The 144,179-nt window shown below is 36.2% G+C and overlaps 1 protein-coding gene and 7 non-coding genes across 8 annotated transcripts; 7 read left to right on the forward strand and 1 right to left on the reverse strand.

Moving 5' to 3' along the window:
* Nucleotides 1-22,563: 22,563 nt before the first annotated feature.
* On the forward strand, nt 22,564-22,645 carry TRNAS-AGA (transfer RNA serine (anticodon AGA)). The gene has a single exon. It is a non-coding gene; the product is annotated as a tRNA-Ser (tRNA).
* A 5,164-nt stretch (nt 22,646-27,809) lies between these two features.
* TRNAT-UGU (transfer RNA threonine (anticodon UGU)) lies at nt 27,810-27,881 on the forward strand. Its single transcript has one exon. It is a non-coding gene; the product is annotated as a tRNA-Thr (tRNA).
* Nucleotides 27,882-45,958: 18,077 nt separating this feature from the next.
* Nucleotides 45,959-46,030, forward strand: TRNAT-UGU (transfer RNA threonine (anticodon UGU)). The gene has a single exon. It is a non-coding gene; the product is annotated as a tRNA-Thr (tRNA).
* Nucleotides 46,031-46,529: 499 nt separating this feature from the next.
* Nucleotides 46,530-46,601, forward strand: TRNAT-UGU (transfer RNA threonine (anticodon UGU)). The gene has a single exon. It is a non-coding gene; the product is annotated as a tRNA-Thr (tRNA).
* A 2,950-nt stretch (nt 46,602-49,551) lies between these two features.
* Nucleotides 49,552-49,633, forward strand: TRNAS-AGA (transfer RNA serine (anticodon AGA)). The gene has a single exon. It is a non-coding gene; the product is annotated as a tRNA-Ser (tRNA).
* Nucleotides 49,634-57,903: 8,270 nt separating this feature from the next.
* On the forward strand, nt 57,904-57,975 carry TRNAT-UGU (transfer RNA threonine (anticodon UGU)). Its single transcript has one exon. It is a non-coding gene; the product is annotated as a tRNA-Thr (tRNA).
* A 1,249-nt stretch (nt 57,976-59,224) lies between these two features.
* Nucleotides 59,225-59,296, forward strand: TRNAT-UGU (transfer RNA threonine (anticodon UGU)). The gene has a single exon. It is a non-coding gene; the product is annotated as a tRNA-Thr (tRNA).
* Nucleotides 59,297-74,805: 15,509 nt separating this feature from the next.
* On the reverse strand, nt 74,806-104,126 carry LOC148855600 (proteasome subunit alpha type-2-B). Its single transcript, XM_088983582.1, has 11 exons — nt 103,675-104,126; nt 103,508-103,584; nt 99,018-99,082; nt 96,765-96,811; nt 90,508-90,583; nt 90,078-90,145; nt 82,314-82,383; nt 81,400-81,489; nt 78,102-78,160; nt 77,402-77,467; nt 74,806-75,076 (listed from the first exon to the last, which is right to left on the reverse strand). The coding sequence occupies exons 1-11, from the start codon at nt 103,713-103,715 to the stop codon at nt 75,028-75,030; spliced, it is 708 nt and encodes a 235-aa protein (XP_088839708.1). The 5' UTR covers nt 103,716-104,126; the 3' UTR covers nt 74,806-75,027.
* Between the last annotated feature and the right edge of the window lie 40,053 nt (nt 104,127-144,179).

Below are 144,179 nucleotides of genomic sequence, written 5' to 3' on the forward strand. Positions count from 1 at the left end.
AACTTTACGAATCTTTTAAGAGAGCAAAGCCTTATGGAGAATAAGCAAAATATCAAAATTAAGGAATTTCTTGCAATTTTCCTCATGATAGTTAACCATAGGGTAAATTTCTTAAATTATCCTTATGGTTTAACGAACTAAGTGTACCCTTACTATTTGAAAATTGTCTAACACTACCCTTGTTGTTTCCATCAATTGACTAAGTCTTACAAGCATCGTTAAATATGGATGGAAAGGTTGAAATATCCATTTTACCCTTTAATTAAAACTTAATAACAAAGCTAAATTTACCTTTTTTTTATCCCTTGTTTTAACGCCTGAAAATAGAGACCAAGCACCATCACCGTTGTAGGTGACGACAAACACTGCAACTTCCGAGCACCATCCTAGACTGGCCTTCATCGAATATATCAAGCTGGTCTTCTCTCTTTGAAAGGTTGGGATCCCATGTTTGTCAATCTCCGTCACGGCGTCGCTAGTGACTGCTCACTTCGTTAAATCAAAATCAGCAATCCCACCTCATTAGAGATGAGACTAGGCGAGATTCTGGCAGCAACTCCACTTTAGACCGGTAGCCGTTTGACTCCAATACATCTGTAAATGTTAATGGTAACAGTCACTTTGTCTTCATTAATCATCGTTAGTCGTGAAGATCTACGTCTACAATAGCCATGCTTTCATATGTGCTTCTCAAAATCAAAGAACAAAAAAATTCCAACAGTTGTTCGAATGGCCGTGAAGATCTACGTCTACAATCGTCTACAATCGCCGTGAAGATCTACGTCTACAATGGCCATTTGAACTATCATAACAAAATGGCATTTGAAAGAAATTTAGAGAAGAAAAAAAATCAAAGAAAACCCTCACCCATCCGAATCCATATCCTAAACGACACTTCAAACTCCAAAAATACAACTCCATAAGGATCCAAAAGCTCATGTTCTCCCTTTGCAACGCCACAACAATTTTATGAACCACAATAGCGGTTATTGATATCTCTTCAGGGATTCCAGCGTCTTTCTCTCTTTCTCTCCCTCTTGTCCCAGTCACGCAGCAACTCGTAGTGCGGCAACAATGGGCACAACTCCCGTACTTACTTCGAAGTTGTACGGGCACAAATCCCATTCTCTCTCTCTACCTCTCCCTCTCCCCCCATTCTTTCATACCTACTCCAAAGCTTTCAGTCTCTGAAAATTGAAGAACATAGTTGTAGACAATTGCCAAACCTCCACCTCCTCTGGAAAGGACTTGATGCCAAAAAAATCCGATGGTCATTCTTTTTAAAAATGTAAAGCTTCACTCTATTGGCACCGATTGATTGGAGTAGGGGAAGAATATTTTCCGAAGGTAGGAGATTGCCATAGTTTATGCCCACTAAAGCTACTAGTATGGGAAACAAAAAAAAAAAACTGCAAGGAGATAGGATTTGGGGACAGTCGCTTACTTTACTTTCCAATGAATGTGAAGGGTGTCTAAGGGCGGGGAGAAAGCAAAAGAAACCCCTTACCTAAGACCAAAACAATGATTGAACAACCACCTACAGCTGTCAGGGAGTGGTTCGCTGTAGTTGCCACTGGGGAGAAGGACGGTGAAAAAGAAGAGAGAGGGATTAGTGTATCCAGAAGCGTGTCGTTAACCACTTGGGAACACCAGTTTAATTATTTATAAAACTTTTTTGACTCTCAAACAACTACTAACGCAATAAAGGGATGAGAATGGGTTGTATCCATAGGGAAGTAAGGGAAAAAATAACATACACTCAAATTTGGACAAGAGAACACAAGAAGGAAGTGCAGAAATATAAAAATTAATTAATTAAAGTGAGAAAAATATAGAATTTGAACAATACTAAAAGTTAAAAGTGCAAAAACATAAATAAATACAGAAATAAATTAATAAAAGAAATGAAATAAAAATCTGTAATTCGATCAGAGGTAGTAGTCTCTGGATCTCTCCTTTGACCCTCAAACTTCTCGAGCTAGGCCTTCCGTCTTACCTAGCCAAATTGCAGATATGCAGACAATAAAAGGAAGATCAAATGGAATGAAAATAAATTACATAAAGTAAATAACGAAACTGAAATTGAAAGAACAGAATGTAAAAGTGGTTGGGATCTGATTCCAGAGGTGGCAGTAGTGGTGTTGGCAAACTGCAAATAGAAACCCCTCCTCTTGCCTGGGCGTCCTTTTCTTCCTCTACTCTTGAACTTCTCAAGATCAACCTTCCGTCTTACCTGAGGGCAGAATCCAACCCTTTCTCAGGAGCTCTTGAGTCCTTTTTATAGAGAATGGTGGATACAATTGGGATTAGAGAGAAAGAAGGGGGTGATAGTTGGGTTTTATCAAAGATATGGGCACCCTAAGTTTCTAATGGAGGCTTATGATGGTTTTAAGGTGATCCTAAGGCTGAGAGTAGAAGGAGAGGGTGCCCAGTATTATGTAGGGCTGGGATTGAGGTGCTTAGGGCTGAAAGGTAGAGATTAAAAGAGGTGGGCGGCGCCCTAGAGTGGATGGCTAAGATAGAAGATGGAATGGAGGGTTAAGATCTAGTGGTTAGGAGATGAATGGTGAGGAATAGCAGTTAGGTAGTGCCCTAGGGTTTAAAAGCTACAAAAAGAGTGCTCTAGAATGGGTTAAACAACTAGGGGCGGCTAGGGATTTCTAAGAGTGAAAAGAATTGGTTAAAAGGTACTCTAGGGTTTGCTAAGGTGTGGGGAGAATGCCAATATAGTAGAAGGGTCGCCAAAACTAATATAATGACAAAAGACCTAAAGAAAAACTAATGGATGAACATAGCGAATCCTAATATGTGAATTTGGACACTTCAAAAATTAATCGCCAAAATACATTTTCATGACAAAGTATTGGAATTAAATGATAGAATGATAAGAATGTACCACATTTGCAAATTTTTTGAATATGGATGTATGTTGTCTGAGAATGTAGCTCCGTGTGTGAGAAAGTTGCTAGACGTCCACGGTTTCTCTATTGTTCCACTCAACTTCAAGCTTGCATCCAGTCTGCACTATTAACCAAGTTGCATACTCTCATTGGAAGATTCTTGGGTGTCTCCCCCACCCTCAATCCCTTGTATAGACTCTTGTGTAGACTCTCCCCTTTATGGACGTAATGAAAACTCCCTAATTTCTAGGGCATTTATTCTCTAAACTTTTGTGTTCCCCTTAGTTGGGAGAGGACCTCTATTTATAAAAAAGTGTGGGCTTATCTTGCATTAAATCTTAATGGCTTAAATTTAGTGTGGAAAGATCAATAGTGGTGGATTGAATTTCTCTTAGGTTGGAAAAGGGAGTCTTATAGGTTCACCTATAAAGAATAGACATATGGAGTTAGAGTGTAAGCTAAACTTGTTTTGGATTAGCAATAAACTTGCAATATAAGATATAAAACTCAACCTAAACTCCCAAAAGGATGAGACATTTTAATCTGATTCATATGATACATGTCACCTAATATGAAAAACAACAAAAAATATGCCTATAACATTATCATGGGGATGTCATTTTAGGTGTTACAATTGGTCAAAAATGGTTTGAGTTCTGGTCTCAGGATGGGTGGGTAAATGGTATTGGATTTGGGTGATATTGGTATTGTTGTCTTTAGCATTTTGAACTCTATAGACGATCGGAATCGGTTTTGGTTTTGGGTCTTAAGATGAGGAGGAAAATGGTTCCAGATTTGAGTGATCTTTATCATTGGACTTGGAGTTTTGGGCTTTATGTACCTATGTTTATGCATTTTTTACTTGAGATAAGGTTTGGGATCAAAATGATTTTGATCGAATGATCAGAACCATTTTGGAATCAGGTCTTAAGATGAAGGTGTAAATGGTGTTCGATTTGGGTGATCCTAGTATTATCAGATTTGCAATTTTGGGCTCTATGTACTTATGTTTTCATATTTTTGACTTGACATGAGATACAATTCAGGATCAAAATAATCCTAATCAAATGATCGGAATTGATTCCAACTTTAGGTCTTAAGATGAAGGATTAAAATGGTGTTAGATTTTCGAATTTTGGGCTCTACGTACTTATGTTTTCAGATTTCTAATTTGACATGAGATAGAGTTCAAAATCAAAATGATCCCGATGAAAATCAGTTATATCTTTAGGTCTTAAGATAAAGGGATAAGCGGTACTAGATTTTGGTGATCTTGGTATCGTTGGATTCAGAATTTTAAGCTTTACATATCTTTTGGTTTGATTTGGTAAATTTGGTGGTCTGAAGCAAAAGTCTTGAAAAGAACCCCTATTTCGAATGAAAGATTGGCTGAAGTATTGCTTAAAGATCAAAGTGCTACAAAGAGAAGAAAAAGACTAAAGAGCACAAAAGTGGGGTGTCTACAATGTGCATATGGACACATCAACAACCAATATTATGGATAATATAGTAGATCAAATGTAGAAGCGGTATTAGCCTTTTGAGTTCAATGTTTCAATTGATGCTTATTTTCAAATTGAACACCCTGTTTGATTATACACTAGACATTACTACAATATTACAATATTATGCATTGTTATTCCCTTTTTATGCATGATTTGTAGCCAATATTTGATGTTATACTATTAAGTTGATACAGGGATAGCTGATCAAGTATGTATACTAGTGTGTTCATGTGGCAAAGGGCTGATGAAACTTGTTTTGGCAAGAAAAAATGCCAATTATGAACGTTGGTTTTTTCCCAGCCCAAAATGGGATAACCATGTCAATTCCTACTTTTGGGTAGATGAATTTAATGAGAATGACACCAATTGACCAATGTTTGAAAGTAGTTATTTTTTATATTTTAAATCACAGTTAATCAATTTTATTTTATTATTAGTTATTACCATTTAGTTATCCTATTTATGTGTTTTATATTTTTATATTACTTTTAATGTTTTTTATTAATATTAGTTTTTTTATTTATTATTAGTATTATTAATTTTTTAATTATTATCTTTTATATATATATATATATATATATATATTAATAGGATATGGTGATTCGTGGCAACATGAGTTTGTACCTCCCCTACCCTCCCTTGAAATTTCTCTACTACCACCATTTCCTTCTTATCGTCTTCTTGTCTCCTTGCTGGAACGCCAATAGAAAAGTCAGTTCAAGCCCTTTCTCACTATCCTTCTCATCGTTTCTTCCTAACAAGCATTGCATAAGACCTTTGTCTCTCTTTGTCAACACTCCTTAGTAGCCTGTCCATCCAACATTGTTCACTCGATAAGCCAAATTGGAGTAAATCCTAGGAATGATCTCTCTGGTTTACTCCTCAATCTGTTGACCGCTTTGCTGCCTTACACTGTTCCTAGGCATGTCTCTATCTTCCTTTTGTCTCATTCTCTCGCTAAACTTATGTCTTCCTAACCTGGCCCATTATTTCTTTGGTCTGGATTTCAATTGCAAGAATATCCTCATGGTCCTATCTTCATCTCTCTCTACAACTGTTCACCATTGCATGCCTATAAGGATTGTTGAATCTATTTTAGGATTTGCAAGTGCATTGTCTTTTTAGGGTTTTGTTTTCTTTTTGTTTATAGGTTTCTTGAGGGTTTGATTTCTCTTGCTTGCATAGTGTATTTTAGAGGCTCATTTTTCCTGTTGGTTGCAAATTAGGTCGAGCTCCAGTTAGGGGTGATTTTCCTCTTTGCTTAAGTTAGGGTTTGGGTTTTCTCCAATTCGGTTCTCTCTCAATCAACATTGAGTTTCAATTGGAAGTTTTCACAACACTTGAAATAGCTTTTGTTCAAATCCCATCTTTTACTTTAGATTTCTTCTCGTTTTCCGTTTCTTAAAATGGCTTGCATGAAGCTAGGTTTTGAAATTGATGCATTCCCAAGGCAAGCGTAACCTTGGTATGTTCCCTTTGCATTTCAATTTTCTATGTATTGTGTTTCGTGTATGACTTTAGGATGTTGTTATTCGTGCATTTTGGGCATGCAAATGGATTTGAAGTGGGGCAATGAGATTAAATCTAATATTTGGGTTAGTTGTACCTTAGATATTAGTCTTTTGTTTGACTTTAATAGCTATAGCCTTGGTTTTGGGTTTGACTTTAATAGCTATAGCCTAGATTTTTTATTTACATTTATGTTGTCAATTTTCTTGAGGGAATGCAAACATATAAAAAAATAAAAATAAAAATATGCTTGGGGGTCGAACCCTACAGGAAGGTTGGACTCCCATCGGGGAATCTCATTCCCAATTTAAAAAATTGCATTTTCAAGGTTCGTTCTTGTAACCAAACCAGACCATATCTGAAACCAAATAAAGGGAGAGATATACCTGATATACAGAATCCACGTAAGAATGCTCCTCCCAACGTACGTGTTCACGCCCAAAGAGAGATATAATCGAATGGGACAGTGAGCACAACTTCTAAGTTGTTTCTTTTAGCAAAAAACAATGTCAAGATCGAATATTGATCAAATTCAAGAATTTGAGATCGAACAAGGTAGGGCAGCAAGAGCAGGAAGAAAAAAAGCAAAAGGAAAGAGCAGTCTAACTGTGTTGTCTTCTCTCTGTATTCAGTTAATGTGTTTTTGAATGTTCATTTTGCTCTCCTATTTATAGCCTTAAAGAGACAATTTTCTAATCACATTAGGAGTTTCCTAATCCAAATCTTTATTTGGATTTAGACTCTTTAAGTGATAAGGATAATCTATTATCTTATCTGTAGATAAAGATCAACATTCCTAATCAAATTAGAAGTTCCTTTAATCAAAATCTTTATTTGGATCTGGACTCTTTTAGTGGATAAGGATAATTCCTTATCTTATCTGTTGATCCAAATCCTAAATCCGCCCCTATTTAATTAATCTAATTAAACCAGTTTGAAATGGGCTTTTAGGCCCATTAAGCCTTCAGGCCCACTTCCTCTTTAATGCAGGCTAGATTGGCTCTCTTTGTATGGTGTAGGACCCTATCATTGATCTACACATCAGCCACATGAGTTCAGCCTAGCCTTTGTTACAAGGCCTTGTCGAATTCACTACTGAATACAGTGAACCCCTAAGTCCATCACTATGGACTCTTAATGGGCCCAACATTTATACTAAATGGTCATTGGGTCCAGTTATCTTATGAAGGCCCAAGAACTGTGGGCAGATGCAAGATTAACCCATTAGGTATAACCACCAATGGTCTTACACATAACCTCTCGACTCATAATGATCAAACACTACCCGACAAGAAATGACCTCTCCCTTAGCTGCAAGGTGTAGCGTTGCACCCTTTACTCACATAAATCCCGAGAATTAAAACATTTTGCAAATATATATATATATATATATATATATATATATATATATATATATATATATATATATATATATATATATATATATTCAAACAGTGTTAGCTATCTATATGGTGGGTTTTCAAGGGTAATCACATCTAACATTTCAAACTTGGACTTTTCAAACCAAGTACTTGAGTTTTACCATTTTCTGATATGGAAAGTTTTGCTTAAAATGGTTCAAAATCCAATTTTACATTTTTTTCTGTGTTGCACCTCTTACACTTTGAACTTAATTTTATGGAACAATTCAGGAACTTTGAATTGAATTTAACTCCATCTAAGCACAATGTATTTTGCTACTTTATTAAAGAAATCAAATAGTTTAGTCTGTTCTTTATTCCATTTCGCCCCTACGAAGCAGGGGCTCCCTTGCTAGTTTTATTGATTTTATTATTAGTAGTGTTTTAATTTTTTTATCAATATTAAAGTTTTAACTTTTTAAAATTTTTAATTTTTTAATTATATTACTATTAATTTTTTATCACATGTTAAATTAATTCATATTATCGATTTGCATTTTTCTTAAAAATACCAAAAAATATTACTCTTGATCGACGCATAGAACACGTCACATTGTGTATATGAGATACATAGAATAAAAATACAAGGTATAGCTTGAACCATACCAGACCTTGCAAAATGCCTATGTAGGTGTGGTGTGGTTTAGGCTACCAAAATTTGACTACAGTATGTAATGCCTATTCTACAATGATGTGGTGGGGTCTCAACCACACCACACCTATGGTGTGGTTTAGAACACGCCACCCAATTTCTCAACCATTCTATAAAATACCTCCTTAGTCTTTATTGTTATCATTCCATATGTTATTTGACGCATGTGATGTTACATGTGTATAGTTTGAAGTACTTCAAAATCCTAAAATTAACAACATTGAATGGAGATTCCAAACCCACGGCCACTCCACTCTATTATTCTCTTTCCCTTTCCTTTTTTTTTTCTTCTTCCTTAAACTATCCTCCATTGATGTAAGTTACACTGACAACTTCAAGCTTGATCAATGACTAAAATAGCATCAAGCATTCACTTTTCACCAAGGAAGGAAGAGAGTTACAAGACCAAATTATGACTAGTACAACAGATGTGGCATTTATTGTGCTAAATGGTATAAAGCTATTAGTGTATTGATGGATAAAAAAATCTATTGGTATATTCCCTGATGCTATAAGGGTTCACCAACGAAATTATAACTGTCGGTACAATTGCATTACCTTTACTAATAGTTAAGTTATCCATCGTAATAGAATATAACGACGAAAATGATTGGACACTTTAAGATTTAGCGATTGATATTTCTATTGATATAGTTACATTACCTTACTTATAATTAAATTGTTGGTCATAATAGAATGTAGCAATGGAAGCACTGTCAGCATACCATGGTATAGTACATGGTTAGACACTTAGATTTAGCAACAAATATTTCTATCGATATATGCATATCATTTACATAGACTCTTAATATCCATTGGCATAGATCTTTATATCTATCATTATATATTCTTTTTAGTACTTATAACAATAGTTTTTTTAGACATTTGATCAGTCATTATAGATGTTTCCATCAACACAATGTTGATCTATCTGTCGATATTGTCTTTATTAATTGCTTTCTAGTAATTAACAAATGGACAAAAAATTATTAAAGTCATTAGATCTGGAGATGATAGACACCTTAGGGGCCACGAGTTCAATATTCACTTGTAGACATTGGATCTAGATCTGAAATGAAGAGAAGAACAATAAGATTCAACTCTAGCTTTAAGTCACAACCAAATGTCAAAACTATGCGGAAAATGTGAATCCCCATTTCATATTCCAAACAAACCCAAGGGCTTAGTATCAATCTATCCCAAAGTATTAACAACTAAATCACTTGTTTGGGTGAAGTTAAGAAAGGTGCTAATCAACTACGATAAAAAGGTAATCACCTTATCCAACTTACTCACTCTTAGAATAGGTTGACTTGTTTGGTGTAGAGGGGACCTACTTATTTCTAAAGTTGAGACTATAGGGGAAAAGTCCCACCCTGCATTACAAACATATATTTAAGAAATTTACCATTATTATCATTTTTTAATCATTACTTAAGATTAAGAAAACCCAAAATACTGAGATGAGGTTGTAAAGGAAGGACATCCTCCCATCCCACTTTTGAAATCAAAAGAATAAATCATACTTTAATACCTAAACCCTTATTATGCATGGATCCTAAGATGCATAAGATGGAGTGAGACCAAGGGCTGATGTTCACTACGAATATAAAGGCTAGGAGCATCCTTTGTAGTCAAAGTTATTCCCAACTTCCTACAAGATAACGACCCAAGGAAATGGCTCAATCCTTGACATAATCTTAGAAATCCACAAAGATTTAGACCCACCATGTTTATTAATGAAAATAGATTTTATTTGCTTAAACCCTTCTAACAATTAATATCCTAAAAAACTAAAGACCTAGGCCAATAAAATAAAATTTGGTTTTACTCAATAATGCATTTCTACTTTATTGACAATATTTCAGTTTTACTTAGGCAACTACTAGACCAACAAACCTATTTAATTGACAACCAGTCAAATAATACCGTTAACAATCAACATTTATCTCACCTAGTATGATGGGTTCTCCTAATAGAGGGTTTATTGTTCAAACAAAGTTCTTAACACTCAAGTTAGGACAAAATGAAGTTTGGCATAACGATCTTCAAACTAGCTTTATTGTATAGAGGTAAGAATCAAGGATCAAATATCCTATATTTCCTATGTAATGACCCCTTCTATCTTCTTTTTCTTCTCTTTTTTTTTTTGGTTTTTTTCTTTTGCCTTTTTTGTGTATTTGTCAGAGATTGCCAAGGTAGCAACATGGAACTCTAAGAATGTTCACTCCACTTATAATTTCCACATAAACTTCTCAACACATGGAATGCAGTCAAACAATAATTATGCATAAAAACCCAAAAATACTCAAAAAGCCAATCCAATTGTCTCTTATTATTTAGCAAAACAAAGTACGAAAATTATAAGAAAATTCAAAGCTTGGAAAATAGGGTACAATAAGGGTGTCATTTGCTTAAGACCTCAAGAAATTATGAAAAACTAATTTCGAATTTGATCACCTAGTTGGCAACAAGTCCAGCTCCTCAAAAATGTGTTTTGCACATGTGACTCAAAGGAAACAACAACAAACACAATGGCTTTTTGGAGGCTTTCCATTTAAGAACAATAAAAGTTTAAACCAACTGTTAGACAATCTTGTATGCCCTTAGCTTCAATCGGATTTGATGTACTTTTATTATTTAGTGGAAATAAATTAAAGTGCATGTTTGATTCATGTTGTTTGGTGTAATTCTGTATAAGACCTTAAAACTGGACACTTATAGAAACTTGTGTTAGTTTTAAATGTTCATAGCCATTGGATAAGTCTGGGGAGATTTATCTTGCCAAGGCTTATACTAATGTGCCACCAAGTGTTGGTATGGCTTGCTTTGGCCATCAAGGTATGACCCAAGGCACATGCAGTATGGAATTGTTTGAACCCTTGAACCGGACCAGATTTTCAGTATTACCCTAGACCTTGGAGACAGATGGGCAAAACTAGAAAGTTACACCTGACCCCTAGACTCGATTATGACACATCACTAGGTGTCGGATCAGGCTATCTTTGATGTGTCAATCAGTGAGATCCTTAGTGGGGGTCAAAACCTGGACATGTTGGGACAGTCTGAGATTTCATCTAAGTGAGTGGTCATAGTGACAGGATCAGCCCCGTTGTCGGACAATGTTAATGATCGGGAATGCACTATCTCTAATGGAAACCAAACTTCCGGTAGTTGATTTCAATCGTTGGAATTTTGTTTTGCAAAAATAATACATATATATATATATATATATATGTACGGTTTCAAAAGATTAGCAAAAGGTTTTAATTCCCGGGATCCATGTGAGTAGAGAGTGCAGCACTGTTCCTTGTAACCGAGAGAGAGGTATTCTCTTGTCAGACAGTGCTTGATCATTAAGGGCTGAGAGGTTAAGTGTAAGACCATTTAGGATAATACCTGATGGGCTAATCTTGCACCTGCCCACAGTCCCTGGGTTTTTATAAGATGGCTTGGCCTAAGGACCACTTAATGTAAGTGTTGGGCCCATAGTGTCAATGTGATGGGCTCAAGGGGGTCATTGAGTCTTTTAGTGAATTCGGCTAGGCCTTGTAATAAAGGCTGGGCCGAACCCATGTGGCTGGTGTGTAGATCAATGCTTGAGTCCCACGCCATACAAAGAAGCCCAACTGGGCAACAGGTTGGAAACTGGTTAAACATTGAACACTTAATGGGCCAAAAGCCCATTTCGAATTGGACTGATATGATCACCAGTTCATGGGGCGAATCTGAGATTAGTGTTAGTAAAAGAATTGGGTCTTTGACCTTATCCATTCTAAGAGACCAAATTCAAATTAGATTTGAATCTGGTAACCTCCTGATAAGATAAGGAGTTAACTAACTTAATCTGCAGATAGGATTAAGATTAACCCCTATCCAAATACTAATTTGGATTGGGATAACTCCCAAAATATTGGGAGGTTTCTTAATCAATAAGAAAGAGGAGAAAACCCTAGCAGAAATATCAGATTTTGAACTAAGGGGTTTGAGAAAACAAGAAACACATCCTGCAATCTAAGATTTGATCACTCACAGACTCCAGAGAGAAGAGACAGTTCTGCCCTCTTCGTCCCTGGACTTCTCCTCCTTCATCCGCCGCCACTCCCTATTGGAAGATTGGATCTTTGCAGCAACAGGAAGTCAAGAAAGCAGTTCTTGACAATAGTCTTGCAAGAAAGACAAAAGGATTCGGTGTTCAAGGTTTCTAGAGGGTTCTTGTGAAGAATCCAGTGTGTAGAACGCACCCTGTTGGTTCCGTTCCATCCACAGCTGTGTCATCTTCAGCAGGAGCAGATCTTGGTTACTTCTTTGGGCGTGAACACCAACTTTGGGAGATATTATTTCTCCGGATCAGGTATAATTCGTCTTGTTTCTTTTTGGTTCAGATCTAGTTTGTTCATGGTTCAAATAGGATCCTTGAATAAAGTATTCTAAATTTAGGGAATATGATTCCCAGTTGGAAGAATGTAGGAAATTTTTTGAAATTCGCCCTCCATTCCACACACTTCTTGGCGTCTATTAGATGGATCCTACCATTCTTTCACCAACAACTCACTTTGATACAAAATGATAGTTGATTTTAACAAGAACGAATCATAACAAGTGAGGATAAAAAGGCAAGAAAAATAAAATGTGGCATTGACAAACTTTCTTGGAAACTACTTTAACTAAGTCTGAAGTAAAAGTTTGAAGATATCTAGCAACCAAGCACCTAACCAAGAATGACTCAAGCAAATTCAAGTTAATAGTAGGGGTGACGTGAGATAAGGCTGAAAGTAAAACTCATTTTGAGACAAAAAGAGATTGCAATCATCATACATTTATATTTTTTAGGGAGATATGCCTAAAGTTTATTTGACTGATCATTCTAAAATAAAAAATAGGAATTCTCATGAACAAAATACTTGATTGTCTGATCTAATTTCTCAAAGCACATGTGAAAAACATAAAGGCAATAATCAAACATCTATAACCCTATATACTTGAACAAAATGAAGCCCATCCAATCTTCTCAAACAAGTGTAAAACAGAGGTACCGGTTGTCATCGGTAATCCAAATTATTTCTATACAAATAAGGGATTAATAGAAAGACTCTATAAAGATAATCTAAACAATAAATTTAACCTAAAATCTCCTTAAAATGAATTATTTCAATTTGAAAAAAAAAAGTAATTGACAAGTGAATTCTAAAAACTACAAAAAGTAATTGACAATCTTCGTATGTTTGCAACTTACCCCATAGGCACTTGCCTTTCAATTACTAACACAAGGCCTACAACCATTCCTCTTAGCCCTTTAACTTCATCTGTTAGCCTTGCAACATTTAGCTTTATTGTTGAACCTCTTCATCACGATCCATTGACTAAGAAGATGGAGCATCAGATGTTTTGGAAGAAGTAGGATACTTTACCATGCAATAAGCCCTTCCATTCTTTTTTGGTCATTTCAATTGAGAGATCTCATTTTTCCAAGAACTTGTTTGTATACTTTGTGAAGTCTCAACCTCACTCACACATTATTTCGTGCATTCCTAAAAATTATAATATATTTTATCACTTAACTGAAAGCAAAAAATATAGCAAAAGGGAGCATTGATACTTCTAATTTTTAATATCAAACTATGGAATGAATAATATATGGGTATGCTTTAAAATGCTTATTATCAATATGAAATGAAATCATGGTTGAAAGAGGTTTCTAGGGAAACCAAAAGACATTTATGTTTCTTTCAAATCAATCTTCAATTGTAAATTACAACAACTAAAGTAATATAAGAATAGGAATCATGTAGTTGATCACTATAGTTGGTAAAAGCTTAAATATCAAGAAAAAACAAAAACTTAAGGAACACGTTTGAAGAATGTATAATAAGGATAATAGGCTGATTTCTACTTTTGTTTCTAGTAGCGAACTACAGGTAAATAAATGTGACTTTGAGTTAGGGTGCTCTATTATTTGTAGTAGAAGAATATGGCTAAAAGGGCGTGACTCAAGGATATCAATTACAATCATTTATAGTGGTGAGAAAATGAAATAAGTATTGAAGGCTTTTTTTTTTTTGTTGGGACTTATGCAACAACATGATCTAAATTTAAAAAAATATGATATCATGCTCTATGGTTAACAAAATTGAAGTAAAGCGAAACCAAACTTGACTACATAAAATTAACTAACACATCAATAGACTCAAATATGTGCATGTAACATAAATTGCAAAGATTTCTTATTTTGATTATTGAAAAAAATACATATACATACAACTCCTTTCTCATTGATGATGCTCTCATCTTTATATGTATAACTCTCAATGTATATTTGTGCACATGAAGGTCATATTCCATTATTTTCCTAGGTCTAACATCATAGTAAATTTGTAAAATTTTTTGTATAATTACTATACTTAAAAAAGGAGGCAAGTCCCACACATTTGTCATATGTGTTTGACCATAATTCTTTTGAGGTTGCATAGAACCCTTTATGTAAATTGTATATGATGTTAAAATGATGTTAGTTTATAAAGTTTGCAAGAATATATTACAAAAATTAATATTTCCATCATATATACATGACATGGCTTGGGATTCTTTTTGGTCAAGTTGTGTCTATTTGAGGTTACTCATGTGGTTCAGGTTGGGTGTGAGTATAAGATTGAGCAGAACTAGAATGAATGTTAATTCAATTACATTTTGTTATTATACAAATAAGAAAATTATTATTGCAATAAGAAAATAATTGAACTCAATACAATTTTCAACTAACCTAACAATCTTAAAGAAAAACCAAGTTCCAATAAAAAAGTACATAAAAAGTGATTGAAAGATGCAAATAATTGTTCTACAACTTAATTAATTACCTTGGACCTTAACAGATGAGCCGACAGAAATTAAGATTTTTTTACCTAATTGATACAAATGAATAGGCAACAACAAAGTCCTCAAAAGATACTTGAATGAAGGGAAAAATCAATTCATCACTATAAGCATATAAATGGAAAAAACATATAAATTGGAAATTATTGATACACACAAAGCAATTACATTTTAACTTTAATTAAGCACAAAAAATAGTCTCAATACATAACTAGTGGAGACTTAGAACAAGATTTCCAGGAGTTACACATCAAATATAGATAATTAAAATATTTCTTCCTCAATTTCAACATTTTCCTCATGCTCATCCTCCATTTGTGGTGTAACATCGAAGCCATCACCATCAACTTCATCTCTAATCTAGTGTGAAGTGTCATTTGTAGCATCAAAAGTGTCTTCAAACATTTGCCCAAGCACATGCTCTCTATCAGTAGAAATCTCATCATCCATGACATATACATCTTTAACTTTTGAGGGCAAAGTAACCATATAATCTTTGTTTGTCTCATCTTGAACTCATCTATCTTGCATCTTTTATTGGTATCAATCCAATTATTTTTAAATAATACAACTTTGGATATAACAAAGTAGTCTAGTTTAATGATGTTTGGTAATACTCCATATTCAATTAATAACATCTTTTGATGTTTAAGTTGTACACATCTTGACATATTTGATGAATACTTGTATGGAGGTTTTAATTGCTTCATAACTTTGCAAAAATTATCTTTTTCTTCCAATGTCATTTGATTGCAAGCCCTAGGCAAATATTTTGTATCACTACTAGGACATTTTTTTTGGATGAAGCACACTTCTCATACCCATTTCCTTAAGGCCAAGACATGCTTTGTAATTGTCCCTTGTTTTTTCTTCCTAGTTTATCACAAACATTTTTTTATATGCACCACATCAATATTGTAATGCATTAGATTATATTCCCCATAAGGTAATGTAAATAAAATTCTCCTTTTCTTTTATGGTTGTGTCCCATCCTCATTTTTATCACTATTTTCATGAGTAGATGAGATAGTTTTTAATTGTCTTAACACTATAGTACTAGATGGTGGTGTAGGTGCACATTTAAATTCCTGAGCTCCATCAAAAGATTAACTATCATATCAGAACTTATGGCTATGCTCTAAAAGTCTATGATGGCTCATATAACAAAATTTTCAACCATGATGCAACTACTAAGAGTTAGTTTCATATTCACAAAAAGGACTTGCATACTGTCTTGTAGTACTCCAACCAAATAAGTTTGCAGATGCTGGAAAGTTGTTAATAGTTCACATTAGTGTTGCACACATTTGGAAAGCTTTTTTTCTTGAGGCATTAAAAGTTACAATGCCAACTTTTCAAAGTTCTTTTAATTATTCTACTAAATGTTATAAGTATAATCCAATTTGCTTCCTGGAGAACTTGGGCTAGGAATAAGCAGTGAGGGGATGAAAGAATGTTGCTTCATGCATAACCATGGAGGCAAATTGTAAGGAATCAATATGAGAGGACAAGTGCTATGAGTAATATTAATAGTCTTGAATGGGTTAAAGCCATCACTAGCCAACCCCAGAAGAACATGATGAGGATCTAAGAAAATCAGGAAATCAAGAATTGAAATCCTTCCAAGCTTCAGAGTCTAAAAGATGCCTTAATAGTCCATCCTTAGTGCGATGTTTTTTATGCTAACTCATGTTCGAATCTACCTTTGAAGACATAAAGAACCTTTATAGCCTTGGTTTCAAAGGAACCAAATGGAAGATCTTCACATCTATTTTCTTTTTCTTCTAAGTAGAAGATTATGGATCATCTTCTGCATGGTCTGAAATTGTTTTCCACCATGTAATGCCACATTCAATACAAACTTATTCATTTGATTTGTCCTTCCAATAAAGTATACAACCATTAGGACAGGCATGAATATTTTTATAGCATAAACCTAGATCTGAAATAAACATTTTTTGTCTCATAGTAAAAGTTTGTTAATGTATTTCCCTCTCGAAATGCATCTTTAAACAACTATAGCAACATGGATAATGACTTGTTGCTCCGCCCATGAAGGAACTTTATGTGGTAGAGATGTACAATGAAAGAGAGCTTTGTTTATTCTTGCAATTTGGGTACAATTTTTGTTCAACATCTTTAGTCAAATCATGAAACTTCTATGTGTCATTCCCTTCATTAAGTTATTGAACATGATGTTCTCCATGTTGTGACAAATCCCATTTACCTAAATTCATATCATTATTCCATTTTTGTTGTAAATATTGAAAAGACAACATGTAATAAACCATGCATATATATCATGTTGAAACCACTTTTTTTGTTTACGGTCAGGTTTCACTAGTAAATGGAGATGCATCCAAGGACTCCCCATGCATAATCCAATGATCATACCCATTGAGAAAGCCATAACAAATTATGTGATCCAAAACACCCCTCTTGAAAGTGAACATGTGTTAATACATTTCACATAAGGATATAATATTCTCTCATCTTTAAATGACCTCTCAAATGCAAAATCTAGGAAACTTAAGACTCGTCCTATGTATTCTTCACTTTGTCTTAACAAGTGGCATATCCAATGTTTATCCATTATATAACAGTGAACTAAAACAACAATATGAAAAGAACACAGATTTTAAGCATATACTAAAACCTCATAAGTCAAAATATAGAAGTTCTAAAAGGAAAAAGGAAAAATAGAAAGAAGAAAAACTTCATTCCTCAACAAGGAAAACCCCAAATTAGCTTAAACATATTGATCTATTGAACCTTGAGCTCACAAAAAATCTATTCAAACTAAAGAAAAAAAAATTAAGATATAAGAAATTTACATTGTAGCTAATACCCAATTCAACATTTCATAGGGTGCTATTTTTAAGTTTACTACTAGCACATTAAGCCTCTTAGTTAATTTTTTTTCCTATTAAAAATTTGGAATCCGATTTCCTAGTTTATTACTAGTATAGTTAGCTTCCTTTAGTATTTTATAGTCATTCTAGCATGTGACTTTTACCATGGTAATACCTAATGGTAGAGAGAACCTTATAACTACTGTTAATGGGGTCTAAGCATTGAATATGCACTGAAATTAGGGGAACATGGCATTTTTAAGGAAAGCTCTCTAAAAGGAGATGAACAAGAATTGAGTGTAGAGGTTGGGAGATGAATGAGTAGGATGGCTAGGATTTGTAAAGGTTGTTTTAAGGATGAAAAGGTAAAACTTGGTGGTTTTATTAAGGAGCTAACTCACATAAATTTTTTTTAAAAGCAATGATGAAAAATTAAAAGAAAGATAGCTCCAACAAGAATTCATAATCATCTTGCCTAGGGTTTGAAGGCATTAGCATTTCACTATATTGGCATCACACAAAAAAGTAAAAGCAAAAAACATAAACCTAGGAATGGCAACGAGGCGGAGCAGGGACAGGGAGCCTCTCCCCATCCCCGCTAACGGGGATAAGGTTATCCCCATCCCCACTGGGATCCCTATCCCCGCAGGGATCTCCATTCCCTGTGATTCTTTATAATGCTAACCATCTTGTTTTTGTTTTTTATTTTATTTAAAAAAATAAAAATAAAATAATTACATTTACAATGTATTAGAAAATTTTCAACCATATTTTTAAAATATTAAAATATAGATGTATGTTTACATATTTACATATATAACGTATACATACATATATACATATATATTAGTGGGTATCCCACGAAGCGGGGATCGGGGTCCCCGTAGGGCGGGGAGTACTCTCCCCATCCCCACCCCGTCCTCGCTAACGGGGATGAAAATTTCCCCATCCCCATCCCCGTCCCCATGGGGGAAAAATCACCCCCATCCTTGCCCCATTCGGGGTGGATCCCCATGGGGATCGGGGAAATGGGGAAAATTTTTATCCCTACATAAACCATATTCTAATTATTACATAACCCAATTTATCATTAGAACCCCAATTAGCTAAAAGTAGAGGTTAAATCATAAGTAAACAAAGATACCCAAAAGAAAGAAAATAGCATTACGAGTCTAAGAAAACTAGCCAAAAATCCAACTCTACTCTAGAAAACATTCAACTTGATAAACATTAGTAATACCTTTAATATTCCAAACCAAAGCACTCACCACACACTTAATGAGTTTCTTTTTTTCAAGTTTCTCCTTATTTTCGAGTAGAGTTGTACAATGCAAGTTCAAGTCTAAGGGAATGCACTTTGTGTAAAAGAAATGCCAAAGGTTTGGATCATATTCACTCCACTCCTCCTAGTAACCTAAATAGCTAGGACCAACATTGGGTAATAGCCACACTATTTTTCAAAACTAGGTCTAAGTTATCCTTCATATGAACAGCCAAACCAAATCTATTATTTTGATATAGCTATCCCTATATAGTAGGGACAAGGCTAATATGATGATGATGATGATTATAGTTTTTTTTCCCATTCTTTTGACTAAAAACATGATAATTGATAGGTTATATGACTGACCATAATGAGTAAAACAAAAGCCAATACAAAATAAGAACTTTTAACATAGAAAATGGGCATATAAGAATAATTCTACATAGATGCATCTAATTTTTTGATTTCTATGATTTCAATCTACAAAGGGGGCATAATCTCATCTTTAAATCTTTATCTTAGGGGTCATTTGGTAAGTCTTTTTTGAAAGATCTTCTGGAAGCTATGACAATCAAAAGACGATGTGAGCTTTTGCATCAAGATTTTAACATCTTAATGAAGATTGTTTGGTTAAGGCGTGTTTGTTTGCGCGTCTTTCCACATGAAGATGAGTTGAAAATAAAAACAAATAGATCCACTTGGAGCTTCCTGAAAATAGCCCAAAATGGGTTTTTCATATCTTTTCGGGGCTGCGGCTTTCGACGACTAGATTTTTTCCCAACCAAACAGGAAAAGACCAAAACGTAGGCTTCCGGGCTTCTAAAAAACTGATAGTCCATGTGAAAAGATGCTCCAAATGGGGCCTTATTTAAGAGGAATGTCTACAATAAGCTTTAGAAAAAAAATTATGAGAAACACCTAATGCCGCCCTAATGTAGTAAACTTAGAGAATAAACACTTAGCACAACCCTTATTGTAATGAACTCAAAACATAAGCAATAATAACATGCATATAGAATAATAAATAAGATAAAGATTCTATCTTAATTAAGTAGAATCACAAGAGTAGTGTTGATTCCATTGTACATAGTATCACATTAATTAAAGGATCAATATCAAATTTCTAGTGACACCAATAACGCCCATCTCTACATTTAACCATTACTCCCTCTAGCTCTAAGCAACCCTAAATCCAATCTTTACAACAAGTTCTAGACATGCTTCACCTCACATTCATAAGAGATGTGGCACCGTTTGGCGCGTCTTTTTGCATGGTCTTTCGGCTGTTTACAAGCTGGGAAGACCGAAAATCAATCTATTCCCGTTTGGCACACAGAAAATCTAGCTGCCAAAAGACATGGCGCCAAAAAGACACATGAAGCCCATTTTGGGCTGATTTCGGAAAGCTTCAAATGAAGCTTCTCGTGTCTTTTATGTTTTAATCTTGTGTGGAAAGACCCGAAACGACGCACAGAAAGACACGAGTCTACCAAATGGTCTTCAAGCTACCTAGATCTTATGTCAAAAGCTCAATGCGTCTATTAACTGTCAGAGCTACGAGAAGATCTCCTCAAAAAGATTTTCCAAATGGACCCACAATATTTTCACCTAGAGATTTGTTAGTGTAAAACCGTTATTAAATCCAGATGCTACGGATCTCATGAATAAAAAATCCTATCTATTCTAAAACCCTTTTTTACTATTTTTAAAATAACCAATCCATTTTTCTATTTCCATTAAAATTTAACAACTAATAGAAAGAAATCATACAATTAAAGAATCTTTTCGCTAAAATAACTAGAGCCAATTATTTATGATTCAAACAAAAATTTGTTGGATGTAATACTAGTAGTACAAAAAATCTAATAGGATATAGTACTAACCCATTGAAGAACTCAGGATTCCTCGAGGGTCATTTTTCTTATACAAGTTGGGATGAGAGCTCCTCCAAGATGGGGCAATTGGTGTGGAGGTTTATCGCATGCATAGATCTCTTCTTAGATGTTGCATGTTTTCTCCTTTGCATCCATTAGAACTTTAATTTATTACAAGTGAGAAACAAGATGGAATCATCAATAGTCGGGTAGTTTCTACTATATTTTGTTTTCAGAATTTTTTCTATTTTATTATTATTTTATGAGTTGGGAGGTTGTGTACTAGCAATAAGTCCACCGACATATAGCTAGTTTAGGGTTTACAGGAATCCCCTTCACTATATTATTGCAACCCAAGATCTACTTACTTAAACCATTTTACTTCCCATAAATAAAACTCAACAAAATAAAAAATTTAATAGCAATCAACATATAACAAATTAGAAAGAAAAAAGTCATTAGGTTAATCGATTAATGTACAATTGAACATACAATTTATTAGCATCAAAATTGTAACAAAGTTACAGTGTGCTACAATATCCCATGTTATATGTTAGCTGTTAGCAGTTAGCTTCTTTCTTATAGAGTTCCAAGCCCAAGGATTATTCCATATTCCATTAGATTTCCATGCGATTTAATCCTATGTATTGTTGTAAACCCATTAACTTCAACCAAGATATTAAAATCAGCTTCTACCTATCTATTTTTGGTAAAACAGAGAAAGAGAAACTACAATAACAATCCCAAGCTGAAGAGGTCCTATTATAGATATGTTCTTGAATAACTAATAATTAATGCTATGTTAACTAATCCCAATGATTCAAATGAAGAGGTGTTTCAGTAAATATTGAACCCATTGGCCGGGTGATCCCAAAACCAGCATAAAAAAATAGGATCTATTTGCCAGGGCAATCCCAAGAATCCTTCCTTTAGGTCACTTATGGTAATGGTACAAAAAGATTTAATGAGAAAAGAAAAAGGAGATAGAAATTGAAATGGAAATTATTATTTTCTGTTTTAAACTTGGACAAACCATGAAGCTTCTTAAATGATCATAGCAATGTATTAAAGATTATATTAGAGTATTTAAACTAATCTATAAAAAAAGAATTTTTTTGTGGGTTTGAAAAGCATTCACTGGCATTAAGAGTCACAATATCAAGATAAGATAAAATAATCAATGACTGAAAGGTGAGTGTGGAAATGGCATCAAGGATAGCTATTGAACATTTTGAGTGTATTGCTCCAAAGTTTGGATTTGGAGTTAACAATATAGAGCCTCTGATTGTCAATTCTGTAAACATATTTGTTTGTTTATAATAATAAAGGGCAGCTTGGTAATTTTATTACCCACTATAATGTTCAAGTACTGTAATGATACTAATACAGAATTAAAAGTGAGACTGCACTAAAGTACATGATACTAATGCAGAATTTATCCTATCAAAAAGATAATTACATATTACCACGCTATACCTTGATGGTAGTAGCAATTACCCAGAACTTTCATTTGCCACAAAGGCCCATTGACTTTTAGATCCCTGTATACAGAATGCCATGATACGCTTACCAAAACCGAAAAATCAACTTTTCGAAGCTCTCATGTAACTTATTGGAAACGGCTTGATCAAAGAAAGCCCTCGCAAATAGGCTCTAAGTTAAACAAAGCGAATTAATTTCACATATTAAGCATATAAGAGAAAATTTAAACAAATTGTGGACATGCCGGAGTGGTTATCGGGCATGACTAGAAATCATGTGGGCTCTGCCCGCGCAGGTTCGAATCCTGCTGTTCACGTTTGTCTTTTTTTCTTTCTTTTGAAGCCTCGTTTACTGATTATAATCTCTTAAATTTATGATTTATGGCTTTTGGGAATAAACATACATAATCTCTTAAATTTTCGCCATTCCTAGGAATGGCAACGGAGCGGGTTTGGGGCAGTGGGGTGGGGCATTCATTTCTTGTCGGGAATGGGGAATCTCCAAATTTTCCCCGCTTCAAAACAACTAGTTAAAATTTATCTATTTTATGGACAATTTACACATAGGATATAGGAATTTGGGGGTATTTTAGGAATTTAATTATAATACTTTATGGGTAATTCAAAAATAGAATTATGGGATCTTAGGATTTTAAGAATTTAGGAAAAACTTAGAAATATTTTAAATATCAATATTAAACCTAGAGATATTTTACTAATTTACCTTTGAATTCGGGGTGGGTTTAGGGAATTATATACAAAACCCGTCCCCACCTCATCCCTGATTCGAAGAAAAAATATTTTCCCTATCCCTGTGAAAACCCACCCCATTCAGGGTGGGGTGAGGCGGGGCCCCAGTTTTATGGGGGAAATTGCCATCCCTAGCCATTCCAGGTCCTCGTTGGGGAATGGAATTTCCATTCGTAAAAAAAAAAAAATGAAAAAGCCTCCCAAATCCTAATATTAATAAAACAATAAAATGGATTATGCAATAATAGAAAAAGTGATCCACAAATAATATACATTATATTATTATTATCAAATCAGATTTTAGCGGAATCGAATCTCAAGAAATTCGATTCGATTCGACTATTAAATGGATCAGTTTTTTAAATTCTATTTGATTGATTTATTAACAAAAGGATATCCAGATAAATGATAAGGATTGAACAACCACTAATCAGGGATAATCATTTTCGGCCTACTCTGGAAAATTTAGGCTTTATGAATATTATAATCTAACACTTTTTTTTTTTACGCCGAAAGATATTCATTCATAAATACTCAGGTTACAAGGTAGAAAATTAACATCAAGAAATGAAAATATATATATAACTGTAAAAGCATACTAAACTTGCTGAGACAAAAGTAGGTAACTAAGAGCACCGGAAGAAAAACAACAATTCAAGAAACCTCTGAAAATGTCACAAACTCATGAATCGCCAAAAGGTTGGCTAGATGACTCCAATAGAAATGAATTCAACGAGTGTGTCTCTCTACCATTTTAGAAGCAGCAAATTCATAAAAAAACCCAGTAGAGATGAATTCAGATTGTTGCTTCGAACATTGAGTTTCAAAGAGGAAGTAAAGTTGACAGAGGAATTGCTTCATATGCGGAACTGTAGGTGGACTCCCCACCCCCTGACAGCTTCAAACAAGAGATGTCGTGGTGGACAAGGTGGCGCATTAGGGGGAACCACCTCAGCCCCAACATAGTGATCAATAGAGAGAAATGCACTTCATACTAGCTTTCTTCATAAATTTAGGGGTGTCAATTGCATTGGATTTGGTCCAATCCGATTTAGTCCAATGTGAGTCCATTACAAATAAACAAGTCCAATCCAATCTAATGAATATTTTGGACCGTTTCAATTCAATGTCTGGACCGTCCAATTTAATTAAATTCATCTTAATTTATATTGATTCCAATCCAAACCTGGTCCATTGATTGATACCTATATTCTTATCTTCTGTCAATAGATCAAATATTGGCTCAATCCAATCCAATATAAATTTTTTATGGATGGACCAGGTCCAATCCAGTCCAATAAATATTTAGGACCATTAAATCTGGATTGGTCCAATTCAACATGTTTTGTTGGTCTATCCAATTCATCGAAATTAACTTTAGTTTGGATGAACCCAACCCAAAACCGGTCCATTAACACCCCTATTCACAATCATCCACTCAGAGTTTAAAAGATGGAGGAACAAATAGAGAGGAGGGAGGGAGAGCAAAAAGATTTGATAATTTTGAAGGTAAATTATCATCTGTCACGTAGTAGAGAACATAGGTGGTAACAACAATCGAAGACGGATTGAATGAAAGCAAAACCTACAAAACCGGGAGGTTAATTTGGATATAAATGTTGTATTACAACTTAACATGGGTAAATCTATATCACTCATGTCTGATCTAGACATGAAATGAGAGAGAAAGAGGCCCTTTTCAGTTTCTCGTTTGCTCTACTCCACACTTTAATCTAACACTTATATGCTATGTTTGGTTTGAAGGAAAAAGTAGGGAAAAGAAAGAAAAGGGAGAAAAATCTTTAGGGCTGTTCACGGGTTGGGTTGGTTTATTAGTGTTTCTTTAACTGACCTGACCTGGTCGGGTTACCTATAAATCAAACTGAAACTGACCCTCTATTAAGTAAAACCGACCTGGTCGGTTTGAGTCGGTTTAGGTTTCAACCAACTCCAAGCTTGCACAATGCACATGAAGTTAAAATGCTAATATTATATATAATATTTCAAAATATATTTTCTGGAAATATATATTTAAAACCAAAACATATATACAAATATATCATAATATATATTTTCTAATTTCTGAAAATATATATTTCAGAAATATATATCTGATATATTTCAGAATATATATTTTTTCAGATATATGTTTATTATTTAAAACTAAAATAGTTATATTTAACAGATATTTTTTCACATAACTAGGTCCGGTTTCGGTTTTCACATATGAAAACCAAAACCGAACCGAATTATCGGTTTGTTTATCTTTGCAACCTGAAACCGACCGATAGTGAAGAAAAACCGACCAACTCGGGTTAGGTCGGGCCAGGTTGGTCAGTTTGGTCGGTTTGGATTTATTTGTGAATAGCCCTAGAAACCTTTACAAACCTTGTATAGATTTCCCTACCTTTTAATTCCAATCAAACATAGCCTTACAGTATATATTTTATATTATATAATATAAAGGGTTTCTAGCCGTTAAGGGCAACTTTTTGCCCTCAATATCAATAAAAATAATATTTTTTATATAATAACCGAAATAAGATACATTTTTTTGAAAAATATCAAATAAGGGCATTTGTCTTCCTCCTCGCTCCTTAGTAAACTTGCACTGAGTGAGTGATGTTTGTCGTCGATAACTCATGGCAAACCCTTCTATGTTAATGTTTACAGAGAATCAGCAAATCACTCTGTCTTTGCCTTCAAATAAGCCATGAGTTTGTCTTGCTCGTCATGGTGAACCCTTCTCTGTTAACGTTTATAGAGAATCCACAAATCACTCTATCTTTGCCCTCAAATAAGCCATGAGTTCATCTTGCTCGTCATGGTGAACCTAACCCTTTATAGAGCTCAGTGAAAGCTCCTCTGATCATTTTCTCGGCATGATGTAGCTTCTTTTTGTTGATATTTAACTTATCATTTCCTTCTGGTCCACCTTTCTTAGACTGGTTAATCAAATCATCCCAAACCAAGTAAGTGATCGCCGAGAGGGTATGACTAGGCATCGTTAGTGGGATGTTTATCTTCACATTCTTTCCTTGGCAATTGATCACACAACCTGAAAGGGTTCTCATCTTTCCTTCTTCCTCTCTTTTCATCCTAATTGATTTTCCAATTTGATATGATCTTGGAGATTCTGAGAATTGCACTTCATTTCTTTCAAACTCAGCCATGGAGTTGTCTTGAAGATGTTCCTGCTTTGTCATGTCCTTAACAGACTCATCGTCTTCAATTAAGAGATAGAATATATATATATATATATATATATCATACCACATGAGATGGAGGGATCCTCTTTCAAGTCCTCAGCAGAGTTTTCTTTCTTTCTTTGTTGTTTGAGTGTGGCTTTGAGTTCAACAAGAATTTCCATCTGTTTCTTCAGTGACTCTCCTCTCTTCGTGAATTGTAGACCATTGTCGGAGGACTTACACAGAGGCAGAGGAAGACGATCAACATTGACATTGCCCTTATTTGATATTTTCCCCCAAAAAAATACCCTGTTTTGGTTATTATATAAAAATAGTTCTTTATTGATATTAAGGGAAAAAAGTTGCCCTTACCTTTTATTAACCCTAAAATAAATTGCGTATACATATTATATGCCAAATAATATAAAATATCATGCATCATAGTATTTTATGCATAAAATACATGGGGTTGGAATCAGCACCTGGCTTAAGTTTCAGGTCTGGAACTCGAGCTGAGTAGGCACAGGCCCAGGCTATAGCCTTTGTCATAGGTGTAAAGCCCTTCCCATGACCATCCCTAGCAGCCACCAACGAATTAAAAAGTAATTAGTTAATTACCCTCTAATTTACTTCAACAAATTGAGGGCTTGTTTTGTTTGCTGGAATAGGGGTTTGGATAGGAATCAAAATGGGTCATTCCAATTCCAACTGTTTGATTAGGTGAAATCAGAATCCCATTCTCATTTCTCGTGGAATGACATTTCCCCCTCTTGAAATGAAATCCTATTCCAATTCCTACTTGAACAAACAGACTATGCCAATTCCGATTCCAATGCATTTCAATTCCGGTTCTGGCTGTGAACCAAATGGACCTCAAGGCTTCCACAATACAAACTATTAAGGTTTTCAGATACAACTCTCTCTCTCTCTCCATACTTATTACCTTTGAGACAAGTTCACCAAAATCTTGACAATTATTTTATTCACTGCATTGTACAGACTTATTGGTCTAAATTGAGTGACCCATTCAGGACTTTTACACTTTGGGATTAGCTACCCGATTGAAAAATAATGTCCAAAGCATCATTCCCAACTGAATCCTAATACTTTTGTAAGAGAGTTTGGGAATCCATCTGAACCAAGCAGGCTTATTGAATATGCTTTGTGGAACATTATGGTACAAGGGCGCCAAATTCAAACCATAGATTTTGCAGCTTTCAACTCACATTAAAGAAAAAAAAAAACGACTATTTCTATAATCCTACATTTCACACGCAAGTAATTTGTTATTCCATGACCTCTTGAATATACTATCTGCACCTCTTACTCCAAGGTATTTTGACAATTAGAGATGGTGCTGAAGCATTGCAAAAAAATCTTCAAATATAAAATCTATATATCCAAGGCTTTGGAGCATATTCTTACATTTTTTCAACACTTACCAACAATACGATCAACTTCTGCTTTATCTTCACAACTAGGATATGCTCCTAATTGCCAACTGAAGAATATAGGAACATAGATAGCAAAAAATAATAATTAAGCCCCTATAGCTCAGTGGTAGAGCGTCAGTCTTGTAAACTGAAGGTCTGTAGTTCGATCCTGCATGGGGGCACTTTCCATTTTTGGAATTTGAAGAACTTATCCGCCCTCCCCACCCAAGTCCCAACCTATGTTGAAAATTGAAATGTTAACTACTTACAAGTTGTTGGCTTTCCCGACACCCTATCTCTCATTTCTATCTAAAATGCTAATAACATGAGTAAAAAATATCTAAAAGACTAATAAGAGCAAAATAAATAATACAATATGATAAGAAATAAAATTAAATAATTAATTATAATAACTTTATATTATACTATAATAAATTTAATTTAAAAATTATTACATAATATAAAATTCAAAATAATTCACTATTTTTCAATTTTAACAAAAATAATTGTTAAAATTGATTTCAGTAATATTATACTTAATTTATAATAACAAATTCTGACAAAATAAAAAAATTTATATAGTAATTGATGATGCACAATCCGATCGGTCCTAGCTGCCCATTACCTCGCCTCTGACGAGATTGGAGGTGCCTGAAACAAGAAAGAAAATGGAGACTTCTGAGGAGGAACCCGGTTGGAACACTCCGAAGCTCAAGTTAGTGCTCGTGAGGAGGCAAGGGAAATGAGGAACTTTAAGACCGAAAAGCGCAAGAATCATATACCTCCTTCTTTGAGAGATGGGGGCCTTTTATAATCATCCTGTACACTTACTTCCATACCTCTATCAGTTCGGGTACCATTACCTCTGCCAGATCGGGTGTCATTTCCTCTGCCAGATTGGGTGTCATAACCTCCACTGTTCCTTGTTAGGGCCGTCTCTGCCACGTCTGAGATGGCGGTGGCAGGTGGTTGTTGGAGGGCGGCTGCCATGTGTCGGACCCCTAATCAGTCAGGTGCACCACCTCCGTGTACGGGCTTCCTAGGTGTCAGGTACTGTTGTTCAATCAGGCAACTTAGGGTCGAAGTGGTGTGCGAGGTGAAGTCTTGAGTTCGGATAGAAGTATAGTCCGAACTGTCCTTGGGTGGGCAGTTCGGGGTTTTTTGCCTTTTGTGCTCCTTTTAAGGCTCAGGACCTCGAAGGGAGAGCTCGGGTTCCTCCTTGGGGAGCTCAGATCGTGGGTTCCTTTTTTGGGGGAGCTCGGGACTCTTTAGCTCGGAGCTCGGGTTGTAGGTTCCCCCTTTGGGGGAGCTCGAGACTCTTTTTGTTGGAGCTTGGGTTGTGGGCCTGCTACCATGCTGAGCTAGCGCTTCTGCCAGGTCACTCTTGGTTGCTTCCACATGTCGCATGCCCAAGGGGTCGGGTCAAATCTCCCTTCATCAATTGCCCCCCACTCCCCATGCTCAGGGTCCTGACTCGGCGTGGGGAGTTCACGGGATGACGGGTGGATTTGCCTCGGGACACTTTGGCCTTGGTTTGGAACTTCTCCGGTCTGACCTGCTTGTGTTCTTTGGCTCAACCAGGGTCGGCTCGGTTTGGCCAAGGGTCAATCCTGGGCTACGTGTAGCTCATGCGCGTAAACGATTTCAAATTTTTGAATGTCATAGATGCGCGCCAAACTATCTTTTCCTCGGGGGTGCACAGCTGGTTTCGCGGGGAGCCGCTGGATGGTTTTGATCTTGGTCGTTGATGCACGAGTACAGTGGCTATAAATAGTGGGGGCCCCCTGGTCAATTTCCTTCGCCATCCTTCAGCATTCGTTCCTTGAGCTCGCGGCTCAGGCTATTAGCTCGCGTCACTTCTCATAGTTCGGTAGCTTTTCCTGGTGAGTCCTCAGCTCTCTTAGTTTCGATGTCTAGCTCGGGTAGTTTAGGTAGTCTCCTGGGGGGTCCGATGCTGGTTCTATGAACTGAGCTGCCGCCCCCGACAGCCTTAGTGAGTCTGAGGCGGGGCCCGAGGTAGAGCTCGAGTTTGAGCCCGTAGGCCGAGTCACCTCGGGTAGTTTGGCATCCGTCTACCATCGAGGTTGGTGCCAGATAAGTTCGAACCTTCCACTATGACGTTCGAGAGGTTTTGATCCCTTATCGTCCAATACAACCTGCCCAAGGAGTATAACTTTTTACCCTCGGGCGACTTTCCTTGGGAGCATGGCTCGAATGAGATCATGATATTCCGGGAGTAGCTTGTTGTTGGGCTGCACCTTCCCTTCCATCCCCTTATCGTTGAGGTCATGAACCACTTCGGCGTCACTGTAGGTCAGCTTCACCTGAACTCCATCCATAACCTTGTCGGGACCATCTCCCTGTGCTGTGAACACTGCCTCCCTTTGGACCTGGAAGTTTTTTCTACTATTCTCATGCTTAAGAAATAGGCGGGTCCCCTGCCCGGGCGTAGGAGGGCGTACTACCTGTTACCTCACCCAAGCTTCAAGCTCTTACACGATCTCCCAAATAAGGTCCCAGCATGGAAGCGGGACTACTTCGTGGTTCAAATTGCTATGGGTGGCCGTTTCCTACTAAGTGGGGTTTGGCCGTTCCTAACCCCGATGTCGCATTAGACGAAGATACGGTGAGGGGCCTCTAGGACTGGGCCTGGCAAGGGCTCAAATGCAAAGTCTACCTGACGAAGGACAAGCTTATTCAGGCCGGTCTGAGTTTGGGTAGGTTTCTTGCTCACGAAGATACTCTTGCTTTTGTTTTTATCCCCGTCTTCTGACGTCGAGCTCCTTTTTGCAGGTGTTATGGAGGCAGAGAAGACTCGGGGTACGAACTTGTTTGTTGGCATGAAAAAGAGGAAGCGAGCTCCTAAGCGGGTCCGCACCGATCCTTCCTGGGTAGCGACACCGAGAATGGAGCCTCCTGTAGAGCCCGAGGTGCCCCCTCCAGTTCAAGAAGCGGCAGGGGTCCCCTATGCCGACACTACTTATACCCGGGCTGTGCCTTCAGGCTTGGGAAGTCACGATGAGGTTGGGAGTGTGCTGACACCGATCTATGCTCTCCAAAAAAGCAAGAAGGATACTTGCCCCGAGGAGGTCGCAGTGTGGGCCAATCTTCCTACAAATCTCATAGGCGCTTGAGCTGCCTCTCACGCCATGGTGGTAAGTTGAAGTAGTGTTTTTTTTTTTTTTTACCAAGCTGATTTTTTCTCGTTCTGGCAGGTGAACTCCTCTATCCACACTTTGGCAATCCAGACAGAGAGGGGCTTGAAGCGAGCGCAAGCTGCCGAAGTGGCTTCCCATGCTGCGCAAGCCGAGCTAACGAGGTCTCGGAGGGACAAAGACTCCTTAGGAATGGTGGTGAGACACATGGCAGACCTGAAGTTGGATCTGGAGCATCAGGTCGAGTACCTTCAGGAAGATATCAGGAAGAAGACTCAGATCTTCTCTCAGGCCGTCGAAGAGTCGAAGGTGAAAGTCATCGAGGATTACATCGCTTTGCCGCATTTTGATGACATGATGGTGGGCTCGTATAGAAGGGATTTCAAATTGAGCTGATGGATGATAAGGAACGCGTACCCCGAGCTCGATATTAGTGCCATAACCACCTCGCGCATCACTCCAGAAATGGCTGTTGCAGATGATGATGATGATGCGGATTCCGAAGACGAAGAGGGACCTTCGGGTATTGTCGAAGTCCTTTCTGATGGCGAGGAAAATTAACCTCCGGGCTTGTGAGCTCGTTTGTGTTTTTGTTTTTGTTTTTTGTTTTTTTTAAACACTATAAAGCAAATATTTAGTAATGAAGTACTTTTTCTATTCAAGTGTTGTGCAAATATTCTCCTTTTGCCGAAGTGACTATATGCCCGAACTGCTAGACTTAAGCCCCGAGGCGAGTTATCATAGTAAGGCTATGTGCCCTATCTGTTCTCTGCCCGGGTTAGTTAACGTAGGCTGAATTGGGCCCTGGGCTATGCACCTTGGGATCCATACTTGTGCATATTGCTTTTGTTGATGAGGTGCCGAGGTCATGTTTAGCTCGGTATTCTGGCCCTTTTAATGTTGAAGTCCTTGTTAGCTCAGCATTCTAGGCCTTAGGGTGTCGAGTTCTTTGTTAGCTCGCCATTCTGGCCCTTAGGCTCTGGTAGTGGCTCATGGCCTGCTTAGTTTGACGATTTATAGGTAAAATCGTCTTAAGTTGACGATGATCCATGCTCGGGGTATCTGTTTACCCTCCAGGGTCTCGAGTTCATATGCTCCCCCGAGTACTCTCTTTACTCGATAGGGTCCTTCCCAGTTCGGCCCGAGTTTGCCAACGTCAGGCTCAGGTACCATGATCTTGTGGAGGACCAGGTCACCGATGCGAAAGTTTCATTTCTTAACTCTGGCGTTGTAGTACCGAGCTACCCTTTGCTGGTACATTGCGGTTCTAATGTATGTGAGGTCCCTCACCTCGTCAAGTAGGTTGAGGTTGGTGCGTAGCTCGTCGTTATTAGTGTTGTCGCTGTATGCTTCCAACCAAAGTGAGGGGATTTTGATTTCGGCTGGGATGACTGCCTCCGTGCCATAGGTGAGGTTGAAGGGAGTTTCTCCGGAGGCGGTTTTCTCTATAGTTTGGTATTGCCAAAAGACGCTGGGCATCTCTTCTGCCCATAACCCTTTAGCTCGATCTAGCCTGGCTTTTAGTCCGCGGAGGATAGCTCTGTTCGTGACTTCCGCCTGACCGTTTTCTTGTGGGTGCGCAACCAACGTGAAGTTTTTCCGGATCCCCATGCCTTGGCATCACTCTTGGAATTTGATGTCCTCGAACTGCTTGCCATTGTTGGAGATCAGCACCCGAGGTAGCCCGAAGCAGCACACTATGTTCTTCCAGAAGAAGTTCTGGACGTTTCAAGCTGTGATGGTTACGAGAGTTTCAACTTCAACCCACTTGGTGAAGTAGTCTACTGCCACTACTAGGAACTTCCTTCCTCCTATTGTTGGCGGGAATGGCCCGAGTAGGTCGATACTCCATTGTGCAAAGGGCCATGGGCTGGTGAGGTACTTGAGGTCGACGGCATTCTGGTGGGGAATATTGGCATGCTTTTGACACTTCTCGCACTTCCTGATTAGCCCGACGGCGTCTGCTTTCATTGTTGGCCAATAGTACCCCTGTCATAGTGTCTTCTGAGCGATGGCCCAACCCCCTAAGTGTTCACCACATAGGCCTTCATGAATGTCACAGAGTACGAGCTCGGCTTCGAGAGGTCGCAAGCAACGCAGGTAGGGGAGCGTGTAGGATCTTCGGTACAGTCGCCCGTCTATCATGACGTACTTGGCTGCCTAGCGCTCTACCCTCTTGGCGGCGTTGCATTCTGTGGGGAGGGTTCCATGTAGCAGGAAGCTCGTGAGTGGATCAATCCAGGTTGGTTCTGCTTGGGCGACAGGAGCGACCTCCTCTGCCCCCCGGAGAATGATAGGCCGAGGTAACTCCTTTATGTACACAGTTCTCATGGTGTTGTCACTAGTGCTGGCTAGCCGGGACAGGGCATCGGCCTCAGTGTTCTCTGACCTCGAGATTTGCTTGATGAAGTGTGACTAGAAGCTAAGCAGTGCCTCTTTTGCCTTTGCCAAGTAGGTGATTGATGAACCAACAATTTTTCTATAATTTTTTAGGACTTTAGCATGGATTTTTTGCCGGTTTTATTTTTGCCTTAATTTAGCTTAATGCTAAGAATAAGTTTCAAGGGTAATTAATCCAAGAAAATGAATGAAAAAGGCAAAGAAAATGTTCAAAAAGACCAAATTCAGCCCAGCCCAGTTGTGGAAGCAAGAGAGAGTACTTCGGCCCAAGAAGAGCAAGTGGATTCCTTAAGAAAACCCAAGAAAAGAAAGCTTAGCTAAGAGTATAATTCGGCCCAGCAAAGAATGCCTATTCTCAGCCCAAAAGAGCAGCTCAAAACATAGCTATCATGTGCTAAGAAAGAGCCTAAGTGCAGCCCAAATAGCAGCCCTTAGGAGGCTTCCAAGAGAGCTCTAGAAAATTCAAGAAAGGGGTGTAATACACCCCATTCTAGAGGCTTCAAGAAGGGGCAAGAGCCCCCTTGAAAAACTATATAAGGAGGCCTCTAGGAGGGGGGAGAGGCTGTTCATGACCTTGAGGTTTTACCAAACCAAGGCTCAATCATGATTTATTCGAATGATCCAATTGGGCCAATGATGTAGATAGATTTTAGTTTAGGATTTTTAGCTTTCATTAAGGTTTTGATTTATTTGCTAATTAGATAAGAAGTACCCAATTTAGTATTGGTAATTGTTTCCTAAATCCTCGAGGGAACGATACTTCACTCACTACTTTGTTACTAGAATGGCTAGTGCACTTGCTAGTGTCACAATGAGCCACACATCAAGTTTTTGGTGCCGTTGCCAGGGATTTAGGGAAGCAATATTAGGAAACATTGGGCATTCTTAATTTGGTCTCAATCATCATTGCATTCATAGATGGTTTTAATTACTTCATTTTACATTTTTAGCTTTGAATGCAATAGCTGTACTGATTTAATTATGTTTCTTCTTTCTTCAGTAGATTACTTCATTTTCCTGTTTCAGTTTCATTTTAATAAAAGTAGATTTGATTTCCTTTCAATCTTGGTGTTGTTACCTTCAAAAAAAAAAGAAGAAGAAAATTTCATAACAACATAAGTGTTGCATATCTGAGTTGCATTCGGCACTCAAATCAGCAGAACTCAGACCTACAGCACTCTGCCGAAAAAACTTAGTTTGTGTTTCAGTCTTTTATTTTTTTTCATTACAAAAAGAAAAAAAAATATAAAGTAAAAAGGAGAAAAAAAAAGATCATATGAACAACAAGAGGGGCAATTGAGAATTCAGATCTGAGTTCAAATCTGAATTCTGCTACAGCAGACCTGCAACAGTTCAGATCTGAGTTCCTCTTAACACAGATATGAACTTATGCAAATTTTAGGTGAATTGGGTGTCATAATCACCCCAATTTACCCTAGGACACTTCTGCTACTCCTCAAAGGAAATTTGGTAGCAATGACTGAAGATAAGGCAATTGAAAATTCATATCCAAACTCAAACTTGAGTTCAGATCTGAATTCTACTGTTACAGATATGCTCAGTTCATATCTGAATTCCTCTTAACTCAGACCTGAACCGATGCAAGTTTGAGGTGAATTGGGTGCCACCACTACCCCAATCCACCCTATGATACATCCAACCTGCCTCAAGGGTGAATGGATAGCAAAGAATGTGTGAAATTCAAATCTGAAATGCAGTTGATATGGATAGCAAAGAACTGATTTTTAATTCTGCATCTTAGAACTCATATTTGAATGCAGTAGCTTTCATTACTGATGAAACTGGTCTTCTTTCCTAATGCTGAATTGCTTCATCTTTGGTTCCTGTTTTAGTTTAGGTAGTTTAGTTGATTGCTGGTTTTTTTTTATCAAAAATTTCATTGCTGATTTCTTTAACTGTTAGGTGATTTCAGTTCTATACAAATCTGCATATAGTATTCTTCATTACTGATATTACTACTCTATTTTTTTTCTATTGCTGATTTATTTGGTTTTGATTACTGTTTTAGTGCTACTAGTTTAGCTAGTTTTTGGGTCTATATAGCTCATAAAAACAGGGGAGTTCAGATCTGTACATAGTAGATTTCAGTACTTAAATCAAAAATCAGACCTGAGCACACTGAAAAAAAAAAGAGATTTTGTTCAGTAGTATAGTTGCATTACTGCTTTGTGTTCTATTTCATCTCAAAAGAAAAGAAAAAAAATCAGATCCCAGCAGCCACACCATGGTGAATATAGGTCTGATTTCAGATCTTTTTACTACTAATTGATTTCGGTTTTGTGTAGATCTGTATACATGTTTCATTGCTGATATCAGTGGGTTATCCTGCTGAATTGCTCAGTTTTAGTATGGCTACTCTAGTTGGTGTTTGGTGATGCATAGCTCATCAAAACAATGGGTTCAGATATGATATTTAATAGCCTTCCAATATGGAAATCAGACCTGAGCACAACTGTACTGTTATCAGTAACTGCTGTTATATTTATTATTGTTCTCAGTGACTTCTTAGATTTCAAAGCTGATCTCAATTTTGTGTAGAACTGATGTCTGAATTGCTATCTCACAATCCTTTGTACACTGATTTCAGTTCTGTGTATTGACCTTCAGTAGCACAGAATAACCTTTTAATATGAAGCTCAAACCTGAACACAATCACTACTGATCCGCATTTGGCTGTCCTCAGAAGCTGTTAACATTTCAGATCTAATTTCAGAACTGTATATTACTGTTCTCAGTAGCTACTGAGATTTCAGAACTATATATTACTATTCTCAGTAGCTACTGAGATTTCAGATCTGTGTAATTAAATCTCGTCCCTGATTTCAACAATATAAAGAAAAGGAATTTGTAAACTGTTGTTCTACTCAGAGATTACTGAATTCAGACCTGTTTGTGAATTGCTACTGAATTCTGTATTTTGAATAAGATGTTGGTTCAGATCTGCTTTTAGTATATTCGGCTTCATTTATTTATGTTAGGATGTAGGTTTTTTTTATTCCGATAATTCACTTTACATTTTTAGTTGTAATTATTTATTTTCTTTTGTGAATATTGGCCTTTTTTTATTGCTTTGACCTTTACAGTTTATGACAAGTAGACCTGAACTGGAAGAGATCCTTTACAACCCGAAGATTGAACGGACTCTCCGTGTCCGTTTGAGAGCTGCTAGACAAGTCAGACAAGAAGCACAAGAAATGGCTGAACAAAGAACTATGATGGATTATGCCAAGCCCACCCTCACCAGGACTGCCTCCAGCATTATTAGGCCAACTATTGATGCCAATAACTTCGAAATTAAACCGGCCATAATTCAAATGATACAAAATACGGTTCAATTTTGTGGTATGGCCCATGAGGATCCGAATGCCCATATTGCTAACTTCTTGGAAATCTGTAACACCTTCAAACACAATGGGGTAAGTGATGATGCCATCCGACTGAGGTTATTCCCATTTTCTTTGAAGGGTAAAGCCAAGGCTTGGTTGAACTCATTACTGGCAGGATCTATAGCCACGTGGGATGAAATGGCTAGCCGATTCCTCTCTAAATATTTTTCCCCCTCTAAAACTACAAAAATGATGAATGATATTACTACATTTTTTCCAGCAAGAGGGGGAATCTTTCTATGAGTCCTGGGAACGTTACAAGGAGCTACTAAGGAGGGTTCCTCACCATGGCCTTTCGATTTGGCTGCATGTGCAAACTTTTTATAATGGTCTGACCGATTCAAACAAGACCATCTTAGATGCAGCAGCTGAGGGCTCCATAAACAATAAGACTTCCAAGGTTGCCCATGCACTCATCGAGGAGATGGCAGCCAATAACTACCAATGGCATTCAGAAAGGACACCAGTTAGAAAGCAGCATGGCCTTCATAATGTGGATACATACACAGCTCTCTCTGCACAAATAGGAGCACTTATCAAAAAATTTGATGAGATGCAGATGCCAGCTATGCATGTACAGTAAGATAAGTGTGGGGGAGGCCATAATAGCACTGAATGCCAAGTTGGCAATCAGTCTTTTCAGTCCACAGAACAAGTGGACTTTGTTGGCAACTTTACAAGACAGCCAGGAAATCAGTACCATCATGCCCATAACCCCAGATGGAGAGGCCACTTGAATCAGCCATGACAGAATCAGCATGCACCTAAGCCTTTTCACCAAAACTTCCATCAGTCGGAACCGAAATCTAACTTGGAAGAGCTGATGACCAAGTTCATAGCTAGTGCGAAAACTAGATTTCAGAATAACGAAACATCGATAAGGAACTTGGAAACTCAGATTGGGCAGTTGCTTTCTATTTTTCCTTTTCATTCATAACATTTTAGTTAGTTTTTCTTCAAATTTAATTGAATAAAGCTACTGATCTCCCCCTCTAGTTGCAGTGATTTCTAGCAGAAGAACCTCTCCACTGACAGCCTATTGCAGAATTTAAGAATGATCTTCAGGAAGTCCTCTTTAACCTTCTCTTTACTTGGTATTTCTCTTGTTGGTTTTATTGTGATCCCCTAACACTAGGAACATTGAGGACAATGTTCATCTTAAGTGTGGGGGAGTGAGCTTGAGGCTAGGGTATTGGGGCTGAAACCATGCACCTCATTCACCCCAACACACATATGCAGGCAATGACATAACCAAAAAAAGATTGGAACCCCTCAAGTTCATTACTATTTATTTGATGATTTTTAAGAAATGAATTCAATGAGTTGAGGGAGACTGATGTACTTGTTAAGTTTTTATTCTTGTGAATCACCCAATTTGATATATGCATGAGAAAATGGGAGCTGAATATGCTTTTCAGCATGACTAGCCCTAACTATCTTCATGTGTATGGAAGCCCTTGATTTTATAGTTAATGGTCAAGAGAGCTAGTGCACATCTGAAGTGCTGATTCTTGAGGTTCAATAATTGCAAAGAAGGACAAAAGCTCAAATTGACTCTGCTATTTTGAGCTGAATAGTAAAACTAGCAGCTCAGAACATGAGTCCTATTTACCTACCTCAAGCAAGTGACCAGGGTGAGATGGAGCATAAGATGCACTCACATAAAAAAAAAAGAAAGAGAAAAAGAGAGAGAAAAGTGTGTGAGATGGAGCATAAAATGCACTCACACCGAAAAAAACAGAAGAAGAAAAGAGTGAGATGGAGCATAAGATGCACTCATCCTTAGAAATAAGTAATTGTGGTGACAGTTGAGGTTCAAAGGGGCACTTTAATGTTGAACTCTCATTAAGATTTAATTACAGATGTGAAACTTAGTGAAATTTGATTATTAACCTTAACAATTAAGGAGCTGATTTATATATGAATTAGGAGTGAATGTTAGACTATAATGAAATTCATATTCTCTTTCCTTGGATCTTAAACATATGTTAAATAGTAATTTACAAGAATAAGAGTTGAGCACTTACAAAAGTTCCCCGACTACTCAATGCATTACTATCTTAAAAAGTTCACCAAGTAAATGGTGAGAACAGAAGGGGGAATGTTCAGTTTATGGCTGATGTCTATGCTTGAGGACAAACAAAAGCTTAAATGTGGGGGTATTTTATGAACCTACAAATTTTCTATAATTTTTGAGGACTTTAGCATGGATTTTTATGTTGATTTTATTAATTTTTGCCTTAATTTAGCTTAATGCTAAGAATAAGTTTCAAGGGTAATTAATCCAAGAAAATAAAGGAAAAAGACAAGGAAATAATGTTCAAAAAGACCAAATTCATCCAGCCCAGTTGTGGAAGCAAAAGAGAGTACTTTGGCCCAAGAAGAGCAAGTGGATTCCTTAAGAAAACCCAAGAAAAGAAAGCTTAGCTAAGAGTATAATTCGGCCCAGAAAAGAATGCCCATTCTCAGCCCAAAAGAGCAGCTCAAAACATAGCTATCATGTGCTAAGAGAGAGCCTAAGTGTAGCCCAAATAGCATTCCTTAGGAGGCTTCCAAGAGAGCTCTAGAAAATTCAAGAAAAATGTGTAATACACCCCATTCTAGAGGTTTCAAGAAGGGGCAAGAGCCCCCTTGAAAAACTATATAAGGAAGCCTCTAGGAGGGGGGAGAGGTGTTCAATTGCTTGAGAGGAAAGCTCTACCACTCTTAGAGGTTCGGCCACCTTGAGAGAAGAGAAGAGAAAAAGGCTAGGCGCAAGGAAGAAGAAGAAGAAGGGCTGAAGGAAGCTTAAGTCAAGCAAGCAAGAAGAAGAATGTGAGTTCGAAATTGGGGGTTTGTCATTCAAAAATCTTTTGTAATAACTCAATTATAGTTTCATTCTCCTTTAACTTGAATTCAATTTCTTTGTTATATTTTCTTTCCTCTTTCTCTTTCTTCCATTCTTTCTTGATTATTTAAGCTTGTAAAACTTCAGTTCAACAATCAAATTCTTTTTTATTCATTCGAATGGTTAATGAATTGTACTTGAAGTTTCTTGAATAGGGGTTAAATTGTAGATTAATTCGGCCAATTAACCTTCAAAACTCATATCTGAATTCTCAAATCTAAGATTGCAAGATCCGAATTGCTTGAAAGAGAATTCAGATCCGCAAATTTCAGATTGGCCGAATGGATTTAAAGCTTGGAATTCCTAGAGTGCTTGAGAGAGACTCTAGGAATTCAGATCTATTATTCAAGAATTGAATTGAGTGCAAGGTTAGAGATAACTTGCACAATTCAGTTGGTGATCAATTCAGATTTGAATTGATGCCTTAGAAGTGTTTGAAGAAATGCATGCATGGGGATTAGATTCGTGCTAGATATAGAAGAATCATCACTCATGCATAGGATGAACATGCGCTTGAGAGAAGCTGTTCATGACCTTGGGGTTTCACCAAACCAAGGCTCAATCATGATTTATTCGAATGATCCAAATTGATAGATTGCTGAATTCTGATATTGTCATTTACTGCATACTCTTCTAACCTGATTTGAAGGCAATTGGGCCAATGATGTAGATAGATTTTAGTTTAGGATTTTAGCTTTCATTAAGGTTTTGATTTATTTGTTAATCAGATAAGAAGTACCCAATTTAGTATTGGTAATTGTTTCCTAAATCCTCGTCGGAATGATACTTCATTCACTACTTTATTACTTGAATGGCTAGTGCACTTGCTAATGTCACAATGAGCCACACATCAATTGATCATAGTTGGCTCGCAGGCTTAATATTCCCCTATAACTTGGTTGACCACGAGATGGGAATCACTGCAGATAACTATGTGTTTTGCCTTTACCTCTTGCGCCAGGGCTAGCCCAGCTATCAGCGCCTCGTATTCTGCCTCATTGTTGGATGCTGCAAACTCGAAGCATAGCGCGTACTCCAGTTTCGTGCCACTCAGACCTCGGAAAACTACACCGGCTCCACCGCCCTGTTGATTTGAGGAGTCATCTATGTGAAGGATTCAGGGCTCCTCATCCCAGTTCATGCTCGGCCTAACCAGGAGAGATACCGAACTGGGTGCGACCTCACGAGACTCGGACTCAACCGGCCTGGGAGCATCGAGCTCAACCGAACTGGGGGTCTCGTGCTCAACCAGGCTGAGGACCTCGGAGCTGAACATGCATTCAACAACAAAATCTTCCAAGGCTTGAGCTTTGATAGCGATTCATGGCTTGTACTGGAGGTCGTACTCACTAAGTTCGATGGCCCACTTTGTCAATCGTCCAGAGACCTCGGGCCTGAGTAATACTTGCCTCAAGGGTTTGTCGGTGAGGATGATGATGGTATGAGTTTGGAAATATGGGCGGAGTTTGCGGGCCACTGTTTTTGCTCCCTGCAATATTTTACTGACATAGTAGATGGGTCATTGGACCCGATCTATTTCCTTTATCAGTACCGAAATGACCACTTCATTGTTTGCCGAGAGGTACAATTCTAAAGCATCGCCCTCTTTGGGTCGGGTCAACACTAGGATGCTGGAAAGGTATTTCTTGAGCTCGTCAAATGCGAGCTGTCATTTCGGATTCCACTCGAACCCTTTTCCTTTTATTGCCTTGAAGAAGGGCAGGCAACAGTCTGCTGACTTAGACATGAAACGACTTAGAGCGGCTATTCTGCCGTTTAGCCTCTGAACCTCTTTTACTTTTCGGGGTGGTCTCATGTCTAGGATGGCCTTTATTTTGTCCAGGTTGGCCTCAATACCGAGCCGGTTAACGATGTACCCTAGGAACTTACCTGAGGTGACACCGAAGACACACTTGTTTGGATTTAGTTTCATGCTAAATTGACGCAGAATTTGAAAGACAGAATGCAAGTCTTGTATTAATTCATGCGAAAATTGTGTCTTGACGACCATGTCATCTACATAACACTCTATCTTCGTGCCAATTAAGGGCTGAAATAGCTTATTCACAAACCTTTGAAAGGTCGCCTCAGCATTTTTCAGTCCGAAGGGCATAACCTTGTAGCAGTATAGGCCGAACTCAGTTATGAATGTGGTTTTTTCCTCGTCGGACGGGTCCATCCTGATTTGGTTGTAGCCTGAGTAGGCATCTAGGAAGCTTAGAAACTCATGTCCCGAGGTCGCGTCCACTAGGCGGTCGATCCTAGGGAGAGGGAAGCAATCTTTTGGGCAAGCTCGGTTCAGGTCAGTGTAGTCGACGCACATGCGCCACTTGTCGTTTGCCTTTTTTACCAAAACTGGGTTGGCTACCCAGGTTGGGTAATGAACTTCCCTTATGAAGTCAGTTGCGATGAGCTTCTCGACCTCCTCATTGATCGCCCTCCAGCATTCTAGGGCTAAGTTGCGTTTCTTCTATCTAATGGGTCTGACTACAGGGTCAGTATTGAGCTTGTGAGTTATGAGCATAGGGTCTATGTTGGACATTTCTACCGCAGACCAAGCAAAAACATCTAAGTTACTGAGTAAGAAGCGTACCAGTTCGGATCGCAAGGGTTCTTCTAGGGATGCTCTGACCTGGAGTAATCGGGCAGGGTCTTCTGCCGAGACAGAGATGGGAACAATTTCCTTTGTTGGTGCAGTTCGCTCCTCGTTCTGTTCCATAGGTCGCTCCAGTTTGAGGTCGCTAGTTACCTTGGCCTTTCCCTTGAGGGTGGCAACGTAGCACTTGCGGACTCAAGCTGGTCGCCCCGCACTACCCCGATGCCGAAGTCTGTTTGGCCAAATAGTAAGTGGACACCACAGCTTTTAAAGTGTGGGTGATCGACCAACCTACTATGGCGTTGTACGAGGAGGGGGTCACGACCACCAAGAAAATTCCATAGGTCGCTCCAGTTCGAGGTCGTTAGTTACCTTGGCTTTTCCCTTGAGGGCGGCAACGTAGCACTTGCGGACTCGAGCTGGTCGCCCCGCACTACCCCGATGCCGAAGTCTGTTTGGCCAAATAGTAAGTGGACACCACAACTTTTAAAGTGTGGGTGATCGACCAACCTACTATGGCATTGTAGGGGGACGGGGTCACGACCACCAAGAAATCGTGACTGAGTCTTATAGTGCTAGGCCACGTGCCAACTTCCATAGGTACTATGACCTTTCCCAGGAGTCTGACCTCTTCTCCGTTGAAGCCGACCAGCGAGGTGTTCGCGGGCTTCAAGTCACTCTCTTGGAACTGGAGCTTGTCGAAGTTCGCTTTAAAAATGTCTGTCGAACTGCCGAAGTTAATGAGTACCCGCCGGACTTCAAAGTCGTTGATCTTCATCTTTATGACAAGTGTACCATCGTAGGGGTAGTGGACCCCGTGCGCATCGTCTTCGGTGAAGAATATGGGGTCTTCCGTCCTAGGCCGTTTTGGGGGATTTTGTTCTTCTCTGGTGGACTCCCTGGTTGATGCCCGAGCTGCTGCCGAGGTGCATCCTACTACGATTGATCCTTCAACGATCACGTGGATTGTTCCCCGAACTGGTCTTTCCTCCGGGGGCTGCTTCTGCGGTTCAGCTGGTCGGCTGCTGGACTCGGGAGCATCTCTGTTGTGCTCTCCCTGCCAACCTGTCTTATTACTATTATTATTATTATTATGTTGTACAAAATTTCGTAGGTACCCGCGACGGATAAGCTCCTTTATCTCATCGCGGAGATGATTACAATGCTTGGTGCTATGATTGTGGTCCCTATGGAAGCTGCAATACAAGTTTTTATTCCTCTCGTTCGGGTTTCCCTTCAGACGAGGTGGCCACTTCACATACGGGGCATCTTTGATTGTCATTAAGATCTCGACCCGCTTCGCATTTAAGGGCATGTAGTCCGCCCAACCTACTAAGGGAGCTCGGAACGGTAGGCTTGGCTTCGGCCCCCCGAGCTGGGTCTCTCTTTCTCTTGTCATCTAAGTTGGAGGGCTCGCCTTCCCTCTTCCTTTTTTCAATCCCGCCTTCAGTCCTTTGGTTGATCTCCTCCTCTGTTCTTATGAATTTGTCTGTGAGCTTGAGGAACTCAGCTGGTTGACTACCATGTGCCACCTAAACTCCTTGTGTGTCACGCCCCTCTTGGCTGCCGCAAGCTATACCACGGGGTCTAGGCGTGGTATCTACAAGCATGCGTCATTGAACCTTTTGATATAGCCCCGGATGAACTCTCCTTCCCTCTGGACTATTCCGAGGAGGCGCTCCAATGTGTGGGGGCACCGCTTGCTGGTAACAAAGTGCACGGTGAAGACCTGCATGAACTGGGTCCAGCTTCTTATCGACCCGGGGGCCAGGTTCCTATACCAGGTGCGGGCTACTCCCCTGAAGGTTGTAGTGAATGCCACACACATACAAGACTCACTGGCCCTTTCTAAATGCATTTGGGACTGGAAAGCATTGACATGGTCATTGGGGTCAAAAGACCTATCATACTTGTCTAGAGGGAGTTTGAAATCCTTGGGCATGGGGACTGCAAGGAGTTTTGATGATAGGGGGAAGGGACCGAAAGAATAGGGGCAACTTTTACCTCGTCCGAGCTTGTTTCTTCTTTACCTAGGAGCTCGGGCAGGATGCGGGTGGTAGTTCGGCGACTTCGCCGACGTCTTCGCTGCTACTTAAAGGGCCTAGTGTTGGCGCTACTTGCCTCGATGTTGCCGAGGTTGATCGGCCCGGACTGTTGGTAGTCTGTTGCCAGGACGCCGGACTGGTTCTCTGTGAGCGGGAGCTCGAACTTAGAGTGTCGAGGTGCTGGACTGGCAAGGAGGTTCCCGATCCGCCAACGAGCTGCAAGGCGGGGGTGATTAGTCTTTCCCTCCTGCCCGGGGATGAGGCCTGGCTCTTGGAGGGGTGCTGGAGTTGGGAGGATCTTCCTCAGTGAAGGCGCCCGCCCTGAGGGGAGGGCTTAGCCAGCTTCGGAGTAGGGTGCTGAGGTGGGAGTTGTGGTTGGTTCAGAGGTAGTTGAGGGAACTACTATTGATAGTGATACTGAGAAATGTGGTGCAGTACTTGCTACTGATGGAGCTGATGCTGCTGGAATTGCTACATTTGGGCTTAAATTGCCCGCATGCACTGCATCAAGTCATTGAATTGGTTTTGGCTAGTCGCCAAAGGGGCAGCAGTAGGTTCGGCGAAAGTTGTCTCGATAGGGAGGGGAAGGGGAACATTCACAGGTGTCACCATGCTTGGTGCATTGAGGCTAGGGATTCCGTCCGTCAAGAGGGGGATGATGAATTGTCTGATGCATACAGTGGCGGGCTGAGGGTGTTCCCCTACAACATTCAAGTTGGCGTTGTGCCTGTTGCGGCTGGAGGAAGCCATGGAAGCTAAGGTTTCTTTGAGAGAGAGAGTTAAAGGATAGGGGAGGCTTTTTGAAAGTTTCCCACAGACGGCGCCAAATGATGATGCGCAATCCGGTCGGTCCTAGCTGTCGGTTACCTCGCCTTTGACGAGATTGGAGGTGCCTGAACAAGGAAGAAAATGGAGACTTCTGGGGAGGAACCCGGTTGGAACACTCAAAAGTTCAAATTAATGCTCGTGAGAAGGCAAGGGAAATGAGGAACTTTAAGACCAGAAAGCGCAAGAATCACATACCTCCTCCTTTGAGAGATGGGGGCCTTTTATAATCACCCTATACACTTACTTCCATACCTCTGCTAGTTTGGGTATCATTACCTCTGCCAGATCGGGTGTCATTTCCTCTGTCGGATCGGGTGTCATTTCCTCTGCCAGATCGGGTGTCATAACTTCCACTGTTCCTTATCAGGGCCATCTCTGCCACGTCTGAGATGGCGGTGGCAGGTGGCCGTTGGAGGGCGGCTATCATGTGTCGAACCCCTAATCAGTCAGGTGCGCCGCCTCCGTGTACGGGCTTCCTGGGTGTCAGATACCATTATTCAGTCAGGCGACTTGGGGCCAAAGTAGTTTGCGATGTGAAGTCTTGAGTTCAGATAGAAGTATAGCCCGAGGTTTTTTACCTTTTGTGTTCCTTTTAAGGCTCAGGACCTCGAAGGGAGAGCTCGGGTTCCTCCTTGGGGAGCTCGGGTCATGGGTTCCTTTTTTGGGGGAGCTCGGGACTCTTCAGCTCAGAGCTCGGGTTGTAGGTTCCCCCTTTGGGGAGCTCGGAACTCTTTTCCTCGGAGATCGGGTTGTGGGCCCGCTATCGTGCCGAGCTGGCGCTTCTGCAAGGTCACTCTCGGTTGCTTCCACGTGTCGCATGGCCAAGGGGTTGGGTCAAATCCCCCTCCATCAGTAATAAACTTAGCATGATACCATAACCTAAATAACACATCAATAACAATTTACTAAATAAATCACAATTTAATAAAAATAATAATTAAGCCCCTATAGCACAGTGGTAGAGCATCAGTCTTGTAAACTGAAGGTCTGTAGTTTGATCCTGCATGGGGGCATTATCCATTTTTGGAATTTGAATAATTTATCCGCCCTCCCCACCCAAGTCCCAACATATGTCGAAAATTGAAATGTTAACTACTTACAAGTTGTTGGCTTCCCAACACCCTATCTCTCCATCTCTATCTAAAATGCTAATAACATCAGTAAAAAATATCTAAAAGACTAATAAGAACAAAATAAATAATACAATATGATAAAAAAATAAAAGAAATAAAATTAAATAATTAACTATAATAACTTTATATTATACTATAATAATTTTAATTTAAAAATGATTACATAAAATAAAATTCAAAATAAATCACTATTTTTCAATTTTAACAAAAATAATTGTTAAAATTGATTACAGTAATATCATACTTAATTTATAATAACAAATTCTAACAAAATAAAAAAAAATTATATAGTAATAAACTTAGCATGATACCATAACCTAAATAACACATCGATAACAATTTACTAAATAGACCATAATTTAATAAAAATAATAATTAAGCCCCTATAGCTCAGTGGTAGAGCGTCAGTCTTGTAAACTGAAGGTCTGTAGTTCGATCCTGCATGGGGGCATTTTCCATTTTTGGAATTTGAAGAATTTATCCGCCCTCCCCACCCAAGTCCCAACCTATGTTGAAAATTGAAATGTTAACTACTTACAAGTTGTTGGCTTTCCCAACACCCTATCTCTCCATCTCTATCTAAAATGCTAATAACATGAGTAAAAAATATCTAAAAGACTACTAAAAACAAAATAAATAATACAATATGATAAATAATAAAAGAAATAAAATAAAATAATTAATTATAATAACTTTATATTATACTATAATAATTTTAATTTAAAAATGATTACATAATATAAAATTCAAAATAAATCACTATTATTCTATTTTAACAAAAATAATTGTTAAAATTGATTAGAGTAATATTATACTTAATTTATAATAACAAACTCTAACAAAATAAAAAAAATTATATAGCAATAAACTTAGCTTGATACCATAATCTAAATAACACATCAATAACAATTTACTAAATAAATCACAATTTAATAAAAGTAAAAATTATTAATTTAACATCTATTTAAATTTAATTTAAAATAACGAACATAAACACAACAAGCCGAATTTAATACAGGTTTACCTTCACCCTACCCAGGCCCCTCATTTTTATCACATCATTCAGCTCTTAGCCTCTGGCCATGTCACCCTACCTCTCATTTCAACATTGTAACAAAGTTGGAAACTTCCCAAACATTAAACGTATAAGATAATTAAAATAATGAAAAACTCAATTTATTTTGATATCTTAGTAAGTAATTATTCATAAAATACACAAACGTTTGAAAATTAATTTATTCATATCAATAATTACTAAATAATCAAATTTTAACACTTAAATATTAATTTTTTATCATATAAAATTAATTATTTACTACTATTATCTGAAATTGATCATTATTAAGTGAAATTTTCAGTAATTTAAAGATAATTATTTATTTTCAAATTTTCAAAAAATTAATTTTCATCAATTTCCAGTTAATTTCAGAAAATTATTGATTTTGAAATATGATTTTGGTAATAAAAATAGTTTATTAATATTTTCATTTACATTGATTTTTGGCAACTGTTAAATATTAAATTGGAAAATTATTGGGAAATTTTAAGTGCATTTATAATTTCCATAACTAGTGAGAAAATTTAATATTTTTGAAAATTTTTAATTTAGTGATTTCCATAAACTAATTTTCTTGTTTTTTGGTAATTTAATTTAGTGAAAGTTATCTTAGAAAATCTAAATTACTGAAACTTTTATATTTTTAGTGATTAATTATTCATAAATTCAAATTTTTATGAAATTTAATTTTTTCATATCAATAAATTTTGAAAATTTTATTCATACCAATTCTGAAATTGATTCATAAATTTTGAAAAATAATTTATCTATATCAGTATTTTCAAAATTTTCTTTCTATTTGTTATTTTCTGTTGTGCAAACAACAAAAAATTATAAATAGATATTTTTATTAAATTAGTATTAATATCCTGTGCAAAGTGTTTGATCGGCTGGTTGTTAAGGTCTCATGTTCATTGTAGCAGAGACTTAGCATCAAATCCAGCTTGCACTAGGGTTGGGAGGCTTTATGGAAAGCCTTCCCTATATTTTAAACTTTGCCAAAATAAAAAGAAAAAAGAAAAATCCCTGATATCTTCCAAATTATCTGATTTTCCCATACATTACATGGGGTCCTAGTAGTATATATATAAAGCAAAGTAGTCCATGTCAGCATGCTCTCTTTTCTCTAAACCCCCTTCCTGCTTTTTCCTTTACACTTCCCACCACACCCATTATGCCAAGTCAACATCCATCTTTCCTCCTTCACTAGAGTCCCACTCCAATTCCTCTATATTCTCTCCTCCACTTTCCCATAAAAAGACATTGGTTTTAGAAATTGTATTTCGGAGAAAACACCCTCACTATTTATTCCTAAATTACCCAGACACAGGACACCACCTTCTAAGGGTCAGCAATCCCTGCACCCCAGTTCCAAAACTAACTCCTCTGTATTAAACACTTGGCCAATGGGAAGCATCTCACTCTTGACTAAGCTAACTTTCAAACCTAATACCACCTCAAACCAGTATAAGAGGAACAAAGCAATTACGTTATACATTTCCTTTACAATTTATTTATTACTCTACATCTTTGGCTGCAAATTCTGGTTGATCTACCAGTGGATTTGGGGATTGAACATGTGGGCAATCAAGAGAGTTCCTCCATTCAGTGGATATTTTAGATTTGACACGAGGGATGCATTAAAAAAAATAATGATAAAAAAATGTCAACAGACGTTGCTTATTTAGAATCAGGTCCTAATCCTCCTTTCATGGGTTTGCTTTAATGGAGATTCAGTGAACTTAATATCTTGTATAGACAACACATACCATACTTGGAACCCTTGTTTAAAATAAAGTATCAAAATGATTCAGAACACGTCAATATTTTTGTTCTATGCTTCTACCAATGAGCATCTGAACACAACTTCATCTCAAGATTGAATCTTAGACATATTATTCCAAAATCTTATTCATAGCAAGTTGAGCTCTAAAATTTGTGTTATCAAAGTATTGGTTTGACACAAAAGAAAGTAGCACAAGTTTTGAGGGAAAACTATTGCCTACAAATCATGTGAAATTCGTTCTGAAATTTCCCTCAACTTTCTATCAAACTAACAACACCTTCAATATTTACTTAGATTTTCACACCATATCCACGCATACACCTTTCCAAAACTGCCACTATTTACCAAAGATAGCTATTGAACATTTTGAGTGTATTAGTTTGATAATTTTACTACCCACCTTAATGTTCATTAACGGTGTTGGACTAAAGTGTCATTTTTCGAGAGAGTAATGATACGTTTTAAAGTTTAGGTATTAAAGTGAGATTACCCGCAAAGTACATACTATGAAACAACTCCATTATTAAAGTGGTTTCTGCTCAAAACATAGACCAAATTGTGGACGTGCCGGAGTGGTTATCGGGCATGACTAGAAATCATGTGGGCTCTGCCCGCGCAGGTTCGAATCCTGCTGTTCACGTTTGCCCGCTCAGGCTTTTTTCAGTCTCTCGTTTGTTCTGCTCCAGCTCCACACTATAATCTATCAGTTATATATATTTTATATTCCTCTTTTGTACAGGGGGTAGTAGAGATGGTGCTGAAGCACTTCAAAAAATTCTTCAAATATAAAATCTGCATATATCCAAGGCATTGGAGCATATTCTTGCATTTTTTCAACACTTACCAATGATACGATCAACTTCTGCTTTATCTTCCGACTCTTAGGATATGCTCCTAATTCCCTAATCTCTCACACTTTTCTTTAACTTACCTGTAATGTACATCGATTTATTTGCCAATTATATATTACTATTATGTGAAGTTGATAATTATTAAATGAAATTTTCAATAATGTAAAATTTTAAAGACAATTGTTTACTTTGAAATTTCAAAAAAAAAAAACATCATCAATTTTCATGTAATTTCAGAAAATTATTGGTTTTGAAATTTAATTTTGGTAATGAAAATTATTTATTGATATTTTCATTTGCATTGGTTTTTAGAAATTGTTAAATATTAAATTGGAAAATTATTGGGAAATTTTAACTATTTTTTTATTTCCATAACTATTTAGAAAATTTAATACATTTTTGGAAATTATTAAATTGGAAATTTTTAATCATTTCCATAATAAATTATTATTAATTTACATTGGCTTTTGGTAATTTTAAATTGAAAATTTATTATGGAATTTTAATATTGATAATTTATATTTGGTAATTATTAATAATTTATTTAATTATCATAATTTACATTGGTTTTTGGTATTTATTGGGAATTTTTAATTTAGTGATTTTCATGTTTTTTGGTAATTTAATTTAAAAATTATAAATTACTGAATTTTTAATATTTTCAATAATTAATTATTCATAAATTCAAAATCTTTTATATCAATAAATTTTGGAAATTTTGTTCATATCAATTCAGAAATTTATTCATAAATTTCTGAAAATTAATTTATTTATATCAGGATTTGTAATAAGGATTTTTAAGATATTCAAAATTTTCTTTCTATTTCTTATTTTTCATTGTAGCAGAGACATAGCATCAAATCTAGCTTGGGAGGCTTCTATGGGCTTGGGGATCCCCCTAGTTGTATAGCCCCATGGAGAAACAATTTTAAGCCTACCCTATATTTTAACCTCTAGCAAAAAAGAAAAATCCCTAATATCTTTCAAATTATCTGATTTTCCCATGCATCACACATGGTCCTACTAGTATATATATAAAGCAAACTTGTCCATGTCAGCAAACTCTCACCTTTGCACTTCCCACCACTCCCATTATGCCAAGTCAGCATCCATCTTTCCTCCACTAGAGTCCCACTCCAACTCCCCTCTATTCTCTCCTCCACTTTCCCATAAAAGACACACACACACACACTAAAACAAGGTAACGTCTCCCTTTCTCTCTTTTTAATTTTTTATTTTTCATCCACATAATTTTATAAATGTTTTTTTTTTCATTCACATTGATGTTCTAATTCCTATTTAAATGTTTTTTAACCCATGCAATTTGAATTTAACATATATTTGACCTATGGAAAACCTTTTCAATTAAAAGTTAAAAGTTCTTTTAGGGGTAATTTAGTAAATCTTCATATGAATCGATAGATATTAGGGTAAATGGGTATTTCCAAAAAGGTAATACATTCATTAGGCCGGATATTTCCACCTAGGACAATGATAAAAGGGAGATAATTGTAGGGTTTTTTTCAAAACTACAAGGGAGGGTTCTATTAAAGTGAAAATAGAATTTTCACTTTTTACGGTTTTGGACGGATCACCAAGACTGTAGAGACACCATCACTTCAGCATGGCAGACCCACATATCAGGATCTCCACATTTCCAAATATAACCACAAAGCTTAAAGAGTGCAAGAAAAAAAAAAAAAACCCTCCAAGTTTCGAACCATCAGACTTTTGGGAAGAAACAAGATCATCTCAATAAATTGTGGATGGAAATTTCTAGTTTGCTAATATCTTTCTTATTTCCTTTTTATTTGTAGGAGTTGAATGGAAGATGGAGCCCTTATAGAGATGTTTAAAGTTGTTTTGTGGATATTACATGACAATGGATGGTTATTTTTTCATAGATATTATAGGTTCAAGGTTGATTTTTTATTGATAGAAGAATTTGTTTGTTAAAATTATCATTTTTAGCATACTAATGACCAATTGAAACTTATAAATTACAAGATATAATTATTTAATTTATTTTGTATTAGAAGCTTTTTTTCTTGATATTAAGTTTAAAGTTTCTTACAGGTTGCTATAATCTCCACAATAATAAGTGAAAAAAGTACAACTGTTTAATTTTAGAACTGAAATACAATAATTAGACCCAAAATCTTGGCCCGGCCCGGCCTGGGCCTATGTAGGGTAGGGCCCATGCTTATATTTTTAGGCCCATAATGCGGGTTGGGTCGAGCCCGGGCCTAGCCTAAGCTTGTTGTTATGAAGGCAAAGCCGAGCCTGGCCCGACTCAACCCAACCCATGACCTCCCCTAGGCTATATGCCTTGTCATAGGTGTAAACCAAAATCAACCCCAAGGCTAGGGTTGCCACGAGCCAAGCTCTTCACGAGTTACTCAAGCTCGGCTCATGACAAGCCCAATTTACAAGCTCGTTTATTAATCGAATTGAGCTCAAATAGCTACATGCATGCATACATATTATTATTATTATTATTATTATTATTATTATATATTATTTTTTATAAAATATTTTTCTCAAGTTGAGCTCGAACTCAAGATTCTATCTCGAACCGAGCTCGAGCCTCATACTACCTTGGCGAGTTGAGCTCAAATAGCTATTCAGCTCGGCTTGGCTCGAATCCGCCCCTACCCAAGGCTTATGTTTTAAATCTCTCTCCGTACTTATTATCTTTGAATCTGACAACGTGATTTGGTGTCCCAGATTGGCTAATCTATCTATAGCAAAATTAGCTTCTCTGAAAGCATGCACGTACGAGATGCTGATGTTGAAACGAGTGTAAATATCATGACACTCCTTGATGAGATTAACGATGTTCCATGGTGGTTCCATACGATCGCTTAGACTATCAATAATAAGCTTTGAGTTACCTTCAACTATGAAATGAAGCTAGGGGAATTTGCATGCAACTTTATGGGCTTCAACCCCAACCCATGCTTTAGTTTCATTGATTGAGCATTCATCTATTTCTCTGCAATTGATCCACCAAATCCTACCATAATCATTTCCCAAAAAATGGGCAATCAACATTAGTTCTAATGCCCCAGTTTCTAAGACGATTTCTGTTTAGAACTCTTCCATTTAGGACCAGGTATATGAAGAGAATAATTTTTGGAGGTCCATACCTCAAGAAGTTAATAAGAGAAGTTGCCCTTTCAGGTCTGTCTCCACATCTCTTTGGCAGTAATGGAGATAGTTTTACTTTTTTCCCATATATTATAGGGTAATGCTTCGAGAACTTTTTTTATTCCAAGTTATATTTTCTTTGATGAAATCACTAACCATTTGGTTTTGAATTGGGTTGGTCACTCGTAAAATTCTATTAGGGGGGGAATAGACTTCCCATTCCCTTACCTTCCAACCAATTCCTTTTCTTAAGATGTCTCTAGACTCAAGAATGCTCCTCTAACATTCCATTGACAGTAGTTTCATTTTTGCTAATTGCTTCAGCCATATAGTTTGGGCACATTTCATCCATATATGCAATTTCCTTTCCCTTGTTTCGTTGGTCAATAATTTGGGCTCTTAGGGAGGAGGATACAAGTGAGTCATTCTTATGTTTGGTTCATCAATGGTAGCAATAAGTGGATTAAATCCCATTTTCCATTTCATAAGAACTAGGTACCCACCCCCAACAAAACATGGACCCTCATCAATCAAATATTTGTAATCAATTTTAGATTCAAATGTAATGAGTAGGAAGCCATTACCTATTCTTTGAATGTCCACTTTCTTCTTCAGCCAGCTTCCACGTAGTGGCTATCTTGGTTGTTATCATCTCGACCTCCCATTCTGTGCTCTTCTCAACTTCATTGTTGCATAGCAGGTCCAGATTGACCTTCCCTACTCTCTTCCATAAATTCTTTTGAATTTGGTTGTTGATCTTTTCTTCAACCTTCAGTCTATCAGCCTCTTAAAGGAAGAGACCTCCAACATTTTTTCCCACATTCCTTACTTTGCCATAATCCTCCATGTTGAACTTGAGGGCTTCATAGTATGTTGAATCGGGTGTTCTGCTTTGCCTCACCATCCATTGTATTTATATATGTTCCTGGTTCCTTTTTAATTAATGTAGTTAGTTAGGAATCAATCCTTACTCTTCCCATATCTGTTCCTGTCTTTTTCCTAGGATTATACTCCTTGTTTCTTACTAACTCCCCATTGGTTACTGGTAGAGAAAATTTTTATTTTTTTTTTTTCAGAGGCAAATTCGAGCTTTGAGTTATCCATGCTCCACATTTTTTCATTTAATTTCTCTGCTTGAAATTTATTATTTGTATCCGTTTCTTCATCAAATTTCTCTCTTGGAGTACCTTTATTGTCGTGAGTTTGAAGTTCACTAGAAGATACAAAACACTTTCTAATGTGAGTAGCGTTACATAATAAATCCACCCAATTACGTTGGTATCTTGGTTTAGCATTTAATAGAATGATTCTCTCAACTTATTTCCTTGCTATTGGTATCTTGGTTTAGCATTTCAAAAGGCCTTTACAAACTACAAATTAAAACCTAGCTTTACAAGTTTTCTTTTGCCATCTTAAACAAATTTGCAACTTCAAGCTACAACTAAATTATGATTATTTGACCAATGTATGTAAGAGATTTGGAGTAGGCATTAGGCAATGACTTAACATGTGGTTATTTGCTAACAAATATTTGTCCATTTGATATGAAATGATTTCATTATATTTGTTTTTTGATAAAAATTAGTTTTTTTTCTTTTTTAAATTTGGACAAACCATGAAGGTTCTAAAATGCTCATAGCAATATATTAAAGATCAAACTATTTAAACTAATCTAATAAAAAAATATTTTTTGTGGGCCTTGTGGCTACCCGACCCAAAGGGGGATGGAAAAATATGAAAATGGATGGAATCATCACCTAATCTTTTTTTAAAATGGGAATTTAGGAAAATCCGAGATTTTTCGAGAAAAGCAATTTATTTTCTTGATGACCCAAAAACCTAATGGGATATAGATTTTTAGGGTTGGGGGACCAAGGCACAACGTGAAAAGGTATTAGGCACTCCACATCAACCTCTACTTCACCTATATTCCAATGAAAACTTTTATAATTTTTGGGCTTAGAAAACACACACACGTGAATTAGAATCTAGTGGACAAAGAGGAATTTCTATGCATTCAATCAATTAACTAGAAAAACTATTTAAAAAATGGAGTGACTATAACATGTAAAGGGTGATTTGACAAGAATAACTAGAACGAAATGACTAAAGCGATTAATAGAAAAAAAGGGATGGAGTAAGTTTCAAAATTAATGAGTGAAAAATGAAAAATCTATAAAACTATATATGACAGTCTATATAACTCAAGGTACAGAAAAAAAAAATTAATTGACAAATGGCCATGTTTAATGTAAAGCTAACAATAAGATGAACCAAATAAATGGAAGAAGAATGTTAATCATACTATGATAAAAGCTTAAATGAAGAAAAAGCTGCAAAAATCAAAAGTTTCCCAAATGGCATGCCATTAATTAAATTTAAGATGGGCAAATTCTGATTCTAATGCAGATAAATTAAATAAGAATATGAACTAAAAACTGAACGGGACACGGCTAATAACAATAAAAACTAATAGTTTATTTTTGCACCTTTTGACTGAAATGAAAATGGGAAAAGACAAAAAAAGAAATGAAAATGGTGGGGCCAGCTACTCTCTAATTGGGATTGACATTAAAACCAAAGAAGAAAAACTAATAGTTTATTATAATATCAAACGTATGTGCAATAAAAAAGAAAAAAAAAAATGATTGACTTATTTTTACTAAAAAGTACGGACAGATTCAATACATATTTATTTACATTAATTTGAACTATTTTTTCTTAGTTTGCTAATATCTTTCTTATTTCACTTTTTATTTGTAGGAGTTGAATGGAAGACGGAGCCCTTATAGAGATGTTTAAAGTTGTTTTGTGGATATTACATGACAATTGATGATTATTTTTTCATAGATATTATAGGTTCAAAGTTGATTTTTTATTGATAGAAGAATTTGATTGTTAAAATTATCATTTTTAGCATACTAATGACCAATTGAAACTTATAAATTACAAGATATAATTATTTAATTTCTTTTGTATTAGAAGCTTTTTTTCTTGATATTAAGTTTAAAGTTTCTTACAGGTTGCTATAGTCTCCACAACAATAAGTGAAAAAAGTACAACTGTTTAATTTTGGAACTGAAATACAATAATTGGACCCAAAATCTTGGCCCGGCCTGGCCTGGGCCCATGTAGGGCCGGGCCCAAGCTTATATTTTTAGGCCCATAATGCAGGCTGGGTCAGGCCCGGGCCTAGCCTAAGCCTGTTGTTATGAAGGCAAGCTGAGCCTAACCCGACTCAGCCCAACCCATGACCTCCCCTAGGCTATATGCCTTGTCATAGGTGTAAACCAAAATCAACCCCAAGGCTAGGGTGGCCACGAGCCAAGCTCTTCACGAGTTACTCAAGCTCGGCTTGTGACAAGCCCAATTTATAGGCTCGTTTATTAATCGAGCTGAGCTACATGCATGCATACATTATTATTATTATTATTATTATTATTATTATTATTATTATTATTATTATTATTATTATTATTATTATTATTATATAAAATTTTTTTTATATAAATTTTTTTATTTTTATAAAATATTTTTCTCAAATTGAGCTCGAGCCGAACTAAGCTCGAGATTATGATTTTTTGACTCGAGTCGAGCTCGAGCTCAAGATTCTAGCTCGAACCGAGCTCAAGCCTCATATTACCTTGGCGAGTTGAGCTCAAATAGCTATTCAGCTCGGCTTGACTCGAACCTGCCCCTACCCAAGGCTTATGTTTTAAATCAATCTCCATAATTATTATCTTTCATGAGACAAGTTCACCAAAATCTCGACAATTATTTTATTCACTGCATTGTAGAGACCTATTGGTCTAAATTGAGTGACCGGTTGAGGACTTTTACATTTGGAATTAGTGCTATAAAGGAGATATTTCACAAGCATCCACTTCGAATGGAAAATGTTCATAATTACTTCACAAGCATCAATGGTTTTAAAAACAACCCAGAATCGAAACCATTTTGGCCATCAATTTCCGGATTGACATTTCGACCATCCACTTCAAATGGATGGCCTATTTTTGACAAAAAAATAAAATTTTAAAAAATATATATTTAAAATAAAAAAATGGTAAAAAATTGTTGAACGGGTCAAATAGGTCAACAGTTCAATTGCACAGGTCAACGGGTCATTAACCAATTCAACAGTTTTTGACCAGAAACTGAATTTAAGATAAAATGGAACCAGTTGCTTGAATAGTTTTTGAGCCGAACAGCCCAACCATCCAAGTCAGCGAAGATTTGAAAACCATGACAAGCATCATTTCCAATTGAATCCTAATACTTTTGTAAAAGAGTTTGGGAATCCATCTGAACCAAACATTCCCCCACAGGTAAAATAATTAAAGATCCAATTTAAAGCCACCTAATGATGATTACAAATACATTTTTATCATGTACACAATTACAGTCATTAAAAACATACTTTGCGAAACATTATAGTAAGAGGGTGCCAAATTCAAACCATAGATTTGCAGCATTTCAACTCACATTAAAGAAAAAAAAAAAAAAAAAACGACTATTTCTATAATGTTACATTTCACACTCAACTAGTTTGTTATTTTATGATTAGACCTGTTTATGATCGGGCTTGGGTCTTGTTTTTGCCAAAACTTGAATAAGGCCCAGCCTGAAATCCGAGCCCAATATAGTATAAGTCAAGTCCAAAGACCGTTTCATGAACAGGTCTATCCATGATCTCTTGAATATACTATCTGTACCTCTTACTCTAAGGTATATTCTTGCATTTTTTTCAACACTTAACAATGATACAATCGATCAACTTCTGCTATATCTTCCGACCCTACGAGGCTAGATATGCTCCTAATTCCGTAATCTCACGGTTTTCTTTAACTTACTTGTGTAACTGAAGATATTATATGAGGAAGACAGATAAAACTTGACTGTTAATTAAGCCCCTATAGCTCAGTGGTAGAGCGTCAGTCTTGTAAACTGAAGGTCTGTAGTTCGATCCTGCATGGGGGCACGTTACCTTGCCTCCATGTTACCTTGCCTCCCATTTCAACATTGTAACAAAGTTTGAAACATCCTAAAATAATTAAAATAATGAAAATCTCAATTTATTTTAATACCTCAGTAATTAATTATTCATAAAATACATAAATGATTGAAAATTAATTTATTTATATAAATAACTATCGAATAATCAAATTTTAATAATTAAATATGAATTTATTATTAAATGAAATTAATTATATATAACTATCATCTGAAAATTATAATAATTAAATGAAATCTTCAATAATTTAAACTTTTAAAGACAAATATTTAAATTTCAAAAATTAATTTTCAGGTAATTTCAGAAAATTATATATATTGGTAATAAAATTTATTTATTGATATTTTCAATAACCTTTATTTTTGGAAATTGTTAAATATTAAATTGGAAAATTATTGGGAAATTTAAACTATATTTATAATTTCCATAACTATTTAGAAAATCTAATATTTTTTGAAATTATTAAATTGGAAACTTTTCATAATTTTCGTAATAAATTATTATTAATTTACATTGGTTTTTGGTAATTATTAAATTGAAAAATTATTATGGAATTTTAATATTGATCATTTATATTTGGTAACTATTAATAATTTATATATTGGTTTTCGGTATTTATAGGGAATTTTCAATGTAATGATTTCCATAAACTAATTTCCATGTTTTTTGGTAAATTAATTTGATAAAAATTAATTTAAAAAATCTAAACTACTGAAACTTGTATACTTTCAGTAATTAATTATTCATAAATTCAAAATTTTTTGAAAATAAATTTTGAAATTTGCGTTCATATCAGTTCGAAAATTGATTCATAAATTTTTGAAAATTAATTTATTTATATCAGTATTTGTACTTGGGATTTTTAAGATATTCAAGATTTCCTTTCTATTTGTTATTTTCTATTGTGCAAACAACAATAAATTATAAATAAATATTTTTATTAAATTAGTATTAACATCCCTATGCCAAAGTGTTGATCGGTTGGCTGGTAAGGTCCCATGTTCATTGTAGCAGAGACTTAGCATCAAATCCAGCTTGGGAGGCTTTATGGGTTTGGGGATGATCAATTTCTGCTATATCTTCCGACCCTAGGAGGCTAGATATGCTCCTAATTCCGTAATCTCACGGTTTTCTTTAACTTATTTGTGTACGTCAACTTATTTGCCAACTGAAGATTAGTATATGAATAAAATAGGAAAAAAAAACTATTAATTAAGCCCCTATAGCTCAGTGGTAGAGCGTCAGTCTTGTAAACTGAAGGTCTGTAGTTCGATCCTGCATGGGGGCATTTTCCATTTTTGGAATTTGAAGATTAAAAATTTTTCCCGCCTATGTAGAAAATTGAACTGTTCACTTTATGTTGGCTTGCTGATTTTGGAAAATTTTAAAGATTAATAAACTTAGCATAATATATTATAACTTAAATTATACATCAATAACAATTGACTAGATAATTAAAATTTAATAAGTGTAAAAAATTATTAATTTAATTTTAATTTTAAAATAATAAAAAATAAACACAACAAACCGAGTTTAATACGACTTTACTTCCACTCTGCCCAAGCCTCTCATTTTGCCACGGGCTCTTAGCCTCTAACCATGTCACCTTGCTTCCATTTCAACATTGGAAACTTCCTAAACATTAAACGTATAAGATAATTAAAATAATGAAAATCTCAATTTATTTTAATACCTTAGTAATTAGTTATTCATGAAATACATAAATGATTGAAAATTAATTTATTTATATAAACAATTATTCAATAATCAAATTTTAATACTTAAATATTAATTTTTTATTATGTGAAATTAATTATACTTTACTATCATCTGAAAATTATAATAATTAAATGAAATCTTCAATAATTTAAACTTTTAAAGACAATTATTTATATTTAAATTTCAAAAATTAATTTTCATCAATTTTCAGGTAATTTCAGAAAATTATATAATTTTGGTAATAAAAATTATTTGTTGATATTTTCATTAACATTCCTTTTTGGCAATTGTTAAATATTAAATTGGAAAATTATTGGGAAATTTTAACTATATTTATAATTTCCATAACTATTTAGAAAAGTTAATATTATTTTTGAAATTATTAAATTGGAAACTTTTAATAATTTCCATAATAATTATTATTAATTTACATTGGTTTTTGGTAATTATTAAATTGAAAAATTATTATGGAATTTTAATATTGATCATTTATATTTGGTAATTATTAATAATTTATATAATTATCATAATTTACATGGTTTTTGGCATTTATAGGGAATTTTCAATGTAGTGATTTCCATAAACTAATTTTCATGTTTTTTTTGTAATTTAATTTGATGAAATTTAATTTAAAAAATCTAAACTACTGAAACTTGTATATTTTCAGTAATTAATTATTCATAAATTCAAACTTTTTTGAAAATTAATTTTTTCATATCAATAAATTTTGAAATTTGTGTTCATATCAATTCATAAATTTATTCATAAGTTTTTGAAAATTAATTTATTTATATCAGTATTTGTACTTAGGATTTTTAAGATATTCAAGATTTCCTTTCTATTTGTTATTTTCTATTGTGCAAACAACAATAAATTATAAATAGATATTTTTATTAAATTAGTATTAACATCCCTATGCCAAAGTGTTGATCGGTTGGTTGGTAAGGTCCCATGTTCATTGTAGCAGAGACTTAGCATCAAATCCAGCTTGGGAGGCTTTATGGGTTTGGGGATGATCCCCCTGCTCGCATAGCTCCATGGAGAAACAATTTTAAGCCTTCCCTATATTTATACCTCTACCAAAAAAGAAAAACCCTAATATCTTTCAAATTATCTGATTTTCCCATACATCACACAGGGTCATACTAGTATATATATAAAGCAAAGTGGTCCATGTCAGCATGCTACCTCTCCTTTCTCTAAACCCCCTTCCTACTTTTTTTCTTAACTCTCTCTCCTTTCCACTTCCCACCACTTCCATTGTGCCAAATCAGCATCCATCTTTCCTCCTTCACTAGAGTCCCACTCCAACTCCCCTATATTCTCAAGAAGTCTATAATCTGATGTAATAGAGAAATTGCCCTTCGAGTCTATTCTCCATATCATTTTGTCATTCCTTTCTATTGTCATGATTAGGATAGTTTTAATTTTTTTCCCATATATTATTAGGTATTGCTTCGAGAATTTTTCTTTATTCCAAGTTTTATTTTCTTTGATGAAATCACTAACAATTTGATTTTGAATTGAGTTGGTCACTCATGAAGATTCTATTAGGGGGGAATATCTAGCCCAACATCTTCCCAAAAATGGATAGACTTCATTCCCTACCTTCCAACCAATTCCTATTCTTAAGATGTCTTTAGACTCAAGAATGCTCCTTTATGCACATCTTTTTTGGGTTAACTTGCCAAAAATTTTCATTTCTTATACACTTGCTTTGAATTAGCTTAACCCACAGATTTTCTGGTTGGGTTAGTATCTTCTAACCTAGCTTAGCTAAACTTACTAAACCAACCCATTGTAATTTCCTTAGGCTCCATCCACCATTAGATCTATGTTTGTAAATCGTGATCTAGTTCACAAGGTTAATAGTCTATTTTTTCATTCTTATTCTAAAGGAATTTTCTTTGTAATTTCTCCAAGTTATCCACCATATTTTTGGGGATTTGGGAGACTCTCATTATAAATTGGAGCATCATTGATATAGATGCTTTCGGTAAATTTACTATTTACATTTTCTTCAACTTTCCTAAAGGTCTCCTTCATGGCTCTCCCCTCAATTATTGAGGCCCTAAGATAGTTTTCCTTTTTTATATATATATAGGGATCTTTAGTTCTCTCAAGAGCACTTTTTGAATTCTCCTGTGAATATTTTTTGAGAAAAATAATGTGGACTTGTTAAAATTTGACTTTTGACCTGAGGCCCTAGCATATTTTTTCCATGATATCCTTTATTCTCATAGCATTGTCAATGTTAGCCTTTGCAAATATTATGCAATCATCTACCAACTAAATGTAAGGAACAGCGGGTCCTCCTCTAAATGCTTTATAGCCAAAAATTTCCTTGTCATGCTGATTTTTCTTGCTAATCATCCTAGAAAGAGCTTCACAACATAAGACAAAAATATATGTGGATAGAGGGTCTCCCTACCTACTGCCCCTGTTGGGTTTGAAATTTCTTATTGGGGATCCATTAATTAGAATTTGATATGACATTGTGCTTATGCATTGCATAACCCAGTTAATCCATTTTTTTATGGAATGCCCACTTTCTTTGTGTTTTTTCTTCTTTTTTTTTTTCAATGAAGACTCATTCAAGTCTATCATAAGCTTTCTCCATATATATTTTACAAGCCATGAGGCACTATCTACCCTTTTTCTTTTTCATGGTGTTTATCATTTCATGAGCCACCAAAATATTATCTGTTATTTGCCTTCCCAGAACAAAGGCACTCTGTAATGGGGCTATTATTTCTACTAGAATGGGCATCGGCCTATTACTAGGATTTTTGCAATAATTTTATATACAGTATTACATAGGCTTATTGATTTGAACTTATCAGTTGTATCTAGGTTATTGTTTTTTGGAATTTGAGTTAAAAAAGGTCTTGTTTAACCCAAATGTCATTTTACCCGAATGGAAGAATGCTTTAACCACTTCTTCCATTGAATTGCCAATTATTGATTTGTATTTTTTGAAAAAAAATGCATTTAGTCAATTAGAGTCAAGAGATTTTGTATTACCCATTGAGTTAAACGCCTTCCATATTTCCTCAGCAGTGGCATCCTTGATTAAGGAATTATTTTGGTTATTAATGATTATAGTTTTTATTTCCTCTAGTACTTGATCTATATTATTTACTTCTCCACTTTGTACCTTTCTTCAAACTTCTCTATAAATAATTCCTTAATATCATTAATATCTTCAACCCAATTTCCACTATCAATTCTAATTTAGCAGATTCGGTTTCTACTTCTTCTTATAAGTGTGGTAGTATGAAAGAATTTGGTGCTTTTGTCCCCTAGTGTAGTCAATCTGTTCTAGATTTCTGAGCCCAAAATATTTCTTCCCTATGTAAAATTAGGGGTGGCCACGAGCTGAGTTCTTCACAAGCTACTCAAGCTTGGCTCGTGAAAAGTTCGGTTCGGTTTCTACCAAGCTTTGAGCTGAGCTTGAGCCCAATTTACAGGCTCATTTATTAATCAAGCCAAGCTCGAGCCTAATAAAACTCAGTTTGTGAAGCTCGCAAGCTGGCTCGAATAGCTACATACATACATACATAATATAATAATAATAATAATAATAATAATAATAATAATAATAATAATAATAATAATAATAATAATAACAATAATAATAATAATATAAAATTTCCTTTTTTATAATTTCCTTTTTTTCCTTTCCAATAGGTTGCCAAATTTATGTTTGTTCCATGTTCTAATTTCTTTCACTGTGTGGTTCCTTTTCTTTATAAATTGTTGTCCCTTAGACCCTATGTCTCTCTATCTCCAAGATTTTTCAGTTTTTTGTTCTAACTCAAGGTTATTTCCCTACATCATTTCAAATCATTTTTTTTACATAAGCGTACATGCTAGCATGGGGTGTGGTCCGAGCACAAAAATGGCAAATTCTCAGTGTTAGCATGCGGGTAGTTTATCAACCATTCATTGTTAACCAGTGTTCTATCAATTTTTTCGAAGATGCGGTAGTTTCTCCATGTGTACTTGGAGCCTTTTGTTTCTAGCTCCAGCAAGTTACAATCATCAATAAGATTATTGAATCCTTTTATATTATTTAGGTTAGTTGGTCGGCCACCACATTTATCTAATGGGGTTCTTATTGCATTGAAATCCCCAATTACCAACCATGGTAGTTTGTTTGAATTAGCAATTTCTCTTATTATTTTCCATGTGTGGCCTTGATTCTCGTTGTTTGGTGGAGCACAAACAAAGGTTTACGGCCATAAAATGTTGGATTCACAATCAGAAACTAAACAATAGATCATTTTCTCATTGGAATATATAATATCAAGATTACATAAATCACTGTTCCAAAGCCCATAGGGTGCACTACAAACCATTCATCAAAAAGTAACTTGCTAGCAAATCGACCAACATCAAAGTTCTGAACTCTAGTTTCAAACAAAGCAACTATTTCTGGTTTTTTTAGTCTATCTATCTATCTCAGCAACTTGCCATTGTTGTTTAGGTCATCTTGCCCCTCTAACATTCCATTGACAGTAGTTTAGTTTTTGCTAATTGCTTCAGCCATATAGTTTGGGCACATTTCATCCATATATGCAATTTCCTTTCCCTTGTTTCGTTGGTCAATAATTTGGGCTCTTAGGGAGGAGGATACAAGTGAGTCATTCTTATTCTTTTTATCATTTTGGGTTTCCCATTGTTGGTCAAGTAAAGCCACTATTTCCTTACCATCCCCCCCAAATTCCTCATCACCATCCTCAATATCCTTTATCCTATCATCACCTTCATTTCCCTCCACGTTTTCATTTTCCACTTTGTCCTCGATGTTAACCTTTTCTAAACCCTTTACCTCATTGGGGTTTGAGTGTTCCATTTCACCCGCATCACTGGAATGGTTCTTTGCCACCCAATGGAGCTCAAGGTGAAGAGGGACAAGGGATGATGTACAACCTAGTCGTATCATTTTAATTTTGGCCTTGGCCACAATGTCTTCCTTCCTGTCTTTCATCCATGAATTTTTTTACCTGTTTCCATCCTTCCTCAGCTCTAAAGTTTTATTGAACTTAGGCCTCTTGGTTGTGTATTTTTACCTCTTTTTCATCTCAGTCCAGCCCTCACCTATGATAGTGGGGGCAATAGAAAGATTTGTTCCCCAGATAACCACACCCAACACAGAGTTCATTAATATTCTCAAACATGACATTAATGATATGTTCCATCCCTCCCACAGTTATAGGAATCTCTAGAATTAATGGTCTTTTTAAGTTCACAGTGACATGTACGCATGGAAAAAGAATTCTATATCTCTTTTTATTATAACAGGCCCAACTTGCCTAATAACATTGTTGAGCCTTTCTAGACTCCAGCACTCAATAAGAAGGCCCAGTAGGCTCACCCATATGTTGGCTTCACATCTATGGCAGAAGTAAGTGGATTAAATCCCATTTTCCATTTCATAATAACTAGGTACCGACCCCCCACAAACCATGGACCCTTGTCCATGACATATTTGTAACCAATTTTAGATTCAAATGTAATGAGTAGGAAGCCATTACCTGTGCTTTGAATGTCCACTTTCTTCTTCAACTTCCACATAGTGGCTATCTTGGCTGTTATCATTTCGACCAGCACCAGTTCCCCTAGAATTTTGGCATGCATGCATCTTTTTCATTCTGTGCTCTTCTCATCTTCATTGTTGCATAAAAAGTCCATATTGACCTTCATTGCTCTCTTCCACAAGGTTTTTTTTTGAATTTGGTTGTTGATTTTTTTCTTGAACCTTCAGTGTATCAGCTTCACAATACATATGAGGTGTATCAGTAATGGTAGGAGGGTTGACTCAGGTGTTCTACTTCGCCTCACGCTCCACTCTATTTTTATTTTTGATGGTTGCTTTTTAATTAATGTAGTTAGTTGGGAATCAATCCTTACTCATCGTGAATCTGTTCCTATCTTTTTCCTAGGATTATACCCTTTGTTCCTAACTAACTCTCCATTGGTTACTGGTAGAGGAAATCTATTTTTTTTCTAGAGGCAGATTCGAGCTGAGTTATTTGTTCCTTACAAGTCACATTGAAAACATAGCCTTTATCTTTCAGACTCTCCATTAATTTTCTTAGGTATACCCATGTCCTTAGATTCATATCTTCCCAATATTTTGTTTTGCTCCATAGTTTCCCCTCCAGTAGTGGTTATTTTTTGACTTATTGTCACCGGATCCTCATACAACCCTCTCCAGTTTGGTCCCACCCTGCTTTGGGTTTGTGGTCCCACCCCTATTATCACTTTTATATCTTTACATTTCTTGCTCCCATTTTTTGTTTGTTTTTTTCATTCAAATCCCTTAGTTTCTAGGATCTAAAGTGGTTTGGTTTTAGACTGTGATTTTTCCCCCATCAGATCACTATTCACCATGGGGTTCATAGCACAAACTGGACATGTTTTATCCTATTAAGGATAGCTTAGACATGTAACCAATACCGCATGAGAAGAGTCCTACATTGATTTGTATTTTCCAGTTTCTTATCACTTGGATTCTTTATCCTTATTCCATGTAATTGATGGCAGAGTGGCCATAGGCCCTCATTTAATCCTCAACATGTTGGAATATCCAATGACCATGTAGCAAATTCACCAGAGACAACTTCTTACTCTAGAGGGCCCAACTTCTTCCCATCCTTAGAACTAACAAACTCATGGGCATCTGGAAGGAAAGATTGAGGCACCACAAGAAGAGATCGTTGACCCAGCAGATCCTCAACCCAGAATATGATACCTGGCACCAGCTTGTTCAATTCTTAGCTGGATTATTTCTTCACTCAGAAAAGGAGTACTTGCCAATTAGTGGGCATGACAACCTTAGTGGAAGTCTAGAAAGCACTATAGGTCTCTTTTGTTTCACTCTCCATCAATGGTTTTGAAACTTAGACGCCAACTCCAAAGTCTAAGGAAGAAAGCACTCTCTATTTTAGAATACGTGCAAAAAGAAAAAACTATAGCAGATAATCTATCCGTCGTAGACGAACCAATTTCAAAGGGAGATATGGTTCTATATATCCTCAGAGGAGTCGGAAGAGAGTATGAATCCCTAGTAACTATGATCACCAAGCGATCTGACTCGAACAGGTTAAGTATTAATGATGTTATTGGTCAACTTTTGAATCACAAATCATAGCACAAGGATCAATCTAGTCCATCTGATCAGCCCTCTACAAATATAGCCTCATCGAACACCAAAACAACTTCTTCAACTCCACCTTCTCGGTCCAACTCAAATTTTGGTAGGGGTTGTGGCAGAGGTGGTCGAGGCCATGGCCAGCATTATGACAACCAAAGACATGGCCGTGATAATCCCAACCTTGTGTGCTATCTTTGCAAATTCTAGGCCATGGTGCCTAGAAATGTAGGTGGTGCTTTGATCAAACATTTTCTGATCCTGTAGCATATCATAGTGACACATCGTCTTTCTTCAATCAGCCCGGCATCTAGATTCTAGTGCAACACACCACGTCTGACCTTGACAATCTTTGGTCCATATCTGAATATGGTGGCTCCGAGAAAGTTAAAGCTGGTAATGGTACAGGTTTGCCAATTTATCATGTTGGATATTCTCGTATAATGTCCCTAGTATTACAAAAAATCTTTTGTTTGTTAGCAAGTTCACTAAGGACGACAACTTTAGTGTTTGAATTTCACCCTATATTTTTCTTATTGAAGGATCATATGGGAAGAATTCTTCTTTAGAAGACCCAATAAAGATGGACTCCCTCAATTTCCAGTTCCAACTTCATTATCTCCAAGCACTCAAGATGTTGCAACTTACATTGGTGAAAAAGTTCCTCTTACAACATGGCACCATAGGTTCGGCCATGTAGCTTACAAAGTAGTTAAACATGTCTTATCTAGATAGTGGAGAATAACTCTTCTTGTAGTTCATATCAATTAGCAAAGAGTCCATAGGTTACATTTGTCTGAATCAATTACAAAGATTGATGGTCCATTACACTTAGTTTATTCTAATGTATGGGGTCCATCCCCCACAACTTCTAATAATGTATTTAATTACTATGTTTTGTATATAGATGTATATTCCACGTTTTCATGGCTCTTTCATATTGTACACAAGTTGGATGTATTTTATGTTTTTCTTAAATTCAAAAGACATGTGGAACATCTTTTTTTGGTGCCAAGATCAGGATATTCCAATCTGACTGAGGAGGAGAATATAGATATCTCTCTCTCACTACACTAGCCTTGGCTTCTCTCCCTCACTACTTTTGGGTTAATGCAGCAAATACATTCTCAAAAAACCATTCAACCTATCTATCTATCTACCACCCACTACTCCGGGTCCACCAATGATCTCCTTAGAACAAGTGCAACCTTCCTCCACCAACTCCTCATCATTTGCATCATCAAATTCTTTAGAACCTCTGGTGCTTCATAATCGGTCTATTCAAGAGTTACTAGATTTGACACCGGTTATTCCTGCCCCGCCCATGAGATCGCGACTGGGTGCTCCACCATTTCTCTCTCTACTCATCATCCACTGCCAACTGGGCTTACTGTTGTTGTTTCTCCCTTAGAGGTTTGGCTTTCCACCTATTCCCAAGTGGCTAAACACCAACATTGGTTCCATGCTATGGACACTGAATTCAATGCACTACAAAAATATTGTACGTGGTGGCTTCTTCCCTATAACAAATATATGTATATTGTTGGATCGAAGTGGATATATAATATATTAAGCACTAGACTGGTGGGACTATTGATCAATACAAAGCCCGTCACCTAGCCTATGGTTTCACCCAACTTTCGGATATGGATTTCTCCGACACTTTTAGTCCAATCGTAGAACCTTCTACGGTGCGCACTATTTTGCCTTTAGCAATGTGGCCCGTCTCTTTTTATCTATTCCAAGAAAGGTGATTGTGTTTATTTGCTCATCTCTGTCAACCATATTCTCCTCATTGGTTATTCCTCGAGTTGTGTGGGTTCTTTCATTGCAACACGCTCTCGTTGTTTTAAATTGAAGGATTTTGGGTCGTCCTTGCATTTTTTTCTTGGGCATTGAGGCCCATCGTGATTCAGCTAGTCGATCTCTTGCATACTCGATGAAGATACATCGCTGAGATTCTTAAAAGGGCCAATCTAGAAGGGGTTAAATATTTAAATTCCCTCATGGATGCTGCTACCAAGTATTGTCGGTGTTCTACAATATCTTACTTTCACCAAACCGAACATATCTTTCATTGTGAACAAGGTATGCCAGTTTCTCCATGCTCCCATTGATGCCCATTGGACTGTGGTCAAGCGAATTATCCGATAACTGAAGAGCACCATCGAGTATATATGGTCTATTCTTCTCCTTGTCATCTCAGTTACGTCTTGAAGCTTTTTCCAATGCCAATTGGGCCAGTTGCCCTAACGATCATGCATGATCAATTGGAGGGTATTGAATTTTCTTGGGAGACCATTTAACCAGCTAGCCAGCTAGAGTGCTAAGAAGCAGCCAACTGTTGCATGATCGAGTACAGAGGCCGAGTTCCGAGCACTTACCAACACTACTACTGAGCTTCTCTGGTTACAATCTCTCTTACGAGACCTGAATGTCGCCTTGCCAAATCCTCCCACCTTGCCACTCATCCAGTCGTCCATGTTTGGATGCGCCACGTTGAGGTAGACTTCCATTTTCTCCACCATCTCATTCTTCAATGCTCTCTTACAATTCAGCATCTTCCCACCGCACATCAGTTGGCTAACATCTTCACGAAGCCCTTACCTTCTCCTCGCTTCCACCAACTCACCAGCAAGCTTCTCATGCGGTCCTACATGGATCTGTTCTTTCTGGGTTTCTTATCACTTGTATTCTCTCTATCCTTATCCCCTGTATTCTCTCCATCGAGAGTTGTATATCACTACAACTAGAAGCCTTCACATTACAAATATTAACTGGGTTATGGAGAAACAACTACCGAACCCACTGTTTAAATCTCTATTATTCAAACTGAGCCTTTCCATCGAGAGTGTTCTTATCCATATAGCTATAGTTCCTGATGGGTTCTTCAGACTGTGCATTTCGTCTGAGCTGTTCATTAAAACTTGCCTTCACTGTGTCCACCGTTACAGATTTATATATACATATACCTGTCTTTTTCCCTTTTCTTCCTCTTGCCCTTGATTCCCATTGCTAAGTGGAAGGCCACCAGGGATTATGGATTAGTTGAAATCTAGAAAGAAGATCATTATTGAGCGTTTTAAAAGAAAGTGAGGAACTTTCTTGATGCCTCGATAATAAAAAAAAATGAAAATTTGAATATAACTAATGTAACTAACATACATAACTCGCATAATTAATATAACAAGAAAAACTTACATAACTGACATATATAAAAAATTTACATAAAAATTAGCATACCCATTATATTAAACAAATTAAATATTAAGTATGATAAATAAGGATTTTCTTATTAATGATGCAAATGAAAAACCTATCAAAGTACTGCTCAAATTTCATTTGACAAAGCCTAAACATCAAAGGAGGCCTTCCTAGTGTTTATTTTAACTGGATATTTTATACTTTTTTTCGCTTCTTGGAGTTACATAGGTCATCTCTTATTTGCATAACCCCCAACCGTGGTGAAAGCAGGATTCGATCCGAAGGCTCAACTACAAAGTTACCAATTGAGCCCACCATCAGTTGGTGATATGTTATACCTCATTTGTGACATGATCTGCTAATAAAAGCCAATATAATAATCAGCAAGGAAGTTGATGATCATGTCGCTTTGCCTCCTGAACTCCTGCAAAACTAACATAACTAAAACTCATAAACTTGCACACCTGACAAATATTGAAAAAAATTACATAAGAGATTAACATGCCCATGGTATCATGTATTCATAGTATTAAATAAAAAATAAGTATGGTATAGGAGGATTTTCTTAGGGAAAATTTCCGATTAGTATCCTGTATTTTGAGCCTAGTGCCACTTTGGTCCTTGAATTTTAAAACTGATAATTCAGTATCCGAACTTTCAAAATGTGTCAATCTGGTACCTGTCGTTAACCAATCCATTAACCAACCATTAAGTGTCATTTGAAAGACAAAAATGCTCTTTGAGTGTCATTTAATTTTCTTTCAACTATCCACATGTTGATAAAAATGAATAGTCTCAAATCCTTGCTTCTTCTATTCAAGAAAGTTGGGGTTACGTTTCAGTGGGTATTCTGGTGATCCCAACTTTCCTTAACAGAAGAGGCAAGGATTTGAGATTGTTTATTTTTTGTCAATGTTTGGATGGTTCATAAAGAGAATTAGATGACACTCAAAGGGTATATGTGTCTTTTCAAATGGCACTTAACGGCTGGTTAACGGGTTGGTTAATGGCAAGTATTAGATTGGCACATTTTGAAAATTCAGATACTAAATTTTTCGCATTTTAAAATTCGGGACCAAAGAGGCATTAGACCCAAAGTACAGGGTACTAATCTGGAATTTTCCCATTTTTTTATTAATGATGCAAATGAAAAACCTATCTGGTTCAATTTAATTCATTTAACAAAACTTGTATGGATATTTTTATATTTTTCCCTTTTTTTCTTTTTTCTTTTTTTTTTTTTGGTTTATGATAGTTTGCCCCACTTGGTGGCAGCGGGATTTGATCCCAAGGCTCAGCTACAAAATTACCAATTGAACCCACTATTAATTGGTGATGTATTAATTATACCTTATTTGTGACATAATCCACAAGTAAAAGTCAAATAATAATCAGCAAGTCAAAGATCATGTCACCTTGCCTCCTGAACTACTTTGGGTCTGGAGACTAGGGGAAAAAAAAACTTAGAAAAGTAATGTAACTAACATATATACTAAGGCTATCTTTAGGAGTGGTTAAAAATAAGTGTTTATTCCAAAAAAGTACTTATTTGGGCTATGACCACATGCACTTATTGGTGTTTGAGGAATAAGTGGTTATTTTAAAAATAATGGCTTATTTTTTAAGCCTAAATTTCTAACTTTTTTTAAGTGATCATACAATAAGCAGTTATTCATTTTTTTTTTTCTCCCAAAATTGCTCCCAGTACATTTTTAGAATACACCTATACCCTTTCAATATTGTTACGTTTAGCAACAACATTGTTACTTCTGTGAAAGTAAAGTACTTTTACAAAAAGCATTTTTATAAAAGTGCTCTTATAAAAGAACTTTTACGAAAGCACTTTTATGATAGTACTTTGACATGAAAGCATTTTTATGAAAGTACTTTTACATGAAAGTAAGGTTTAAAATATTGATACGCCGATAGGGGCATATCGAGCGAATCGATACTATTTTTTGTTTACTTTTTTTTATTTTTTTCTAAAACCGGTTTTGGGCTCCTCCACCCCCTGAACCGGTCAGACCCACGATACACCCACTATAAGGGCATACTGGAGGGATACTGGAATGATACATATCATCTATACGGACCGATACGTGTCAATACCTTGAACCTTGCATGAAAGCACTGTTACAAGAGCACTTTTATAAAATCACTTTTACAAAAGCACTTTTATAAAAGTACTTTCACTTTTGTGAAAACACTTTTATGCCAACACTTTATCAAAGTACTTTTATGAAAGCACTTTTGCGAACTCACTTCTATCAAAGTAATTTTATTCATTCACTTTGGATTGAATGTTTTCAAAATTTGAAGAAAAAATGGGCAAAAGAGTCACAAGTGCTAAGTGCTTGTTGGAGAAAAAGACCACCAAATGCCCAATATAAAATAAGTGCTTATTTTTTTTAATTAATAACTTGAAAAAGCTAGTTGCCAAATGCAAATAAGTGCTTATTCGAATAAGAACTTGTTTTTAAGCACTTATTTTAACATAAGCACTCACAAACATGGCCTAACATGCATAACTAACAAAACTAATATACACAAAAAAAAAACTTATAAAATCTACATAATCAACATATATACAAAATTAACATGCCCATGATATTATATATTCATTGTATTAAATAAGAAATAAGTATGATAAATGAGGATTTTCTTATTAATGATGAAAATAAAAACTTATTAGAGTGTTGCTTCAATTTCATTTAACAAAGTTTATACATCACAGGAGGCCTTACTAGTGTTTATTTTAAATAGATCTTTGGGTTTTTAGCATATAAGGGCAACTTTTGGGGTTTAATATCAATAAAAGTAATATATTTAAAAAAAATCAAAAATAGCTTAACTTTTTAAAAGTAATATCAATAAAGGGAAAACACTGTTCATCTTCTTCTTCTTGCCATTTGTTCATTAGAACCGTCGCTTGCCATTTGTTTGACCTAATCAATTGGTTAAAAGTTAGATATTAATTCCCTTTTTTTCTTTTTTCTTTTTTTTGTATTTTTAGCCATTTCCATAGTCAATAACAATAGTTCTCATTTATCACACATTATTTTGATGAATACATGATATTAAAGACAACTTTTCTACAAAAGCAGCTAAGTATTGTTGTCACTAATAATAATATATTAATAAGGGAAAATCTCTTAAAATGCCCCTAAGTTTTAGGAAACTGACTTATTCACCCCTATTGTTTAGAAATTGATGTTAGTAGCCCTAAGTTTTCTAACAATTGACTAAATGCTCCCCTATCACTAGTATCTTTTAATATAGATATGAAAAAGATTATTTTACCAATCATTTTTTTTTTAATTTTCAAAATGAAACACTTCAATAAGCATGCAACATTTGAATAACACCTTGCTGATCTTCTCATAGAAATTTTCTCCATTGGAAAAGCTTTCCAATAGATAAAGATGTCCAACGAAACCATCTACAACCCAAAAACTAAATGGAATCATCTCCCTTTTTGGTTGCTCCAAAGTCCTCTAAATAGGTGAACAGGAGGGACCATCTCCCAACCAAAAATTAGATTTTAAGGATGTCATCATAGCTTTAGCTCCATGGCCATGGCCATGTGTTTTTGACCTTCAACGTAATAAATGCTGAATGATGTGTTTTTATCCACAAGGTAGATGTTGAAATTTTGAAGAAAAATGGAAGGCAAAATCAACCATAAAAGGATTATATTGGATTTAAAAAATATATATATCTATACATCATGTGATGTCATATTGATCAGATTGATAAAACACTAACAGTGCAGGGTTTAGCCAATTATCAGAAAACTTGAAAATACCTAAACAAGGGTAAAATTAATCAATTTCCTAAAACTTAGGAAGTCCTTCAAAAAAATTTACCCTAATTCTCATTTTATATTTTTTATTTATCCACTTTATATTTTTATTATTTGACTTATAACTAAACTCGTTTGACCCGGATGGTTGAACCACCAACTTACCAATGAGAGGAGAAAGCAGTTGCCTTTCCCAACGTCCACTCCTGGCTGACTATTCTTCATAAAGGACTCGTACAAAGCACAAGCAACTAAATCCATTCATATTTTTCACCTGGTTCACAATGTTTCATGTTTCATTCTTACCCCTGATTTTTGTATTGACATTTACCAAAAATGCACCCGTGTCAATTAGCATCCTAAACCTGCACCAGTTTGATTTCATTTCGTGATTTGTATACCAGTAAATTCAGAAAAGCAGAAACTCAACACATGGCTGCATGTATGGGTCCAAAAGGGCTCTCGTCCTCTTACCGCTGGCTCCCTTTAATAGAGTAAGATTCAGCCCAAAAGATGTTTGCCACTTGACCATCAGTTCATTCAACTGTCATTTGGAAACTCTAGAAATGGTGGAGAGGTCTATACTTGGAGCCATTGAACTTGGCTTCAGGGCCAGAGGCCACCTCATTGAAAACCTAATAATATTAGGACTTGGTAAAATTTGAAATTCAAACATCAATCAATCCATTATCTATGTTAGGACTTGGATAAACGAATGAAAATAAAACCCTAATGTTGTAAAACACCCACATCATCGAGAAAGTTTGCTCGACTGCTTTCTTGGAGCTCAGTTCTAACCAGCATGCATGATCACCTTCGGAAAAGGAATATTGTAAAATCATGTGGACGCATAACCGATTTCAACCATCCCATTTCCCCTTGGAAGGGAAACAAATTGAGAACAGGCACACAGTTCAAAGCAAAAAAGATTCTGCCATCCGTTCCCTACCATTTAAGCCTATTCAGTTTACCTTTTTGGTGACACTGATGGAAAATAAAAATTGAAAAATACAATAAATTCAAATTGCAGAATCAGTTATATAGAGAATTTCGAATCCTTGGAAAACGCAAAACATTAAAACTGGCACCGGTGAAGCAAATTTTAACCTAGCAACTAGCATGTAGAGGAAACGAACTACTCCACTTCAGCCAAGTAATCATCAATTTCAGCCGGGGTCAGTACTCTGAAACAAACCACCTAGAAATATCAGTCTTCCCTCAGCAAAGAAATACAGTTGATGCAAGATATTCATGAGACGAATAGAATCAATGCTCAAAAGTGAAATGAACTTGTAATACACTGTCCGCATTATGCTTCTATTTTTTGGTAAAAGAAGTGGAATTTTAATTTCTAGGTTCTATTAATCTCTCAGATAACAAAAACAGCCGGAGTTCATTCAAATAAACCATCTCGGATGACTTTAAGCATTGCATTGCTTTTCTTTTCTGTATTCGACCGTCAGCTTCATGCTGAACATGTCCCAATGCCTGGATTCTTGGGGTGCTATCTTTTATCTTACACTTCAATAAAATTTCTATATATGATATCGCCACCATAATAGAATCATTTCTTTTTAGCGGGAGAAAAAAGCATAATAAAATCTATTAAGATGCAGACCATAATATTTTTATAAGTGAGGCCAGAAAGTATAGCTCAAGACGAAGCCCCTTCTCTTCCCTCCCTGGATGAGTTATGTCCAGTTCATTCATAAAGGGGCAGTTCCCCATACTTTCCCTCAAGAAGATGGGCTGAGAACAACTCCAACACAAGCTCCATCCACAGCCAAAAAAAGATACAGAACATAATCATAAATATGACAATTTATTTACATAAGAGGAGCACTTCTAGCATAGCACAATTTCTTCAAATATTTAGTGCATTTTATTCCGTTAGTAATAGTTAGGCCACTACCTTTCTTACCTTGGGTAAATTAATTTACCCAGGTAAGTGTTTCCCGCAGATAAAATTTACTTAGGCAAGTTTATTTACCCAAGTTCTTTTGAGTTTGGATCTGCTCCTCACAGAGCATGCCTAACACCATCCTCACAGTGCATCGCAGCCATGCATTGGAAACATCTTCCCATGAATGATAATATCAAGTATGGGAGATGTTCTCAACGGACGGATGATTTGTGTTGTGAGGTTGGTGTGAGGCACGCTCTGTGAGGACCAAAATCTGATCTCTGTTCTTTCTGTTGAAATTTACTCAGATAAATGAGACACCCCAACTTACCCATGCTCTTTCACCTCACCAATTTTCCTAGGTAAGATGACCATTTTTTTCTTCTATTGCCAATTTTAAATAAAACCTTATCCAATAAATCAATAATCCTGAAGGATTATAATCATTATGCTTGCAACTATGTCATAACAATTTTTGTTTCTTTAAGTTTCAGCCACATAATAGACTAGCTGAGTGTTCATTAATGAGCAAAAAAGAGATTATTGCAACTTGGTAATCCTTTAGGGGTATTTTTGTCTGATTAAAGTTGGTCTATTGCTCTCCACAATGGAAAAGTAACTTACCCACCTCTGAGGTGGGTAAGATTTTCATTTTCCCAAGTAAATGGTCAAATTATTTACCCAGGGGAATGTATCTTTTCCATGGGTCCTACAAACATTTGCAAGAGAACATGGGAAAGTTGTCAACTTTCCCAGTCAACTTTCCCACCTCAAGAAAGTGGCAAACGAACAGGGTCTTAATGGCTTAATGTAATAAAAATAAAGAAACTGCATACAAACATTTGCAATAGTCTAGGCATCTCCCTAGTTGTGTGAGACATGGGATGAAAACAACACTAACTGCAGGCTTCATGATATGGCAAGTGGGGCTTATGCAAACCCTGCCCAGTCCCCAATCTGTGTCCCAATAGGCAATCACCCAACTATTCAGACCCCCCCCCCGGAAAGAAAAGTGAATGCCTTGCCTCTTTAACTCGTAATTATTCTCTATAACCAGTGTTCCTTGTTTAGCTAATTCACTTATGAAATACCAGATTGTGTCTATAAACTACCATAGGATGTTTTACTTTTACCCAAGTAAAAGTTGTCCGCTGTCACAAATCAGAGCTAATAATTTCATCAAAATAGTAGGGGAAAGCTGGAAAGGGAGACAAACAAGCATTTTAAAGTATATTTACATGCTAGAGGCAGCCAGACTTTGACATCTAATATGAACCTCATTCAGATCAGCAAACTCTACATCTGATTCTTTAGCAAGAGGAAATAATAGGGATGACCTGTATTGGGGTCTCCCATGGAGGAGCCGGGGAGGGCAACACTATCTTTTGAGATACATTAGTTACCATCAGGTATAATCATAAGCCAGTTTTAAGCAGCTAGCTCTTATTTTATTTACTTTAAAAATTCCGGTTGATCTGTTAATTGATCAAAAAGGAGGGCATTTGTTGATCGCATGGGATTTAATGCCCTTGAATGAAGTTCAGTACAGAAAATTTCAACAAGAACGGACATTCTATAACCACGTCAAAGGAACTAAAAGACTTGCCTGAAGTTTCTGTCAGTGCCAATTATCCCAATCTCAATATTTTTACCAGAAATCTGTCCTTCAAACCTACAAACATGCAGAACAAGTCATCAGTAGGAATGGAATTAGGCTTCAAGCAGAAGAAAGAAACAAGAGCAGCAAGGAAAAAAAACATTCATGATTTTCTTTTTATTCCTTATTCCTTCCTTTTTTTCAATGATTAACAAAATTTCATGCAAAGGTACAAATATTGGGAAGATTTAAAAGAAGCCATTCACAGTTAAGAACTTATTCATATCCAATGGATTATCTTCTAGAAAAAGTCTAAGATATGTTTTCTTTTTCAATGTTAGGTCAAGCATTACCAATAGTAAAAAGAGCTACCTAACCTATAGGCAATTATCCCCTACTAGCCACAGTATACAGAAATTATGAAACAATATTAATGGACACAAAACTTAATTAATTTGGGGATGGCTCTACTCAAAATGAGTAGGGCATGTATCCCAACTAACCAAATAAAATAACTTCACTCATAAGAGCTGAGCAATGGTTAATGCAATGGGATCACTATGTGGCCTACATCTACCAAGTGGAACTTGTACAATCAGCTCTTCTCTTATGCATGTCTACAAAATATATATAGTACATATACAGCAACAGCCCTTCCCAACTGATAATCACATACGCTGTTATCTGTAAAACAAAAAATTAAATATACCCTTCTTTTAGTGTCAAAATAGCCGTGTGAACCGCATCATCTAACTCCATATCATCAGTGTACCTACAGTAGAAAGGAAATTTTAATTAACATTGTTTTTCTACCGACAAAAGGACAAAAAGTTCCATAATAAGGACAAAAATAAGCCAATGCACAATACTCAAGTCTAGATGAAAGAAATTGCAGGTTCTGTTTTGAAAGATGGAAATCTAGCAATACTAGTAGTGTTAAAAATAACATGTACCTTCAAAGAAGGGTAAAAGACTAAAACTTCCCTTGACATGTACACCAAGTACTAAGACCCCTCTACTTTTAAAATGGACCAAAACCTCCCCTATCAAAAGAATTAATGGTTGTTTCTAATGGACAAGTCTAAATGTCTAATATACCCTTACAGTATAATCAAATTATAGTATTATACATGAGACTCTTTGATCATCTTCAACCTTGGACCAATAGTAACTGCCACCATCACTGCTGCATCCATTATCATTAAAAGAACCTTGTGCAAGAACAATAAAATTCTATTCTGGCCTTCAAGGACGGAGCTCCAAGTCCTCTTGAAATGGCTCAGACTTTGATTTTGTGGTGCTGATCAGTGTCATCACTACATTTCTCAACCGCCTATGCATGTCACCTGTCACTACGCATCGGATTTGGATAGCTACATTGGAACAACTTGTTTTCATTTCAATGAATGAATTGAATATCTTTCCACAATAGGAGAAAAAGAAAGAATGGAACTTGAATATCGTTTAGCTCCTGATCACATGAAACCACAATAGGAGAAAAAGAAAAAATGGAACTTGTCTTTCCACGCTAACTAATTAAAATCCTAAATGCTGAAATATTAAGTTGCCAGTATAGTTTTATGATGAGCCTCCACAAAACTGAAAACCAGCTAAGATAATGACAAAAACCCATTAGCCAATATCCCTGAAAAACAGTCATTGCTTTACAGATAACCAGTATTAGCAAGATAATGGGAAAAACGTTTGTGAGGGGAGGTATTTGTCCAACGACTTTATAAACATATTAGTGGCAATTAAAAGGATAATATTGGGTTTTTGAAAATATTTAACCACACAAGAGGTTATATGCAATTGGATTTTAACGAAGGGGAGGTTTGTGTCTGATGGCATCACACACTAGGGGAGGTATTAGTCCATTTTGAAAAGAAAGGGGAGATCTCAGTATTTAATGTAAAACTCAGGGGAGGTATAAGTCTTTTACCCTTCAAAGAATTAGACCTACTAAAGTAAAAGAGACATTAAATAAGATGAAGAAGGAAAAGACATTAGGACTCGTGGGATTCCAATAGAAGTGTGGAAAGGTATGGGAGAGGTGGGCTTGTTATAGATGAATAAGCTATTTAATAAGATGGTGAAAAAAAAAGAATATGACTAATGATTTGAGAAATAGCAATATAGAGCCTATACTTAAGAACAAAGGTGATATGCAAAGTGGTAATAACTATAGGGGGATTAAACTCACGAGCAACACTATGAAACTTTGGGAGAGAACAATTGAACAAAGATTACCACTTGAAACTAATGTATCAATGAACCAATTTCACTTTATGCCAGGGAGATCAACCATGGAGCTATATTTCTTTGAGACAATTGATAAAAAGTTCAAAAAGAAGAAGAAAGATCATCATATGGTGTTCATTTATCTAGAAAAGACATATGATAGAGTTGCTAGAGAGATAATATGGTGAGTTTTGGAAAATAAAGGGGTTAGAAATAAGTAAACAGACCCCATTAAGGATATGTATGAGGGGGTAATAATCAATGTTAGGAACACCGGTGGAAGAGACTTCAGATTTTACAATTACGACGGGTCTTTATCAAGGTTCAGCACTTAGCCCTTACCTATATTGCACTGATCATAGATGAATTGACTAAGCATATTCAAGAAAATGTTCCATGATGCATGTTGTTTACGGATGACATAATTTTAAAATAGGCAAGACTAAAACAGAGTATATGACATGCGAGTTTAGTAATTACAGGAGCGCAAATCAGGACACACTTGGGACTGAAAACCAAAAAATAACTCAATGTGAACAATTCTAGTACCTTGGTTCAACAATTCATAACAAGGGAGAGATTAAAGACGTCGCTTACAGATTTTGAGCAGGATGGGCAAAATGGAGTGGTTCATCTAGATTAAAAGGAAAATGAGTGTGGCAGAAATGTGAATGCTAAGGTGGATGAGTGTAAAAACTAGAAAGGATAGGATTAGGAGTGAAGTCATCCATAAGAACCTAGGAGTAGCTCCAGCAAGTCATAAAATGAGAGAAAGTAAGGTAATAGAAAAAAGAATATGTTTTGAAGTGGTCCTATAAACCTTAAGATTCAGAACTTTATAATAGAATGAGTTAATGAAAAATCTAAACTCAAAAAAAATGTAAGTGGTAGTAATAGATCAACCAAATTTTATATAATACACAAAAAAACTAATGTTTAACTTCATGTTTTAAATGTATATTGAGCTGCTCAAAGTGGTAATCATGTAAGTTAGGCAAGCAATAACATTGTTACTCCACATATCTCCAATATAGTCACCAACTTATGTTATAAAACTATCTCCTTATAGTGCTGTGTTGGAAGTGTTCACTGGGGAATATGTCAATTCCAGTAAAGTTTTACATTGCTAGCCATGGAAGTGGAAATGGAAATATGTCGCGGAAACTATCTACTGTACTCCACAAAGTGCTGATAGTGTTCATTGAGGAATACGGCAATTCCGGTAAAATTTCGTGTCACTACCCATGGAAATGGAAATGCCATAGAAATATTGTCACCAACTTATGTTAAATCATGATGCATAGAGGACCATAAACAGTACCAGTTAGAACTTAGAAGAATTGATTTGTCACAAGTTGAAGGGGCTACAAGAGCTAGGGATAGACAAAGGACATGAGTACAAGTAATAAGAAATGATTTAAGCACTAATAATTTAACAGTGAATATGGCATTAAATAAAACAAATTGGCAAAACAGGATTCATGTAGCCAACCCCATATAGTTGGGATGATGATGATGACATTGTTGATTATGTAAAAGCTAAATAGCAAAGAAAAACTGCAACCTCAAAGTATCCATTTTGGCTTACTAAATTGACTGCATTAATGCATGAAGAATACTCTATCAATTTAAGTAGAAGGGTTGATCGACCTTCGTAATTTTTTATGGAACATAATAGCACAAACTCAAACCAAGAATAGAGGAGCCACCTAAACTACTGTGCTCAGAATGTTGATGGCATCCCATATCTATTTTGAAGTATAAAGGTACCTCTTCTCAAGAAATGTCTTTGCATTGGAGACATTCTTTCCCATTGCCGAAGCCTTCCATGAGAAGTATGAACCAGATGGATCCACCTGGAGAAAAATTAAAAAAAACATAAGCAAACTGTAAAATTCATATCTTTGTGAGTATGTCAAGGTTGCAGGCATTAACAACTGAAGTAATGACCAATGACTAATAAAGCTATCTGATAAACATATCAAATCTAAAAATAAGCGTATAAAAAAACATGAAAGAAAAGAGGCTAGTTCTAACATTTTTATGGGTAACTGGCCCTAACATTTTTTGGATAGCCGGTTCTAACCTTCTTTTTCTGTTTTCTGTTTATGACTTGTATTTCTTAGGCAAGATAACTTATCCCCTGCATTACTTCTAACAGATTAAGACAATTTCTATTTAAAATAAGTAAAAAGAGAGGTACCAAGGAAGGAAAAAGGCAGGGAAGTTGCTAGTCCAGAAATAGCTCCCCAATATACAAGGTTCCCTAATAAAACTATTACCTGACTCCTAGATCAGTCCCCAAGTATAAATCAGGTCTATTGGCTACTTCCTTAACTAAAGAAACCTAAGATTTCATTTACATTAAACATCTGATGTTTCGTAGTTTTCACATTGAAGCTCTGAGTTGAAATTGGCCAATCAACAAAAATGGTACAGTGAGGAAAATGGTGTCCATGATATGCCTATACCAAAAAATGTGTAAATATAAGGATACTTGAACCAAAGCCATTCTTTATCAAACTTGAACCAAAGCCATGGGAAGGAAGAAAAACCTTCTAGTACCAAATGGAAAGCAAGGAAGAAAAAGAAGATTAAAAATAAATTCATAGAACCCATATATATATTCATGCTAGAAAAAGATAAAATGTTACCAAGTCAGAGAGTTTGAAAAAAGTACCTGATACAGTTGGGGACCATCGTCATCAAATCCAGCAACCAGAAGTGAAACTCCAAATGGCCTTACACCACTGGCATAACAAAGAAAATAACTAAATGAATAGCATTCCAAAAATATAGTTATAGATATTACTGAAACTTGTTTAGCAGTAATGATATAACAATTTATTAAAGGAAATCAAAGATCAAGTACAAAGCAGAGCAAACAAGGAAAGAAGCAAGTAGAACTGTCCAACATAATTCCCTCATTCACCCATAACAAGAATAGACACTATGAATCCAACTATGAAGCATGGACCCTATCTTCTAATCCAGCAAAAATGATGTTCACATTGGCAGCTAATCATCTCGACTCTCAGACACAGTGGCAATAAGCCAAAGGCCATCAATCCCCTCTCTCATCCAACCCACAACAATATACAAGTCACTCATCTCAAATCTATCATATCCAAGGGAATGTGCAAGGCAAAGCCCTCTAAAAAGCAACTACACCATGTCCCTCAAAGTATCACCTTACCAACTAGACCCAAATAGGCCGGTAATACCACACCTCTGTAGCTTCTGTAACCTCAGCAAAATCATTATTAGAAAATGCTGGAACTTATCTCTAGTGTGTACTCAATGTTTTACACAAATAGCAATGATTTTGATCCGAGCACTCATTTTTCTTTTAAGACGAGGTGGAGAACTCAATTACCAGTGATTCCTAATAGCAAAGCAACAAAAACAGCAAGTGCACAATAGCCAAAAGCTGAACAAAGAAGGGAAGACCAGTGAAAAATACTACCAAATTAATTGATCAATAGAAGGACCTGGAGCCCCCCCCCCCCAAATCAGATCTGATATCCCTACTGGCACTAGCGAAGGTATCAGATAAAGCATTGGCAAATAATAGGAACCCATCTAAATGAGCTGTTCAAGAAAGTAGTTTGTGCCTTTGCTTCTCTAATGGCAAATCCAAAAGGCCATGGAGCTTCACATTTCAAGACATCCATTTTATTACCATTTGGCAGTTCCCTTCTATCAATAACCACCTCTATCCTAAAGAGAAAGACAACCTAAGCACTAGTTAACAGTTCATCTCTAAGAGAATTCCTTTACCCCCACTGGCTCTGAGAAGCTCAGTACACAACAAGAATAATGATGCAGGAGCCAAAGTCATTGGTTAAGTTGATCAGTTTTCTAATTTTTTATATATTTTTATACTTTTAGATAGCAGGGCTGATCAATTTACTAATTTCTGTACGGTCAGGCTCAGAATTTGATATGTATAGTCATATTCAGTTTGTGTTTAAAATTCCATAGCCATTGGCTAAGATGTCTAGGAATTACTTAGTTTTCTAACATTAGTGGCATGTAAAGTGCAAAAAACAGTGTACGTGGCTGTAAAGTGCAGAAACATGGAGTTATGAATCAACAAAGTTTTTCTTTGATAAAAAATAAGTGAAAAGTATTCATTAAATAAATTAAGGAAGTACAAAGAGAAGGGAGAGATAAACTCTCTTAACTCTCCCCAATCAATTTCAAAAGGTTATGACATATCCCAAAATAATTGACCTCCTCCCACCCCTTGTTTGGTCAAAGCATCAGCAAATCAGTTAGCATCTCTTTTCACTCAAATCAGATTCACTTCCATTCCCTGTGTTAACCACGTAAACCTTCTTTTTTCATTAATGTAGTCCCACCAACTGAGATCCTCTTCATTTTGAAGGAAGATTATAACCAACTTTGAATCCCCTTCAATTATCAGCTTTCAAATATTCATCTCCTTGGCCTTTTGACCTCTTCCAAAGCAGCTAGAAATTCAGCCCTCAAAGAATTTCCGACACCTCCAATTCCTGAGGGGCCCGGATTTCCTTCACTACTACCGCCGAAGTTCAGCTTAATCAAACCACTGATGAGGAGACCAAGGGGCCTCAAGAAAGGCTTACTAGGAGTAGAATTAGCCACTTCCTTCCACCTTCTTATCAAGCGTGCCTCTTTCACCCAATGGATCGCTCTTATGGTGATGACTTCGATTAGAGCATCTCTACACCTATCTGTTTAGAATCAATTGAGTTCATTTCAAGTTCTTAAGATATATGGTAAGGGTAGAGGATGTTTCCATGTCCTACCAAACACGGTTGCCTACTACAGCTATCTATGCCAAAGCTACTCAAAAACTTTATTAAAAATCTTCAATCATAGACCTATTTTCCTCAATTTGAAGTTTTTCACCATCTTGGGGCAAATTTGCAATTCATGCAATTAAACCTCTACAGTTAATACCCTTACTAATGCAAATGATATCTTCCTTTAGCCCCTAAACCTTCTCTAAACTCTATTCTAGCTAATCAACACCTTCTTAGGTCACCTTGGATCATAGTGATCCAACATCAATGACTGTAGCCTTAACTGGCTATTCTAATATTTCCACACTTCCCCAGACATTTTGCACTTCATACCAACCAGAACAATGGCAGTTTTTTTTCAATAAACCAGAGGCAGTGTCTGAGAGTGCTTATTGTTGTTTCTAAATAGGCTTTAATAAGTGCTTAGTAAATCAGCAGCTTTTGTGTGTTTGGTACTAAATTTTAAACGGGCCTTTTCTTTATAAAACCGCTTCTCCAAAACATATTAAAGAATAAGCCCAAAATTTCTCACACTTTCAAAAAGGGCTTTTGGGGTGGAAAAATATTGTTTTGTGCATTCTTTACTAGACATCCGAACAAGCTCTCTCGGGTTCTTTTGGAATCTAACAAGCAATAAGCCCAATAAGCACTTAAAAGAAGCACTCCCAAACATGGACTATATGTGATAAATGTAGTGTTAGATATATTTTGGTGTCAAGCAAACCTACAAGCTTCATTATTAAAGTGCATAATGTTTTCTTCTAAATTCTCAACAGTGAATATGTTTTTTCTTTGAAGAGTAAAAAGGAAATTTTGAAAAGAAAAGGAAAGTGAATGTGTTCTCTATTTGCAAAGTGATGTTTTGAAATTCTTAATATGATGCTTCTCATGGTATATGAAATACGCTGATGAGGAAGGCATGCAGAAATGGAAGATTTATAGCTAAGTCATTCCAAAATACTTTGACCCAATGGTTCGAGACCATGGGGTAATCCTATTCCTCAAAGAGTGGAGGCATTTGCATAGCTCCTATCATTGGATAGCATTCTAATTGTTGAACATTTGAAGAGCAGAGAACTCTGATAACCATCCTTCATGTTAGGTGTAACATGAAGAGGACATGTAGTATCTTTTAATTCACTGTAGAGTTACAGCATTTGTATGACCATTCTTTTGTGCTCTATGATGAAGGCCTTTACACAGGTTGGCTGACCCTAAATGGATTTCCATTGAGGCTGTCATTCACAGCACGAAAGGAGGCAAAATTATTTTGGAGTATTGTTCCCCTTGTGGCATGTAAAAACAGCTTCATTTGGGCTAGAATTTTGGAATAACCCTGATTTTTAATTGGTAATAAATACCCTTGATATTGTACTATCCAGATGATTGTAAAATTGCAGCATTTCTAATTTACATGCAATTTGTGATTCTAGTTCATTCAGTGTTATCTTAACATAATTTTCTTATAATATTCCATTTCTCTAATAAAATCTTCCTTTTATTTCATCAATCATAAAGAAAAATCTAATATGTTTTCTTAAGGTTTGGTTAAAACCCAGCTCCACCCAGATTTTTCATCAAGATAGGAAAAGCCCCCACTTTTGTTGTCAATTAAGTCATCCTTGGTATAGTCATCTTTCTTCCTTAATCTTCCCTTTTTTACCACATTTTCTTTTTTTCTTACAACTTTGTCACATTCTTTTAATCTTCAACTTAGTTATCTTCTATTCTTCTTCCCCATATGGATTTTTCTAATTGATTATTGTTAAATCCCCACTATATTACCTTAGCAAATTCCTCCTACAAAATTGTTTCTTGAGAGGAAAAGGAGAGGAGAGTTTGAAGAAAGTGGTTACTGGGGGAGGGGGAGAGACGTGGAACAATGAAGACGAAGGTCAGGAGGAAGGTCTTGAGGAGACGGCTAGTGTTAGTCAGTGTTTGGTTCCAAAAGATGGATGTGTGCAGGAATCTTTGGGTTCGGGGGCTTTTCTGTCCTTTGTCTCGGTTTATTAGATTTTTGGATGTTTGAGGTCTAGTATGTTGTTTCTTTTGATTTCAGTGGGTGTTTTCAGTGTTCAGTGTCTGCCTTTCTCTCTTGGGTGATGTTGCACACACACACACACACACACACACACACATGTTTTCTTCTAAAGCATTTCCCAAGTTGGTCTATGGCTTCTTTCACAGATCTATGATGTCTGTTCCTCTATTTATTATTTTTTTTATCAGCAACTCTGAAATGATTTCATTTAATAGAAAAATTATGGATACAACAAGTTGTGAAAGAGACCAGCTTTAGTAAACTGACACAAACCAAAATTACAAATGAAACCAAAACATATGTGTTCGTTCGACCCCTTGCTTAGCTAAGCTATCTGCCAAACTGTGGGCAGATCTCCTCACCCATCTCACATGGATTTGACATGTCCCTTGGCAGCCATTTAAATCCTCCTGAATTCATTCCTCAACTGCCAAATCACCCCTTCACCCTTTTTTTGATGTATACCCCTTCACCCCTCTGTAACCACTTTATCACAGTTTTTGAATCTCCCACAATGATCAGTCTATTAAAACCCAAATCTGCAGCTTTCTCAACCCCATATGCTGCAGCTAGAAACTCTGATCTTGCCACTTCACCCTGCTCCACAGGACCAGAGTACAGAGTAATGATATTTCCATCTTCATCTCTGATGCGCCCCCCCAATGCCTGAGGGGCCCAGATTACCCACACAACTCCCAACAAAGTTCAGCTTCTTCCAGCCATCTATTGGGAGAGACCATGCCTCAACAAATTGCTGTCTTGTAGATGAAGAGGCTGCAATAACACCCCAAACCCTAAAAAAGTCTTCAACCTTAAAATCTGAAAGCATCTTCAAGCTTTTCTTCCAGCAAATTGCTTTGCTTTCCTCCCAAACAGTCTAAGGTAGTACTGCTCTAGCACACCTCCACAGGATCCCACCCCTCCTTTTAGTGCCACTGATACCACTAGGGCAGAACAAGCCATCCAATCTGTCATGAGAAGACCCTGCAACCACAAAGGGAAGCAAACCAATTCCAAATAAAGCTAACAAAAGGAGAAGATATCAGAAGGTGAAAATCAGTCTCACCATTCAACCTACACAGGACACACCAGTTGGGGGACAAACACCAATTTGGTATTTTTCTTTGAAGAACATCAAATGTGTTAATACATCCATGAAACACTTCCCAACAGAAAGCACTGATTTTAGGGGAAATGGGAGAGCACCAAATTTCCTTGATTGGGAAAGGATGAGAGGAGGTGGCTATAAACGAGTGTAAGAAGGATTTACAAGAAAACAACCTGTCAGAATTAGGACTCCAAATCCTAGAATATGATCCACCTTCCCCCAAGAACACTGAAGTCAGCAAGCCTAACAGCTCAGACACTAATAGGAAGTTCAAACTCTCTGATGTTTCTGTTAAATCCCAAGCTCCAATTCAACCCTGGAAGGTGAGAAGGCTGACCTAGGAAAATAAAAATAGGCCTACCCTTGAACCTCCGAGAACCTCCTATTTGGTAATGTTGTTCATTCATTCATCCTACTAAAATATCTTCTTAAAAGGCAATTAAAATTATAAAATCAGTATTTCTTGTGTGAAAACTAAGAATTTAAGACCCTAACTTGGACTTGTTTGGGCTTGCCTCAAGGGGTGTGGCACAAAGGCAGCTCACAGAATCAGGAATGTAATATGTTTTACATCATGTTAGCTACGTTAAGTAATGCAATTGAGGAAAAAAAAAAAGAGATTGTCAGTTTTACATGCTTGAAAATGTTTTATATGTTTGATTTTATTTTTAAATTCACAGTTGAATATGCTTTACAGGTTATGTTTATGTATTTTAATTTTAGATAATAGGTTTTTTAAAACATTTATGTTAAAACTTAAAGTTTATATTTTTTTATTAATATTATGTTTAATATTTTTTACTTTTGCATTTTTTTATTTTTTAGAATTTTTTTGTGTTTCTAACATTTTCTATTTTTTAGCATTTTTTTTTATTTTTGCACCTTGCTTCAAAAAGGTGTGTACCTCGCCTTCTGCCTCGGGCACAAATTGACCTATGCGCCTTGTGCTTTTAAAATACTAACCAATTCCCAAACCCTCTTCTTCCTTCAATTTCACCACCTTTTCCCATCTAACCAAATGATCTTTCTTTTTTCCCCTAGCTCCCAAAGAAAATCTGTCATGATTTTTTTCAATTTTCCTCACTATCCCTTGTGGCATCCTGAACACTTGCATGTAGTATACTGAAGATTTGCTAGGGTATACTTAATAAGAGTTATCCCCCCCCCCATCGGGATATAGTTCCTTTTCTACCATGCCAATCATTTCTCGACTCTTTCCACCACCAGAGGCCAAAAACAAGCAGATCTCAGGTTATCTCACAGAGGTAAGCCTAAGTATTTCATTGGCCAGTCACCCTTCTCACAACCTAGGGATTCTGCCAAAAAAACTCGACTCATCCTCTTCAATGTTGGTTCCAACCAATAAGCTCTTTGACTAATTAATCCTCAAATTAGACATCCTCTCAGAGTTTCACAACCAACCTCAAGTTTTCCACCCCCATCCCTACAATCTCCATCACAAAAATCAGAATGTCATCTACAAACTGCAAGTGAGTGACCAAAATATTATCTCTCCCCACTGACCACCCTCTGAAAAGTTGTAGGCAATTTGCTCGAGAAATCAATTTGCTTAGTGCTTCAGCAATCAAGGTAAACAGAAAGGGAGAAAGGAGGTCACCTTGCCTAAGCCCACGGAATCCCTCAAAGAAATCATACAATGTCCCATAACTATGACTGAGTAATGACTAGTTTGTAAACAGCCCTTAATCCATTTACACCACAAATCTCCAAAACCACACCTCATAATATCAATTAAGAAGTTCCAATCCACCAAATCATAGGCTTTTTCCATATCCAATTTGATAGCCACTCCTTTCCTCTTTCACCAGCCATTCAACAACCTTTTCCAGCCCTTTCCAGCACTGCCACCATGGAATTGAACCACCAATACTATATTGTTTTCCATCACTAGCAAAGTTTGATTTAATACCCAATCAATCAAAATTGCATCAGTTCCCCTTTTTAAAGGTAAACCATGTTGCATTGTTAAGAGAAGATGAATGTTTAGATCAGGCTAATTAACAAAGCTCATTCATGGAGATTCAACCCAGACAACTTTGTTTCACCAAAGCTCCTTAGAATCTTCTAGTCCACCATAAGTTTGGGGATTTCCCTTGTAAATTAGTTGATTGATTTCAAATTAGATTATTGTGTAACAAGGGACTAGAAAAGGACCATTAATCTCACATTGATTTTACCTTTTTCATATATCAGTGCAACTAGTTAGTTTAAACTAGCATGTTGCAGTGCCTTAACAATATGAATGCTTTATTTGTAGATTTGTCCAGTCTTTTAGGGTCAGTTTGGGAGGAGTGCAAATACAAATATGCTCAGTGCAAAACCTTGTATACAGAATATGGTGTTTCTAAAACATGTATGCACTCCTCCCAAACTGAGCCTTAATTGGAAAAATTATGTAGCTTACTTTCCACAAATGGAGTACTAATCTTTTCAGTAGAAGCTTGCAACAAATGGAAACTATGTAGTAATAGAGGATATTAGTACCCAGATTGAGTGAACTCCTGCATAACAGCCGCCGTTTCCCTAACAAGTTGTGTAACAGGGATTTGTTCCTGCATTCACCCCATCATTATGAAGGTTAGAATTTTTGCAATCTGCAATCTGATATCACTAATAAACCATAAAGTTCAATATTAGAAAATCTTAAGTTATTTTCAGTACTAAGTTATCACTAATACACAAATGTGAAGCTGTAGAAAGGGGGGAAACTGTAAAAGAAACTAAAGAAAAACAATTCTTCATCCAAGAATAGCAGGACCAAATCACAACCCAAGCAATTTACATAGATATAGAGTTGGAGCAAAAAGCATCCTTGAATCTAATGACTAAAATGAGAAGTAAAACATAAATGGCAGCTACTGGAATCAATGGAAGGAGGGAAAAGAGAATAAAGTTATGGGAAATCAAATGTTACTTTATATAATCTGAAATACTGTTGTGCCTGCTTCCTACTTTTCCGGACCAATACTCGAAAATCAGGACCCATCCCACTGCACAAGAAAAAGAAACAAAGATCGCCACCATAAATTTCATGTAAACATGTGGAATAATAGAGAACAATATGAGTAAAATAAACGATGCTAAGCATGACAGAAACTAAGGTAGTGTTAACCACATAAGACTATTAACTAGAAACTGCCAATTCATAGTTATCCATAAGACACAGAGCTCAATGGCACCACACCTTGACAAACAAATAAATTGTCCAGAAGGCAAATCCAGGGAAGCATCCTCCAAGGGAAAAAAGGTCAGACAAGGACCGGATCATTTTAATAATAAAAAAGGGAAGATTTTCTTTTACAAACCATTTCCCCATCCTTTCCTATTAGCTCAATAACTTGACCTGTATGAAGAATTTAATTTTAAATATAAATTGTTCCATGACACAAAATAAGACTCAGTGGAAAGTCATAAACGTGTAAACCTCAAGAATGCTAATAACAACAGGAACAACCAGATGTATTATTTAAGCATTGTCAAATTTGCAAAAGCTTCTTAACTCAGCTATCAGGAATAATACCTCATGGGTAACTTCCTAACCACCACCATAATTGAAGGTTTGAAAGGCTCAGGTCTTTCAAACTCATTGCTTGGTGCAGTGGTAAAACCTTGGGCTGACAAGCATGAGAACACAGGTAAAAAGTCAGATAGGGTCACTATGTGCAAGAAAATACAATTGCTAGGCCCATATCCAGTCCACACTCCCAATACCCCAAATAGCAAGGATCAATATAGGTGATGGCCCACTTTTTCTCTTTAGAAAATAAGGACTTGTGAAAAAGTCAACTCCAAATGAATAGAGGATCATAAATTCTTTCATGACCTTTCCAGAAGAAGAAATTCAGAATCCTTCTACTTCTTTAGTTCTTTCTGGAAATTAGTTTGAATAAAAAAGGGTTCTACTGTTCTTCTCTGAAAGACTGAAGACCAATTGCAATAGACTAAGGCCCCATTTGGCGTGTCTTTTAGCATGGGCTGTCAGCTTTTTAGAAGCCTGGAAGCCTGCATTTTGGTCTTTTCCCGTTTGGTTGGGAAATGATCTAGCCACTGAAAGCCACAGCCCCGAAAAGACGCAGGAAGCCCATTTCAGGCTATTTTCGGGAAGCTCCAAATGGAGTTTTTCGCCTTTTTTCAACTCATCTTCGCACGGAAAGATGCACAGACAGATGTGCCTTCACCAAACGATCTTCATAAAAAGGCTTACATCATCTTTTGACTGTCAGAGCTTCTAGGAAATGATGACAGGCATGTCTTTCCTGATGTAGTAACAATCTTATTTAAAGATGCCTTAGATTATCCTTGTTTTCTGCCTATGCATTCAAATTTTCTAAATGAGGTAGCTCACATGTTATGCAACTATTTTATAGGCATTAGCCTTTATTAAAAAAGGAAATGCATACTTTCATTAAATAGAAAGGGAAAACCCCAGGATGCAAATCAGCATTTATACAGTAAGGGGCAGTCCATCATTAACAAAAATTTTAGAGAAACAAAACCATGAACCAAAAAATCTATGCTCCAAATCACAACCAGTGGACAGACAGCATGATCTCAAAAGCAACCCCCTTGAACTCCTTGTGCAGTCGAAGCCAACAGGGAAGAGAACTGAGAATTCGTCTCATCACTTCATCTGCCTAAGAAAACTTAAAGTTGAATTCTCTTTGATGTTGTAGGTAAAGGTATATTGATTGTTAAAGGATACCATAGGGTGTCTACTGCAGCCTCAACCTAGAAAATGATGGCAGTCACATCTTTTCTGATTCAGTTAACAATCTTATTTATACGTCCCTTAGATTATTGTTGTTTTCTCTTTATGTATTCAATTTTCTATTTGGGTACCTTCATGTGAAGCAACTATTTTATAGGTACGGGTTTTTTTTCTCTGAAAAAAAAAAGAGTAATGGAGGCTTTCATTAGATAAAGGGGAAAACCCCAGGATGTACATCAGTTTCTATACAGTAAGGGGATGTACATCATTAACAAAAATTTCAGAAAAAACAAACCCATAAATCAAAAATTCTAGGCTCCAAATCACAACAAATGGACAGAACATGTTTTCAAAAGCAACCCCTTGAACATAAAGTTGAATGCTCTTTGATTTTTACAGATAAAAATATATTGATTTTATATGATACTTGGTTGCCAAGGTGCCGCCTAGGCACCTAAACACCTTGCTTATAGCAACAAGAACCCCTCACCTCGGCAACAAAAATAACAAGGTGGACACTTATTATCATTCATGATCCAACATCTTACTAACATGTGTCCTAATATATTATATTATATGCTAGATATATCAGTTATACCTTGTTTTAAAGTTTTACTATTGAAAATTAGGAGATCCAAGGGTTTTAAGAAGAGAAAAAGAAAGAAAAAAGTAGAAATATAAAGGGATTTGTTTTCTTTTTCTTTTTATGTTTTTTCTATCTTCCCACTCTCTCTTACATTAAATAAAACAGCAGCCCCACCCTTGTTCGTTTTCTCTTTCACTCTCTATCTTAAATTTTATCATACAAAATTGTAACCTTCTTTAGTTTCTCATCTATATTAGTATTAGTTTTTTTTTTTGTAAAAGGTAAGGTACTTTATTAAATCAAATAACAATACAAAGGAGCCTAGGCCAATAGGTACTTTATTGAAAGGTAAGGTACTTTTTTGTATATTAGTATTAGTTTTGAAAGTATTCAAATCAATATAATTGAAATACTATTGTCCTAGATATGATGATTTGCCATTTTTTATCAGCAAAAAACAATTAATTTTATTAATCAGTGACAAACAGGTGCCAAATTACAATACAGCCAACATTTCAACAAAGCCAAAGAAACTACAACTGTGCCAAAAAACAGCTGCCGCCTACGGACCCCTTCCTTAGCTAATGAATCAGCAATTCCATTTGACATGTTTTGAGAGAAAACATAATGTTTTTAATAAAGAGAATTGTTATCTTTTTCAATTAATATGCATGTCGAATGGTATACTAAACTAGGGAACTAGGTAAAACTTAGTTTTTTATTTTATGAAATTCTTATTGCCTAGGTGTCACCTAGTCAACTACTGCTAGACAGCTAAGCACCCCACTTCCCAGAATCACCTAGGTGCCTTGACAACCATGAGGATACTACGGAGAGCTAACTGGAGCCAGTTTCATAAGACAAATCCAGCTTAGCACAGTTCAAATTATAGTTTGGCTGCCTACTGGTAAATACTTTGAAGCATTATTGTGCACTTTTTTGATCAATCATTATTGTACACTTTGACTGACACTGTTCTTAGAAATTCACCAAAGCTTCTCAACGTTTATTTTTTTTATCAGCAACACAGAAAAGCGATTTCATTAATTAGAAAAAAACAAAAAAAAACACAGGATTACAACAAGAAGTTGTGAAAGAAAACAGCTTTAGAAGCTGCCCCAATTCTATATTACATTTGAGCTTCAGTTTGATCAAATGCATATCTGACTATCACCCAAATAAACAAAAGTATTTCTTTCATTTGTAACAAATAAAAGCATTTTTCATTAGAGGCTTTGGCATGAAGTGGTGCAGAGTATTCATGGGTGCTCAAAGAACGGATGGGATACCGGTGCATCAAGGAGGGCTAACATGGCAACTCCATGAAAGGTAATTCGCAAACTTCTCCAACAGTTCCTCAGTTATGTCAGGTATGATGTTGGTCCCGGTAATTCTGTTCGTTTTTGGGAAGACACTTGGGCAGGGGATCTTCCTTTTAAAGCCCTTTTTTGTCCTTGTTCTTTGTTTCTTTGTTTAAAAATGAGATGATTTCAAAGTCGGCCTTGAGTTGGGATTTTGGTTTCTGTAGAGGGTTAAGGGATGAGGAAATTCAGTGTTTGTCTAATTTGCTTTGTCTCCTTCCAAAAGTTTGGTTGGACCCTTCCAAGCCAAATAAGAGGATTTGGGCCCCTCATCCAAAAGGATTTGGGCCCCTCTCAACAGGGTTTCCCTTTCATAGAAGTCTGGTGTAGGTCAGTTCACCCCAAGGTTATGGCTTTATGTTGGGAAGTGTTCCATGGGAAAGTTAACACTATGGACAACCTACAAAAGAGAAGACCTCTTCTTTGTATCTCACCTAACTGGTGTACTCTTTGCAAATCTCATGGCAAGAACTGTTACTACTTATTTTTATCTTGTAATGTCATTGCAAAGCTTTGGATTTGGCTTTTTTCCTTTCTGGGTGCAGCTGGGAAATGCCAGCAGAAGTATGTATGTTGTTTAACACTTCTACTCTCTCTTGGCCCCGTAAAAGGGGAAGAAGCATGTGGAGGTGAGCGAGAGCAGCTTTGATTTACAGTTTGGGAAGAAAGGAATGCTAGAATCTTCCAAGAGAAGGGGAGGAGCAGCCAGGCCTTGAAGGACTGCATTATGAATAGGGCAATGCACTGGTTAAACCATTAAAGACTGTGGAACTGTTTCACCAAGATTCTTTTAATGATTTATGGAGGAATTGGTTAGCAGTAGCAAACTGTTCATCCTCAAAGGAAAGGGTTTCTACAAACTCCCCCCCCCCCTCAAGGTTTTCTGAAGATGAATTTTAATGGGAGTAGCCAGGACAACCCAGGGCCCTCTGGGTTGGGAGGTGTTTTGAGAAATGAGGCTGGAGAGGCTATCCTCCTCTATTCTGACCCATTGGGCATTCTGTTAAGGCAGAATTGCTAGCAGACATACAAGGGGTCCTCCTTGCAAAAGAATTGGGTGTGGAGCAGTTGCTGATTGAAGGGGACTCTAAGGTAATGGTTCAGTGGTTAAATAATCTGGAAATGTCGTCTGAGGTTACAAGAATGAGATAAAGAAATACAACTGGTTGACAAGGAATATGTCTGTTACTGGACAGTGGGTGAGGAGATCAGCCAATGCCCTTGTGGATAGCGTGGCAAAACAGCTAATGCCCCATTGGGCATTCTGTTAAGGCAGAATTGCCAGCTGCCATACAAGGGGTCCTCCTTGCAAAAGAATTGGGTGTGGAGCAGTTGCTGATTGGAGGGGACTAAGGTAGTGCGGTGGTTAAATAATCTGGAGAATGTCGTGTGAGGCTACAAGAATGACAAAGAAATACAACTGGTTGACACGGAATAGGTCCGTTACACTGTGGATGACATGTTGAGGAAGTGGGGTGAAATTGCAAATTGCACACAGACCAAGGCAGTAATGAATATGGCTTGGACTCCCCCACCTAGTGGATTCTTGAAATTAAACTTTGATGGATGCAGAAGGGGAAATCCGGGGCAATCGGGGATTGGAGGTGTTTTTAGGAACGAAAATGGGGTCATCTCTGCCATGTTCTCAGGCCCAATTGGAGTGGGTGACTCCCTTAGAGCTGAGATCTTTGCAGTTTTGAAAGGAGTCTGGAAAGCTGAGGAGTTGAACATCAAGAAACTCATAATTGAAGGGGATTCAGAGGTGGTGATAGGGTGGCTGACTAAATATCAAAATGGTTTATGGAAGTACAACAATGAGAGGAGGAAATTCATGTGGCTGGTGCAGGAGATGGAAGTGAAGACATGTTGGGTTAAAAGATCGGCTAATTCCCTAGCTGACGGTTTAGCTAAACAAGGGGCAGAAAGGGATTCACTGTTTTGGGTAAGCTGTAACTTTAGTGTCATCTTTTTTTCCTTTTATGAGGCTCTTTGTGGCTCTTGGAAGACAAGTGTGTTTGTCTTCCTCCTGTAAATTTTCTACTGATGATTTAATGAAAGTGTTATTGATCAAAAAAAAAAAAATTCGTTACTGGACAGTGGGTGAGGAGATCAGCTAATGCCTTTGCGGATAGCTTGGAAAAACAGGGCACAATTTGGGAGAGGCAGCATCCCACGCCTTCACAAGTGTAATTTCTTTCTGATTTAATGGAAATATGATATTTTATCCAAAAAAAAAGCATTTTTCATTCTCTCATGAAACTTAAATATTTTAGGAATCATTTTTTTATTGGTATATTTTAAAAACTACAAATAAAAAAAAAATAAGCTTGCATACTAATCAGATCAGACATGTTTATACAGGCACACATGATTGGATCAGTAAGGTGAACTAGAGCTCATATCATAAATCAATACTAATTGTTGGCAAAAAATAAAAAATAAAAAGCAAGAGGGCATATACAAGCATTAGAAATTAGACTTCCTAAAATTAGCAAGAGGTAGGACATAGACAGAACCTATACACAACTCCAATATTTGTCGTTAAAGGTTGAATCTTTTGAACCTGCAAAAAAGAAAAATGCAACTTATCATCATTCACCACTTAGTGCTGGTTGCAAAAAACTTCAAGGAGTTTCTCATGCATGATTTCCTTTGAATAGAAGGAGGAAATAAAGCCAATCACTGCATTGTCATTGTGGAACCATAGGAAGATTGGGGGGAGGGATAGACCTTGAAGACATGCATTAATGCAATAAGGATTTATAAATGTAATAGAAAACAGAAAATAATGGCCGAAAAAGGAATTTTAAAGATTGAAATGAAAATCCAAATGCCTGGATAGCCTTTAACATGCAAAGTACAATTCCAAGTAGGAAAACGAACCAAAACTGCTAATAGTTTAAATGCTTCTCCAATGTGCAAGTGAAAAGCTAGGTTCATGGTTGCATTTGGATTAGTACAACTTGGAGCTAGCAGCAGAAAGGGTACTGAAAACTCCATTCTCATAGTTTGTTTTCATCTTTATCAGAAGTGGAAGAAATTGGAAATGGATGGATCCTGAAGTGGTTAATACCATCCGCTTGTACATACTTGAACTCCTTAGGGGGTTGTGAATTTGAAATCTCTACTTGCGTGCAATTCAGAAACTTGCAGAATTTATTTCCATTTCTGCAACTTGATCTAAAACAGCATTTAATTTTGTTTGACCAGTAAAAGGAGAGAAATCAGAGCCCCAAAAAACAAAAATGATGACAACAATCCCTCAAAAAAAAATACAAGAGGCCCACCAAAAATTACATCGTTTCAAGCACCATTTGAGAAAACATCAAAAACCAATTGCCATTCCACCAGTCAAATGTGCAATTACAAGAGCAGCCAATGGCCCCACATGCAGTGGTAACAAGCACTTCAGGAAAAGGAAGGAAAAAAAGCCACATCCACTCAAATACCCCTGGTACAACAAAATCAGAAATGCAGAGCAATCTCCACCAGTTACCAAAAAGATATACACAAAAAGAAATGGAAGTCAATAGACCCTTCTTGACGCCAAAAAGAGGATCACAAAAACCCAGATGACCCCCTACAAAATTGGCCCCTTCCTCTCTCCTCCTAAGAACTATAACCAAGAAATTTATAGTTCAATATTTTAGAGCTATTGCTTCTACAGCCTCTTTTTTTTTTATCAATAACAGAAACTCTACAGCCTCTTCCCCTCTCTCCTCCTGAGAATTAGCCTCTAGCTCTCCCTCAACCCCTCTCTTCTTTGATATTGTAATTGAGCCATCCACACCATTCCAGGCAGTTAGCATCTAGATTCATCACTTTCTTCCTCTCTACTCCCAACACATCCCTTGTTACCCTCCTAACTAGCATGATATCTTAGTTATTGCCTGGAAAGAGACCCTCACATGGCATGAAAAAATAAATAAATAAAAGGAAAAACTTCTTCATCAGCCCAACATGTCTCTTAACTCTTTAGGTTTGACCTCTCTCTTCTCAATTCTTTAGCCCATCATCTAATAATGTTGGACCCAGCTAACTTGGGCCTTGGGAAGGGTGAAATGGATATAGACCTAACCATTTACATTATTTTTTGGCATAAACTACTCTAAGATTCAACCCATGTTCTCACACTTGTCAGCCTGAGATTTCACTATTACACCAAGCAGAGGCCCCAATCCAATACAACAAGCAATATAAACCCGTGGTCACTTCTCAATTCCTTATTCCATACAATTCAACACATTAGTATAAAATACAAAAAAAAGATGACAACACTAAACCAAGTTTCTTGATCTAAGCAACCATCTTTTTCCTGATCTCCCACCCACCCCCTCATCAGAAAGACAGAACCCATTACACCCATCACCCCCCCCCCGTAAGCACATCTTCACTCGTAGCATTCAATTAGAGAAAGCCCCCATCTCATTCCTGATTCATGAGTACCATGGGAAGGATCTGGAGTTGGGATCTTTTTGAAAGGAGTTGGACAAGGAAACACCTTAAGCACAAATTGATCTCAGAATGCATTTCAGCTGCTTTGTACTCAGTCTATTTGGAGTCCGTAATTCGCCCTCTTCCAAGATGCAGGGCTCCAGGAAGGAGTTGTAACTTTGTCTTTTTTTATCAATAAAATTTTTACCTTACCTTCTCAAAAAAAAAAAAAAAAGAAAGAGAGAGAGAAAGAGGCATCAAACTAGAGTTCAGGAACCAATATTGATAAGTTAAAACAAGGAATATAAATGCCTAGAGGATGAAATATTACTCACAGATGCTTCATCAACTAAGATCGATGGTAATTTCTTTTCAGTTGCAATAACGACTCCATTGGCAGCTGCAGAGGTAACAATCAATATGTATGAATATATTAAGTAAATAAATGGATAAATCAAACATAAAACCATTTGACTCAAAAAGAAGACACATATACGAGCTAGTTTTTCCCTTTTTTCTTCTATTGAAGGGTGGGGAAAGACAAAAATAAAAGCTTGGGAGCGAACAGTATATAGATTTAGCAATTATGGATGGGCAGTGATTTAAAAAGCGCACCTAGGCACATTTTAGGGTATGCGCCTCGCCTAGGTCCTAGGCACAGCCCTTACAAAAGGTGTGCGCCTGGTGCGTCTAGGCTTGTACCTGATGCGCCTCAGCCCAGGAGTGTGCTTTTTGAAAATTTGATGCTTCTTTGCTTTTTTTGAACCTAGCAGCTGGGCTGGCCCATGGACCCCCATGCCACGCCCCTCGAGGCAAGCCCAAAAAAGTCCATGTTATGGTCTTAAATTATTAGTTCTCACACAAAAAAAAAATAATGATTTTATAATTTTAATTACTTTTTAAGAAGATACTAGCAGGGACCCATGCGATGCACGGGATTTGTTAAGTTAAAGAGAAACAATAGAAACATGTAAGAGTATAATAATTAATAATCATTTATATTTTATATTTTATATACTACTTTTAATAATTTTTTTACAATACAAAAATAACAATAATTAATTTTAGATAGAGACATCTGGAATAGGAGGGATTCTAAGAGACAAAGATAGAAACATGTCTCTATTTTCAGGACCAGTGGGTGTTGGTGATTCTGTAAGGGCAGAGATACTAGCAGCGGTACAAGGTATACAGATGGCCAGAAGGGGATTCCAAGGTAGTAGTGCGCTGGTTGACAAGTCCAGAGACAACTTGTTGGGGCTACAGGGATCTGTTAAAGAAAGTTAAATGGCTGACAAGGAATATGTCAGTCAGGTTTCAGTGGGTCAGCAGATCAACAAATGCAATAGCTGATTCTTTGGCCAAGCAAGGAGTGTCAAGGGGAGATCTGTTTTGGGCCACTTTGTAACTGTGTTTTTGGCTTGTGTTTCTAGAATTATTAGTCGGTATAAATGAAATTAGTTATTTATAATATTATTTATTTATTGAAAAAGTATCATTATTTAAATTTTAAAATATTAATTACTTATTGAATTTAATAATCCATAAAATTATAGTACTATTAATACATAATTTTGTTATTTTAACTATTTCAAATCTAGTTATGTTAAATATTTCATTATTTAAAATATTTAGTTATTTAACTAAATATTTAAAATCTTAATCTATTTATTATAATTGAAAGTTATTCAATAACTATTTAAAATATATTATTGATTGATTTGAAATATTAATTTTAATATTTTGTTATTTAAGATATTTAGTTATTGAAATATTTAAATAATATTCCATTTTTAATGTTAGATTTTTATCATTTGAATGACATTTAGATTGAGTAATCCAGAAATCACAATTTATATTTTTGTACATAATTTCGTAATGAATTTTGTATAAATAAATAATTATTAATAATATGAATATTATTAAATTGATTATAATTATTTTTTGTTTTTTAATAAATATTTTAAAGTTATTATATAATTTTGTTAGAATATTTAAATAATTCTTAAATTTTTTATTCAAACTTTCTTTAGATAAATGTAGATAAAAAGTGGGGGAGAAGATAAATAAGAAATAGAGATAATTTAGGAGAGAAACCCTCTACTAAATTAGAGATACCTTGGGAGAAAGTTGAGGATAGTGGGGGAGGTTGTTTAGGAGAAATTTTAGGATATTGGATTATTAAGGTTATTGGAATGTGTGTGGGAGAGAGAGAGAGAGAGAGAGAGAGAGAGAGAGATTATGAAGATTTTTGGGGGGGGGAAGTAGAGTTTCTAGTTGGTAGTTTCAAAAATGACATGGATTAAAAAATTAAAAAAATAAATAAATTTTTAGACTTCCTTGTTTTAATATATATATATATAATGAATGAATGGACAACATTTAACTTGTTTGGGCTTGCCTCAAAGGGCGTGGTAGATAGCTACTTGAAGGTGGCTCGTACAATTAGGAATGTAATATGTTTTACATTACATTAGCTACTTGAAGTAATGCAATTGAGCAAAAAACAAAAAAAAAAAGACTGGGTTTTACATTATTGGAAATGTTTTATATGTTTGATATTATTTTTAAATTTTCATTTGAATACGCTTTGCATGTCATGTTTAGGTATTTTAATATTAGATGATAGGTTTTTTAAAACATCTATTTTAAAATTTAAGTTTATATTTTTCATTAATAGCATTTTTTGTATTTTTGCTCCTTGCTTCAAAAAGGTGCACACCTCGCCTTGTGCCTGGGGCGCAAATTGGCTCCTATGCCTTGCGCTTTTAAAACACTATGCATGGGGAAAAACCAAATAAGATTTTGCAATTAAGTTGTTACAATGAGCTTACAAATTTATAGAATATAATGAATTTATAAAACATGCATCTCCTACTTGGGTATAACTAGTACAGTTGAATTTTTTTTTATAGATGGTACATTTAAATTGCGTTGCACGCAGAAATTGCATAAAGAATTACAAAATAACACTCCAAAATCTAGATCATAGAATTAAAGTTTCATATATCTATATCATAAACTACCATATATATTTCTTTTTATGAAGCAAATCTGCTTCGATATTTTAAAAACAAGAGGGGAGCGGAAGCACAACAAAAGAACAAGAGGGTAGCAAGGGGTTCCTGAGATTGGGATGCAAGACAAGCTGCACATCTGTATGAAGTGAGGTTCCAGTTTGAAAAAATATATGAACACTTCAATATACAAGAATGAAGTAATCTAAATTTTGAAAGGACAAAATATTTCAAAAAGCATATTAATTCATTAGTTAAAGTTTTGTGCTATTATCACAAAGGCTGCAGCCTTGTAGGTTGAAGTCCTATATGGGCTAAATTGTTTAAACTCCAAACTTGCTACAACCTGCAATTTAGTAAATTGTAGGTTAGAAAAGAATTTGCACAAAAGAAAGAAAGAATATTAAAAGAAGTCCGCTTGAAAAATAACGTCTTGAAAATTTTTGAAAAAGAAAATTAATGTCTCAAAAATGACTCCAGTATATAAAACCTTATCCAGAGAGCGGGGTCAATTTAACTTCTCAATGTTATTTTCATTGCTTATAGTTTGTATTCAAGCAGAAGCAAATCCTGACAATGAAACATCCCCAAAGCCCAAATCCCAAACTATATTGTTTTTTTTATGAACAAAAATCCGAAACTATATTGTTGGTTACAAGCTTTGACACTTTTGAGCACTATCCACCCACCTTTTTTCCTCTTATCGTCTTTCTAGCTAGTCAAGGGTGGTAAACACATATCTGTTCGATGCTAAGGGCAAACAGCAGGCAAATGGGATTGGCAACCAAGATTTATAAGTTAGAAGAACAAGAACCCTAACCATCAAACATATGATGTAGCATATCCTATTAGTCATGTTTTATTTACTGCCATTTCATTCAATGCTGACACTTCCAAGAACCAACTTATAGATTAGCTATTGAGTCATTCATTGGGTATAAGGCATATATAAACCTCATCTGGACCATATCAACATTCAATTAATCCACAGTAAAATCATAAGTATCAAAAGGTGCAATGAATAAAACATCTGAGATAATCAAATGACTGAAATAAGCGGAACTCATAGGTTAGCCCTACATTATGGATTATGATCTATATGCAAAGATTTTTTTATCAGAAGTCTAAATGCAAAGATTGCTGCACGTAAACACCTTAGGCCTACCATCGTTGATGGGACAACCAACGTGATGCGTGATGTCTCAAAACAGACCATTACATTTTTAACTTGTCTCTTTTATCTTTGATTTATACATTTTTAAGTTTTCTTTGTAATGCTTCCAACCAAATGTGTCTTCCGAAGTTTCTTTTAACTTTTCATTTTATTTGAGGCTGTTATATGATCATAATATGTCAGGAGTTCCTGCATTTCAACCAAATATGACAATAAGACGTCAAAACATATAACACCATTTTCTTCTCAGTTCTTAAGCTGCTGACCACCAAGACAAAGGCAACAACCTAGCATGTTGGAATCTACATTCAATGCACCTGAGAATACCATCGCTAAAAAAAAATCTGCAAATATCTAGGGTACACAACAGAATTAGTACAAGCTCTTATAGAATCACGCCATCTGGTTGAACATCTGGGCCCAATCCATCTGATCTGACCATTTGCGTTTTATAATAAAGACCTAAGCCTGAATTGGAGCAAATCACACAACCTGCTCTGAATCTTGAAACCCTAGAAGCAGCTATCAAGGGGAAAGTAATGGGCAAAGCTGAAATTTTAGGGCGAGAAACAGAAGCCATTTTATTGTAAAAAGGACGAATCCAAAAGAGTGAGCATAGAGAGAGTCTACATACCCTTTATTCCGAGAGACGTCTGGCCGGATCCGACAGCCATTAGGGCATACTCGATCTGAACTAGCTTTCCGGAAGGACTGTTTCGGAGAGAATGTATGCATCGTTAGATTGCAGAGAGAAGGGAAGAAAGGCGCAAGTGGACAAAGACAAGGGCGTGCACTGCGTACCTGAAGGTGGTGAGAGAGAAGGAATACTGGCTATCTCCCATGGCGAGCGTGTGAGCGAGGACTCAAGGAGGAGAGCGAAACCAGAGACGCGAAGAGTGAAGGCCGAAGTTGATCGAGAGAAGAGAACAAAAAAGGAATGAGAAGACCCCTCCTCCAAGAAACCGAGCAAACTAGAAAGTGGACCGACCCAAACCGAGCTTTTTGTACGAATAGGGCTGAAGATTTTCGAACTACGGTTTTGGACCGATTTGAGAGACCGGATCTTTGCCTTTATGGCAACAGGGCGGGTATGGGGCGGGGCACCCCTTCCCCATCCCCACCCCGTGGCCAAAATCCCTTAGCCCGTCCCCGATATCAGGGCAAGGATTCAACTCTCATTCCTGGCTACATCCCTACCCCGCAATCAATGAACCTGGGACCGGGGAATCCCAACACATCCCCACCTCACAATCAATGGAAAAAAAAGTAGGGAAAAGAAGGGAACATATATTTACAAACCTTATATAGGTTTTGCTACCTTTTCTTTCAAACCAAACATAGCCTTAAAGTCTTCAAACCACAAAACCTAGCGAGGTTAAATTTTTTGTAAAAGTTAAGAACATAAAGAGGCTCACGTGTTTGACTTTATCCGGTTTAACTTCAGCAAGTATTTTTTTAACCAGAACACGTTACCAATGTATAAGATGCATAAAGTCATTTGAAGGGTTTCCACATTTTGAAAAAAGGATAAGGGATAGTTGTAGGGCTGAATAAATATCTCTCTTAATTGGCAAAAGCCAACCATGCTCAAGCTCGGATTTGCAATGTGGCTCAGGTGATGGCCAAACAGCTGGCTCCATTGGGAGCATCATGTGCTCTTTGGAGTCTCTAGTGTTTTTGATGGAGCGCAATCCGGCCGGTCCTAACTATCAACGGTCTTGCCTCTGACGAGCAAAAGGTGCTTAAAACGGGGAAGAAAGCGAGTAGTCTCCGGGGAGGAACCCGGTGAGAGTGCTCTGAAGCTCAAGTTAGTATTATCTCAAAGGCAAGATAAAAAAACAGATGGCGCAAATTTATCACGTACCTTCCTTCTTGGGGGGAAGAGGGCCTTTTATAACCACTGCGCGCACTCACTCCCAAGCTCCTGTCAGGTCGGGTATCATTACCTCTACACTTCTGTCAGTTCAGGTGTCATCACCTCTGCTGGGGCAGACAACCGCCATTGCTCTCTTTGTCGGAGCCGTCTTTGTGACTGGAGGTGGCGGTGGCATGTGGCCGTTTGAAGTGCGGTTGTCAAGCGTCAGATCCTAAGTCAGTCGGATTCCTTTGGTGTCAAGTACAGTTGTTCAGTTCGGCAGCCTGGAGACGAAGTGCTAGAGTGGTGTGCGAGGTGGTATTGAGTTCAGATAGAAATGTGGCCCGAGCTGCCCTGAGATAGGCCAGTTCGGGTTGTTGCCCTCTATGCTCCTCATAAGGCTCGGGGTCAAAGGGAGAGTTTGGGCTCCTTTTGGGGAGCTCGGACCGCTGGTTCCTCATCTCGGAGCTCGCGCCTTGAGCATACTACTGTGCCGAGTTGTTGCTTCTGCCAGGTCACCCTCAGTTGCTTTCACATGTTGGGTGATCAAGAAGTCGGGTCAAATCTTCCTTCATCAGTTTTCATCTCCCACCTCCACCAATGTGGGAAACTTGAGTAGACATTGAGAAATGTAGTTGTATCCAAAATACTCACAAAACATTGACCCATAAACTCCTCGCAAAGATGCAATGTATGAATAAATTATCTACCTCTTTTGTTGCCTCATCACACATCATGCATACACCATGAAAACTACATTAGTGGAGATTAGGGATGAATAACATATATCTATTACTAGGAAATTACATGTAGTGTAAATGTAAATTTCTCTTGATAGAGCATATTAGTGGGACGGGATTTGTGTAGCCGATCCCAAAAGTTGGTATGTAGGTCAATTGAATTCAGTACATGTGTCAAAGGATTACAAAGAGATTAGGGACAACGACCAGCTCACAAGCTAGCATTAATATATTGATTAAAAAAAACATTACACATTGATAAAGGAGGTAGAAGAACCAAGCAAAGCCAAAAAGCTGAGGAAATATCAAAAGAAAATTAACACCCATGGGTTAATTGAAAAGTAACAACTTAAACACTTACCAACCCATAATTAATACCCATAAGAAGATCAGAACTTTATAAATAAGAAAAATCTCAGCATATTAACCAGAATAAAGGAAAAAAAAATTGTTAAAGGGAAGACATATTGACACCATCATTTTTTCAAGAAACAAACATGAGGAAAAAAAAAAAAGTAATGAAGTGCCAAATAAAAATCCCACATACCTCTTTTGCATATCCTTTCATGGGCTTATTTGGAAGCACTGCACACTGCACACACATGCCTTCTCCATGGTCTAGCTCCTCGTAGAATTGCAAAATAAAAAGAAATGCTAACTGCAGGAGTACAAAATCTATTCAAATCTCAAAGTGAGGGAAAACGATTTATTTCGTGGTAGAATCCACTAGCAAAAATATTGTAAACATATTTCAGAGTCGTGCAAGAGGAAAAGTTAAATTTAAAACCAATGGCTCTATCAAAATGTCACATAATATTTTCATAACATGAACATAACAAAAGGCCAAAACTTAGCACCATATTCTTTGTAAATTGTAACAAAGAAAGTCTCTCATGCTCATATCATGAATTCATGAGCTGAGAGCAAATTCTTCTCAACAAGCATTATTAAATAAGTTTCCATCTCAAGTCTTAACAGCTCAAAAATTAAGCACTCCATCTCAATGAAACAATCTCCTACTTCAATACACAGCCATACCTTTCTAAAACAATTAAAAATCAAGAATAAGTATATGGAGACTAAATTAAACAAATGATTTTGAGTTATTTAAAATTCAACAATATTCATTTTAAACCATATACCTCATCATCTATATCAGAATCATCACTATTGAGTGCAAGAATCCTCACAAAGAGAAGCATCTACATAAAAGGAAAAAAATTATAAAGGTGAAATGATGATGAACGTTCAATTTTTTGATAGATAAATCTTCAATTTAAATAATAATCATTTTAAATCATATACACCATCATCTATATCAAAATCATCATTATTAAATGAAAGAATCCTCACAAAGAGGAGCATCTACATAAAAGAAAAAATAATAATTATAAAGGTGAAATGATGATGAATGTTCAATTTTTTCCATAGATAAATCTTCAATTTAAATAATGTTACCTTGAATTTCATACGCCAACCAATTTTGAGCACACATTAATGCATCCAATGTCTTGACATGAAGTCTACTACGATGTGGACTTACTAACCTTCCCTCAGTGCTGAAGGCAGATTTTGAATCAACTGTAGAAATAAAAATAGCTAACACATCCATGGCAATTACTTATAAGGTATGATACTTGAGTCAATTTGACTTCTACCAAGCTAAAATATCAAAGTTCTAAGTTCTAGGCAACACATTTTCTTCCAAATAATGGTTCAACTCTGATTTCACTATTACATAATTGAACTCTTATTAACAAACAAGTCGTAATTGGAAAATAGATCTTGTTCTTCAATATCAACTTTTTCAGAAGTGCAAGTTGTATTAACCAAAATTTCACTACCATGTCCAACTTCCTTATTCTTGGATTTGTATTGGTACTCGTGAAGTAAGTCATAACACAGTTGATGAATCCTCTCAATCCCATCCAATGCACCATCACCATATATCATAGGAAAATAATATTCCACCAACTTCATCTTGATTGTGATGAGGTCAACTACTTAATTGTCCTCTTTGTTTAGATGGTGCTCATGATGATGATGCATGCTTACTAATCAGATCAAGTAGGAAATTTCCCTACACAACAATCAAGAATACTATACTGACCACCACCCCTAAGTAGTATAGAAATGTTGAACTGACACGAGAATTTTAGCAAAAACAATGCTCTATACCAAATTGATGTAAGATCACTAGGTAATCTTAGTAAAGTACACCAAATTTATGATTTAGGACATGGGTTGGCTATATGGGTTCTATTTTGCCATTCCATTTTGTCTATTGCCATATCCATTTTTAAATTATGATCCCTCAAATCATTTCACTCTTCTAACCCATGTCCTTTTTGGTTCACCCCTAGCTCTTCTAGTTCTGGCCCCTTACACTTTGTAACAATTCATTTCTTCTTCTTATATATAACTATCTATAGGAATATAATACCACATAAAAAAGGGTAAATCTCTTAAACTACCCCTACTATTTAGCGAATTGGCATGCGGTACCCCTACTGTTTAGATATTGTCTTGTGGTACCCTTCCGTTAACTCTCACTCAAATAGAACCCATTTTGCACCATTTTGTAAATTATGTTTTAACCCTTCCTTAATGAGGGAAGGATTAAAGGATTATTCTCACCCGAATACTATTTATCATCATTCAACAGAGAAGAATATCATTGTTCCAGCGGAGAAGATCCACATTTGGTGTGTCCGAAAACATATCGTTAACCACTTCAAAACACTAGTTTTACTATTTGTAAGTTTCTCTGTTTCTTATAACAAATACAAATGCTGTAAATGGTGAGAACTACTCGTATTCACAGTGAAGCGAGGGAAAAATCATTACAAACTTGAATCCGTATAAAAGAACATAAAGGGAAGTTGTAGAATTACAAAACTGATTAATTAAATTGAAATTCGTTAAAAATAAAATCCGAACACTATTGAAAGTGAAAAGTGCATAAAAATAAATAAATAACATAAACAAATTAATTTAATTAATTAAATAAAAAATTATAATCCAATTAGAAGTCGTAGTCTCCGAATCTCTCCTTTAACGGTCAAACTTCTCGATCTACGCCTTCCGTCTCACCTGGCCGAATTCCAGATCTGCAGAAAAGAAGCAAAGCAAAAATTAAACTGGATAAAAGTAAATTTGCATGAAGGAAAAATCAGACTTGAAATAAACAACAGAAGTTAAGTCTAAAACTGAATTAAAATGGTTGGGATCCGATTCCAAAAGTGGCAGTAGTGGCTTTGGCGAATTGCAAGCAAGAACGCTTCCTCTTGCCTACGCGTTCTCCTCTTCCTCTACCCTTGAACTTATCAAGATTAGCCTTTCATCCAACCCCTTCTCAAGGCCCCTTGGGTCCTTTTTATAGAGAAGGGTCGATAAAACTAGGATTAGAGAGAAAGAGGGGGCCGACAACTGGGTTTTAGCAAAAATATGAGCGCCCTAGGGTTTAGAATGAATGGTTAGGATGGTTATAAGGTGATCCTAAGGCTGAGAAGATAAGGAGAGGGCACCCATTATTATGTAGGGCTAAGATTTGGGTGCCCAGAATTGGATGGTGGAGATTTGGGCACATAGGGATAAAAAGTGGAGATTAAAAGGAATGGGTGGCACCCTAAAGTGAATGGTTGAGATAAAGAGTGGAATAAAGGGTTGAGATCTAGTGGCTAAAAGCTTAATGGTGATGATTAGAAGTTAGGTGGTGCCCTAGGGTTAGAAAGCTAAAAAGATAGTGCCTTAGAATGAATGGTGGAGGTTAAGTAGCTAAGGGCGACTAGGGTTTGGTAAGGATGAAAAGAAGGAGTGGAAAGGTAACCTAGGGTTTTCTAAGGAGAGGGGGGGTATGCTAATACAGTAGGAGGGGCGCCATTCTGGGTTTAGCAGATAGGAGGCTCCCTCCTGTGCCCAGTTTTTCACAAAAACACCCCCTCTCTCAGTTAGACTTCTCACCAACTTTCCAAAAACTACATTTCAGCCATGAAACTTCTCTAGTTTTCCATAAGATTTGCACAAAAACCCTCAAATGTCACAATATTGAATTTAACTGAGAAAAATGGACAAATTGACTATTCTAAGGCCTACAATACCCCCGAAATGATCCCCTTAAGGCATCAAATTATAGAGTTATCACACCCCCAACTTAACCATTACTAGTCCCTTAGCAATGCAGCCTTAAAATTACATTGAGTTAAGAGACCATTCCTATTGCAATACCATCTTTGACAAAATTAACCAAGTATCCTGATTTCAAAATTCTCAAACATTATATAGATCAGTATTGGGTGTAAGGGGTAAAATTGTCTTGCTTTGAACATTACAAAACTTGGCTTAAAAATCTTATATACCCTTCCATTTGCAGACTTCCACCGTTTGATGTGAATCTCGACACTTGCCCTAGGTGAAAAGGCCCGATTACTAAGTGTTATGTGATTGTGTTTGGTATTCATTTTTCTGTTTGACGTGAATATTGACACTTAACTTAGGTGAAGAGACTCGGTTACTAAATCTAGGGTGTTCATTCACCTTTTATTCTTTTTTTATTCTTTTTGTTTTGTAGAAACACTATTCAGGATAATCCAACATCTTTAACAATTTGAAGAATATTTTTTTTGTCTAATTTCTCAATCTTTCTCTTCTTATCCTACCAGGCGCAAGCTTGGGATTATTTTCCAATTTCTAAACGGTTCCAGCAATATTCAATAAGATTGATTTTAACTCATATCATTTGCTACCAATTTCTACAAAATTCAATATTATTATCAGTTTCCTTTATTTTTTTTGTTTGGAAATCTCTTTTAATGAAAAAAAATTCAATGAAATTTTAATTCTACATATTTAAAGGCTTAACTTCTATTTTTTTTCAAGTTTTTTCTCTCTCTCTTTCCTCACCCCCAACTTACGTGCAATTGTCCCTAATGGCATGACTAGAATATTGCAAAGGGACTTAGGCCAAAGGGAAAAATCAAGAGGGTTTCCAAAGGGGTTCAGGGTCTACCAACTGGTCTCGAATCAAGAAAAAAAAACTCAAATCCTAACAGTAGAAACACTAAAAACTACGTTGGATTGCCTCTCAGCCAGCGCTTAGTTTAACGTTTCAACCATACACATTCATACACATCTTTCATCCAGACTCTCAGCCTCACTTTCTTCTTCCCACTGATAGGGTTTAAATTGGGCTAACCAAGGGGTAGGCAGGAAATCTAAAAAATCGTCCACTATATCCATCTTGCACTCATCTTCCCCTAGGTTTGGATACTTAGAGGCACTAAAAACATTTAATCGGACTTTCTGCTCCCCAATTGAAATGTTCATTTCTCCAGATTTACAGTTGATGTTTGCATTAGCCATTACTAGAAACAGTCATCCTAAGGTTATCGGGTTATGGTCCAGTTCCTCGGTTGATGTTTGCATTAGTCATTTCTTCTTTCACAATAGCCTAGCTGTGAGTGCAGTTGGAAAGTGGACTACAGGTTGGTTCATTATGGTTTCTTCTTATAAAGTTTCCTTTCCTCCTTCTTCCCCCCTAATTTAAGGTCTTCTTGCTCCTTCTCTTCTTCTTCGACTTTCTTTTTCTCAAACGGATCTTCTTAAATCCTTCCACTCCTTAAGGTTGTAACAACTTTTGCATTTTTGAACTGATGGTTCTTAGGAGGTAGGGGAATTTGTTGTGGAGGAAAACCCGGTGCCTGATTTATAGGATTTGCAACCGGTTTACTCGGTAATTGCCTACTTCCCTTCTCCCATTGGCTTCAGATACCTGTCTTATTTGGATTTCTAATCTGGCAAGGGACTGCTGTTGATTTAGGATTAGTTGTTGAAGCTGCATGAATTGATCATCTACTATACAAGTTTGAGGAGGATGAGAGTAAGCCCGGTACGGTTGAGTCGGTTGATTCCTAGGGTACATCTACTAGAATTGACACTACACTTGTGGCATCTAAAATTGTTGTGCCTTGGAGTTAGATGGATGATGATACTGTTGGGACTGTGTTTGGTTGAGGTGTCCTCCAACAAAAGTTAGGGTGATTTCTCCACACAGGGTTATAAGTATTTGAGAATGAATCATTATTGGGCCTTGAGAAACTCTGGGCAACGTGAACTTGTTCTTGGATAAACGGTGGAAACTGGGACGTCGTGGGACAATCATCAACCTTGTAGGCTGGGCTAGCACAATTGGAACAAACTTGAGGATTAAGTGTAGACGAGCCCGATTGCTGGTTATAGGTGAAAAACTTATCAAGCTTCTAGGTTAAAAGATCTACCTATCCAATTTTCTAAAGATTGCATTCAAGTCCATTTTTGCCTAAGGCTCTATATTATTCCTTACATCATAGATGAAGGGATGAGAGATCCAGCATATGGATAGCCGAACCCTGCAGGTATGTAGGGCGAAATTTCAAAAATCTCTCTCTCCCATATGGGAATCACATTCACTATTTTAGAAAACTGCATTTTCAATGATCAATCTTGAACCCTAAACTAGACCAAATCTGAAACCAAAAGGTAGGAGAGGGATGTATCTAATACGGAGTAACAGTAATTTCCAACGAATGTGTTTACGCCCAAGGAAAATGCCAAAGACTACTCCCACTGAAGATGACATAGCGTAGGGTGGAGCAGAATCAGCAGGTGGTTCTTCAGCAAGAATTCGATGGAGGGTGAGTGAGCACAACTTCAAATCAGTTTTTCACCAAAATATGATATCAATAACGCTTCTTGATCGCTCCTTTAGGTGGAGAACGAACTGGCTATGGCGACAACAATAGAGGGAGGCAAGAGCAGAAGATGGCATCAGTCTAACTGGAGTTATCTTCTCTCTTGAATCTGTAATCTTGTTGGGTGAACTGGGGTTCACTCTCCTCCTCTATTTATAGCCTTAAAGAGAGCTTCTCCTAACCCCATTAGGAGTTTCCTAATTCAATTCTTATTTGGATCAAGACTTTCTTTAAGAGATAAGGATAAACCCTTATCTTATCTATAGATAAAGATCAACCCTCATAATCTTATTAGGAGATTCCTAATCCAAATCTTTATTTGGATCTGGACTCTCTGAGTGGATAGGGATAACTCCCTATCGTATCTTCTGATCTAAATCCCAGAACCGCCCCTCCTTTAAATAGTCATATTATACCAGTTTGAATTAGGTTTTAGGCCCATTAAGTCCATGTGCTCACTTTTCATCCAAACCGCTGACCAGTTGGATATCCTTGTATGGCATGGGACCCAAACATTGATCTACACATTAACCACTTGGGTTTAGCCCAGCCACTGTTACAAGGCCTAGCCGAATTCACTGTAAGAAACAATGAACCCCTGAGCCCATCTCCATGGGCTCTTAATGGGCCCGACACTTACATTAGGTGGTCCTTGGGTCAAGCCACCTTATAAAAACCCAAAGACTATGGGCAGACACAAGATTAGCCCATCAGGCATTACCCTCAATTATGTAGGACTAGGATTTGGGCGCCCAGAATTGGATGGTGGAGATTTGGGCTCCTATGGCTGCAAGGAGGAGATTAAAATGAATGAGTGGCGTCCTAGAGTGAATGGTTGAGATAGAGAGTGGAATAGAGGGCTGAGATCTACTGACTAAAGGCTTAATGGTGAGGATTAGAAGTTAGGTGGCACCCTAGGGTTAAAAAGCTAAAAATAGAGTGACCTAGAATGAATGGTTGAGATTAGAAGAGATAGAAGATGGAGATTAAGCAGCTCGGGGCAGCTAAGGTTTAGTAAGGATGAAAAAAGGAGTGACAAGGCACCCTAAGGTTTTCTAAGGGGGTATGCTAATAAAGTAAGAGGGGCACTATTCTGGGTTTAGCAGAGAGGGGGCATCCACCTGTGCTCAATTTTTTCATAAAAACACCCCCTCTCTCAGATAGATGTCTCACCAGCTTCCCAAAAATAGCATTTCAGCCATAAAACTTTCCTAATTTTCCACAAGATTTGCACAATGACCCTCAAAGGTCACAAGCAACCTTGGTTTGTTGTGAACCTACATGCCCTACAAGAAGAAGAGACATATGGGGTTTTAAAGAGAGTTTTCATATACCTTGTAGGTCCAAGTTATGGGTTCTTGGATGGCTGCAGAAAGATTATTGGACTGGATGGTTGCAGAAAGATTATTGGACTGAATGGTTGCCACACCAAGACTGGTGCAATAGGGGGTATAACACTCACAGCTGTAGGGGTTGATGGCAATAATGGAATCTTTTCTATTGTATATTATGTGGTGGAAGCAGAAAGCTGGGACAGTTGGACATGGTTTTTGGTTGAGTCAAGAGATGCTCTAGGTATTGATGACCCGCACAGGTAGGCATTTATGTCGGATGGGTAGAAGGTATGTATATATTTATTTGTAGTTAATGCATAATTTCATTTGTTTTGATTACAAATATCACTAATAAATGTGATGCTTGTTAGTAGGGCATTGTTGAAGTAGTATCATGTTGCATGCCTTGTACAAATCATAGGTTCTGTCTATGACATTTTATATAGCAACTTCAACAAACTCTTCAAGGGGAAGGCATTGAAAGATGCCATATGGGCTACTGGGAAATCATATACCATGCTAACTTTGTTCATTACATGGGAGTAATCAAAAGCGTATCCAGAGATGCATTTGAATGGCTTTGCAGAATCCCCTCGACACATGGTCCAAGCATGGCTTTGACCCATTAGTAAAGTCTAGTGACATAATAAACAACTGGACTGAGTCATTTAATGCATGGATTAGGGAAGCCAGAGCAATGCCAATTGTTAAGATGTTAGAGGACATAAGGAAAAGATGGACGTAGAAGATTTATTATAAACACAAGGGATCCATTGCACTTAGGTCTGATATGTTGCCTAAGGTGCAAGCAATCATTGAGTATCAAATGTTTATTGCCCATATACTTATTGTGTTTTTTGTTTGAGTAGTTCATTGTACATGTACTTATTGTGTTTTAACATGTCTGTTAGGGTTTTCCAATCAGGACAATATGAATATCAAACACGAAGAAATGACTTAGTTGAAAATTTCACCAAGCTTGATGTACTTATTGTCATGCACATATAAGGTTTGGGATATAAGTGGCCTACCTTGTGCTCATGCACTTGCATTGCTTTCTTTTACAAGAGGTAGTGTGGAGTACCTATGTGACAAGGCCTTCCATAAGGCATCCTATGCAATGGTGTACAACCATTTTTTTCATGTTATTTTAGGATAGAAATACTAGCAACAAGTGCAACACCATCCAATTAGTCCTTCCATAGTAAGGAAGAGGCCAGGTCGACTCCCAACCAGAAGAAGAAGAGAATAGGATGAAGCAACCTCATTATATCGCGCCCCACTATAATGTAAAATAGTTAGGTGTTCCATTTGTGGTATAACATGGCACAACAGAAGGAATTGCAGAGCCCCTCCTCCGAATATAAATAGAGAGACTCTAGTGGTAAAAATCACTCAAGCCTCAACACAAATGAACTTAGGAATGATATTTCATTTGTGTAGTATGTACTAAGTAGAGTATTTGAATTATTGGGTGGAGGGCCTATTGCTGATCATGATCCTATCCAAACTACAAGAAGGAAAGTCTTGCCACCCAGGAGAAGGGCTATTTTTACAGAAGATGTTGCTGACTCATACATGCCCCATCACACTCCAACAACTTATCAAGTTGGGTCATCATTAAGAGTAACAAATGTTGTACAAGTGGAATGCCTGATAGGGGTGGTAGAACAAGGGGGAGGGGGAGGTAGACGTGGTAGAGCTGCATGCGGAACTTACAACATCCAGACATTGCTTCATTAGGAAGACAAGTGAGGATATTTTAGTTATCATTGTACAAGTGGAATGTCTGATAGGGTGGTAGAACAAGGGGGAGGGGGAGGTAGAGGTGGTAGAGCTGCATGGGGAACTTACAACATCCAGACATTGCTTCATTAGGAAGAAAAGTGAGAATATTTTAGTTATCATAACAGTTTAATATTTCACCCAAAGAGAGGGCCCATATGATGACCCATATGAGGAATAAAGTAGTCAGGATTTGAGATACTCCAACCATGAGAGGGCCCATATGAGAACGGGTTATTTCAGACATATAACTTTCAGTTGTGTATTTTTTGAACTTTGGTATATTTTGAACTTTGATATATTTTGACACACCCATGTCGTGATATGTTTCAGAATTTGGTATATTTTAAACAGAATATAATTTAAACTTATACAAAGATGTGATGTTTGTTTTATTTTTGACACAATCATGTTGTGATATGTTTCAGAATTTGGTATGCTTTGAACATGACAAAATTTAAACTTATACATAGATGTGATGGTCATTTTATTTTTGACACACCCATATTGTGATATGTTTCTGAATTTGGTATATTTTGAGCTGAACAGATTTTGAACTTATACATAGATGTGATGGTTGTGGAGATATAAATAGAATATTTTACACACCCCCAATCAGAATTTACAAGTACATAGTGGAGATATAAACAATTTATATCACTATTCACTATTCAAGAGGCAGTTTGGTTGGATGAAGGGGCTTTCTAAATTAGCTTCGTTCCCTCCCATGCATCAAACATATCAGAATTTACAGGTAAATAGTGGAGATATAAGCAGTTTATATCACTATTCACTGTTCAAGAGACAATTTCATTGGATGAAGGGGCTTTCTAAATTAGCTCCATTCCATCCCATGCATCAAATATATCAGAATTTACAAGTACATAGTGGAGATATAATCAGTTTATGTCACTATTCACTATTCAAGAGACAACTTGGTTGGACGAAGAGGCTTTCTAAATTAGCTCCATTCCATACCATGAATATGGATTCAAGAGACAACTTGTTTTCTTAGATGTCCACATCATGCTACCTATTGTATAACAAAGGATTATTAGGTTCAAATATATTATAGTTTGTTTTCTTACAGGTTATGGGTGTGAGTCAAATATATTACAACTTGTTATCAGTGTGAGTCAAATATATGATAGTTTGTTTAATGGCCAAGATAACAGTGATATTTGTTTTAGAATGATAATTGGACAATAAACATACTGTAGTATTATATTTAATAATATATGAAAAAAATGTTCACAGTTGTTTGATAAAACATATGAGAGAGAGAGGGAGCTATGAAAATCATCCCTACATATTAAACACACATTCAAACACTAATGCAAAAATAGAAAGCTATATCATGCATTTTTATGAGTAAATCCTTGATACGCTTCAATAACTTATCACAAAATCAGACATCCTATCCAAACTATCCTTCCCATATTGTACAATTCCTACTACTTTACCCAATGTGTCCCTAGAGGACCTTTCATTTATTTTGGAAGGTCTTGAACCATCATCTGCTTTCATAATTACACTATCCACCAGTGTTACCCAAGAAAGGAATTTCCAACCACCCGCATCATACAAAAACAATTGAATTTTCTCTAGTCATTAAATAAAACAATTATGGAATAACAATTTTTTTCCTACCTGAGGCTTTGCGCACATCCAGAACCTTGGTTGCTAGGCTTTTTCAATGTGAACACTCGGCATAGCCCAATGCGGGGAGGGGGTAGGCGTGCGGGGTGGAGGGGCTAGGCATACGGGGTGGGGGGCTGGGCATGCGGGGTGGTTGGGGCTGGGTGTATGGGGTGGGGGTGGGCACTTTGTCGAATAGATGATAGTTATTGGCTGCATTTATTTGAAATCCCACTACCGTTCTCCTCTCTTCTTCCCCATACCGTAGTGGTAGTGGCATAGTGTATTGGTCGCAGTCGTTATCCTCCCCCACATTGGAGTTCCAAAATAATGTGGGTTTCAAAACCCTCCTTAGGGTCACCAACGATGGTGCCGACACTGCCGACGCTACAGGTTAAAATGGAACCATCGCCGTTTTGTAAGAGGACGTCGATGACGAACCCTATTGTAAGAAAACGTCCACCGCACTGACGATACTGACACTAACAATCAACGGTCCAATGCTGGTGACTAGCAACAGGACACCAGTGAGCCCTACATCGCAATTGCAGTGTTAGTGACAAGTAACAATCCAATCGATTCAATGCTGATAGACCAATGAGCCTGAACTAAAACCAAAAGGATATTTTTTATTGTAAAAGGGTAGTTTGGGAATTATGAAAAAAAATATCAATCATGTGGTGTCACTTGAACGGGACCCAATGGTCGAGTAATGGTAGGGGAGGATTTGGACAATTGTCAAAAGACTTAATGGTACTGCAAGACAATAGCTAAACAATGGGGGTACCGAGTATCAATTCACTAAACAGTAGCGGTAGTTTAAGAGATTTACCCTTAAAAAAAAAAGAAAAGAGTTTTTCTTGGAAATGTTAAATTTGTTGTTAGACTTTAGTTGGTTCTTGAGTATCCATTTTCTTTTTCTCTTTGGCCACATAGTTCATCAGAGAATCATAGAATAATGATGTAGCTTTTAGGAAAGAACCTATAGGGTATCCTTCCCTTTCTCTACCATCTCTTTTGCTATTCTACTCCAAAGCCTTTTTTTTGTGTTATCTACAAGGAGATTGGTTATGCCTCGACTTTTCTTCACTTGCCATTATAAGCAAACAAGGGACAGGGCATCAATCTACAAAATGAATGGTTTTTTACATTAAGGATCCCCACTTTGCAAAATAAATAGAGTTTTCCATATTATACTTTTTTTCTGCTAGTAGGACTGACATGAATTTTGCAATATAGGTGTTTTTGGGTCAGTTAGATTTTAAGAGAAAATGGGTAGATAAAGAAAATAAAGAAAGTTTAGTGGGGTATTTTGGTAATTTAACAATTTTTGTCACCCGACTTAATGACCAAGGGGGTCTTTGTCTCATAACAAAAGTTCGAGGGGCCTTTATCACAAGAAAAGGTACAAGGGGTCTTTCTGTTTAAATATATTCTAACTTTTGATGTTTCAGTGAAGTTGGACTATTAAGCACTTTTTAAATTTTATTTTTTTTCTTGACTTTTTTTTTTACATTTTTTTAATTGATTTCCTAACATGTATATCATTTTTTTCTCTTTTGTGTAGGAAAATGAAGAAAAAGAGTTTAAATCAAGAAGACTATATTTCATCCAATTATCCATTTTGAAGACTATAATAAAGTTTATATTATTTTGGACAACATATGAATTATTAGAGTTTAAGTTATCTATAGTTTTTGAGAGGATAGAGAGTTATTTATTTAGAGTCTTGGATTTAGTTAATTTTGTGGTTATTATAATTATTAATGATTTTTTTTTCTAATTTTGCACTTGTTTAGATAAAAAGAATTTAAACGTTCTATATGTCAATTATTTATAGTTTGATAAATTCCATTTAATCTATGGCAATATAAAGTGATCAGAATTATAATTGCCTTACAATAAAAAATAAAATCAATGGCAACAATACATATATTCATTGTTATTAGTTTTAAATTTAGTGATGATGGTATTTTTAATCGTTATAATGTTTTTAATAGTGACAAAACATGTTGTCGCTAATAATTCTAAAATCATTAGTGACAACTGCAATAGTGATGGCATGACTTGTCATCAATTGTTTTGAATTAACAGTGATGAAAGCATGAATTGTTGTTAATGGTTTTGAATTAATAACGATGAAAACATGAATTGTCATTAATGGTTTTGAATGAATAGCGATGAGAATATTAGTTATCGTTAATGGTTTTGAATTAATAGCGATAAGTTATTCTTGTCGATATTGTATAACTTTTAACGACAGGTTTTATCTTTGTCGTAAATAAAAATTTAGCGACTAAAATTTTCAACTCATCGCCTAGACTTTTAGCACGAAAGCCTTTAACGACGAGTGATGATGACATATATTCTCGTCGTTAAAGACTTTTAACAACCGAATTTGGACTTTTAGTGATGGTTTTTTTAGTCATTAAAAAACATATTTCTTGTAGTGTTTATTTGTTTATCTTTAAGGCAAACAATTAGACTAAGATAGTGTTTGACTGAATTATATTGACTTAGGATTTTGATTGGAATACCCTCATGAAATGGTAGCAACTCAACCTAATCTCAAGTAATTGGCCTACCTGTTCTATGTACTTTATGTGTTTCCCAAGTCAAACCTATTCGAGTTGAATTGAATTTATATGTAATGAATTGCACAAGTATATGCCATTTTTGAAGATACAATTGTTATTCTCCTTTCCTAAAGTTGGGAAAATTTTGTATTTCTAATGCACCCCTCCTAAGACCTAGATAAATGTGACCAACATTGGTTAATGATCCTTTTTATTATGGGATTATGAATCTGAATTAAGTAATACAAAATGATAAAAAAAAATATGGGTTTGAATATGATACGGAAAAGATATGATATCTAAAAATCTTTGGACCAATCAACTGGTATCATAAACGTGATAGCCAATCAGGTGTTATGTATCAAAACTCATGGGTGGATTTTGATTGGTTGAATCTCTTCTAGTGCCATGTCATTCTCACATCATAGATTTTCCCAAAATATATTGGGTGGTGGTCTTTGTATTATTCTTAATTGATATAACTATTATTTACCAATTGACATATCTTGTGAAGTAAAGGAGCGAGCATCAATATAAAATGATGCATGGAATAAAGGATTTTCTATTGCCACAATTTATATGTTTTGTTGATGTCCTATAGATGATATTTCAAACTTATATTTAATAAAACTTGGGCAAGGCATGGTTAAGTTGAGTTAGTCTTTTATTTAATTATCTGAATAGTAGCATGCAACTCTTACCCTCTACTCTACTAGGATTGGTAATAATCATTAATTTCCTTTCTTTGGATTGATAAAAATACATAAAAATGTATTATAATATGATAAAAAAATCCTAAGGTTAAAGGTCCACCTAGGAAAACAAATAAAAATACAATGCCAACAATTTTAGTTATCAAAACAAATCTAAAAATAAATAAATATGAGTGTATGCAGCAAGGGAAAAAATAGTTCCCCAAGCACACCTACTAGCTTTGGAGTTACTTTGCATTGAGATAGACAATCCACCATCAAATTAGGGCCTTCACTTTTTCTAATAGGATGATTTCGGATTTGTTCAAGTTCTATGGAGTTACTCTGTTTTTTCTGTTTTTCCCCTTTTTGTTATAAAAAATTTCTCATACCCCCTTTTTGTGAAATAAATGGTTTTTCTCTTTTACATACTCTAGGCTTGATAAGGAGGATTGAGAGGTGGCCCTTTTTAGTATATTTTTTTATTAATAACTAAAACATTATTACTAGTTCTTAAAAGAATAAGGTATGTACAGTAGCAAGGGCCTCAAATTATAGTCCAAATTACTTGCCTAACCCATTTATGTAACATGTTACATATGAGCCCAAATGCGATATGTTTGCTTATCTCTCGCACCCACTGAGAAGTGGCTAATACTTCCCTTGCTAGAAATTTGATATCCTTAATAATTTGCCTAAAGTGCCAAATTGGCTGGTTGTTGTTCCCCAGTCAACTTACCACCACTTTTGTTCTTTCGACCACAATGTTGCTGAAGTTCTTCAATCTTGTGAATCTCAAAGCTTGCTCAAAGAAAGCAATTTTGTACCTAGTGATTCCTTACTTCCAATAGGACCTGAGAACAGAGTTAATATTAAGCAATTTTCAATCCCTGAGCACCCTACCTACTCCAAAAGGATATAGAATTTCAAGACCGCTACCATCAAAGTTACTTTTATATGGTCACTCCAAGATTTTCCTATTGTCTTTGACACACTACTCTCCTAGTGGACGAATTTACATCATCCACTAAAAAATGGAACAAAATGTACCCATTTAATGAAACCTATATTTCTCTATTTTGGTTTCAAAGTAGATAAATCATTTGCTTAAGGCTCCATTCTATGTCCCCCAAAAAATAGATTGGTTCATGGCTTGATCAGTTTGATCTACATGATACTGTTTGGTTCATTCCTTGTAAACGAAAAAAAAGTAATGATATCATCTCTTTCAAATTGGGTGAGTAACCTGACCATGCAAAATATTGAAATGAAAGTCCAAACTAGATTTTGTATTTTGACTTAGTTGGCCATACAAAGCCTTTGAATGGCTAATTGCTTGGTACAATGGTAAAGTCTCATAGAACTTGATCCCTCTATTGCAATCTTTCATTGCGCTTCAATTGCAATTTATTTGTAATCTAAACGTAGCCTTAAAGTTTCATCAAAGTTGATTTACAAAATTTTTCAACTGTTAAAATGACATGTTTAGCCCATGAGTCTTTGAATGATTGTTTTCAAATAAATTTAATTTTCTTGCAGGTTGTGTTTGCGTTCCCATTGATCTTGAACACTATGAAGAATTTGATTATGTGTACCAACTCTTTCTTCGGTTAGCATGATTAAAATTCTAATTTCCAAGATTGTTTGGTTATCAGTGGGAAGATCCACAAATACGAATCAAAACGTGTCCTTTAATGTCTAGAATGTCACTTGTTGTCTGTTCAGTTTTCATTATAAATGGATCGACCTTAGGAAAATCTATTTCTAAAAACCGACTCCATATGACTGTCATGGGCATGGTGGTTAGGATCATTTAATCAAACCAGTCTTTTTCACTCTAATGTTCTAGTGGATCATACAAATTGGTGGAAATCTATGGGTATTTTTTTCCCTTTGATAATTCTTACTATGTAACAAGTAAAAAAATTTCCCAGTTCTATATGTACATTTATACAAGAAGAAGTTTACTTATTAGATCAAGGAAGGAGCATCTCTATGAGACCTACCCTATTCTATCATATGGGTGAACAATGTTGTTGATCCAAATCATATACCTTATAGGGGACTCTCAAATTAGCTACATGTCTACTGTTCAAATAAGTTATACATTCCATCTCGAATTGATGGTTTTATGAACTAATAAGATTATTCAAAGTTTTAATTTTTTTAATTCAAATTATTTCTTCAAGAAAGGGCTTTTCTTGAACACATTGCAAGGTCTTTCAGTCCAATTTTTGTTTCATGTATAGGGTGGGAGAGGAAAAGAAGTCCTTTGGGTAAGTAGAATTATTTGTCACACAAAAGGATGTTGGATATTTAGGAAAAATACTTGGCTAAAAAACACATTCTCATGTTTGTCTCTATGCATGATGTAGACAACCAATTTTTACGCCCTTCATTTTTTCTGTAACATTTTGAGCTTAAAGCATGCATCAGCTAATCTTTCAATCGATCAAGGAGAATTTTGCAATTTCACAAAAGATTGGACACCACATATACATAGATCCCAAAAATTCAAATCCGAAACTGTACCCCTTTATCTTAAGACCTGAAACTAGAACCGATTCTGATCGTCTGATCGGGATCATTTTTTATCTTGAACTATATGCCACCTGAAATAAAAAACCCAACCTTGTAGATGAATAGAGCTCAAGATTTTAAGACGATATCAAGATCGTCCAATTCCCACACCGTTAAACCATCCATCTTGAGACCTAAAAGTAGACTCGATTCAGACCTTTCTTTCAGAATCATCTTCACTATAACATTGAACCTAGGGACCCTTACGAGCAAATCTTTCTCCAACATCTAAAACCATCTTAAAATTTAAAATTTAACTAGATAAGGACCTCCAATCAATCAAGCCACCTAAACTTGGAATGTTCAATTTTGGTAAATTGGTGAAACTTTCCTCTTACTATCTTGTTTGATTGAAAGGGTTTCTCCCAAAGCTCTTTTGACAGCCCATTCCCTCAATCAATCTCCCTCCAAAAAACCCTTTAAACTTCATCTATTAATCTCTCTATTCTCAAATCTCAACATTCTATTCCCTTCTAGAATCCTTCCAAAAATGTATAAATACCCCCTTCCTCACACATAAGGACACACATCTTCACTTGGGGAGACATTCGATCTATCTCAAAAACATTCTAGGGAGACATTCGATCTAACCCAAGCACATTCTAACCTAGGGAGACAGTCTAACCTAGGAGAAACCCATGCAAGCACATTCACAAAGTCATTACCCACGTCCCAAAGCATCTCCACTCACTCTCCATTGTCCTTAGTGTCCTCCCATATCTTTTAGAAGCCAAAGAACCCTTAAGGTCATGCAAACATCCAAGTTTATCATCATGAAGCAATCTTGAAGTCAATTCACTGTAGTAGAAATCATAGTCATCCAACAACAATTCCTCAATTTAGGGCTACAAATCACACCCAAAAATGGTCTAAAAATGGCTAAGGACCATTCATAGAAGTGTCTCCCTGAAAGAGGGTTTGTGCGTTAATTAATGGAAGGATGTTTCAAACTTGATGAAGAGAAAACATGGTGGTGAGAAGATTCAGTCATCTAACACATTTCTAGACCCATTAGTTGCATTCTCAAGGTCTTTTCTAAGATGTGATTGAGCCATACAACTTGTTTACTCTATGGCATGGATGAAATTTTCATTTGTGACTGTAGAAAAAGGCATGAAGTTCTCCAAACCATATGCTTGATTCTTATGTTCTTTTCTCTTTGTTTTTTCAGTAGTCTTGGTTCTTATTTCTTAGTTTTCCATCTTAAGTAGTCTAATAGGCTTGGCTACTAGTTTCTTGAAGAATGAACACATGTTTGTTAGTCTCCGTCCTTATTCTCCATTGCTTGCTTTTATTTATTTGTTTTTTTTATTTTATTATAGATTCCTTGGTTTTCATAAATTTCATTGAGTGGTTTTAATAAAAATCTGTTTTGCATTTTAGAATTACCTATAGTGTGTTAATTAATTCTGTAGCATTGAATTATTGCATTATCATCACACTAGAGTGGAACGAATCATGTTTGCATTTGATTTGAAATTAACTTTCAACCTTGGAGATTGTCTTTTTTTGTTGGTCCCCATCCCCATTAACAATCCTAATCCCACCATCCTCATTTTATTTTTTGCAACCCTGATTTTTTTCTCATAAGTGATGAATCATTAAGGCCTGGTCTTTTAGACATCATTAATCCCAATTCCCAATTTGTTTATTACATCCATTAACGATCTTGTTAGTAGGGGTTATCATGGACTGGGTTTTGCACTTATGATAACGGTTATAGCTTAGGCCCGGCCTAGGGTTCTGGACCTAGATCATAAGCCCTAGCCTAGGTTTGTACGAGCTCGGGTCAGGCCGGGGTTGATTCTAGGCCAATGCCACTCATATATAACACATTACATATCTATATATTCAATGACATAAAATGCATAAAAACTTATTTTATACATTATATAATATAAAATATTACATATAATATACAATATACATGTCATGTTATAATATTTATATATAAAATATATAATATAATGTAAAATAACATGTATACATTATACACAAAATGTGTAAGTCTAAATATATAAGGGTCGGGACGAGCTCGAAGTATTAAGCCCAAGCCCGACCCAAAAATTTGTGGGCCTAATGTGGGCCTGGGCCCAAGCCAGGCCTGAATACAAAACCCAAGCCCAAGCCCAAAATTTTCGGGCCGGGCTAGGCTGAAATGATCACACCTACTTGTTAGCTTAGAGTTTAAATCAATTATCTAGTGTAATTAATAGTCACATCATTCACTTGTTGATTTTTATAGAATCATTTCAAAATAGTTCTGTTGATGTTTTTTCGTAGTCCCACCCTCAAAACCTGCCTAGCCATCCCTTGCATCGAATTCATATCTTGAATTATAGAGTAAATCATATTCATTTTTTTACCCTAGTTAGTAGACAACAACCTACATGTGCACTTCAAAGTTATGTAAATGCATATTGTAACCTTTAATCTTGTCAATTTTGAAGCTTTTGGATGAACTAAAGAGTGGACTAGGAGGCAAAATTGATAATGGTACATCAAAATTAAACTCGTATAGCTACTATTTTCTCATTTAACTAATTCCAATAAATGATGATAATATGTCAAGACTGTGTCTGCAATTCTGCTCTTCCCACATACACATAAAAAGAAAAGCATCAGCATAAGGAAGATGATAAATGACAGTCCTGTTGTGGTAAAAGATAAGTATCCATGTAGTAATTTTAGGAATAATCTAATGTCATAATCATCATCATCACATTTTCTTTTCCTAGTTGGTGATGAGGTTCTTTTTTATCAGCAATGTTAAAATGAGATTTTATTGAGTGAAGAGAGAAAGGATCTTCATTCCAGATACTTAGAATAAAGGAAGGTATAACATGGCTAGTATTTGACAAAAAAAAAAAAATAAAGAATCAAACTTGCTCTTCAAGTAATCAATTTGCCATATAGCTAGAAATTTCAGTCCTAAGGTGATGCACCCGATTTAAAAAACATTGTTGTTGACCCTTACCCTAGCTAAATAATTCACCATACCATTGCAGGATGTATATTCCGATCGGTAGTAGTCTCTTAATGTAGATGGGTAGATGTATATGTCAACAGTTTTTATGTTAATACAATTAGTACTATTTCAAAAAGTTCCTTTGGAACTCTCCTGATGACATACCTGCGTGGTGCTAGTGTTGATCTACTTTAGCTACAGTTGCATGTGTTGCCCCTACAACTTTAATAGCCCATGCCTCTGTTGCTACTCATGTTGTCCATTATGCACTTCTTGGAGACAGAAATAAGTTAGGCTTGTTTTATTGACTTGATTTTATCCATATTTGTTTTTTCCATGATAACTCAGCATGGACTATCAAGGCAATTGAATAACTTAATTATTTTATATGGTGTTTGTGACTAGGAACTTGGAGGTGTAAATATGCTTATTTCAGTTTTGAATCATTTTTATGGTTTCACCACAATAGAGAATTTCATTCGAACGAAGAAGCATATATTCAGGATGCCAATGCTATATTAAATACTTTAACAATATAGCATTATGATTGAAATATTGAAACTAGTTAATTAATTTAAAATGCTAGCTATTGTGTTTAGATATGATGATTTCATATATTTTGAGTGGTAAATTAATATTACTAGGAAAGAGCATTGCTATTTTTTCAATTTATATGCATGCTAATTGGTGTGTAGAGTTAGGGAAATAATATAGGTTTAGTATTTTTTTTCTTCAATTTTGTTGCCTTGGCACTCGACTTGCTGACTGGTGACTAGGCACTATACTATTGCCTAGAATCTCCTAGCTACCTCTGACAATTATGTGAAAGAATTTATTAGCCTTAGAACATAAGAAGAATTTGATTGGAAATCCTTTTAACTTATTTCATCTTTTATATGTGCTTGAAAGGTGAATTGGGTTGGGTTTGACAAGTTTGAATTGGAAGGAGGCATTGTTAAATGAAGTTATTTGCGGTGCAGGGTTATTGGTCTAGTTTCCAAGTTTGAGATATTGAGGAAGTAGATAATGTGTGTGAGCTAGTATGCTTTATTTCAGATACATTGTTTAGGATGTTGTAACCTTTTAGAGAGAATATACTATTCTTACATATCTTGTAGTTTCAGGTTGTCCTAGGATATGTCTATTCTATTGTTTTGTGGTTTTTACTTTTCCATATTATAAGAAAAAGGATTAAAGGAGAAAAATTAGTATTAACCAAGGACATAGGGGAAGATCAACTAGATTGTGGGTTAGGTGTTTGGTGCTAGTCTAAATAGGGGTGCTTGGCACACTTTGTATTTTAAATCTTTTTTCATAGTAAATAAAACTTACTCGTCGATCCCAATTTTTATACAAAGTTTAAGAAAAAATAATGATAAGACTAGCAAATGGTATGGTAGTGATATCTAATGTATAATCTACTTTAAGTGCAAAACACGAATAATTCATTTAGGAGGGGTATCAAATATAAAACTATCAAACAGGGGGGATAGTCTAAAAAAAATTAGGAGACAAATACTTGACCTATCTCGCTTATTCATTTAAGTATTTATTAGGCTTATGTCCATTTGAAAAATATCATGGAAACAAATCATGCTTCTTTAAGAGTAGGGAAATCCATCTCTAAACATTAATCAAACATAGGGAAATCAATTGACAGCCTAAGTTAACTCATTTGAACTCAACCTCAATTCCAACCACCTAGAGTAGGCTTGATGAACTAGGAGTTGTCGTTGTGCTCCCTCAACGACACAAATGTGGAAATTGGCTAGCTTTCAATGGAGAAAGTCATAGTGTAAAGTCTTTCTATTTTCATTTTTGTAGGAGGTGGCCATACTTGCTTCCCAGACAAAGATGAAGCAAGGATTATGATGCAAAGAAAGAAGTTCTTGGAAAAGTTTGTGTACATGGAAGAACTATGTGGGCCAGATGGAGCATGGTGGAGTGTTAGGGGTAGATGCAGGGTGATTTCAACAATAGCAAGAAGCCAATTTCTTATGCTAATCATTTTTAGAACAACAAATTTATGGAATTAGTACTAGATGTCTATTGCGAACTTCCTTTAGTGGCAGGTCCTTCCCTTACCCATCAAACAAGATATGATCTCTCTTGTACATACACACCTCTTTTTGAAGATAGTAGGTTTGGCTTGTTTTGGAGGCATTGCTTAACAACAAGACTTGAGACTTCTACATTTAATGGGTACACTCAGTTAGCTTATGTTCAAATATTTGAAGTTGGGCTCTTAGAGAGATTGAGCACATAAAGTTATGGATGGACATAAAAGCTTAAGGGAGTTGAGAATTATTTGAGCACTATGATGGGATTGATTGTCCTTGTCCACCTCCACCCAAAGAAACATGACAAACATCTATTGCTCTCTTTTATCAGATATGTATTAGTCGTCACGTTTTCCAATTCCATCATTTGCCAAGAAGAATTAGTTGAATCTGAGACGAGGGAAGGATGCTCCAAAACGCTACTTTTCGCATTGAACATCTGAACAAAAAATGCTTAAAAGGGGAATTGGCATGAAAAATTCAATGAACAAGAGATTAATGAATTAAATGTAGCCTTAGTGAGCGGTGTACTAATATGTGCTTGGATTTTTTTCTTTTGAGTTAAGAAGAGGTGATTGGTTGTGGAAAATTCCGGTTATATGAGTTAAAAGAAAATAAGTATTTTCAAATGCTTGTTTTAGTTTTTCTATCGAAATAGCAATTGAAGGACCCTATGCCCTCTTGTTCGAGCACGTATATCATTGTTCTAAAGGCTTAGTTTGTATTTGTACTCTTTCCAAACTGAGCCTAAAAGTTAAATTTGGAACAAACAACTAAGGTTATTTGGGTGGGTGAAAAAGAAAAAAATTAGAGATTAAGGGGCATTCGGTGCATCATTATTGTGGTTAAAAGTCTTATTTCTAGCACCAGTTTTTTGAGCTTTAATGGTAGTCACCAAAACCGCTACTAGAACCTTTAATGACAACTATTTAAGCAATAGTTTTTTTACTATCGTTAAAACTTCTACATACAGTTGTAAGCAACTAAGAGTCCTTTTTCCTATAGTGGCGTGTGTGTGTGCCTTTAATGACAACTAACAATAAGGTTATTTGGGTGGGTGAAAAAAAAAAGAAATTAGAGATTTATTGGCATTCGGTGCATTTGTATAGTGGTTAAAAATCTTATTTCTAGCATTAGTTTTTTGAGCTTTAATGGTAGTCACCAAAACCGCCACTAGAACCTTTAATGACAACTATTTAAGCAATAGTTTTTTATTATAGGTAAAACTTCTACATGCAGTTGTATATAGTGGCGGGTGTGTGTGCCTTGAAAATGGTGCAAGCAATTGACATTACAAACTATAAGCTTAACATGGTTGGGTGATCATAGGCTAAGTCACAAATTGGTTTAGACTTTAGATGGGTGGTCAGAGTAAGGGGTGTGGCTCACTTGGGTGGCCACTATCTAATATGCAAACGTAGATATTGGTTGAGCAAGAGGCTATGGTAGAAAGGGTCATAGATTGGCTTAGGTGACTGACACTACAAAAAAACACATATACCTACGGTTACCTTTATTGAAAATCAAAATACATTGGTATCAATGGTTTTTACTGACGGATATTTGCTTCCATCACTATATGCCCTATTAAGCACTGATGAAACCCTATTTATATTGATGGAATATATACATTTGTCATTGTAATTTTAGATTATGTTGATAGAATCCCTAATTCGTCGCTATAATTTTAAATTATACTAACAAAATCCCTAATTCGTCGCTATATATGCTCATCTGTTCCATCCACCTTTTAACATCTTATGATACAAGTTTCCCTATTTTTGTTTTCTAAACTTTGTTCTACTTTTATGAATGAAAAGATACCATACTAGAAATTTTGATATACCAGTGTGTCTCATATGCACCCTGCTCTGCCCCACCCTGGACACCTAACAAAAAAGGGTATGACGTTTTCCAACTTGGTTGAATATAAAAAGTACGTAGTTTCGCGCAACTTCATTGTAGTTTGAGTGCATAGGGAACATTTTCTTTTAGGGGTGGCTAAGATGGTTAAGATGCTTGTTGGTGTTATAAATATGAACAAAAGCAACATTTTTGGAGCACTCTAATAAAGGTTTTGTTCTTGCATTGTTGTTGGAGTAGGACATTGGTTATATCTAGTGTTTTTCCTTTTTTCCAAATGAAGCTAAAAAAATTTACATCATATTGTTGTATTTACTAGCTAAAAACATGCCAAAACCTAGTTGGTTTGTAGGTTTTGTCAAGTATTGTAACTCCATGCAAAAATTCAATTGCTCACAACACTTGTTATGTTACACTTTTTACATTGTTGCAGTAGTGGTTATTTGGAAAATTACAAAGTTACTTTCCTTTTGTAAATTAACTTAACTAGGTATTGAATGAACTAAAGAAATATTTTATTTTTTCTGCTATTATTTGTTATTTTATTGATACGAATAAAACTATTTGTTGATATAGTATCTCTATATAAAATACGGGCATAATACATCAATCCAGCTCCACTTTTTTTAAATTATGCTAATGTTAAACTTGTTTTATTGATGGCATAATTCTTGTGTGTACTATACAACAAATAACATGATTTACATTTTAGCTACATTTGCACCCTTAGGTGGTATACCTATCAACTTACAAGAGTCATTAAAGCTCAGTTTGGAAGGAGTACAGTATTGTACATATTTGTATTTGTACTCCTTCCAAACCGAGCTTAAGTAAGTGGTGTGGAGTTATTTTTTTCATTAGGGGCAAAATCCAAATCATGTCATGTACCTATTTGATGGTTTGGGCCACTTGATACCCTTTTTTATTTTGATTTTGCAATTGCTATGCTAATGTTGCATTGACATTGTAACCTACATAAAGACACTTATTATCTATTTGCTTCGGAAATCACATTCAAGAACATGCACATGCTTGGTTTGCATTTCTTATACAATTGTCTCTAGTTGTAAATTACATATATATATATATATATGTATGAATGTATGTATATGGCTTCTTGTATGCCTTGTACATGATATACATACAATCCCCATTTGCATGAATATGAGTATATGTAGGGTTGCCAATGGACCAAATATTGGTCCAATCCGATTTAGTCCAGTATAAGTCCATTATAGATGGACTAGGGCCAATCCAATCCATGAATACTTTGGACCATTCTAGATTGGTCCAATTCAATGTTTGGGCCATCCTTTTTTTAACCCAAAAATTTACTCCCGGTGGAGGGCGTTCATTGTAAAATTTTATTAATATTCAAGAAAAAAACCTATGAGGAGGGGGGACGTACATACCATACCCCCTAGGAAAATCTATATACAATAGGACTCAATAAACAAATATAGATATATACATGAATATAAAAAAACATTGACCCCTAACTTCCCCAAATTAACCCAGCCTAAGATAATGAAGACCCAACCATCAAAATGAAGACAATGTTGAATATCTACTAGAAAAGGGTCTTCAAGATCAAAGTTGGAATTAAATCCAGTGGAGCAAGCCAAATTTGTAGGACCATCCGCTACATGGTTGCTTTCCCAAAGGATATGATGACATGAGAAGGAATCAAGCCTCTAAATCATATTGTTTAGCCGTTCACACCAATACCAGAGGTCCCAAGGACACAACAATTGACCCATTACAATGGAAAAAAGGATCTAAGAAACAACATAATCTTCCACACGATAAATACCAAGAGCCAAAGCCACAATAAGTGTGGAAGCTTTAGCCAAGAAATTGGAGGAATCACCATAGAAAGAAGAGAAAGCAATAAGCTATCTATTCCTACCATCTTGGAGAACACCCCCCCCCCCACTTAAACCCTTACTAACTTTAGAAGCTCCATCTGTTTCATTTGAAAATAACCCTCTTGAACAGGTGGAATGTAAACCAAGTAAGCTTTCAGTTGAGAGATATATATCCCAGTAATTCCTAGAATATCCACAGAGGCAACTTGAGAGGTATTGGTACCCCTCTTGAACGACAAGGGGAGATTAAACTCCTCTAGCCAAGCTTCAACACTGTTAATGACAATAAATGAAGTGGTAAATTTGCTATTCATATTCCACCTATTTTTTCTTTCTAGACCTCCCAAATAATTAAACAAATGCATGCCAAAACCATTGAATTTCATTGGTTATTTACACCCTTACAAAGCTCAGTATACCGGTAGAGTTTAATCCAAATTGAATTTGTAGGTAACATGGCAAGGTGGAGGTTGGTTAGTCTTCAAAGCTCCTGAGATAGTGGCGGGTAAGAGAGAGGGTGTGTTGAAGAGAGGAGGAGAGAGGAGAGAACGGAATTGCCTCTCTCTCAGAAACCCTAGGTCAAAGTGTATTATGTTGTCTCCCTTGGGGAAGAATTGCTCTCCCCCTTTTATAGAGAGAAAGTTATGTTTATCAAGAAAAAAGTTTGTTCCTGTTAGGAAAGAGGATCTTTTCTGTTAGGAAATGAGATCTTTCCTTTTGTTTGATTATTAAGGGAGAATTATTAGAGAATCATATCCCTTCCAAATTCTCTCCATATGTAACCCTATTATACTGACGTGATGCGACTGACATCATAGTGCAGCGGGTGTACTTTCATTAAACTAGCATGCGTAATTTAAGGACACACGTGTAACTAGCATTTATTCCCGATTTACTATGATTCCATGGTTCTATAATGGTTTCAGGTTCACCGCAACTCTGCACACGTCAGAAGTTCATCGTGGATTTGCATGCGCCTTTATAGATAATCGTAGATTTACATGCATATAAGCTTTATCGCAAGTTTATGTATGTCTAAGGTTTATCGCGGATTCATGCTAGCTGATGTTCATTGTGACCCATTTTGAATATCAGTCCATCACAATCGCAACTTTGCAATGAACTCATCGTAAATGTGTGATAGGTTATGGTTTCATCGCAGTCATCAATTTAGCATTTGTTTGACACCCTCTATACTTTGATGGCCTTAGTGACTACTACGTACCTACATTAGCCCCCTGCTTATTGGTAAGTTTATCGATAAGCATTTTTTGTCACCTTCTTTGCTTCGGGTTTCGTGATGGGGCAATGAGGAATAGATTTGTAGATGTTGTGACAACCTGGTCTTTTTTGCATTATGTGTGGTGATCGTTCATGTTCTTGATGAGATGCTCTACAAACTTTGCGTGCAAAAAAAAATTATTTCGGTATGTTTGGGCCCCCTAGAGGTGTAAATTGGGCCGGGCTGCCCGCAGCCCAGCACGGCCCGACACAATTTTGGACCAGCCCAACACATCTCGGCACGAAGGCCCACAGGTCGTGCTAGGCCCAGCAAGGAGGTACGTGTCGTGCTAGGCTGGGGGTTCAAGGCCCATGGGCCAGCACTACATGGCACAACAACTCGTGTTGTGCTGCCTGCGGGATGCATGCTGGCCCAGCCCAGCCCGTGGTACGGTGTTCAGACAGCCCGGGAGTATAGTCGTTGCCCCCCCCCCCCAAAGGGGCCCAATGGCTAGTTTCAGCTTTTGGAATTTTTTTACAAAAATACCCCCAAGAGATATAAACAACTATATTAGGTGGTATTTATATATTTGCTTATGGGAGGTTGAAACATGACATAAATGCCCCCAATGCCTATACAACTACTTTAGGGGGGGCATTTTGGGTAATGTTATAAGTACTTTACAATGACCAAAATACTCCTCTCAACAACTAAATAATAGATAGTTTTTTTGGGTATTTTGGACAATTGAATTATGTTCAATTCCTATAAATAACTCTATCCTCCACCATTCTCATTACACCAATTCAACAATTCTCTTAATCTCTTTTCTCTTTCTCTCTCACACTCATACAATCTCAATTATCTGCAATCTGAGAAATTCTGATTAGCTGATTGTTTGATTCTGCATTCTCCAATTCTCAAGTCTCAACTTTATTGAAGTTTTGACTTTCAACAAGAAGAAGGATTGCTCAACCGGTTCAAGAATCTCAATTTGGGAGGCTTGGATGTTGAAAGGCTTCAACTGTTGAAATCGAGTTGGGATTTTGAACCTTCAATCGGGGTAAGTCGAATTAGATTAATTTTTATCTCTTTAGAATTAAAAAAAATGGCCAACCCTTCTGAAAACCAATTCCCCAACATATTCACCATTGATGAATTGATGCAATTGATGTCGATGGAATTGGAAATTTCACCCCCGGTAGTAGTGATAATAAGGGAAAAAGGAGGGCTTTTAAACTGAGTAGCCTGATTTAGAAAGTTTTCAAAGTAGAGGATGTTAAGGGGGAAGGGGAAAATGGTTGTTTGCCAAAAATGTAGGAAAGACTTTAGTTATTGTAGCAAGGGTGGTACGGGTCATTTGAGCAAACATCTGCTCACACATGAACGAGAGGAAGATGAAGAGAGAGAAACAACCCAAACACAGATTGGGAGGGGGACTAGTTTTGGTACATTTAAATATTCACAAGAAAAAATGAGACAAAAACTTACTAAGTATATTGTACATGCAGAACAACCATTTATATTAGTTGAAGATCCAAAGCTAGAAAAATGGTTGCATAGTTATATAAACCCACAATATAAAAAAGTTTCTAAGAATACTATAAGAACTGATGCTTTAAAAAAATTTTATTCATATAAACAAAATTTAATTTCTTTGTTAGCAAAATTGGCTTTTAAATAAAATAATTTTAAGTTTTACTAGGCTTGAATTGCCACATAGTGGCGCTGCTATTGCTGCAAGTATTTTAAATACTTTGCATGCTTATGGAATAGTAAACAAATTAAAATCATGCTTTTCTATTAGTTTTGATAATGCAAACAATAATGATTTTGCAATAAATATTTTTAAAATCTCAATTAAAACCATGATTAAATGGTAAATTATTTCAAACTAGATGTGCACGTCAAATCTTAAATTTATGTATTCAATATGCCTTGAATATTATTTCTACTCACATTTCAAAAATTAGAAATTGTATTATATATATAAAAAGTTCAGGGGCAAGAAAACAATAATTTAAATATTTATGCCAAAATTATGGTTTAAAATATAGACATTTTATATTAGATGTAAAACATAGGTGAAGTTCTACATATGCTATGTTAGAAAGTTGTATATCTTATAAACAAATTCTTTCTAATTTTTTTTTTAATTTACAAATGCCTAATGATAGGATATTTGAGGAATAATGGAAATGACAATCTGTATAAGAGATTTTTTAAAATATTTTTATGATGCAACTAATGAGTTATCTGGAGGTTATTATCCAACTAGTTGTAAATTACCTTATCAATTAATGGTAATTAGTGATTATTTTGAAAAATATAGAAATAATCGACAATTTCAATGTATGTTAAAATTATAGAAAATAAATTTAAAGAATATTGGGAGAACATTTCTCCCTTTTATTGTTCAGCTACAATATTAGACCTAGGACTAGGAAAGATGGTTTAGATATTTTACTTGAATCATATTGTGAAAATAGGAACATTGATATAGGAAGTAAAAAAGAAGAAATTAATAATTTATTATTTGAAATGTACAGTTTTTATGAATCTGTAGTTCATCACCTTCTTCTACTTCAGACCATGAACCCAGTAGTAGAAAAGAAAAACATTTTTATTTGATAAGGATAAGGTAGAAATCTGCTAGTTCTACAACAAATTCATTTACTGAACTTAGTCTTTATTTACAAGGAAAATTTTCTAATTTAGGTCAAAGATAAAATAATTTTGATATTTTAGCCTCATGAAGTGAACATTCAAAAATTTATCCGGTTTTTGCCACCATGGCATGTGATCTACTAACCCTTTGATGTCTACAGTTCCATTGGCTAGATGCAGAAGATAGACTACAAGACAAGGGAGGGCATGATACTACACCAGATATTTCACCCAAAGTAGATGATGAAAGTCATGAATGATGATTCATTAATTTGACCACTTGTATAGAATTTTTTATTTTTTCAAATTATTATAATTTTTTAGTTTTTTTTTAATTTATTTGATATATTTTTCAATTTTTTAACAAAGTAATTTTGTATTTACAATTTGTAACATATTGTATTTTTTATATTTTATTAACATATTCCATTTTCATATTTCATTCATGATTCATCCAAGTATGCAATGATCCAATCATTGTATTTGTAATTTGTACCATTCAAATTAAAATGAAATAAAATTCTTATTTTTCTTCCAATTTGTTATTCATCATTCTTGTTTCAATTTGGTTAAGTAGTTTTTTTCATTTATGCCATTATGTGTTAGATAACTCAGATTTATCATTTCTTAATTTATTAAATAGTTCTCAATTCCCAAAGTTCAAAGGAAAGTTAAATATTTTACTTTTACAAATTTACTTAGAAAATAAATCAAAATTTTTAGAAAAAAAAACAAAAAAAAATAGTGCAGCCCAGTTTGGCCCAAGCCCAAGGCCTGCCCTGTGGCCCAGTTCGGCATGGCCTAAGCCCACGGCCTGGCCTGCAGCCTAGCTCTATCCAGGTTCGTAGCACGGCATAGGCCTGCCTAGGCCTGGGCCATGGACGATGCCGGGCCAACCCCCAAAATGTCAATCGGAGAGGGCGGCACAGCTCGCGGGCTAGCACGGCACAACCCGCCTTTAGTGCGGGCCGCCCACGGGCAGTGTTGTGCCTGCTCATCATGACGCACTTTACACCTCTAAGCTCCCTTGCTTATTGACAAATTCATACTTGTCAATAAACATTGTGGTATATAAAATAAGCATGGTCAAGATTCATTGCACAAATCAAAATATATCCATTAACAATAGTTATATTGTACTATTCAGAACATATCAGTGTATCATAACTTCATCGCAAGATTCTAAATACATTGGAAGATAAAACTCATTTCAAAGATTGTTAACCTAACTCAAAGTCATATTTTTACCGTAAAAAAAAGGAGAACCACATTTTGAAACCACGCTTTTGAGAAACAACAATAAAAATTTGGAGCTAGATGATAACATATCTTAGATATGATTTTGAAAGTATAGAATGCAGGAGTATGAAATCTCGAAAACAGATTGACCACAAGGCCCATGTGATGGCAATCATAAAACAAGTCCAATTTGACTTTGGGCAAGCAAATATAAAGCAAAAGTTTTCATAAAAAGAACATAAAAAACGTTGTAACGTAAACAAGAAACCATTCTATTGGACAAATGTTAATACCCCCAATGTTTTTAAAACATAAAAAAGGTCATGGTTTTTAAACACATAAACTTCATTTATACACCAAAGAATGCTGCAAAACTAGTCATATCATGGTTAATACCCCAAATATCATGGTTTCTTTTGTCTCACATCCCTTACCAGTGACCTAACCAATCTTGTTGTTTGGGACTTTCATTATAAATTGGTCAGCTCTAGGTTGCCCGATTAATCTTGGAGATACAATGGTAGAACCTCTTACTTCAGCCTTAGCTAGAGGTTGGTTAGTCTTCGAAGGTTCAGAGATGGCGACAGGAAAGAGAGAGGATGTGGGGAAGAGAGGAGGAGAGAGGAGAGAAGGGAGTTACCTCTCTCTCAGAAACCCTAGGTCAAAGTTGTATTATGTTGTCTGCCTTGGGGAAGAATTGTTCTCCCCCTTTTATAGAGAGAAAGTTAGGGTTATCAAGGAAAAAGATCTTTCCTATTAGGAAAGGGATCTTTTCTATTAGGAAATGAGATCTTTCCTTTTGTTTGATTATTAAGGGAGTATTATTAGACAATCATATCCTTTCCGGATTCTCTCCATATGTAGCCCTATTATACTGACGTGGCACCGGTGACATCATAGTTCAACGAGCATACTTTCATTAAACCCGCATGCATAATTCAATGACGCATGTCTAACCAACAACAATCCTCGATCTACTATTATTCCATGGTTCTGTAATGGTTTTGGGTTCATTGCAACTTTGCACGCGTCTGGTGTTGGCGGAAGTATATCATTAACCACTTCGGAACACCTGTTTAGAGATTTATAAATTTTACCAATCCTCACGTAACTTTAAACAATGTAGTACATGGTGAGGAAGGGGTCGAACCCACAGGGAAGTGAGGGGAAATTTATTATTTTCTCGTTCCGAACAAATAAAAAAAGAAAATGGAACTAAGGATTGCAGAAAATAAGAAAATAAAATTTATTAATGCTAAAATTAAAGGTTCAGAATTAAACAAGACAATAATCAATATTCAGAAATAAAAGAACACTGAAATCAACAAAATATATAAATAAAAGTGATCCCAAAATTCGGATCCTATGGTGGTTGCTATAGATTGGTTGGACGGCATGCAGGAACCCCTCCTGACAAGATCTGGGCTTCCTTCCCTTTTTCAGCCCTCGAACCCCTCGAGACACCTTAGCCTTCAACTTGATGAATTCGGATATGCAAAACACATAAATGAACAGAAATTAAATCTAAAGGATTGCTGAAATAAAAATAACATGAAAGAAAATAAAAAAAAATAAGAGGATGGTTGATAAGATCTAGTGGCGGTAGCTGCAGATTGGTCGGACTGTTTATAGGAACCCCTCTTGACAAGAGTTGGGCGTCCTTTCCTTCTACAACCATTGAACTCCTCAAAAAATCTTAGCCTTATGAACCGGGTGAATTGACCAACCCCTTCTCTATGGCCTTTGGGGTCCTTTTTATTAAAAATGGTGGATAAAACTGTGATTAGAGAGAAAGAGACGTCAACTAGGTTATTGCAGAAATATGGGCGCCCTAGGGTTGAGAATGGAGCATTAGGATTGTCGTATGGTGATCCTAAGGCTGAGAAGAGAAGGAGATGGTACACAATATTATGTTGGGTTATGATTTGGGTGCCCATAATCGGATGGTGGAGATTTAGGCTCCTAGGGTTGAAAGGTTGAGATTAAAAGGAGTGGGTGGCACCCTAGAGTGAACGACTGAGATAGAGAGTGAAATAGAGGGTTGAGATCTAGTGGCTAAAGGCTGAATGGTGGGGATTAGAAGTTAGGTGGTGCCCTAGGGTTAAAATGCAATGAAAAGAGGGTGCCCTAGAATGGAGGGTGGAGATTATATGTAAAGAAGGGATGGAAGGTGAGAATTTAGCAGTTAGGGGTGACTAGGGTTTGTTAGAGATCAAAGAATGAGTGGAGAGGCGTCCTAAGGTTTGCTAGGGAGGGGGAGTATGCTAATATAGTAGGAGAGGTGCCATTTTGGTTTAGAAGAGATGAGGCGCTCTCTTGTGCTCAATTTTTCACAAAAATGCCCCTTCTTTGTTAGATTTCACACAAGCTTCCCAAAAACTTCATTTCAGCCATGAAACTTCTCTAGTTTTCCCCAAGATTTGCACAAAATACACCTAAAATGATGCCTTTAAGTTATCAAACCATAGAATTATCACACACCCAACTTAACCATAGCTAGTCCCTTAGCAATGCAGCCTTAAAATTACACGAGTAAAGAGATCATTCAATTGCAAGATCAACCTTGACAAAATTAGCCAAGTATCCTGATTTCAGAATTCTCAAACTTTGTACAGATCAGTATTTGGCTTAAGAGATAAAATTGTCCTGGTTTGAATATTTTAGAAACTTGGCTTAAAATCTTATATACCCTTCCATTTGCAAACTCTCTCGATAAACTGATTTTGGTTTTTGAAATCTAGTGGGTATTCTTCTTATCATTTCTGACAGTGGATTTCTACCCCGAAACTTGATATACACACTTATTTTGATTGTTACCTTCCACCGTTTGACACGAATCTTGACACTTGCCTTAAGTGAAAAAACCCAATTATTAAGTGTTAGGTTGTCTTTGGCATTCCCTTTTCCGTTTGACGCAAATCTCAACACTTAAATTAGGTGAAGAGACCCGATTACTAATTCTAGGGTATCCATTGACCTTTTGTTATCTCTCTCTCTCTCTCTCTCTCTCTCTCTCTCTCTCTCTCTTTCTTTTTTTTTTCTTTTTTTTGAGACATTGCTTGGGGTAGTCCACTTTCTCTAACAATCTGAATAATTTTTTAGTCTAATTTCTCAATCTTTCTCTTTTTGTCTTTATAGGGACAAATTTGTGACAATTTTCCAATTTCTAAACAGTTTCGATAATATTCAAATAAGACCAATTTTGACTCCTATCACTTGTTACCAATTTCTACAAAATTTAGTATTCTTCTATCAGTTTTTTCAATTTTTTTTTTTGTTTGGGAATCTCTTTTAATGGAAAGAATATTTAAAATTTTCAGTGAAATTTTAATTCTACATTTCTAAAGGCTTATCTTCAAAATTTTCTTTTAAATTTTCTCTCTCTCTCTTTCCTTACCCCCCAACTTAAGTACCATTGTCCCCAATGGCATTACTAAACTAATGAAAAGGGACTTGGGCCAAAGGGAACAATCAAGAGGGTTTTCCCAAGGGGTTCAAAGTCTGCTATCTGGTCTCGAATCAAGAAACACAAATTCTAATCCTAAAAGGAAATGAAAACTACGTTGGGTTACTTCCCAACCAGCGCTAAGTTTAACGTTTTCAACTAGATGCAAATAGATCACTCAAACTAAAGTTCTCAACACCTCTACTCTTAGATACTCATTCTATGTATAGTTTAAGCCATTGACCATTAACCTTGAACATGGTTCCATTCTTGGGATCAACTATTCTAACCACACCATGCTCGAATACTTTATCAACAACAAACAGCCCATCCCATGTGGACTTTAATTTACCCAAAAACAACCGCAACCTAGAATTAAATAGTCAAACTTTTTGACCAGGTTGAAATGTTTTTATCATGGAACGCTTTCATTTTGGCTTTATAGATGCGAGAGCTTTTCTAAGCTTCATTTTGAAGTTCTTCCAACTCGCTTAATTGTAGAGCCCAGTGGTGTAGCTTGGGTTAGATCGAAGTTAAACTTTTTGATGGCCCAATAAGCCCGATGCTCTAGTTCTACAAGAAGATGACAAGCTTTGCCGAAGACTAGCTTATAAGGAGACAATTCGATGGGAGTTTTATACACCGCCCAATAAGCCCAAAGTGCATCGTCCAATCTGTTAGGCCAATCTTTTTGGTCTGGCATAACGAATTTTTGCATAATGCTCTTAACTTCCCAATTGGAAACTTCCACTTAACCATTCATTTGGGGATGGTAGGGGGTTTCTATCTTATGAGTGATTCCGTATTTGCGAAGCAATGCACGGAATTGCACATTAGTGAAATATGACCGCCATCACTAATGATTGCTCGTCGACACCAAAACCTTGAGAAAATGTTCTTTTGAACAATTTTCCTTACAAATTTGTGGTTATTGGTCTAGGTTGCAACCGCCTCAATCCATTTCGACACATAATCTATAGCCACCAGGATGTATTCATAACCAGATGATGCAGAAATGGTCCCATGAAATTAATACCCCAAGCATCGAAGATTTCAATAGTTAGAATGGGATTAAGTGGCATCATGTCTCTATGGGACATATTCCCGACAGCTTGGCATCTTAGGCAATTTTTACTGAAAGTATGGGCATCCTTAAATAAATTTGGTCAATAAAAGCCACTTTGTAGTACTTTGGTCGCCATTTTCTTCCCCCAAAATCGCCCCCCACAAGCTAGAGTGTGACAAAAATTAAGGATACTTTGGTGTTCAGACTCAGGGACGCATCTTTGGATTATTTGATTCGAACAGATCTAGAATAGCTCAGGGTATTCCTAGAAATAATATTTGAGTTGTGAGAAGAATCTATCTTCTCATTCATGGACCACCCCTCGGGAATTTACCCACCATTGAATAGTTGATAATATGAGCAAACCACGGGGGTGTACTATAGGAAACCGCCAAGAGGTGTTCATTTGGAAAAGAGTAGTCATGCACAGGTTCGCTCTTTTCAAATTGAATTATGGACAGATGATCAATTACTATATTTTCAGAGCCCTTTTTATCCCAAATTTCAAGGTCAAATTCTTGCAAAAGAATGATCCATCTGATAAGCCTAGGTTTGGCCTCTTTCTTAGACAACAAATGTCTTAAGGCTAAGTGATCAAAGTAGACAACCACTTTGGTGTCCAATAGGCATGGGCGAAACTTATGCAGAGCAAATACTACAACTAACAGTTCTTTTTCGGTAGTGGTGTAATTCAAGTGAGCCTCAGATAGGGTGTTGCTAGCATAATATACTACCACAGGACATTTATTCACCCTTTGTCACAAAACTACTTTGATGGCGTAGTCAGAGGCATCACACATTATTTCAAAGGCAATGGCCATTTGGGAGGTTGAAGGATCAGGGATTTGGTCAAGGCCTCTTTCAGATAATCGAAAGTTTTAAGATAAGCCTCGTCGAAATTAAATGGGACATCCTTCGCCAAAATATTACATAGAGGCCTAGAGATCTTGGAAAAATCCTTAATGAACCTACGATAGAAATTAGCGTGTATAAGAAATGAGCAGATTTGCTTGATAGTGGTGGGAGGTGGGAGTTTAGAGATTAGGTCAACTTTTGCCTTATTTACCTCGATCCCTCATTTGGAAACTATGTGGCCTAACACAATACCCTCTTGGCCAATGAAGTGGCTCTTCTCTCAACTAAGTACCAAGTTTGTCTTGACACATCGTTGAAGAAATTTTCATAAGTGTTTGAGACAAATTTCAAAGGAATCCCTGAAGGCAGACATAAATATCCAGAAAGTCACCTACCATTTCTGAGAAAATTGCCATCAGACACATCTGAAAAGTTGCTAGTGCATTACATAATCCAAACGTTATTTTTTGGAAAGAAAATGTCTCATATTTACAGGTGAAAGTAGTTTTCTCTTAGTCTTCAAGGTAAATAACTACTTGGTTATATCCAGAATACCCATCTAAGAAGCATAAATATTTATGCCCTACAAGTTTTTCCAAAATATGGTCAATAAAGGTGATGAGAGTAGAATTTATCACATTTTTATCCCCAAATATTCTGTTTTGCGTACTTAATTATTATTTAATTGGACTCATATTTCTTGTAATTCGGTTTATGGCATGAAAGATGGCATCAAGAGCAAAGAAAGGCAAATCGGACGATTTTTTATAGTTTCGGCACCATTCAGTAATCTGGGCCTAACTCGCGTATCAGAACTCCGATTGGCCTGATTTAAGACCCGCTGGATGGATAAGAAAAAAATCCACAACTTTGATATTTTGGGATTTCACAGATTCAGTGTGCATCAAAGTCAAATCCGGGCCTGAAGTCAGGGAAAATTCAGAGGAAAGCCCATTCCGCAGCTTAAGCCCAACTTGCAGAAAAGCCTGGCAGCAGCCCAATTCGCAGAGGATGTCTAATACGAATCCAAGAACAAGAAACTGAGAAAAGTCTTATCATATCTAAATTTATGATGTAATCCAATGAAGATAAAGAGATTGAGTTCATTAGATAAAGAGATAAGAATAGGATTAGACTAGGACTTTCTATTTTTGAGAGATTAACTTCAAAAAGAGTAGGAGACCACCCCCTCCCCTTAAGCTATATAAAGGGGTAGGGGGCGGACTAGTGGGGCATCAAGAAGCAGAAGAGTAATCAGTCAAGAAAGCAACAAAACTACAAGAAGAAGGTGGCGGCAAGGAGAAGGGGAGATCTCAACTCCAAGGGCGAAACCATGAGTTCTTCATTTCCTCTTGTTTATTTTATTTCTGCTAGTATGAACTAATTTATCTGTAGTTAGGGTTGTGGAAAGCCTAACCATATCAATGAATATATTTTTATTCTGATTTATTCAAGATCATGATTTCCATATAATCTATGAATTATTTTGCTTAATACTATTAGGAGTGACCAACAATTAATTGATCAGGCGTATGTGAATGAATCGAGAGAGGAATTCATATAGCTGACCACATAATTCATGGTGTGACTTGAATGGTATATAGGGGTATATACATGTGATTCATCTGAATATAATAGTTTTTCGTTGGACTTAATGCGCTTCTATCTTGAGAAATCTAGTCGAGAGATCGATGGGTTACCTGATAGAAGTAGTTTTAGTATATCTCGAGAGAGAATATTAAATAAAGTTGGAAACACTTCACCTTATGGGAATGACAAATTATCTTGAATAATCTCATCCATTAATATTCATTGGAATGGTTAGGTGGACCAAAAGCCCTAGCGAATTCAACCAATAGTGACATATTTCAGCATTGTTATTTCTGCTCTTGTTTTCTTTTTTTCTACTCTTCATTAGTTTTTACCTTCAAATCTAAAATTCGATTGTCCAAATAATTAAGAAGGCTGTAGTTCTAATATTTATTTTGTTAAATCCTCGTGGGAACGATATTTTTATACTATTTGATAACTAGTGCACTTGCTAGGGTTATATTTATAACTATCAAAAGGGTAGAGGGAAGTGGTTCTTTTTTTGTGATGGCATTGAGTTTCCTGAAGTCGATGC

The sequence above is a fragment of the Nelumbo lutea genome, chromosome 4 (genome assembly GCF_056320005.1).
Source record: "Nelumbo lutea isolate HS-2025 chromosome 4, American lotus-T2T, whole genome shotgun sequence".
Taxonomy (NCBI): domain Eukaryota; kingdom Viridiplantae; phylum Streptophyta; class Magnoliopsida; order Proteales; family Nelumbonaceae; genus Nelumbo; species Nelumbo lutea.

What these genes read in the sequence shown, in the direction of transcription:
- LOC148855600 (XM_088983582.1), bottom strand. Translation starts at nt 103,715, where the DNA reads ATGGGAGATAGCCAGTATTCCTTCTCTCTCACCACCTTCAG. An exon ending in TTCTCTCTCACCACCTTCAG is followed by an intron (nt 103,585 to 103,674) that starts GTACGCAGTGCA and finishes TCTCCGAAACAG; the next exon opens with TCCTTCCGGAAAGCTAGTTC. An exon ending in CATTTCTTGAGAAGAGGTAC is followed by an intron (nt 78,161 to 81,399) that starts CTTTATACTTCA and finishes TACTGTAGGTAC; the next exon opens with ACTGATGATATGGAGTTAGA.